Source organism: Periophthalmus magnuspinnatus, chromosome 22 (assembly GCF_009829125.3).
Source record: "Periophthalmus magnuspinnatus isolate fPerMag1 chromosome 22, fPerMag1.2.pri, whole genome shotgun sequence".
NCBI lineage: Eukaryota > Metazoa > Chordata > Actinopteri > Gobiiformes > Gobiidae > Periophthalmus > Periophthalmus magnuspinnatus.
This window is the reverse complement of record NC_047147.1, coordinates 15,061,603-15,202,656: the sequence shown is the minus strand read 5'-3', so window position 1 is coordinate 15,202,656 and position 141,054 is coordinate 15,061,603. Positions and strand designations below refer to the sequence as shown.

Here is a 141,054-nt window from a genome sequence, read left to right as displayed (position 1 = left end):
CTCTGCCTCTCTCTCTCTGGAACTACTTGCAATTCTCCACTCCCTTTCAAGTAGCTCCTGAAAGGATTTAGGAATTATATGTGATTTACACATGAAATTGTATTTCATTAAAGTTTGAGTATCACATGCTTATAACCATTGTAAATGTATACATAAGATGCACACCTTTGTGCACTAATGCTTATTTTTAACCTCGTCTAAGGATAACTCTCACAGTTATATTTCTTGCAACCACTTTCATTTAAAGTAAATGTAAAAGTAGGTTTCCAGGGAAAAAAGGTTGGGAACCCCTGCCATAACCCCTCTTTTCTGTCTGTGACTCCTCCTATCTTCTTATCCTTTCTGTCAGGTCACAACTCCCCTCTCCTCTCACTATCCCGCCCCTCTTCCCTCGCTCCCTCATATGCTCAGCTCCTCCTCTCCTCCCATGGAACCCCCTCTCATCCCATAGCCCCTCCTCTCTGGTCTCTGTTCCCCCTGAAACATTGTCTTGTCTTCTCAGCATCACCCACAGCCCACTCAATGTTTTCAGTGATGGCACGAGACTCTAAGGAAGAGAGTTTGCTTGGAACATGCTCCGTCTGGCCTTGGCGTGCCCCTCTCTCTGCCCTGATCCATCAGCACTGCCACCGCACTGCGTCTCTGCTCCCCAAGGCGGTGACCGTGGACAGGCAGAGGAGGGGAGAGGGGTAACTTGAAAACAACCTTATCTCCCAAAGCACCGTGTTAGCTAAGGCAACCCATTAAGTCTCCCATGTACATTTGCATATTAATTGCATTCGGGCTCGACTTGCTTGGTAAGGCTGCTGTTTGTAGGTGCTTTCTTCCTGAGGAGACACAGACATCCGCGGGGAGCTCACCTGCATCGTTCCACAACAATTGGATTCCAAAGAAAATTGCTTTAACTGGAGAGTAATTCAATTTGCACCCCTACACAGCGAAGCTCTGGGGCTGCAGGGTGCACTGGGCTCATAGGGAATGCAAAGTTCTGAAAAATGCCTTCTACCATCAAGACCCACCCTAACCAGGACAGTAACCTTAAAGTTATGTTTTCTCCACAAACTTTGGAAAAAATACACTAGACAGAGGGGATATCAAATGTAAAAAGTTTTTTTTTAACATAATACTTAAATATATATATATATATATATATATATATATATATATATATATATATATATATATATATATATATATATATATATATATATTTATTTTATGTTATGAAAATAAATGTAAATAATTATTATGAGAAAGCATGCATTACTCAGCTTTGATGTTGATACCTAAAGCTTCAAATATCAACTTTAGTTTTGGTAGAGTGATGAGCTGCGTAGGATATAAATAGCTGGAGATGGTGTTAAGAAGGCCTGGCGGTTATTCATCTGGTGTGTTTGAGTGGTCAGAAACTGTGTTGGAGGTATGTCTGAAGAACCAGAAAATCTTTCAATCCCCAATAAATGTTAGGAAAATAATAAACTGAGATGAAAATTTTCCCTAAATGCCAACAGAGGGCGTTAGGCCTGTATTTGCTAGCACATTGCAAAAAAAGTAATTTGTATGAAGCATATATCATTATATTCTTATGGTCAAAATTACTAAATTGTAAAGTGAAGGCATGTTGAACAGAGGCGTGATCAGTATAAATCTAAAGAAGGTGGACTTTAAAAATGCAAATGAGCTTCATAGATTAAAGCGTGCTAACATATAATAGTGAGGCACTGAGGTCTTGGAGATGATTACAAAAATGAACAGAACATAACTACCATTGTATCCTGTTTTTGATAAGAATACAAGACAATATCACATATAAAGGATTTTTTTTTAAGTATAGGTTGTTGTAGGTCCTGTAATATGATGTTAATAACTTACACAGCCTAAACCCATGGTGTATTCCACTGCTGTTGTTTTAGTTTCTTTTGTTCTCCATTGTGCCAAATACATATGCATGAGTTCTGGTTGGGTGCATGCGAGGTGTGTCAAGCGTGCAATGTAAAGGTCATGCCCCCCCTCGCTGCTGGGGGACAGTCCTGCACAGCGCGCCCACTGCCTCTATTTGAATAAAGTGTTCCTGTTTACAGCCACTAACCTTGAGGGTAAGCAGCCCCTGGTTATGGATGTGTTCCCCCTGCTAACCCCCTCCCTCTCTCATCAAGATTAATTGTCCACTGGCTTCACCAATCTGCTTGTCAGTTTCACCCGGCAGTCATGGCTTTGGGCATTGTTTGAGATTTATAAACTGCCTGGTCACTTAAAAGAGCTTAAAAGGCATCCATGAAGCTCCTATGTGTTTTAAAAGTCCACACACCCTCACCATGCAATTTACGATCATGTCAGTGTTCAAATTGACAATAGCTATTGCTGTCTTGACACGAGAATAGGTGCTCATCCCCACCAAAATACTTGCACAAAGCATACATTTGTTGTTGCATTTGTTGCATTTACCCTCAGCATAACCTATTGCTGGAATAGCCCTGCATCGTTTGAAGGAGCCCAAGTTCAGAAATACTGTCTGTTTGCCTTTTCAGATTGACCTTGGAAATTTGTGCGTTTGCCATGATCAGCCTGTACAGATGGTAAATATAAGCCTTTTCGGCTGGTTATTTTCACTGTAGACCTGTTACAAGTGGCTAAACACTCCCCTTCAAGTCTGAATGCCTTTCCCATTGAGAAACACAGAGCCAATGCTGCGTGCATACATCCTGCTTGAGCTGCTAATGTGGCCGTCTTTGTATTGACGCTTGGCTGTAGTTTTGCAAAGTTAGGCACTTAAACGCTTACGCATGCAGTGTATTTGGGCCCTAAGGCCTAGGACACACTTCACACGTATTTTGTCCTATGCAAACTGCATATCTTTGGCACATATTTTTTAGAATGCATTAAAAGTGAATGGAACGGCCACACTGCCTTCACTAAGCGTGCGTATGCAGCAGCACGTTGTGCCCACATATATATTATAAAATAGAATCCAACCCATTTTTTTTTACGCTTGGCGCGAGTGTAGGGTGCAAATCCCCATTGAAACACATATAAAGTACGCATCTGTTGTTGCATTTATCGTAAGCACAATGTATTGCTGTTGCAGTTATGCATCATTTGAATGAGCCCATGTTCAGAAAGATTACCAATTTGTGCTTTCAAATTTACTTTAGAAATTCTCATGTTTGCCGTAGTCAGCCTGTACAGACTGTAAATACAAGCATATTCCGCTATAGTTATTTTCACTGTAGATCTATTACAAGTTGCTAAATGCTCTTCTTCAAGTCTGATTGTCTTTCCCATTTATAAACACAGAGCTGCGTGCATGCATCCTGCTGGAGCTGTCGGTGTGGTTAAGCATGTAAATGCAGACACGTGCAGTTCGTCCTAGGCCTAACTCTATGTAAACTCTTTTCCTTTTCAAAATACTGGTACTTCAAGATGCACAAGTTCAAGGAGCATATGAAATACTACTACTGAGGTAGTTTAAAGCTTCCGAATGAGGCATATGTGTTTAGAGCTTCTCATAGCCACAGGAGTTAACAGTCACCTCATGACCTTTATCTGCCTTTAGCACACACCAATGTAAACACCAATGTACAGCACCTGTCCAACTCTAATGAATAGGGGATTTATGGTTCAAGATGTGTCAAATGGGATTATTATACAAGAGTCTTAAAAAGTGACAAAAACATTTTATGATGCGTTAAAGACTGATACTGTTGTAGTATTACACTACTCTCTCTGGACACCAGAAGTACGACACATAACCTAACCATTTGCACCTTATGCTGTATACATGGGCCATTACCCATAAAATATACCAACTGTCTGACACTATGTAAAATGTAGACTGCACGTAGAAGTTTAGGCTATCTTAAACCAATAACAAAGTGATACAATTAACATGTAATTCCAAGTGTTTTCAACTCAGAAGAGAGAGATGAAATTTAGGAAATATGCTGGACATTTCACAGACTGAAACAAAATACAGCTCCAGTATTCTGTTATGATGGGGTAGCATCTTATATAGTGGATAAAAGGGGGGGGGGGTTTCCAACATGTTGTAAGCTGTTTCCTCATCAAAAACATGCCTGAAGAGGTTTTAAATGTCATCTATACATGTTTCAACAATTTAGCAATCTCTCCCGGTCACTATTCAAACCTTACATTTAGCAGAACAATCCTGTACAAGTCTCTGCCCACAAGCCTACATCACCCATGCTTCTGCACGGCCATTTTTCATAAATGTACAGAAGCATGATACAAAACAATACACTGCAACTTCATAAATGTGATGCAGTAGTTTCATTAGTGATGCACTGATTATGTTGTGATATCGCTCTGAAGGGGGAGAGACTTAGCACGGTGACCAAGGGGAGGGGGAACTCAGATGGTCACAAACAAAACTGAAACTAATTACACATTTTAATGCATTGTTTTTGGGAAAATTTTCAAAATAAGAAATGGTAATATGATAACATCTAAATATGTTAAGTGTTAACCTCATAGAAGTATTATAATCCCTTTAAATGCAATGGGCCCAGTGATCTTCTAAAGATCAGCAAGTAGTTTATCCCACAAGAGCATAATGCCGATATGAGCTGTTCAATGCAAACATCAAATTAAGCATGCCAAAATGTGTACATTTCGCCATTACTTCCCATATTTCTGACCCTATGTGGGTGTGTGTTCCAGACACAGGGGGGAGCTAAATCATTATGAACATAGTCGGGACCAAATGACTCTTTGGACCTTCCACAGTAAAAGCCTGATTATGAAATATGGCACATTTCTTTCAGGGGACATTGCTTGAGGAAATGTAGTAAAACGCCCATGGGAAGCTGCACTCATCCATCATTCAGAGTGTTGCTGTCCCAGGACCCCAGGAGGTTGCCCACTCTGCTGCCTGAGAGCAAACTGCCACTTCAGACGCTGTTCTAGGTCACTTATACTGAGGAATATCAGCGTCCTTGGCTATGGTACGGACTCCTCCCTATTTGACAGATCTCATTAGAAGATAAAGGTGACAAAGATAGCTGCTAATGCTGCAGAGAAATGTAACACCATTAGCAGGTCATTGTCACCGTCTAATGTGTCCTTTTAAGCCGCTTACTGAACTGGTGCTGAAGTGTGATACAGGGATTAACCTATCACAGAGCGGAGGAGGAGGGGGGAAGAGGGGGGCGAGGATCTGCCATTGATGGAAATTGTGGACGTGCACTGCATTATGGGATACAGGGAGGAGGTCTGGAGAGTACAGGCCCATGTCTGACAGGTCCTCACTGCTCCACTATTACCTTGTACCCCTGGACCTTCATTTATGAATATAAACAGTCTACCACAACTGATGTCATGCAGCATATAGGCCTATGTGGCAACTAAAAAACAACATTTACAATAGAGGAGAAACCCTTTTAAGATGTGTGTTTACATTTGGAACAGGTCTAATGCACACAAAACAAAGCACTTATCATTTTATTGAGCATTTAAAAACTCGTTAACGTTAAGTCTTTCTACCATGTTATAATGTTCCCTCATCAAAAACATGCCTGAAGAGGTTTTAGCTGTATTCCATGCGTGTTTCAGTAATTTCACAATCCCTCCTGGGCACTATTCAAGGCCTCTCTAGGGTTAGCTGTAGGAGTCTGCCCAATGCTCAGCTCACAAGCCCACATCATCCATGGTTCCACAATTTTCCATAAATATTCAAAAGTGTGATGCAAAACTACACAACAACTTGACAAACCTGATGCGATGTGCAGCAGTTTCATTAGTGGTATGCATGCTGATTGTGTTGTGACAGCTCTCTGATGAGGGAGTGACTTAGCACAGAAATTGTTAATATGTTGTTCATGGTGAATACAGTATTTTCAAAACAATAAAAAGTAACATGGTGATCTACAAATGTTATGTGTTAGTTAATAGTATAGAAGTAAAATAATGAATGTTATCTGAAAACTTTAAAGAGGGGCTCTTTAAAGTTTTCAGATAATATTCATTATTTGGACACTTATGCTGACAAAGGTTTATTGTCATATTGTAAAATGGTATCTTGTACCATGCATGTTCCTTTATACAGTTAAACTCAGTTGTGTTTTTTTATAGCATTCTGTTATTATTTTTATGCTGGCTGTGGTGGTGCTGCAGACCTGCTCACTCTTCTGCTTCAACATTTATTCTTTGTAACAAATCTGTAACAGCTGGAGAGCCGAGGAGTGCATGTAAACGTAGTGTGTGCAATTTGGTGACAAGTCAGGCTTAATCAAGCTCCCAATGCCTGGATGAGAGGAGAGCACCAAGCAGCATATGGAGCAGAGAGAGCAGCACTGCTAAGTTTAGTTCAGAGGAGAAGATGGGAAGGGTAACCAGCGGAGACCAAAAGACAGGAGGAGACACAGGCAGACAGGTGCAACCAGGGGACAGGACCAGGCACCAGCAGACGGAAGCAAACACCAGGAGACAGGAGCAGACACCAGAAGACAGGAGTAAAGACCAGGAGACAGGAGCAGACACCAGAAGACAGGAGCAAAGACCAGGAGACAGGAGCAGACACCAGGAGACAGGAGCAAAGACCAGGAGACAGGAGCAGACACCAGAAGACAGGAGCAAAGACCAGGAGACAGGAGCAGACACCAGCCAACGGGAGCAAACACCAGGAGACAGGAACGGACAGGGGTGGACATGAACCCACTCAAATATATCTTATCCTTGTACCTGAAGTTACTAGGATATCGTTCAGAAATTTTATAAAATGCACTTTGCGGGATTGGGGTCACAACAAACAGAGGTATCAGTGTTACTGAACCTATGCTGTGCAGCAGTGCAGCACTACCAACATTCAGATAATAATGTCCCTCAGTAAAGAATGATACAGACAGTGTTCTCTCATGAGGTTGGTGAGGGATGACAAATGGGCCTGGTGCAGCCCTGGTGCTAGTGAGCAGGTGCTCCCACTAGAATGAATGTGCATCCAATGGTGACTTTAGTGAAGCGTCTGCGGGGCAGGGTGCGACCTTCAGATGGCAGCTTTGTCATGTCCGAGTGCTGCGCCGCATCCACATGACACCTGTACAGGTGAGTGCAGGTCACTGTGCTGGCCATAAATCACCACTACAACATGTCCTCGTGTCCCACGGCCACTGTCCTGTTTGGGCGCTGCCCCACATTTCCTGATGGAATGAGATCATACAAGAGCAGCATTTGAAATGGCATAGCCCAAAAGCTAACGGTCACATATTCACTAAATATATATGGCATGTAGCTCATGTCATGATCACTGTATGCTGAATGTAAGTTGCTCTAATGCCTTCATTAACATTTTATAGGGCAGTCCTAAAGACAGGAACAAGAGCACAGCTACAACCCTAACAATTCAGTGATGAGAAAAATCCTTATCTGTTTTAGAAGTGACTATACCTCATAATTTGATTACACGGTTAATCTAATTAGAAATCAAATTCACAAATGACTCTTCTTCTCTATTACTCTTAACCGTGTCTTTTTCATTGTAACCTCCTGCGAGACTAGAGAAAGACACATGACAGGAAGTCATGTTCAAAGCAGTATTTGCACAAATTGATCAAATTGATGCCTTGGTAGCATAGCAACCTCAGGTGAGTGCAGGTGAGTGTCTGAGAGCATAAGATCACAGACCCTTTGTGGCCAACATTAGCTTTGTGGTGTGCTCTCCACTCTATGGGTTTTATCATAACAGTGCCATCAGCTTTCCATTAGTGAAATATTAATATGCATCTCTGAGGATAATTGGCCTGGCTGCTCTCGTGGCGCAGACCCATGTGAAACAATCCCATCTTACTGTCTACTGCAGAACAAAAGAGGAGCAGAACGTCTTCATCCCCCCTCCGAGTGCACCAGGTCGTCTCTGATTGGCTGTGCTTTGTGGCGAGCACCTGGATCTGCACACTTGTTTGATGTGGCCCTTTTGGAGCACTCTGATGGCCCTGCTAAATTGTGGCTAATGGACAGGGCCTGCAGACACGGCGGCGCTCGCTGACACCGGCACACCTGTTCTCTGTAGTGGAGCAGGCGCATTAGTCGCAGCCCAACAGGCCACTTTCAGAGCAGCATTGTGCCCAATAAGCCCAGGTGCAACCGCACAACCACACACTAAAGCTACATTTCACTGAGGTACAGAGTGTGGTTGTGAAAGGTTCAAATGTTCAACTTGTTACTTTTGGCAAATCAAGAGAGATTTAATCTGTATCTTATTTACATGCAGCTCATATTATGAAGCTTTATGCAGTAATTGAAGATTAATAAACACATTAAGGTGGTACACTGGTATATAAGGACGTACACTTCAGTTTAGTTGGTTAAATCTGTCACACATAGGTCTACATTAAACAAAACGTATTAGAATCATATGCACATTGGCACACCTTTTTTCCTCTATGCACAGGGGAGAATAAATTAAACAGTATGTTTAAAGTGAAGCTGTATAATCATCTCAGGATTCTGAGAGATTCTGCTGCCAGGTGACCAATAATGTATCATGTGCTACAACAATAGTATCTGCCTCTATCAGATAATAAAGGACTGTTGTGAGGGAAAGTGAGACAAATTATCCTATTACTTAAAGGCCCAGTAAACGATTTTGCCCATGCATTTGAGATAAATTAGTTTTACCCCATAGAAATATGTTGTATGAGCAGCTTTTGAAGTCATATTGTACAAATTATAATTAATATATATATGTTATAATTATATTTTATTTTGTGTGTTTAGAATGCTAGTTGTTGTTAGTTTTCCCATGACAGAAAAACTCCGCTCTGACCTCTGAAAGTTGTGAAAAGTGCTTATAAAACAGTGCTTGGGCTGCATAAGGACCATTGCAAACCCTTCCAAATGAACTACTTCTGTTTTTCATGTTTTAAGACCGTAAAAATCAGGTTCAGCACCTTTAAGGCTGCTAAGCTATTACTTTAGTGCTTAGTCCATGTAAAATTTTCAGTAGTTTGTTTAATTTCTCCTCAAATAAGAAAGTGCGGGGGTGTGGGGGTGTTTTCTGTGGGCTGTGCAGGGGCAGGTACAGTGCCTATAGGCCTGTCTCCACTCAGCTACACTGTGAGGACGTTATGTGACATGGGAGGGACTAGGGACAGTGTGTGGACAATGGCTATGGTGCGCTGCCAGAGGAAGTGATGAGCAGGTGGTCTGAGTGGGCTACAGCATACTCTCTGTTCACACCACTGCGAGCTGAGCTGTCTGTCTCTCCATTCACTTTTCATCGCATTTTTATTTGGACACATTTGGCATGAAACAAAAAATGAAAATATTATGTTGGCATGATTGATAAAGTATGATTTTTTTCATCTAAACCAATGTAACTGCAGAGCCTAAGAATCATCTTAAGCAGTGACATTAACCTATCTCAGTGGTGTTGGTATGTTTTAGAATACTTGAATTAGCTGATGCCAAATTAGTTACTAGTGCAACTACTGAACACATTACCTTGTCCTTTACATCAAGGATGAAATGTTGAGATACAAAATCTGGCTTCTGGTTCTGGGTTTAAGGAGAAGCTAATTACCAGAGTGGGATGGACAAGAGAGATATTATATTATCTCTTGATCTTGTAATAAACCATTGTATTTCCAGTTAAATATAAGTTGAACCAACATGCTTACCTACATACAAACCTACATACAAGCAAAACAAAACAAAACATTAGCAACAACTGTTTTTGTTTCATCATCCATCTAACATTAGCCAAACCTGATTCTTTACATAAAGAGACATAACATATTGCAGAGAAGTTAATACATGTTTACTCTGGCTTTAGCCATGTCTCACAGCTACACAAACTTGGAATTACTAAACTAAAAGAAAAATTCATGTACAATTTATATTTTATTGAAACATTTATGTTTCTGTGATGTCAGTTGCTCAGGTAGTCCCTGCCCCTGGACATAGAGCCATGCCCAGAGCATGGAGACACAACTCTGTTGGAAGTGGCCGCACCAAACTGCCAAGGTGGTCCCAAGTGTGCCGTGTCAATCGAGTTAGCTTAAGGCGTCTGTTGTGTTTGTACAGAGCTGCTACACAGAGCCCACACCAGGTGGTCTCAATTCACCCCCTCCCTCAGTAAATAGTCCATTAGTGCAGCACACCAAGGTAAAGCCCTCTCCTGGTGCAGTGGCACCAGTGTGGACTCTAACCAGCTAATGTTACTCTTGTCCTTTTTGCATTACACATGGTTGTTATATGCAACCTACATGGAGTTTTGTGCACCATGTGCAATCACCAGCCCAAATACCTTTTTTCTTGAAAGGTTAAACTCCATCCATTGTTTTTTGTAAGAGTTTCTAATAACTACACCTTAATATGCCTTAATAAAGCATGAACAAAGACTTCATTCATAATGAACAATTAGCTTATTAAGAATGATGCTTAATAGCCATTAATTAATTCCCTAACTCCATCCTCACACACACCTCTACTTTGAGACCACTCCATTACCCTCTGAGTTTTCCAGTTTATAATTTTATCTACACTTATGTATTGATTTCTTTTTAAGACATCTCATTGACTATTTTCCTGGACATTGTTACCATCTGAACATGGCATATATCGATCTGAAAGGTGCTCAGAGGGGCCTGGCCTTAGCTCCACTTGAGATAAGAACCATCCACACTCACTGTTATCCCATGGAGCGTGACAGGATTTGAGGGGAACCGCTGCACCAGATGGAGATTGTTCCTTCATGGCTATTGTCACTGGAGCATCTTGGAATGTGTCAGCTTTATCTGTGTCAAAACATCCCAAACACTTTTGCATGCGATTCCACAGCACCGGCCACAGCCTTGCCCATCTGTGCAAATGTATGTCGGCCGCACAGCATCCAGGCAGGAGAAACTAGCAAGAGTCCTCCTGCCAAATATGTGTACATGTGTGAAATACTGACAAATGCAGAAAGATTAACCTTGTGTATTACTGAATGTAAAAGAGTGAAGGTTATACTACCAAACTTCTAAAATACAATAATCTTCTGGATTAAGATGTGCCTTGTGCCTCAGGGATTACATTTTAACGGGCTAATTCACATCCCACCTTCCTCCATTAACCTTGACACATCTAATATGTTACTGCTTGTACACCCCTTTTGTACAGTCCATTAATGCAATGTAATGTAGACCAGTTTCCCACTGATGTCAAGAAATGGATTTGGCTGAAGATTATAGTCTCCATCTAGCTCAAAGACTTGCAATAGAGTCATTGTTTGGGATGGTTCCATAGCCGCTCTACCTGCCCCCTCTGACTGCTCTGAGTGGAGAGGGGTGTGGCCCCCTCGCTGGGCCTGGTCAAGGTGACCCTGCCTGGCCCGTCATGGCTGAGCTCCGGCGCAGGGGGTCTGGGCGTATGTTTCTGCACTGGGCCCTGGGTACTTCCAGCTGAATGTGTCCCGGAGAGCAAACATCTGATGTCATTTCTCTGCACACAGCTGCCCCACATCAGGCTGAGGCCAAGGTGACCTGCCCTCCTGTCGGGAGGGGACTCTGCTAATGTCACCAGGTGCTCGAATACACTGCAAGTCTCTTCTCAAAACAGAACTTAACATAAGGTTTATATTGGAGCTTTTTTTTTTTACTTGACTTGATTTTTACACATTTAAATGGTATGAGTACAGATTTAAACAGATTGGTGAAAGTATTGTAATGCTGTACTAGTCTTTTCTGTCTAACACATATTTGGTGTGCTTATACTAATAAAGCTGCTCATAATGATAACCCATGATATTCTTCTGTGTGTTATTTGTTTTGGAACAAAGTCTAACAAAGCGCTCCTCACGTGCGCTCCAGTCATTCATCACTGCTGCCTCCTTCTCTGGAGCTGAGCGGGTCCACGACAGGACAGATTGGGAAGTGTTCCGATCCCGCTGGATCAGGAGGTGTGGACGAGGTGTGTGATGGGGGGTGGGGGGTGTGGGCCCGCTGCAGGTCAGTGAGGTTGGCAGGCCCAGGCAGGCGGCTCCACATGGCGCAGGGACTGAGGGACGCAGACAGATGGCACCTGGTGGGTGACAAACAATTAACAAACCAACAAGAATAGCTGGATCGGCAGTATAGCCACAAGCACAGGAGATAGCAGGAGCGGTGCATCTGCGCTCAACACTTCTCTCTTTACTTTCCCTGTCTGTGACTCGTGTTTGCTATAACAGTAGCATTTTACCCATGTGTCTTTTTCACAAAAACAGTCTCGTTGTCATGCAGCTATAGAGCGAGCTAAATAAAGCCGCGATGAGCATATGCAGCCAGCATATGTTTCTGTTTATTTCAGAGCACTTTGGAGATAAGAAGTGGGGGATCTAAATGCACTATGAATGTGTGCAGTTAATATTTGTTTAAATGTAACCTCTTATTTACAGATGAATGAAAGCACAGCTAAAGGAGCTGTTTCCTCTGGTCAGTGCGAGTGTGGCTCCAGCTCGCAGTCTCTGTGTATCTGTGTGTGAGGTGACTTATTATTCTGAACACTCTACTTTCAGAGCTTTTCTTTTGTTTGTGTTTCCTCCAGTATTCCACTTCAGATGATTTTTTTTTTTTTTTCGTTTTATTGGACATAAAACAGACATCTTACTGAAATGCTGACTCCATAAATTTGGTTTGTGCCCCTCCATAGGGGCAAACTAACTGACATTTCCACTCGGTATTATTAGAAATAGTTTGAAAATACTTATAATAATTTAGATCTGATGACAGTTATAAAGTGCACTTTTTAACTCTAACAACAAAGAAGAGATAAAATGACAATAAAGATATAGATTATTAATCTCATTTAAGATGAGAATGTGTGTATGGTGCATCAGAAACACCACTATTTGATGTTGTCTGTCAGCAGCCCCTCTTTATTTCAGATGGAGTGGGCCGACCTCCCACGGGCTCTCCGTGATGTGACACTTTGGAGATGGCGAAAAGGAGGAGGTCGTGGAAAAACATTGGCACACGCACATCGATGCGCGGTCACATATTAGCACGTTTCAAGCCAATGCGTGCACACTTCCATTTTTAGGACACCATCCCAATGCTCTTTTAACACTTCAGCATGCTTACATATCCAGAAAAGTTCTCCAACAAGACAGATGCACGAGTAAAGCATCTATACCTATTCATAGAGTCAACAATGGAGTCTGGATGTACATAATGAATGAAACACAGAATGTGACATCTCCTAGAATTCATCAACTGAATATTTGATGGGTTGGAGGTGCACCTGAGAGGGGAACATATGACCCAATCAAAAGTTAATGTGCAACACGCAATCTGTTGAAAGGATGAAGTGAGGGAAGAAAGGCGGAGGCTCAAGACAGAACTCACTTTTGAATTTAAAAGTTGTCAAACATTTATCACTGTACCAGCACCAACCTTATGCTGGGAATCTCAACTCAATAGTATTAGCATGCTCATTGTATTCATAAGGCTTCACTTACATACTGGTTTCGAACATTTACAAGTAACCACATTGAGCAGAAAAATATAATAGAATTAAAACTATGTCTTGTCAGTTTGTGTGTGCTCTGAAAAGATAACATGCTCTGAATCTGTCTGCCTTACTTCCTATAGCAACACTTGACACATGACACAAAGAAAATGTATCTTATTCAGTACAAACTGATGATATGTGAAATTGGCTTGAAATGACGACTGAACTGTTGTCACACATTTTATTGTTTTTTTTCTTTCATTCTTCTTGTATGACAATTATGGGAGCTGTATATTTGAAGTGTGCTTAAAATAAATTGTGTCAAATCTGATGGTGCTGCAGTTCACCCAACAGGGCTACTGTCTATCTTGGGGCATCCTGTTGAGGCTCAGGGCTGTGCAATCCCAGGAGTAGTTAGCCAGACCTGTTCCAGATCCATTGCTGCCATTTGTCACAGGGATGGTTCAGGACTATAGGTTCAAACAATCAAACAAGAGCATCCCATGTCCTTATGCCCTCTCAGCAAGAAGACGTCCATTCCCACAACATACGAGCTTAGGGTATGTGTTACAGTTATGATCAATTTTATATCCACCAAGTTTTCCTAGAAGACTCCAAGCTGCAGGATTATGTTAGCGAGGGATCTGCAAGTTGTGGCTACTGTGAAAACGAACTTTTTTAAACTGTGGTTATCTGATACAAGTGGTTAGTGTGTAGGTGAGGGGAGGGTTGCAGGTGTGACTACTTGGAGAGTAGTTGTTGAGTTAAAGACAAGAGCAGACAAAATTGGATTAAATTGTGTGTGGCAGTTGACTGTGGGGAGGTAATGAGGCTGCTCTCTGCTGCTAAAGGTGAAGTGAAATGGGAGCAGTGCGTGGCAGCGTCCCTGTGGCACACTGATTACTGTTTCCTAATGTGGGGCTAATGGGATGTCAGGGGGGGCAGAGCCCCGACAAGAGCCCTGTTCAGAGCGCACAGCTGAGCAGACACTAACACTAGTGCACACTAGCCCAGGGGGGCATAGATACAGGCTGGTATAGAACAAAGTGTGACAGATTTAAGGTTCCAGCATAAATAAACTTGCAGTCCATGGATTTTACTCAGATCTGTATATAATGCAATATAAGGATCCTCAAGTAATTAAGCCGCTTCCTCAGTTAGAGTCAGTTAGCATTGCATCAGTGAAATGTTGCATACTGTTACGTAGACCTTGTATATTTCATGAGACTGAGAGAGGATTGGTGTTGCAGTGGGTCATGACAATTGCAGGGATGTAGCTCCATATGATGAAACAAAAAGAGAAGCATAGGTGGCCCCAGGGTGCTGTGTGGATGATGGGCTCCTCTGACTGTACATATGCAGCCAGCATTGGGGTGCTGTGGTGGCTGGAGACCCCACTGTTTTACAGCATTACTCATGTCAAAACAACTTTACACACAGCACAACTCTATAACTCATGATTAAGGGAAATCTTAAAAATACATATGTTCCCTTTAATGACAAGTTTAGGGGAACTTGACAATAATGGGAGTAGAACTGAGTTAAAGACAGGCGCAATGTCACAGATATACGAGCTGTGGCATGCATATATGGAGTGAGAATAACAGTTTAATAACACAAGTCACAGATGGGAATACATTTATGAAGTCTACTCGAGGCATACGTGTGGGCTGTGAAGGCTTTCAAACATGCTACTCAATTTTCAGTCTATTACTGTATGCATTGATGATCCAAGAACTGTAGAACCAGGCTCCAAATGAAATGAAAGAGTACCTTAACACTCTAAAGTAAATAGCTCAAACTCATTAGGAGTAAAAGTATAATGTTCGAAAGCTAAAAAAACTGTAAATGTACTGAGTAAAGAGTGAAGGGTACTACCCATCTCTGATCACTTCCAAAATTTGAGATACTGATCTACAACAAGAATACTAATGTACAAAAAACAATAAAAAGGCAGGCCCAAAAACAGAGCTCTCAAGATCACTCTTTACATAATTCAAATTCTGAAAAGGGTGTCATGTATCAAATTGACATTATCAAGGTAATCTACAGCAGTGATTTAAACTTAAAATCAGAACATTTTCACAATATGGCCAAAACAAGTAGAAGTAGAAACCTTTTATAGAAAAGCTTGAACTACAAAATCAGTGGGTATATTGGTAAGAATAACATTCAGCATAGCTCCGCTTCTCTGACTTTCCAGCTCTTTAAACTTTACCAACTCTTCAAAACTTACCGTTATGTAGTGATTAAATATCTTGAGAATATTTGGGAATTACACAATTGTGAATGTGTTTGTACAACAACCATGGTCAGCTATGCAAAGTGAAAACATTTCCTCCTGATTAGAGACATGTTTGAGGTGTAAAGGCATATAAAAACTGTCATATGCCTTTTAAACCATGATTTACTGTGAAAATGAACATTACACGTAATGTCTTTCATTCCCTACAACCATAAATACTAATGTGGCAATTACATCAATTGGTAAAAAGCTATCTGCCATATCTAATGTTATTTTATGGCTCAGTAAACTATTATGAAAATATTTGGTCTTTTGCTCCACAGTCTTTTTTTAAACAAATAAAGCTGCAGTGGTCTAGAGCTGACACACCACAGACCCACTTTACATTATGAGCAATTTCAGCTGAAATCACACTTTCTTGTTTACTGCACTCAACTGATTTCTTGATATGCTCCAAATCCTCCAATGACTTTCTTTCTCTGAACACTTTTCTTATCTCTTATATTGGTGTTTCTTATCTGTCAATAGTCAATTCTGAAACGTGCTGTTTGTACAGTGTCAGTGTTGCGTGTGTGCTGGAAAATGATGAATGGTGTGTTAGGCAGACCAGTGGGATCTGTGTGGAAGGAGATTGCACCTGTCCTCTCTGTTTTGTTTGGTTTATTGGCAGCATGCACATTCTGGATCTCACAGTTTCTCAGGTACATTTGCGTCCATGAGCGCCCTGAACAGCACTGTGATTGTCTATGTGGCTCTGGCCATTATTCATAATGGAGAGACTGGCGGGCCGGCCAGCTCAGCCATCGCTCCTGCACTATCAGAGAGCACATAAAGGAGGCAGGTGTGAGAGGAAATGAATGTAAATCCATCAGTCTTATTAGAGCTATGCTCCCACCCAAAATAAAGAGTCCCTCTCTCTCACCCATCGGCACTGTGTTGAGGCTCCACCTGCGATCTCCACAACACACACCCTCACAGTGAGAACTGTGCAGTGTGCAGGTGCATCATGGGTACACTGTCTATTAGACTCTTGCTGTGAGCACAGCCAGCAGCACCACTAACAGCTTTACCTCATCTGCCTCTGCTGCCCCCTCCAGCCTCTGGAGACAAGACTCACTTATTTGAAACATGGCAAAATGTCATTCAATAAAATGGATTTTGCATTACCTAGTATGACACTGTCACCTAGGCTTTACATTGGAATTTGTGTTAATTATATAAAAAAATAAAACAAAAGACAACAATATCAACAGTATTGGTATTTGTCTGTTTAATGAAGGAATATTCTGCTACAAACATGACTTCTCAGAGGAAGTGTGAGGTGTAAAATGTAGTGAAAGAGTGAATGAAGAGAGGAGATCTAGTTTCTGAAAGGGTCTCAGGACCTCTCTCCACAGCATTGTGCTTTTGTCTTTCTCGCTGGCATACAGACATATGCATTACATAAGTAAATTAACACTATTCTCTATGTTTTTGTCAATGCACTTAGAAATCCTGTTGTATTTATGTGGGCTCCCATCTCTGTCCAAACCTTAAGCCTCACTTTCTGACTGTAATAGCTTTCATTTGAGCCACCAGTTACAGCTGCCATGCTGTTTGTTCTATCCTCATGCTAAAAGACTGATGCAATGTGTCCAATTTAAAAATCTCAGATCAAATCAATCCAAACTTTTGAATGACTGACCATCATCATCTGATTCACACATTATCTGTCCAAGAGATGGTGCATATTTATTTCCAGAAAGTGTTTACATCAAGTTTGTCCTGTTTTTAACTTTGTTTGAAAAAAAGTGTCTTGGCGGACACACAGCACACACTGGTGGCTGCAGGGAGCCAAAAGCACTTTATTTCTGTTTGGAAGCCTGTGTTTGGCAGCGACTGTGGGCTGTGGTGCTTGGCTTCGCTCCTCTGACATCTTCTCCTTTTGAGTGTGTACATATGCATTTAAATATGTTTAAAATTACTCTGTGTCTTTCCCTCTTCAAACTACTGCGGTTATATTTTGTTTATCATAGAAATATACAGAATACAGTTCATGCATTTCCAGAAAGCAAAACTATGATATTCCAGTGATTGCCTATTTCTACATTGTGATTGTATGGACATTGTTGTCATGGTACACACTTTCTGAAGTGAGGCTTCCATTTGTTATATGCGGTTATGGTTAGACTTAAACATGCACTATACAATACACATAATCAGTCAATAATCAGTCAATAATGGGCTATGGGACATATGACGGAACAACACATTGACTAAAAAATAGCACTTACACATACATATACATATTTGTATGAATTTCTTTATTTGTATAATACATTGCAGTCTGGTATTAGGCCTATTTAAAATTTCATTGTGCTCTTTATTTTTTCACAAAGCTCTGGGAGCTGGGAGTTGTGGTTCCCTTCATGTATCTAGTTGATGATATATGCATGAGGTGGTAAGGACGAGAGGTGGACAGACACATGTCTCTGTGTGCACCTATAAGGTATTTGCCCTCATCAGCCCCATCCTCTGTGGGCCATGAAGCCTTTAGCTCAAATGTGCTGGAAAGGAGCAGTAGAGGCCTGCAGAGACTAGGGCACTCTGGGTGCTCCAGAGCAGCGCAATGCTCTGGGACCAGCACGGACTGGCACTGGATTCTTGGTGGCCTTCATGAGCCTCTCATCACAGATGGCAGATATGCTGTCATCATAAAAACATGTTGTTGTTTTTTAACTTTAGATGCCCCTCTATCCAGTTATACCCTGGAAGTGTTTTACAGTTGTGGACTTAAGTGGATAAAAGATATAGAGCATACTTGTAAATGACAATGAGCCAATCAGCTGTCTGCAAAAAAAGAGCTGTTTCCCACTGTTGCAGCAGCCAAATAAAGCTAACTAGCTCCCCCTTCTGTCGAACCACAGACTCCTATAAAGTCCTTTCATTAAAACTATAGTTCATTTGTTTTGTATAATTATGCTGTACCATATATATATATATATATATATATATATATATATATATATATATATATATATATATATATATATATATATATATATATATATATATATATATATATATATATATATATATATATATATATATATATATATATATATATATATATATAGTGATTTGTTGTATATGTAGAAATGATTTGTCTCAACCACCACTCAGCATATATGCTGTATCCAGTGGGCAACCCGAGGTCATCTGGGGGTTGGGTCTTGTGTTAAGAGAAGTGCCTCTGATCAAACCAAGAGTGAAAGCATTCCCAAAATCAGACACAATATTCCATTCAAGACTCCCCCTTCTGTACCTGTCCCATAGCAGTGAGCACAGCCGCTGTGGTGTGATGTGCCGGAGGTCAGATGAGAGGGGGAGGGGCTGGGCACTCAGGTGACCACTGATGATTAGGGTTCCAGCTGCCTGGGCCAGATTGTGAGCTGTACCAGGCGAGATGTGGTGCCCTGAGAGGAGAGGCGCATCTGTCTGTCCCTCCCCACAGACAGCTCCACCAGCCGGCCAACTCCAACCAACTGCTAACAAGGTCACCAACTCTTCTTTGACTGGCTCACTCCATGTGGCCAGGACTGTGCACCACAATATGACAGTGAATATCTTAGAGCTTTCTCAGTTAAAATGATCGTCATGCCTATGTTATTGTACAATAGTTTTGAGTTGTTAGGAGGATGTGGGTACAACAGAATCACCAGGAGAGGGACAGCTCCTCCGGAAGGCATAGTTAAACTTTAATTCAAACAGCTTGTTCAACAGTTAGATCTCTGTGACATCAACTACTCCCCCAATATCCTTCCACCCTAAAATAGTTTCTTTCACACAGCTCAGGGTTGTGTGTCATACTGTATAGAATTTTCAGCCTATAAGTTGGACCAATGCATAAAAAACATTCCACTCAAAATGTTATAGACAAATGATGATAGACAAAATGACAAGCCGTCACCAGAGAAGAAAGTAACCATGATCTAAATCTATATAAATATGCACACAGTACTATTACAAAGAGCCTTGTTGTACATAATCAGGTCTGAGGGTGAGGGTTTTAAGTTATTGTTTTGTGTGTAAGGTCCACATTCTTTGCTCCTAGTTAATGGGAAATACTACAAGCACAACTGAACCTGGGTTGCCACTATCTTCTTAGTCTGCATATAGAGACCTCAAGCATTTAGCTCATTCTCAATATAGACAGGCCTCATGTGAAAGCTCAGAACCTCCAGAATTTACTCTCTGAGTTGCAGAGGCTACACTAGTACTGATTAATGATGGGCTGCAGGTGCTGGGGTTTAGGTAGAGACGACTCAGATCAGAGAGAGTCTAGGTTTTAACCACCTGGATTTTGACACTGAAACTGGCAACCCAAAGGTAGGACTGATGTAAGGCTCATTCTGCTCTCTGATTACTAACTAAACTAAAGCACCAAATGAAAACATGAACAACTTAACCATCATGTCCAATGTTTTTGTCATTAAGAATAAATCAACATTACATTCTTTATCTGTAATTATTATTATCATGATTTGATTTGAATCTCGTGGACAGATTATGTTGATGAGATTTGGAATAAAAATGTGACATTCTACACGACATTGAAATACTTTTTAAATTGTTTTAGAAAGGGTTAATTTAAGTTTTTTTTTTTTTTTGTTTTTTTAGATGAACTGTCCTGACCTGTCAAAAACATTGCCATGCTATTAGAAGTATAATCTTCCAACCATGTCCATACTTTGTGCTGGAGACCATGAGAGCTGGACCAGCTTGCATTATTTACATTAAATGTAAGTCATTTTAAACTACCAGTGGCTCTTTATTGGTTTCAGAATGTGAATATGTAATTAAAATCTTAATGGAATGATTAAATTGGTGTTTTTAACACTTTAACAAATGTTTAAGTGTTAAAAAAAACAAACTGGCAACATCCAGCATGTATATAGAGCAGCACAGTGCTGTGAGTGCATGTATTTTATTGAGTTAATCTAACTGAAGCCCTGCTGTGCATGAGTCAGAGATGAGCAGGGCACTGCAGATCTAAACAGGTGTGACACAACTTTCTGCCTGAGCCCAAGCACACAGCCGTGGTCCAGGGCACAGCACCTGGGCCATTGTTGGAGCACAAAATGCCTTTTAAGTGCAAATTTCTCTTGGTCCTAAAGGAGACCTGGCCTCTGCACTTGTCTCACTCATTTCAACCAACTCATTTGCATAATGGGCAGAATGAAACGAGGCCAAGACAAAAAGAAGAAAGCACATAGTGATAGCACTGTTGTTGTACATCTGCCAACAACAAAGCCTGATCTTGAGGCGCATTTGAGCACTTTTAATAAAGATCAGAGCCTCTATTAAACTGGCTCAGTAAAGCCGTCTGAATGGGCAGCTAGTCCGACAATTAGTGAGCATGTAGCGGCTATCGCTGTGACGGCTTGGTGACATTAGTGAAGATCTCGGGTTTGATTACCAAAAGGGGGGGGCCTCCAGATCTGTAGTCCTGAACAAGATCCTGGTTTATGATATGAAGATGGGTCATCAAATTGTAGTGTGGTAGCCAACTGCTCTGCACGGCAGAGGTTGGTTAAAGTATGGATCAAATATAAACTAACCTAGAGTGTGAAAACAATCCATGTTCCCGCTCTCTTCTTGAGCTTACTCAAAAGCCTGTGCTTCTAGTTCCCACTTTATATCTTGTGGGCATTCGGTCTGTCTCCTCTGCACCTGCCATCTCCTCTGCACCTGCCATCTCCTCTGCACCTACAGTTTTCTTTAGATCAGCCGGCTCCTCTGCCCCTATAGTGGGCCTGTCATCTCCTTGGGACCTGTCATCTCCTCTGCACCTCCTTTTTCCTCTGGACGTGCCATCTCTTTATGTCATGACCATAATCTTGTTCAAAAGTGGTAACTCTAGTATGATTTTTTTTGTCTGGCACTGTGCTGGCTGCCTACTCGCACAGAGGCATGTACTCACACACATAGAAATGCATACGGATAAAAGGATTCCTATGGAGAGCAAAACCACTAAAGCTCCGTTCAGAGGTTGATTTTTTTCCCTTCCCACTGGCAGGCAGTGTTCGAACAGTTGTAGGTTAAAGTGATATTTCCAAGAAGCTCCTGCTCACTTTATACAAGGTTTCTTTTTGGAGCTGCCACTTGGGCGCTAAGGTATTTACTTTGGTTTAATCTTAGGAGCTGGGTAAGGCCGGGTACACGTTTACATGACTGTGCCATGGACACATACACACAGAAACTAAAGCCGGGTGCCTTGTTCTGTGCAGAGGTAGATTATCTGTGAATTCACAGAGAGATTTCTCGGGGGATGTTTTGGCACAGAGTAATAAAACTCAGAGAGTGTTGCGTTTGCCAAGCTGAGACATCTGGTCACCTTATCACAGATAAGTGGGGGTTTGTCATGGCATCTGCTAGAATGAATCCATTTTGCAAACACAGTTATCCTAATCTCCTAAATATGCCACAACAGTGGAAATCTATAGATACTGTATGAGATGACCTGTCTTTTCAAGCTTACAAACATCTATAATGTTGAGAAGTGGCACAGTCAGAAGGAGTTAAGGCACCAGTCTACACCTGCCCCTGTGCACCAACCCACTCTGCCACACTCCTCACATCCCACATGAATATTTATGTGGGCGGATTTGTCTTTTGTTGCCTGCCTAGTCAGCAGTCACAGAACACATGGTGAGTTTTGGCAGGGGCCGGCTGAGGTAGAAGGGCCGCGGACGGAGGCAGGAGGAACCAGGACCTGTGAGGCTGACTGACATTTCCATCTGTGGCAGGGGCGCAGTAATTATCGGGGAGCGCAGCGCCCGCAGCAGCGCACCATCTGCTCCAGGAGACGGCTCAATGAGGTATGAGCACGCGCCGCTCTCCACCGGGCCACTGCCTGCCTCTGACATGAGGGCTCGCATCTGCTCTGAGGAGCGGCCTGCCCAACACAAGCTACACCCCTACCCATAACCCCCACCCAACAGCACCACTGCCAAGGAGCACTCCACTAGCTTCTTACTCAGAAGCTCAACACTCCTCTGATCTGCCCAAGGACATCTCATTTCAGGCACTGGTGTGGCTCTAGTACCCAGCGTAGTGCCAGCATCATGCCCCCCATACTCTTATACCTCCAAGGGGTCTGTACCAGGATGGGGTCTCCTTTCTAAATTATGATGCACAGAAACACTTTAAATAAAATAAAATACAAAAATATTCACTTGTCATCAAAAAGCTCCATATCTTTTCCAAATATTCTGGCACATTTCTGTACTCACTCAGTACTCTCCTTACTGGTGTGTGTGCGTGGGTATGCAGTTATGTATGTGAGAGGATGGACAGGGTTCATGTGACTGTTTGGATAGACTGGTAGAATTGAAAATGCAGCATGGGCCTGTGATGTGGCAGTAACATGCTTGCCTTTCATCCCATCCCTCTACTTTTCTCTGCACATGTATACAACGTAATCTATCAGATCTGCTGTGGAAGGGGCAACAACCACCCCTGCAAAACGATGATTCTCAAGTCTAAGCCCCACTTGTGAAGAACTTTGAGGTGCACGTAGCTTAAGACTGTACACAAATAATACCGCCAAAGTACATGCTTACAGTGTAGCTGCAGCTGTCAATTACCTACAAAATATCTCTCTGTGATAAGGACGATTTGAATTTGAACCTCTCTGCACTTGGAGAGGCTTTTTCAGACGTCGTAGCACTTATGAGAAATTTGTGACAGCATCAACAGCTCCTATTCCCCATTCAAGAGCATTAACTCTGTGCCATGTGTCTAACAAACGGAGGCCATTCTGTAGCCGTAATGACAAGGCTGCTCTGCTCCTCTCCGCTCCCCCGCGCTCTTTTCAAATTGCTCTCTAAATGAAGTACAGCTGTGTGGACCAGGTGCTGTCACCCCCTTTCAGAAAGAACAGGAAATTATGAAATCCCCAAATCCTGCTCCAATGGTGGGCAGGAGGGAGGTTTGAGAGCGAAGGCCTGGTCCATGGGTCTACAGCTTCAATCAAGCCTACGTTTCAGATACAGACCTGCACTTGGCACATTCAGAGGCACCTTTGGCTCTTAGTATAACATTTAGAGATGGATATTTTGGTAAAATAAATTATAAGCACAGCTATGTGCTTTGGTTTGTTACACCCGCTGCATTTTTCATGGAAGGTCTGAGCTACACTATGACCTCCATGGGGCCTCTCACAAATTGAGGAATTTAAAATATTTAAAATAATTGTTTTGTTAATGAGGACATAACGCCAGTCTTATTTTTTTCATTATTAAAAGTGACATATTATGATTAATAATATGCTTTATTGATTTAAAATGGCTTAATTATTAATAAAAATGGGTCACTTGACCAGGCCCGGGTGCAGACCAAATGGACTTAGCTTGCATTTGAGTTTCAAAGGAGTGCAGACATAATAGGCTTCCATTAAGTGGCATTATTTTAGGCACCTGAAATGAGGGTGCAAACATTGCCCATTTTTGCAACCCTGTAGACCCGGGCCTACACTTGACTGGCTAATAAAAAAGTGCAGAACTCTTCATACTGACATTGTACCATAGTTTTATTGTAGAAAAAGCTATGTGACATTTTTTTCTTAAATAACACTGGGTTACAAAAATTTTTTTTTTGGAAGTTGTCTATGTTTTTTCAACTGAATGAGGACCATTTTGCACTGCTGAATCCAAAAATGATATCCATTTTTCTCAGTCAGGTCAGGTTTTTATGCTAATTTGATTTTGAAAAATCCAATTTTCTGACTAAATTGATTACAATTTTGTGACATTATCAGTTGATTTTCTTTAATATTTCTCATCCAAAAAATGTTTTAGGAGATAAAAAAAATAGTTTTCTAACAGAATGTATTAAGTAAATGTTACGCTATGTTAATTGATAAAGGTAAGTACATGTAAATTGGAACGTTATGTTATCATTGTGCAAAATTCAGGAAATGAACTTCTGTTTTTATGAACCCCTTGAATGCTCAGGAGCAGGGATGTCTCTCTTCAGAGTCCAACATTAATCAGCCATCATGACTGCATCCCAGCGTCCCTGATACCTGGTCTCCGTCTCTTTTATGTCCTGATGGAATCTCTCCACCTGCTCATCACTCAGTGATCCCAGATTCTCAGGAAACCTGAACATTTAGCTCCTTTTGGGAAAAAGGATGTGGAGCATCATCATTAAAACCACACTGGAGGAATCTTTGTCACTGATGTCAGGAACTTCTACAAAGACAGGTACTGGAATTTCATCACAGTGAGCTATAGGACGACGTGCTGATTCATGGTCAGGATACTTGAGGCTGCTTCGGTTCTTTCTGTTGATCCCAGTCACATCAATAGCCCAGAAGTAGCTATTGATGTCGGCTCCCTCCAAACCATGGGAATTCCAAACTTCAGGCAACTCTTCTTGCCTTTAGTCCACTGACGCAGATACTCGGTGCATGACTTGCATGCCATGTGTGGCGCCCAAGCTTCATCTTGATCACCAAGTTTAATACCAAAATAAGTATGGTAAGCACGCTTTATGAAACTTGTGACTTGATTTCTGTTAGGAACATTGGTGTATTCACCGCAGATGTAGCAGAATATGTCAGGCTTATTTTTGCAAGATCTTCTAGTCGAAGCCATTTCATTCACTTGAAATATAAAAAAAAACAATTAGTCATAAGTTGGCACATGCAAAATCTTCAGAATTTGTTTATAGCGAGAAATATAACAGAATTTTGCATCATATGACGTGAAAATACTCATACATGTAAACAAAATCGTCCAAAAACAAATATGTAGCTTAGTTCAGAACGTTGACCTGATTGAGCAAAACCAATGTGATTTTTGGATTCAGCACATCAAAATTATCCTAAATCAGCTAAAAAATCTTAGACAATAAATTTAGTGTTGACCAGTGATAAGCAAGCACAGACAAGTGGGTGGAGAAAGGGGGTAGGTGAAAATTGACATTTTAAGAATACTCAAGCCAATATGGATGAAGTAAGTTTCTGGTGAGGGAACACAATTAAAAGCTCCTAAAAGTATGTCCTAAAATATAACCTACTTTTATTTCACATTATGTGGTTTCCCTTTAAATGATGTCAGATGAGACTGCATGTCCAGAGGCAGAAATTCTGTGTAGGCAATGTACAAAGAAAGGCCCTGAAACTCTTCAAAATTATCAAGGGCCCAAGGACTCCGTCAAACTGGTTAAGTTTGTGGATGACACCACCCTCATCGGGCTCATCTCGGATGAGTCTGCCTACAGGAGCGAGGTGGACCAGCTGGTGTCCTGGTGCAGCAGCAACAACCTGGAGCTCAACACCCAGAAGACAGTGGAGATGATCGTGGACTTCAGGAAAGGCACAGCCCCCTGCCTCTCCTCACCCTGACGGACTCCCCCTTCATCACTGTGGACTCCTTTCGCTTCCCGGGCACCTGCATCACTCAGGACCTCAAGTGGGAGCCGACCATCAGCTCCCTCATCAAGAAAGCCCAGCACAGGATGTTCTTCCTGCGGCAACTGAGGAAAGGCAAGCTGCCGGTCCAGATGATGGTGCAGTTCTACATGGCCATCATTGAGTCCATCCTCACCTCCTCCATCACTGCTGCTGAGGCCACTGCCAGGGACAGAGACTGCGGCACATTGTGCGCTCTGCTGAGAAGGTGATTGGCTGCAGCCTTCCATCTCTACAGGACCTGTACATCTCCAGGACTCGGGGGCGAGCAGGCCGTATAGCAGCTGACACTTCTCACCCTGGACATGGATTATTTGAGCCACTTCCCTCTGGCAGGAGGCTATGGTCCATTGGGATCAGAACCTCTCGTCATACGAACAGTTTCTTCCCCTCTGCCGTTTGTCTCATGAACACTATCTATACACTATAATATCTGCACAAAACTGGTCACCGGTCACTTTAATAAGCAATGTTGATGCTGCTGTTGCATATATTTTCTACCTGTAGGTATTTTATTTTTAAGCATATCTTTTATAACTTTGTGCATGCACTTATTTGTATTTGTATTTATTCAGTGTGTTTTTTGTTGCACTTTATCACCGCAGCAAGTTCCTAATTTGTGAACTGTCTTCACAGACGATGGCAATAAAAGTCTTCTGATTCTAATTCTGATTCTGAACTGAAATCAATGCTCCCACACAGATGGATATCAAAACCATCATTCAACTTAAGTATCCTCTCAAGCTTCTCATATCATTCAGAGTGCATGTCGCTTTGCCCTCACCAGCCTCACCTCAAGTGTTTAGTGCAAAAGTCTGCTCTGTTTTATCATTTGTGATTCTTCCCAACATGTGTTTGCATAAAAGAAGAGTTTTTTCTAGGCTAGCTCTCTCTATTCAACACATTAAACATATAAACATAGCCTGTCTGTGTCCCCAGAAACAAGAGAAACACGTTCAAATCAAATATTATTAATGACAATTGTAATGTTGATTTATTCTTAACTACAAAAATATTGGACTTGATGGCCATGTTCCTTATGTTATAATTTTGTGTTGGAAAGCACAATGAGCCTGACAGTGTTCATTCAGGTTGCCAGTTTCAACAAAATCCAGTTGGTTTAAACCTAAAACAACTCTCTCTGATCTGAATTCTCACTATCTAAACCCCCCACACCAATCATTAATCAGTGCTAGTGCAGCCTCTGCAGTGAATTCTGGTGGTTCTGAGCTCTCACATGAGGCATGGCCTGTCCGTACAAGGCAGTTTCAGTCATGATTATATCACCTTTTAGAAACCTTTAGTACCTTTAAATAACAGTTAGATTCATGCTGAGATGCATGATTGAAAGACAACATTGACATGTCTCACACACACACACACACCCCCACACACACACACCCCAATACACACACAGAAAACATTACACATTCTTCACTATTCTCACCACAGGGTGTGCGCAGGGGCCCATTGTAGGTTCGGACAGAGCAGAAATGACTGCAGTGTTTCAGGTTGGCTTGTGTGTTCTAGAGAGACCCAAGAGCTGAAGGAGACTGTCCATGTGCAGCTGCCGAGGTCTCCATAAAGCCCCATATCCATAATAGACAAAGCACTCATCAAGCACTGCTTCATCTGGCCTCCCAGATGCCCTATCACCAGGGGCCAATCCCATCCACGACAGAGCCGCACCAGCCAGATGTGAGCTGGCAACATGGCCCTGGGGTCAACACATGGCAAAGGTAGACCCCATAAATGAATTATACTCTGATTATCATAAATGAGGCATCTCAGCATGCGTGGTAGTGAAGGAGATGGAAGTCACAGGGCACACTGATGGGTCAGTGTTGTGTACCACAGGGCTGCCACTAGCATTTATCTCATTTTAAATGTAACATTTTAGTAACACACAAAATTGACTCAAACACTAATGTCAATGAATTTGAAAGTTACTGCAGACAAACCCTTGACAGGACTCAGTTATGAAGAAGGAAACTGATAGTTGTTATGCAGTGTCTGATTCCTTGCCATATGCCCTGTATTAGTAGAATTCCACAGCGTTCTAGGTCGCTCGCTCAAACATATTCTGTTTTGTCATATGCCAAAAGGACCTTTCCCCATCTCCTCGGCTCCACACGTGTGTGCGTGTGCTAACTGGCTGTCCTGGCTCCAGTCTGCCCCTTTTCAAAGTGCCATGCCAACTTCAGAGGACCCAGGTGTATGACTGCATTATCAATTCCACTAACAAGCGTGCTTACTGCGATCACAGGGCGCGCCGTGGCTCGTCTGAGCCAAGGCTGACCTGAATTGGAGACAGGCAGCCCCCTGCTGATAGAAGCACCCTCTGATGGGCAGTCCCTATCCCACACTTGGCCAACGCTCCGCCTGCAGGAGGAGGCAGCTCTTTGAAATGCTGCGGATCCATAAAGAATTGAGAAGCAGAACAGAATCAAAGGCTGAAGGATGAACCAATATTCAGTCAAGATGCAGCGTAAACAAATGCCTCACACAGGAGCATGGGGCCTTCTGTCCAGTTCCAGGTGACTAGCTGCTCAGTATTGCCTTTATATGAATGAGACAAGAGAAGGGTATCATTCCAGTGGCTAGTCTAATTCTTTCAAAATGAGAGAATAGATTCTACCTTCTTTCTTGCCCTTTTGGGAAAAAAAAGACTGAGCACTTCTTATTGAGCTGAGCACACAAGCGGTGATTGATTTCTGTAAAGCCATTTTTAAACCTCAACAACAAGTCAAAGCACCAACAATATGTCACCACTCACTATGTCAAGGGCTATATATGGGGAAGTAGCAACTTTGTGACGGGGGGGCCTTTTTGTGTGGAGTTTTTGTCTTCTGAGAAGCTGTGTGCAGTCTGCACATTGTACTATGTTAGACTAATGTGCCCATTGGACTGACACTTGATGGCTGTAACAGAGGACCCCCAGCTGGGCACCAGTGTTACCCCAGCTCAGCTCACTCGAGGCCATGGTGTCATGGGGGCGCTACACAATTAACCACACTGACCATGATTCCAGGTAAAGCAAAGTTAACAGGGGTAATAGCTATGCCCTTATGTAGGCATCTTTGGCCATTTACATGGGCCAAAACAGTAACAAATCCCATCAGATATTAAGCATCAGAGTCTTCAGCATTCATCTACTATGCCATACCAAGGAAGCTCTTCAGTAAGTGTAGATTAGATAGCAGTATGATGGATTGATAATGCGTACATATCTTGTCAGTGCCACAGCTTGTTAGGGTGAAGTTTGCGTGTGGTGAGTGGGGGGCAGACTGGCACTGTGTTCGTCCACCTGTCTCAGTCTGCCAAGGCTTCCAGGGCTGCACTCAAATCTGTTGGCCAGATGGGGGCCGGCTTTTTACATGTCACTAGAGGGACGCCCAGGCAGCACAGTCCACAGCCCACAATGCAGTGCGTTTGAGCTGTGCGGAAAGGGGAGTGCAGTCCTGGCGGTCTGTGCACACCTTCTGCCACACTGCTCCACACCAACTCGGCATCTTTTATTTATTGTCTGAAAGAAGGCCGGACCCTGACGGCAGCACGCGCTCACAAATGGGCCTCCTTCTGTTACTGAAAAGTCGGCAATTATGGAGCGAGAGGGGAGGGACAGTTGGGATTTGCATATGTCGTTGAGAGAAGAAACTACATCTCCCACAAGGCCCGGCAGTGGAAATGAACCAGCTGTCTATGGTTTGTAGATCAGAACCCATCCTCTTGATTACGAAATCACAGAATAATAAGGAGCAGAAAGTTGCGGGCTTGTGTTTGTTCCTGCTCTGTTGTTCCCTGGAACAGAAGTTATTTTGCTCGTGCTGCCTCTGAGCGCTTCGCCATGTGCCAATGTTTGGTGCACTGTGCTTCTGCTTGGAAGAATGTGACGGCTGCAGCCCTGGCCTTCCAAAGCTGTCATGTGAACTCCCACCTTTTGTTTCATTTACATTCAGAGGCACAGCCCTTCCATCCCCCGCTCCCTGTGACTGCCCCAAACCCTTTCACACCAACTGGCTTCATCAAAAATGCACAGTTCAAACTAATTATTGACATTTGGCCATTTGTGGAACTTTCCCTCTATCCAAGCTTGCCATCTTTGAAGTGTGGCCTTCTGACTGAGAAGGATCTACACTCAACAGTTCGCATAGCTTTGCTTTTGGACTAATTGTAGGACAATGTGCTGGCAGTAATATGCACAAACATGTCGGCAGGACCATGTCTGCATGCATCTGCAACTGTCCAAGCTTTGAAAATTGCCATTTCAGCTTACTTGCTTATAGTGCCCAAGATTTAAATGCAATACCTTTTAAAAAAAAAAGTTAGAATGTAGCTACATCGTTGTTAATTTGAGTGCAATGCCATAAGCAGCAGTTCTTGAACTTCATAAAGTTGTGGTGTTGTTTGTGTGGGTGTTGTAAGAGGCATCTGTCTCACTGGTTAAAAATACCTCTGCATCTGAAGGCTAACATCTGCACAGACTAAAATAAAGAAGTCATGTGATCCCAGTGTCACATGAAAGCTTCATTATCTATGAAGAGGTAGATTTGAGAGAGAAGCTGACTGTGGTCAGAGCTGCTACAGCTGCTCACGGACATAAAAAGTATTCCTTATTCATGCTGTGTCAAACACATACATGGAGTAGTTTCATGCCTGCATCTTTCAATAATCCTGTACATCTCAAAAGCTTAGATGCTTTGTAAGAGCAGCCATTGTACAAAAAACAACCAAAATAATTTTCTGCCTTTGTTCAGCTCAAATGAAAAATATGAAAACAAATTCAAAATGCAGCATGCTCAATACTGAAAGATTATAGCCCACAGCTAACATAAAAATAAAACATTAATGTATGTAACTCAACAAGTTCAATTAGCTGTTTAAATGAGACTCACCAATGACAAAATGGTGCTGCAAAATAGTGAGGGTTTCAAAGCAAGTATCTGAAAGTCTATTTTTATTTGGCGCAAGAACAACATTCCCAAGTCTAAAATGAAGCTACCGCTAAGTAGTAACCATGCACAAGGGTCTGCTCCTACCATGTAATGTAGACACAAAATTAAAAAAAGACAGAAGGAGGGAAAATAAATTGCAGAGATACAAAACTAATATGCTATTACATGTTACTTACCTCAACAAGTCAACTTGTATAATGAAGCCCCTCTATTTATTTACACATTAACCAGACACATTGTGGTCATTTTTGCGACCCTGCACCTGTGATACTTACTATGGCACTTACACACCTCGTGTTAGTAAGTTCACTGCTAATCAGCAGCCATTGCTTTTAACTTGCACCAACGTCCTTAAGTTAATGCATCTGGTTTAACGTTGCACTATGTAACTTTCAGGTGGAGGGTACCAACTGCTTATCTCCATGTAGATTTTATTGCTTTGTTTGCTGTGTTCCACAGTATGGCACTAAATTTGGCTATGCCCGTGGAGACAAGCAGGTTATTGGTATTCCTTTCTATGCATTATTCAGGCTTTTAACAACTACTTTGCACACCTTTTCCATCAGTACAACATGAAATGAAGTATGCACAGTGGAAATACTGGAAACCCTTACTTGTCAATAAATGTCAACATTAAAATCTCAAGAATGAGGCCCTGGAACTGAACATATTTTCAAGCTGCTAATAACAATGGCAGCAAGCAATTTGACTATGTAATTCATTGTAAACGTGCATGACATTCATAGAATAGAAGAAGGGGTGCTATGACACACACACAGCTGTACTAACTGGCACATGGTTGGACCAGGGACGTGCACAGATAGAGCCCAGGTGATGCTTAAGCACCTGCCCCTTTGCCCTAAGTGCCCTCCTGGTCAACATATAATTTTAGGTTTAATATTTGGCCCATGAAGACAGCAGATGAGTAACGTGTGTTTTAAAAAATCAACAATAAGCTATTATCTAAAGATTTCCCTGGCGCTCCGCTCTCGCTCCTGCCTCATGTGCGTCTGCATGTTGCAGTCTACAGACTCCTCTTGTGTGCTTTAGGTGCACAAAACGCCAAATCAAAGACCGTAGGAACAATTTAGAGTCCATGACGATATTTTACGCCACCTAAGCTTTTAGCCAGTGTTTATTTTTTGATAATCCGCCTCATATTTGCGATGTTATGAGCAAAACAGCGGATGCCATAGCACGTCTATAGATTCAATAGTGCGAGTGTATCGCGGCGATGCCCAGCCCATTTCTTGGAAAAGATTAGTCGAATTCTCATAAATGAAATGGACAAAAGTTTTAAGGCTGATGCCCACACAGTCCAGTGTGAGGCTGCAACTCACAGACAGGGGGCGCTCAGTGCGATGGAGCAGGGGCGGAGCCAGGGAGGAAGCGGAGGACAGGGGCTCCACAGAGAACCACTGACAAAGTCACAGATGATCAGTATTTATAAAATGGAATTAATAACAAGTATGGCATAAAAGTAGGCCAGTTGACTGAACTGAACTGAACAATTGACTGTTTTGAATCTTGGAGAGTAGTCCCTATATCTCATTGTTCTGTATCTGTACCAGATTACAGTAAATTACTTTTATTTTATTAAAAAGCTCCTCACATGATCCTTTTTTGCTCTGTCTGTTATTTTTGTATTTTTTCAGCTCATATACCTATAAGCACAAAGCTTTGCTACAACAGCTGCACTCCCAAAAATAATGTGTAAAGAAGCAAAATCATATTTGCTTACTTAAAAAAACAAAACAAAGCATGAATACGTTCATTTTAAGATATGGAAAAAACGCCCTTTTCTTGGTTAAGCACCTGCCCCTCAAAATATCTGCATATCCCTGAGTTGGGTTGGTAACTTGCCTTCCATTAAGCTACAAGAGCTTACTGTCAACAAAAACACATTTCTAAGAAATACAGTAATTTTGCTGAATTATTACCTTATTGGTTTCCATTATTACTTTGTTACAGTGAAAATTCCAAGTTAGGCAAATAACATAATGCATTAATTTATTTGGTTTGCAAATAATGCAATAATTACAAGTTATTATACTTCCATGGTACAAGTACCAAGTGAACCCTGCACAGATGCGATGGTGAGGCGTTTTGAAGCACTGTAGCTCCCCCTTGTGGCAAACTATCTGCAAAATTCTCACTATTCTTGAGGTTATCGCTGAAGACGAGTCACACAGTGACTTTGAGTTGGTTGCTGTGCAACAGTATACTCTTCTTTACTAGAGAAATCTGTAAACAATGTGGAAAAAATAGCATTTCTTTTTAACATCAAAATAACCTGGCCAACCTTCAAATACAGCCTCAGATTACAATGAATGGGACAAAAAACACAGATGTTTAAACAGGTTGGATGTTTATAATGAACAAAACTGCCATTTTACAAACGGGTATACAACCAACAGATTTCATAGAGACAGAGTGAGACAGGCTCAGAGGGGGGCAGAGAGTGCAGGAGAGGAGTTGTGCTGCAGCCCTTGGGAGTGTCCGAGCGCTGTGCCACGGTTGGCCCTGCTGTAGGAGAAGGTTGCATATCAGAAGATTCTGCATCACGTGGCAGTATAAGCAATGTTTACGACCAATCCCTGTACATTGTTCCAACCTCTTCCGTGTGTCATACAGTAAACATGTTAGATAATTTGTCTCTAAACAAAACACCTCACATATTCAGAAATTACCTAAAAGCATACACGGCAAGCCTCATGGAGCTATGGCCTAGGAGGCATGTTGACCTAACCAGAGGCTTCACTGTATAACTGCCTGGAGTCAGACGAACCAATGATGGAAATATGTGTAGGTGTGGCTTGAGGGGCTGAGGATTTGGCTTTGCCTTTGTGTATCAGTCACAATTTGACCAAGAGCATCATGAGATAATTCACCAACCTTGCCAAAATAGAGGCAAGGCAAAATAGCATTATTTTTTAAATATTCTTGTGAAATCAGTATTCACAGAATTAGCCAGAGAACAGAAGCAGTTTGACTTTTCAACTTGTTGGCGGCTCACTGTGGCTCACACCAACTAGTAGCAATGATAAGTTTGCACCTGGAGCTAGGGCGTGCAGTAAATTATGTATCTCATGTTGTGACTGGGGAAAATGCAGACATCTTATTTGAAAACTATCACTAAATAAAACCCAAATAAAAACACCTGTAGAGTATAGCCACCATCAGTGGCATCTGAAGGACATCATTCAATCATAGGAGTATAAAGGGCTAAGGAGTGCACATGCATCCACAGGCCTTCCCTGGGAAACTTCAGACCCCACATGGAAATTGCCAGGTTTTGGCTAGTCTCTTTTTAAGGCTACTTTTTTTTCTATTTGGCTAATCCTGCCAGGTATGAACTGGGGATGTATATTCGGCTGCTCCAACGGTAATGCACTTCGTTAACACATTTCTACTGCATTCAAACAAACACAGTGCAAGCTAAAAGGACAATAGTGTAAAGAATGGTTGGTTCAAAGCTGGTTCTGTCAGGTCCAAACCAGAATGGTTTATGTTTTTATGAAGGTGTGGTTTTGTTTTGGTTTTCTTCATCATTTGCAAAAAGTTCTGGTTTAGGGGACTGAATAGGATGAAAAAACTTTCAGTCAAATTAAAACAAAATTCCCATCTGTGTGTTGGTTTTCACTTTCAGGGCAAGGACAGGAAGAACACACGGAGATGGCACTAGAAAAGATTTAAAACAGTAAAGTGAAATCTTGTCCATAAATCCAAAACAAGCTGACACTGACATGTGAAATAAAAGTACTGTGTTCCTCAAAATTCACATAATCCAGAGATGCCCAAGGGAAACAACCAGCACTCTCCAACACAGCAGAATAAAAATAATTGAAGTTTTAACCATTTAAAAGTGTTTTCACTGTCCACTGTTCTGCCAATTTAAAAATAATGACATCATCAAGGAACGTGCTGTACATGAACATGAACAAGAGCACCACCACCAGGACAAAAGTAAGACCATGTTCTGTGTGACCCCACACCCACCTGCCCATAGGGTGACTCGAATGCTACGGATGCAGTCTCGGAGCTACATCAAACTGTGGTGGTGGAGAAGAACTGTTGTTGCTTACAATAAAAGCCACAGAGTAGATGTTCTGAACAGAAATGCTGCATATAAAATATCTGCTGATGTAATCACTGGGACACACCAGGGCCTGGACATGGTCCTGTCCTGATCTCCCAAAATCACCTAAAGCCCAGCACACAGAGTCTCCAAATGAGCTCAGACAATCTTCACCTCACTCCTGAGGTCCTGCTCCTTGTGGTACAGCCCAAACAGAAGCACATGAAGCAGGTGGAAAACAAAAGGAGGGAGAAACTGCAGTGCCTGGAGTGAGCTGTCGGTGTTAGGTAGGCAGTGGGTCATCATCCCCTTTATTGCACTTGCATTTACAGCACAACACGATAGGTGTGGCCAGCAGCAGGAATGGAGAGGCTACCAGGAGCAGGAGGCCGAAGCCTGCAAAGATCCCAACCACCTGCAGAAAGAAAGTTTTATTTAAAGTACAGCCGTATTCCAGATGTTTATCTGTTTGCTAAACTCAAGGGTTACTATTTAGAAAAAAGCAAGTAACAGTAGTAAAAAAAACAAACAGAGGACTTTATCAATGGATCCCAGAAATGAGGATTCACCATGGCAACTGTAAACCAGAGAAGGCTTTCATTAAAGGGACAGGAAGTCATGTGCCTGTGGATCAGTGTGTGGAAAAGTTCTATTGGAGAAAAGAGGACATTAAACTGTGACCAGAAGAGGGCGCCATATACATATTGTCACACATGACAAAGAGGAATCTGTGATTTATTTTGAGGAAACTGGGTAGACCTGGCATTAGGGCTGCAATAAATGTATTTATTGGTTGATAACTATGTACTTTGTGTGTGCCAATCCCAGGTTCTTATTTGTAGCATGTGCTATGCTTTGCAATTCTGTAGAATTATGCACTCAGTCCTCAGGTGTTGAATTTTTTTCTTTTTTTTTTACCATCAAAAGGATCATGCATTTCTTTGATCAATTGTTCCACTTGTCAATCATGCCCATCATAAATCAGGAAGACAGGATATGGGGACATATCTTACAAGTATTGAAAAAGAGTCCAGTTGTGGCTGGCCAGGTGGGGTGAGAAGGGGAGAGAAGGGGGGGTCTGTGTGAGAGTGAAAGAGGTGTGGGTGAAACGGCTTACACATGAGATGATGGCCTTTGGATTAATATCAGACCACTCATTGTCTAGCCCAGGGGTCAGCAACCTGTAACACTCAAAGAGCCATTCGGACCGGTTTCCACGGAAAAGAAAATACTGGGAGCCGCAAATACTTTTTGACATCTAAAATGAAGATAATACTGTATATATTGCTTGTTTGTTTTTACCTTTACGCTTTGTATAAACAACTATAATATTTCCAAAATATCTGCATAAATATTTATTTTACCTGGTTAATGGAACTTCTGCTCCTGAACTTCTTCGCAAATCATGGCTGTATGAAGTCACTTTCATCTTTACGCAGAACGGTAAACGGTAGTCTATGAGGTGTGAGCGGTGTTTATTTTTAAAGTAGTTCATAGTGGAGAAGAGCAGCTCACATAGATATGTGGATTCGAAGATCGGCAGGACTCCAGACGCATATTTCTTCATGTTTATGTAGGTGTCAGGGATGACTGGTTGAAAGTCTCGATGCACTGTGTTTTGACGAGTATACTGGCTTTCGCGAGTGTGAGTGCAATTTTATTTTAATATTTCAAGATCGCAATAATCTCCCAATTTAGAACTACTATTTAAAAAAAAAAAAAAACTAACACAAATAAAATACACTTCAATTAAATTTATATTTTCCTAAGGCACACAGAGCCATAGTAAAAGTTTGAAAGAGCCACATGTGGCTCCGGAGCTGTAGGTCGCCGACACCTGGTCTAGCCTCTCTATAAATACATGCCATCATATTGAGTGGAATGTGTATTAAGTACGCAGGTAACACCAAATCTGTTATTATGGTGGCTCAGTGGCTTTATGGTTAGAACCTTTTTTGTGTGGAGTTTGCAGATTCTACCCATGTCTGGGTAGGTTTCTCCCAGGTGGGGCCAAATGCTGAAAATTCATTACTATGAGGTAAATGTAAGGCCACTGTAGAGAGGTCCTCTGAACCGTTTTTGAAAAAGTAAATATTAGTCCATATCTTTAGAATATGACTCATTCGGAGTGGTGTTGTGTCAGTCCATCATGTGCAGCTGTAAACAGGCTGTGCTCATACAAAGAGTACACAGCTGCTCTGGCTCCATTGTGCAGTAGTGGTGCACTTAATAGTGCAGTAGTGGTGCAGTTAGGGAATTGTGCATGTGCCCTCCTGCTCGTGGCTCACCTGTGTTCTGTGCCAGATGACCGAGGCCCGGGAGTGGCCCAGTTTGTTTCTACAGGGCCCTTTGTCGTAGTGGATCAGGAGGAAATCATCCTGAGAGAGAACACACAAAGTTAGGGCATCAGGACATAGATAGCTGCACTCACCTACTCTCCCGCAATAAACTACAAGCCAGTTCTTTTTATCTTTAGAAATTCTGCTGCTGTTTGACTCCACTGTATTTGTCCTGAAATAGTGCTCTGATTGGAAACTCAAGCAGCTGCTATAAGAATCCGTGCATTAGGTTACAGTTTACCTGGTAAATACTTTTAGCCTAGAACCCATTTCTCAGAATCCCATTCACACAGCACTGGTCACTTCTGATGACAGACACACCACATGCTTGTGTTAACTCTCACTTCAGTAAAAAATTATTTTAATGAATACTTTTATTATAGTGTGTCTTGTGTGAGATGAGGATAAAGACTATAGTTAATGCCCTACACAAGTCCAACTTAACAGAAGAATGAGACTCACGTCGAGGGACTCCAGGCAATACCAGCAGAATGCATGTTTGCAGTTCTTGCACATCATCTGTGCACAGCCTTCATCGCGCTCTATGTACACTTTGCATTTGGGGCAGCGCTTAATGGGTGCATCATCCTCCTCATTCTTGTATAAAGAGCTAGAGAGAGACAAAAAGTCAAAAAGAAATATTTTTGATAAGCACTCATCCCTTCAACTGTATAGTCCTGCATGTAAAAGTTTCACACTTCATTTAAAGTAGATGCTGATAATAATTGATCTTGTTGCATTTTTTCATTTTCAGTTTCACTAACTTAGACTTAAAAAAAAATCCATTGTGCATCAGTAAATTTAGTTTAAGTGATCATTAGTAACCTTGCAAAATTAGATACCATTTATCATTCTGCGATCCGTTTTGTTACAAATGCCCCCTTTAGGACACATCACTGTCTGCTGTACACTCAGGTGAGCTGGCCCTCACTGCAGTCTCGCCGAAATATGCATTGGCTTATGTTTGTCTATAAAACCATGCTAGGGCTCACACCTTCTTATCTAAGTCAGGTGCTCATACAAGAGTCTCCGTCCAGATACAACACTCGGTCCTCACAGCTCATCAAACTGAAAGTTCCTAAGTCTAGGTCTTCTCTTGGCCTCATGTCATTTCGATGCGCCGCTGCTAATAATTGGAATTTGGCTCAAAGTTCACTTAAACTGGACACCTTCATTTCTCTGTCTGCTTTTAAATGTAAACCGAAGGTAATTTTTAAAGACATGTGTAAATGTTTTACTAATGATACGAAAGGAGATTTTTAGTGACAGATGTAAATGTTTGTTTTATATTTTAATGAAATGATATGAGTCTAATTGTGTTAACTCCCCTTCCCTTGGCTGCTCTGGCATGCCCAGGCCATCATTATCAATATATATTTTGAATCCATCAATTGTAAATAAGAATTTGTTCTTAATGTTTTGCCTGGTAAAATAAAGGTAAAATAAATACATAAAATTAGCATATTTTATGTTAGAGGTGGTATGCGTCTCTACCTGTTTTCCCCTGGGAGGAAGGTGGCGATGGGCAGGCTCTCACGGCAGGCCTGTCCTGGGTGCCAGTTGGCCTTACAGGCTGAGCAGAACTCCAGAGTGCAGACAGCACACTGCACGAGCTGGGGCCGAGGAGGAGAGTCTGCCTCCTGCAGCTGGCATACGGCTTGGCACGAGGAGGAGGGGCACCATGTCCGACAGGGGTCCAAGAGCACCTCTAGAACAGCATCAACATGAGCACAAGGCTTGCCTTGCCAGTAACTAACTACACAATGCGTAGAAGCTCCACACCTCAGACCCATCTTTTTTCATTTACAGTTGAAACCAGAAGTTTATATACACTATATAAAAAGACACATGTTTTTTTCTCAGTCTGACATGAAATCAGACTAAATTGTTCCTGTTTTAGGTAAATTAGGATTACATACATTAAGATTACTATGCCTTTAAACAATTTGGGAAAACACAGATGATGATGTCATGTCTTTGGAAGCTTCTGTTTATTGACAACATTTGAGTTAATTTGAGACACACCTATGGATATATTCGAAGGCACACCTGAAACACACTGCTTCTTTGTGTAACATCATAGGAAAGTAAAAAAAAAAAAATCGGCCAAAATATAGAATTGTGGACTTGCACAAGACTGGTCCCTGGGTGTAATTTCTAGACGCCTGAAAGTGCCATGTTCATATGTTCAAATAATTATACACAAGTGTTAACACCATGGGAATATCCAGCCATCATACCACTCAGGAAGGAGACAGGTTCTGTGTCCCAGACATGCATGTGCTTTGGTCCAAAATATCCAGATCAACCCAAGAACAAAAGTAAAAGACCTTGTGAAGACGCTGGCTGAAACTGCTAAGAGTGTGTCATTATCCACCGTGAAACGAGTACTGTACCAACATGGGCTGAAAAGCCACTCTGCCAGGAACTGGCCATTACTCCAAAAGAAACATAAAAAAGACAGGTTACCGTTTGAAAATGCACACAGGAAAAAAGGCCTTAATTTTAGAGACATGTCCTGTGGTCTTCCAAGGAGGAAGCAGAGACTGAGGACTCAGAGATGGACTCATCCATCACCCTGGCTGAAGTCACTGAGGTGGTTGGCACGCTGCTCGGTGGCAAGGCTCCGGGGGTGGATGAGATCCATCCAGAGTATCTTAAATCTCTGCTGCATGATTACGCGGTCTGGGGCCTTTTGCTAAGGGCTGTCTGGTCCCTGTATGATCGGAGCAGGAGATGTGTTCGCATTACCGGCAGTAAGTCAGCCCTGTTCCCAGTGCATGTTGGACTCCACCAGGGCTGCCCTTTGTCACCTGTTCTCTTCATTGTTTTTATGGACAGAATTTTAAGGCGCCGCCAGGGACTGGAGAGGGGCCAGTTTGGGGACCACAGGATCTCATTTCTGCTGTATGCAGATGATGTTGTCCTGATAGCTTCATCGAACCAGGACCTGCAATGTGCATTGAGGCGGTTTGTAGCTGAGTGTGAAGGGGCTGGGATGAGAATCCGCTCCTCAAAATCAGAGGCCATGGTTCTCGACCGGAAAAACGTGTCTTGCCCTCTCCGGGTGGGTAGAGAGTCCCTGCCTCAAGTGGAGGAGTTCAAGTATCTCGGGGTATTATTCACGAGTAAGGGAAGGATGAAGTGTGAGATCGACAGGTGGATTGGTGCAGCGTCTGCAGTGATTCAGTCGCTGTATTGGACTGTTTAAAAAGTGGTCGAAATGAGTTTCCTTCGCAGGGTGGCTGGACGCTCCCTTAGAGATTGGGTGAGGAGCTCAGTCACATGGGAAGAGCTCGGAGTAGAGCCGCTGCTCCTCCACATCTAAAGGAACCAGCTGAGGTGGTTCAGGCATCTATTCCTGATGCCTCCTGGACACCTCCCTGGAGAGGTGTTCTGGGCACATCCCGCTGGGAGGAGGCCCCGGGGAAGACCCAGGACATGCTGGAGGGACTATGTCTTTTGGCTGGCCTGGGAACACCTCGGGATCCTCCCGAAAGAGCTGGTTGAAGTGTGTGTGGAGACGGAAGTCTGGGTCTCACTGCTGAAACTGCTGCCCCTGCGACCCAAATCCGGATAAAGCAGAAGAAAATGGATGGATAAATGTAGGACAGTCTCAACTGATTTCTCTCTAAATGAGTTTGCATTATTCCATTATTATAGTGACTGTCACACCCATGTGAGACGTCTACTGTCATCCACAGCCAACGCAGGAGCTCCATTCACTCCCAATTCACACAGCATGTGCTATGTGCTGTAACAGAGAAATTGAAAAGCCAAAGTTTTGAGAAAAATGTATTCTGCAAAATACCAGACCCTTATCATTCGCCTAAGCCAAACTTCCTGTCTGGCTTGTCTCATTTTCTTCAACTTTATGTAAACCCCCACGCAGCAGCCAGTAAAAATAGACTTCTACCACAGAGCTGAATCCACACAAGCATTGACTGAATAAACACAACTTCAATGGTTTATATTTCTTACAGAGGTCATACAACATAATTTAAAAACTAAAAGGGGTTAGGGTCAGAGGGGAGAAGAGCTCTATCCCATTATCTGATTATTGCTTACCTCTTTCAAACTGAAGCTTCTTGTATCTCTGCATCATTTCTGTGGCCACCATGCACTCAATCTGCAGAAGACCAGGACAACAAAGAATAAGCACGACAGTCAGACCACACAGAGAGAAGGCCCTTCGACCCTATGAAGCTCTGGTAAGTTTAAAGTGAAACCTGCCTCTGCATCACAGGCCCTATATGTCTGCTCTGTCTCGGGGACAGTGCTCCAGGTCTCACAAAATCTCCAAAATAACTTGAAACCACACAAACAGTAATACAAATCAGAGAACAGTACAGTAGTCTATATTCGTGGGGTTTGGTTAAAATGCTAAAATTGACTCCCATGGAAAGCATTTGAAGTTATAAAATGTGAAATATTATTGCCAAAAGCTTGTACAAAGTTTGAAAAAAATAGGTATTTAAAAATACCACAGTAGATTAGATTTATGCTAAAGAAAGCCATAACACTTGTTAGCAGCTAAAGCTACATTTTTAGCACTTATGCTAAATTTCTAGACTCCCCTGAATGTCTCTTCGTTCCCCGTTCACAACTCTTCAGCTTTTTGACCTGCAGTTTGTGGATTGTAATTAATTATTCTTTTTTCCCATTTTAATGTAAAAGGTCTTTTCCTATGTGTATTAAAGTACTTCCTATGCATATTAGAGTCTGTTCAGACCTTATTCCCCCCTGCCCACTTTTGCCGTAAATGCAACTAAACATTATATTTGGGACAAGCCGTTCTTGTTGTGCAAGCTTCACCTCGTTTTCCAGCAGGTGTCCTCGTTTGGGGCAGGCAGAGTCAGGGCAGCTAATAGCAGTCTCAAGACCTTCTTTAATCAGGAGTTCCACGTACTGCTTCAGGCACTGAGGGAAAACAATGTGTAAGAGCAGAATTACAAAGTGTCTGAGCCACTGTATCTTCTGCCACACCATCGCATTCGTTTCACTGATCTCAGAGGATTGGGCAGTCATTGTCGTTGCTATAAAACTGCATTAGTTTTTTACTTTGTTGCTCCTTTGGTGCAGGCCAAGGCTAAACAAACAACATAGTAGCTTTTTAGATTGATTAATACTACTGCTGACTGCGCTGATCACATGGGAGGATGACTTAACCTGCTAACTCGGCTTGGACTTAGACATATCATCTCAAATCACTCACAATCAGCTACTTTTGTTACTATTATATCATTTTCACTTCTAATACGTGATCATTTTTAAAAAAACAAATTTTTGGGGTGAACCTTCTGTGATCCCAGTAACTATTACTGTCCTTTGAGTCATATACTGCATGTTTGACGGAGCAGCTCACCAGTGTACAGAAGACACATTGGCACTGGGAAATGGTGGTCATCTGCTCCAAAGGGAACTCCCCAAGGCACAGCTTACAGGATACCAGGGGGTCTGCGGCCAGCTCCCAGGTGGGCCGATATCGTGCTGTCGTCATCTTCACCACTAGACACCTGCCATGGAGAAGACAGGGGAGCAAAGCATGCAATAGTAAGAATTATCATCCATGACATCCTCATTTCTTAGAAAAGACAGCATGAGTCATGGTACAGCTAATTCTTAATGTTATTAGAAACTCCAGGAGAATGAGGCTGAACATGCTCTGGCTCTGATGCACATTGTGAGAGCGTCCGGTTTGTTGGCTGGGCGTCTCTTTTGGGTTATTTTAGTGTCCCCAGCAGCACTCAGCTGTTTACAGGAAGCCCACTACAGGACCAGCAGTACTAAGAAACAGACCGAAAGAAGACCTTAAGGGAGAGCTGAAGTGGCTTCTTATAGTGGTAAGTTTGTGTGCCATCACATATCTGCACCACTGGCCCTCTGATCACAACATACACAACATTCTAGGTTGACTAAAGACAAGTCTTTTGCATTAATTAATCAACAAAAGCGGTTTAAACTGTCCAGTCACTGCCAAAACTTGTTCTTGAGCAAGACACTTCACCCATTTTGCCTATGGCGTTCATATGTAGATGTTGGGGAAAAAGCTCTAAGTTTAAACAAGCATATATTCCAAGGCACTTAACATACGTATTCCCATCTCCAGCCTGCAGTGACAGCCATAACACTAATTTAAAGAGAGGATCATTTATATGAAGCAAACAAATGGAGCAGATAGAGTGGCTTTGATAGCAGAGGTTATACTGAGGTATAAAAGAGTGGCTTTCTGTAACACAGCTGGAATGAAAGATACAAAACATTATCATCTACAGAGGAGAAATAAGCACAAAGACATCACAAAAGAGAAAATAAACAGCTAACAGATAGAGGTAAGGAACTGTAACTAGCCTCATCTTACAGCACGACAAACATGGAAAACTAAATGTCTTTTTGTGATTCACTGAGATCAGCCTTATGAGAGTATAATTCAGGTACGATTTAGATTTTGTTTATCAAGATACTTCTATTTATATTGAGATGGCGCCAGTTGTTCACATAGCAGAGCCCTGGACCTAGAGCTGTAAACAGAGCATGGAAACGCAACTTGGTTGAACGAAGCCACAATGCTGGTTCTCCTGACTGCATGGGGGTACATCCAGTGGTTGCTTTGGACCCCTAAAAGGGGGCGGTACAAATCACTTTATACAGTGGAAACGCTCAGGGTCCGCACCGTACGGCCCAATACCGGCTCTACAGACAGGCAGCAGTTAGCTTACAATGACACTTCGTATGTAGCCTTTGCGCTAGGAAGAAACATTAGGAAACAAATAGATAACATTAATAGGAACTGATAAACGAAAACTTACTTGGTCAACGATGCACAAAAGGACTACTGACAGTTCAGAGAGCAGCTACAATTGGCACTCTCAGTATTGTTTAGTGATGACCATGGTGACTGGAATTTTGAATGAAAACACATAAACACATAAATAACTAATTACACTGGCCTTTTGTACAGTAGTTGTAGACAAAGTGACGCAGGGGAGTATGTAACCAGCCCCATAACATGCTTCCATCTTTAGACACATTATTGCCAGCTCTATTCTGCCATTTCCTTCCTCCTTGAAATTCCTCAGTAAAACTAATAAGAAGGAAGTTTGAGAACAAATGTTTTACCAAAAGAAAAAGCCCTGGAAGGGCACAGGAACAGTTCAGCCATCATACACAGTCTGTTATGTTGTTATGCAATGCCGAGGAGAGGGGGGGGCTACACACAGTGGAACATTTACAGCGCAGCAGTCCTCCCACATCAACACAAGACACAAAAATAACAGCCCAAACAAACGCTGCAGAGTTTGCACCAGGCTCAGTTCATGATCTAAAGGTCACTATAAAACACTCCCTCACAAAGGCTGGATCAGCCAAAATACCATGTAGATTAAAAATAACACAACAGAATGTCTGGCTATGCAGAGTAATATTTCTGCCCTTCAGTGTAATTAATACCACTACATTAATTACACAATACATTTTGTGTGAGACTTTACCTTCATATTTAAGCAACATTTGACAATTCAATATTGTACTAATTTTCTGTGAAATTGAAAATGCTTTAGCAAAAATCCTGTCATGACTTAATACTACATAATAATAATAATAATAATAATAATAATAATAATAATTCATTAATCTTATATAGCGCTTTTCCAGACACTCAAAGTCAGTTTACAATTTTGTGCATTATTCATTCACTCAACACTCGGCGGTGGTAACTCTGCCAATCTGTGTACACTTAAGACATTTTAGAGCCAGTTCTTCTGTGGAAAACAGGAGTGTGTATGAAGTACTAGGAAATGTCAGAGCCCATAGTAAAAGAAAAGTGACAGGGCTGAGCAGGTTCAAAAGCAGAAATGGATCAACAAAAGGAGTAAGTGAGTCAGAGCAGCTGTACAAGGACATGAGTGAGTGACACGGGTATGAGCTTGTCAATTCACTTTCTTTGTGCATAAACTACTTAAAACTACAATACAAAGTTCATTAGATTTTTTTTTTTTTTTTTTTTACCAGTAGATGGCAGATACCTGTTCTCTCCTCACCTGGCCTTTGTTTGGGCTCTGTGCTCAGGCTCTGTGCTCCCTGGTCTTCTGTCAGGCTAAAGTTTATCAGACTGCAGACACGTCGATATCGTCTAGTGGTGACATGTGAGAATACAACAAGAGCGGGCTGGACAGTCTAATTACACATGGTAAATTTTAAAGTTAAAGACAAAAAAACACATTTTCCTGTTAATAACCATATTTTTATAGTCCTTTCACTACACTACAATGTTAGAGATACAAACCCAACGTTAAAATATAAATGTGATTATAGGCCACACACTGGGCATCATGGGATTCTGCGTCTCAGGACCATCAAGAAAATGTGTCACCCAAACAAACACAGATAATGTTTGTCTTCCTCACACGGGGCTACTGTCTGTCTTCCTCCTCACACAGGGCTACTGTCTGACCCGTGACAACCTCACCCCTGCTGGCCCTGAGCGCGCTAGTTGCAACTGGAGTTGGCCTACTGCTGCTGCGCCTGGAAATACTAACAGCGCCTCAGATTTCTCTGAGTGAGGAGACTTTTGAGACGATGCACTGTACTAAGACAAGACCTGTAAAGCTCAGAGCTGCAGCAGACACCGGTTTGTGCCAAAGATTGTTTGTACAAAAACGAGCTCCTACCTGGCTCAGCTCCGTGATGGTTGTCGCTGGAACCGAGGCGGAGGATGAGCTCCTGAAGTGGATTAAAGGGCGTGCGGCCAGGCGACAGAGAGATGGCGGAGCTGGGGGTCTCACTGACAGGGACTGGTGTTCATGTTTGATCCAAGTACCTCAAAGCACGGTGCAGGGGTTGAATGGCCTGCTGTTGTCGCGTCCAGCGCCATGGAAAAGCATGAAGCCCGTAGTAGAGAGATAAACAGAGCGTAGGGAAGCGCCACAGGCTGCTGCGACACTCGCTTCTTCAGCCTGACAGCACCGCTCCGCTCGGGCTAAGGACACACAAATACCAGGTACGCCGTGTCCTTTTTATTTTGCTACATCATTCCCACACAGGCATGCGGTGGTGTGAACGCAGACAGCTCCGTGGGCGTCGTGTTTATTAGATCTGCGTTAGTGCTGCCGTGCAGAGGAGATCAGCTGCTTCTCTTTGGAGAGACGCCATCTTTCTACTGTCCTACACTGCCGCCCAGCGGACACAGTGCGCACTTCAGCAGCGCAGCGCCCTCTGCTGTCCACCCACATGTAAATTTTAGTTACCACTAGACGTACCACTAGAGGGCGGTAAAATGCCACAAATGTTCTATCTTGAGACTGGACCTAGAGTGAGATTGTTCTATAAGGCAAGTTCTGGGACTCACCTTTGGGTCCCCAGACATTCGCACGGGCAATCATCATTATGTATAGATTATGACAGTATGTTGTGTTTTGCGTATCATATTGAATTGTGCACTACCTTGTAATTCCCACCTAGTGATTCGTTTTGTCATCCTGAATGCTGACACTTAATCGGTGAATGCAGCACTTTGCATTACTCCTATTGAAATGCTTTGAAATCCAAATCCACTTTTTTCACTCTAAATATAGTTTCCTAAGCGCTGCATAGTAGTTAATATGTAATATATTTACATAAGCAAAGCACTTTCAGATTTCCTTGAAATGTAAATGTATTATTATTATTATTATTATTATTATTATTATTATTATTATTATTATTATTATTGTTATTATTATTGTTGTTGTTGTTGTTGTTGTTGTTGTTGTTGCTCTAAGGTTGTTTTCACACGTTAGTGGCTCTGTGGAGCGACCCCAGTCCACACTAGATTTAGTTCTGCGCTCACTTCCCTGGTGCTATACGCGGGGGTCTTTTCTTTCACTTGTGGCTAAATATACAGGGAGGACTATCGTGGTGGCTGGTGACAACAGAAAACGACACAGACAGACCCGGGCTCATCTGCGCAGACAGGCTCACCTGCGCAGATAGACCCAGGCTCACCTGCGCAGACAGGCTCACCTGCGCAGACAGGCTCACCTGCGCAGATAGACCCAGGCTCACCTGCGCAGACAGGCTCACCTGCGCAGACAGGCTCACCTGCGCAGATAGACCCAGGCTCACCTGCGCAGACAGGCTCACCTGCGCAGATAGACCCAGGCCTGGGGTCGGCCGTGTTCACACCACACGCGCTTGGCTCCAGAGTGCAAGTGGAGGCGCTCCGAGACCTCCTGTTTCAAGCGCTCTCGAACCGGCTATTTAGTCTGGTCCAGAGTGCGAATGTCACGTTCACTCGGCCCAAGCACACCGCTCTTGGAGAGAATGCTCTTTTATGTTGACCTAACTATTGGCAGTGTGAAAACGACCTCAAAACGACCTATGTCGCTTTACACTTTTGTGCAATCTTAACCTCCCAGGACCCGAACTCTTGCATAGCATGCTTTATTCATTTCTCTTTGTTATTTGGGCTGATTGGGACCTGATGAGTGTAAAAACAAATAATTGTCTTTTTACATTATGAGCAAAATGATGTCCACATATGAGGACATTCGTTCTACGCTTTAATCATTTTGATAAAGTCACATTTGCATAATGATTTGCAAAAGCTGTTTAGTAAGTGCCTGAAAACAGCAAGACTTTTCCTGAGTGTAAAAACAAAATGAGAAACAACAACTGTGCCTCTTGGAACAATGTGGCTAATTTGAAGTGCTGCTAACAGCTGCAGGAAGACATATGCCTTTAACAAAGTCCACCTTGAATCTAAACTGTAATGTGTTATATTCTTCTGTCACCACTAAGTGGCAGTTTAATGACTTCATATGTGGACACCAGGACCTTCTAGAGCAGGGGTGTCAAACTCAAATTCACAGAGGGCCAAAATTAAAAACTGTGACTAAGTTGCAGACTAAATATTTATTGAAACATTTCAACAACAGGGCGACAGGTAACAGTTGCTAATGAGTGTCAATAGAAGTGGTGGGTGTTGGCGCCAACACATTTGCAAAGCATTCTGGGATTCATAGTATTAGAGGGGCAAGCGTTGTATGGCAGGCCAGCTCTAATATTTGATATGATCTCTATGGCCAAATATATTTATATTGAGAGCCAAATTTGGCCCACGGGCCTGAGTCTGACATGTCTGTTCTAGAGAAAAAAAATGTATGGTGGCCTAGACAACCCAAAATGTGTTGTCCATATATGCAGACTCCAAGTCCTATTAGGTTAATTTACTCCACACTTGGTGGCGGTACTGCACTCTAGTAGCTACAGCTGACCTTTGGTAAACTCTTGGAAACCAGGCTGCCAATCTGTGCCATCGGCTCCTCCGCCCACTACCAACGCTCACGCAAACCCCACTAGGCAAGGTGGCTGAAGTGTCTTGCCTACGGTTATACCAGTTTGGCACTGGCGCCCCACTGTGGTACCTGATATTCCCAGCAGTCTCCCATCCAGACCAGACCCAGCCCTGGTTAGCTTCTGACATTTGGCAACATCAGGCTTTGACAAGGAGGTTTGGCCACTGTGTAAATAAGTGGTTCTCTCTTAAGATTTACCAGTCTATATAATAAATTTTAAAAAGGTTAATTAAGTTAAAAGGGTTAATTAAGGTTAAAAGTAAAAATAAGAACAAAGAGGTACCATAAGTAAATATAAAATAATAAACACAATAAAAAAGTAAAAGAAAAAAAAGTTAAAACAATCAGGATAAAAACAGTAAAAGTCTAAATAATCTTGCAATACACACAAGTTGGGTGTTGTGAATTTACTCCACCCACTGGGGCATCAGAAGTGTTCCTAGTCTAACCTAGTCCAAAGCTCTTTGTTAGTCTGATAGTTAGATTGCCTAGTTAGTTAGTTTTCCTACAACATAATGAAGAGCTTGACCCATGAGACCCTTTGTCCAACTGCCCACTATCAGCTCCTCCACACAGCCTGAGCTGTGTGGGCCTTTCTCACTCGTCGGAGCTGCACCTGTCAAGGGGAAATTGATGGATGCTGTTGTGATTGTCTCCACAGTCCCAAGGTGCCTTTCTTCTAGCTTCTAGCTTCCTCTGGACTTCTCCTGCTCTGCACTTGATTAGGAGAAATCAATGGGAAGGGTCAGGGCTTGTGCCAGGCCATAGCAAAACGCATTGAAGCCTGCATCCGATGGACTTCACACATGTTTACTGCAACATAAAAAGAAAAAAATAATCACACTTTGGATTTTTTCTATCATCTTAAAGATGACATATTATGCCTTTTTGAGTATTTACTGTGTAGGTTATGATTTAACATTTTGTTCATTATAAACTGCAATAGTGATCTCAAACTGCTTAAAGAGAATAGGTCCACTGGCTTCCTGTAAAAGAATATACAACTGATAGGCCCTGTCTCTCTGCCTCTGGTGGCATTTTACCATAGTGAGCATAGAATTTTCATGTATGTTTTTTTTTTTATGACTATGTGACATTTTCGAACCCTACATGTACAAAATTGAGTCTTTTACAATAATAGTAACTAAGTACAGATCAGTGGGCGGGGATAGTAGGTAGGTGAAAACAGGATTTTTTTTGAGCACTCAAGCCTCAAATCCAGGACCATGGCAAATTACTGAAACATGCACTCACTCTAGAGGCGAACCAATAGGAGGAGAGGGTATGAAAAAGTGTCTCTGTACCAACATAGCATTGTCACAGGGATGAAATCACCATTCAATTTGTATCACTGTAACAGCCAGCCCAAGTTTTACAAACTACCTTGCAGAAACAAAAGTGCTATTTAGATAAATTTTGGACAATCTCCACTAATCTGCAGACAGGAGACTGCAGTATTGACCCAAAAAATATTCAAAAATAAATAAATCATTTACATTGAAACAGGCCCAAGACATGGTGAGATTCCAGGACATTAATCTTGAGACAGTAATCCATCTCGCAGTGCAAATGAAACACGCTCACTGGAGATTCTTGTTCAATAAAGTGGTCTGATTTGGCAGAGAAAACACAAACCAATCAATCAGAGTGAATGACCCTGTTGTCCACACACGTAGCATGGCAGACAATTACTGTGTTAACCGCTGCACTGGTCAGACATCTTCCACAAGGCCTCATTCACCTGCTTTAATTAATACGTTTGTGGTAATGAGAAAACACAAGGTGACTACCCTGTTAGATGGGAGCAGAGGAGGGGGATTAAAAGATATCTGCCACGGTTTGGCTCACAGAGCACCAGGAAGGAGATCTGAGCCCAATTGAAATGATTGTATCAGATAGAAATCAATAGCAATCCATGGCTTCCTCAGTGCTGCCTGGCTCCAGATGAGAGCCTCATGCAGGCAATCTGTGAGCCATCAGAGAGAGCAGATCGATACATGCTCCAACGCCACGCTTAAGTTTCAGCTACGCAGCAAAAGTCTGAAAACCAGAGCAAGAGGAGCCAGCCAAACATATAGTCACCACAGTGTGTGTAAGTCTGTCCACTGTGCACAAGTACAGGGCCCAAGCCTGGGCCTGACCATTCTTCTGCTGTGCCCAATTTCAAATGACTCTTTTTCCCTCTGTCTTGTCCTTGCTATTGTTCTCTGTTTCCTGTCATTTCTTTTAGAATTACTGGTTGGGAATGTTTTAAAGATTTCTTGTCTGAGCCCAAACTAAACCCAGGTCCTGGAGATTAAAAGCATCTTCCAGAATTTCACCTAAGTGTTTTCTAACATTTACTTGTAGCTTTGTTGCTTTATCATGTTGTGGGATTTAAATTGATTTTTGTGAGCACATGCAAGAAACACCTTCCAGCAAACCCTCTCAAACTATCCAACTCTGGACTCTGCGTCTTTGAGCTGGGAACCTGCTGTTCTACAAAACCAATTGACCTATCAAACTGCATGTACACCCATGATTCCTATGAGGTTGTACTGTATAATCACAGTACAAGTGGATAATGCAGCTCTGATTAAGCTTAGGGAGGCAATGAACTGCACTGAACAATAAGCAGCTGGAAAAGAATAATCACTGGTAGAACTACTTAATGTGAACAGTGTGAACGGGACCAGAGTTCGACAAGACCATTCTTATTCTACTGTATATGTGATCTTTAATGATACATATGAGCTCTCTGAATCCACTCTATGAATGACATGTGGTCTGTGGTCAGGAGAAACCCGAAAATAGCTCATCTCTGTCAGTCTGGACTAGAGCTGTGCTTATGTTTAGAAGCGACTTTCTTAGAAAAATGAGCCTGATCCTGCACAGACATATATTGATTTGTATGAGACTATAGCTGGTGTGTGGTGGCTGGTGCAGCACAGCACTGAGCAGATGTCTAATAGTGTTTAGAGGCACTCCTTTATCACGTCAGGACAGAGCTGACAGTTCAATGCTGCAGGGCAATTCAAACGAGAGCCTGCCTGATTAGAATATCATCATCATGGATAGTAGTAATGTCTGGCTTCATATAATTATAATTAATTATGCAAAATCAGTGCAGCTGCCACTGGCTACAGTTAACTGACTTTCTGTCAACATCTCACACTTGGAAAAAAGCTCTTTATCAGCTTGCTTGTCACCCATTGAGAGGGCAAGGCACCCTCTGAGCACAGGTGGCACTGAGCCTCCGCTCTAACACTGCTCCAGCCAGACTGACCCAGTGCCAACCTGTCAGGGCTGGAGCCAGAGCCAGGCCCTGTCTGCCTTCTCTCTGGGGCACCTGATCATGCCCATTGTATAAAATGATTTTTCTGTATTTGTATTTTGTGCATCTAGTCACTGCATATGTGTATGCATGTGTACAGTATGCATGCATGTACTGTATCGTACAGATACTTGACTACTACCCCTCAGACTGCCACACTCTTGTGGTGGTTATGTCCTGCCAGATAACCACATTAGATAGAAGTCCAAAACTATTGGCCAGTATTTAATGAAGTGTGGCACAAAGCATGTACAGTTCATGTCACCAGTGACCTTATTTAAAGAGAGAGCTAGAGCTCGCAAATGACATTCAAGCTGGTAAAAGCATTCGCATAGTAATCAGCTGTAGCTTGTATGAGCTAAGTTCATATGGGAAAAAGCAACATTTAAAGCAAAGGTTATAGAGATGTTTAAAACAGAACATTACTGAAATCAGCAGCTCACTGCACAGAGGTCTGCATATGTGCAGAAGAGCACAGCCACACCAGACCACACAACTGTAACTGTCACTAAAGCTTTCGGAAGTGGCAGCTTGAATGTCATTTTAGTTCTCATTCATAATGAAGCAGCTCTCATAGAGGACATTGTGGGCAGCCTCTCCTCTGACCCAGGTAAGGTAACAGGAAGTGCATCTCTGTGAGAGCAGTTCATAGAGGTTAAAGGTCATGCCAATTTATCTAAGTTTAGATACAATGTGCACAAGAGTAAAAGTGGGAATAGTGAAAAAGGGCCTTATCTTTGTAATTGTACTGCATTTTTTTGCTTTGTAAATTGTAACTATGTAGTTACCACTCTTTAAAGTTCATTTGTGGCAGTCCAGTTGAGGACTCAACTGTGATGGAAAACCTGATTGCTAGTTGCACACAGGTACATTATTATTTACTGAACAGTTTATATCAACTTCCATGATGCCTCCTGTAGTGTGCAAATGTGGCCCCCGTCCTTGTACCTGGGTCTGGCATACAACTCTTTCCTCGCTTCCTTCCGGCGTTTGATTTCATCTAAATAATGCAGCCACAGGAGCCATTGGGGGGGATCCATTATGGAGCGACTGATATAGAATGCTACATGCAGGGGCAGACACTCAGCACTTACACAGGGCATGTGGTGCATGGTGGATGTGGGGATTGTGTGGTCTCCCTCCTAAGTGCTTAACCCTTTGCTCCATGTGAAAACAACACATCGTCTTTGCAACAAGCAGATAGAATATTATTTACAACTCTCCCTGTCCGCAGTGGTCCATGCCCCACACCGGACCAGGGGGGTGCTGGCATATTTGATGCCTTTATCTTAAGGCCTATGCAGAATGTAGTGAGTGCATGAGGTTGTCAAAGCTTATGTCACTGATGCATTAGAAAAAGTAGCCTTGAAAATCCTTGTGAATGGGATGCTAAACATTGGGATTGTGTCATACTTATGATTTGGTAGTGACCCAGTGCTTGATGGGGTTCACTTCTGTTTTCACTTACTGTTTTGGCAAATATACTGTATCTCTACATGTCTATATGAATCTTCTGCATGCTTGCAACATCAGTGCCGTATTTTTTCAATCACATTCGATTTATGATGTTTGATCCTTATATTATGCTGGCAGTAAACCGAAAACACACACCCAAACACACACTAAATTCAGAAATTCACACTTACATAAGAGCACATGGACCCAATTAAACAGGATAATGGAAATGGACAATGCTTGTGTCCATGTTATAGCAACAGTGCTAATAACACATTTTTCAGCACTCTAAAACCCATGGACACGATACCTTACCCACCTTGACTGTGTGTTTGATGGAGGTCGAAGGTGCAGATTGATCTCCCCAATGAATTAGGCAGCATATTTGATTAAAATAGAGTAATGTTCATACAAGTCTTGTCACCTAAATCTGCAATGTATTGTTACCTTTTAAAATTCAAATGTATTTAATCTGCTGCTTCTGAGCTGTGCTGTGATTGGTTAGACATTACATCAGGGTGATGTAATACTCCCAGGACCGGCTAGTGTGTCAGCGAGGCAGAAAAGGCTTATAGAGCTGAAGAAGTCGCCTGTGGCCAGTGAGTGTGCACAGTGTAATCCCCAAACACAGGAGCACAACTGTTTCTCTAGCATCTATGGCTGCAGATAAGCCCCATTTATGTGTCCACTCACGTGGCTGTGTAGAAGCTTGGCTGAAATTCTATCATTGTTAATCATATACAGAGCAGAAAACAACTGTGTTTGCTCATTCACAGTCAGCTCAAAGCTATTGATGTGAAAACATAATTTACCTGATTTAACATATGCTTTGACATGCCTGTTGAAAAATAATTTATTTGTGTTTTTTTACGAAGTCCACAGCTCCAGGTGGACTTTTGACACACTAATCTAATGGATCATTTAGGACACTGGAAACTGAAAGTTAAAGGTCATTTGTGAGTGGACAACTGCTAGGCTCTGTCTCCCTTCCCTCCTCTCACCTTATCTCCTTCCTCCTTGTCCCCACTACTCCCTCCTCTCCTTTCCAGGGGTGGGGTCACTGACTGTTCGTCTGCTTAAAGCAATCAGGTGATGCTGCAGACAGTATGCTGCATACCGTATGCATTGAGACAATACTTGAACCAGTGATTCTTCTGTTAGTGGGCAAACTCTTACCACTGTACAACTGTGGTTCTAATAATAGTGTCAAACAGTAGACCTAAGCAGCTCTGAGCTGCATTACTACTTGAATGATGTCATGATCCTGGCTTTTAGGAAGGAGAGCATTAAACGTCTGCAGAGGAGCAGAACTAGATGAGGTCACGTGATGTGCTGTCTTTGTTCATGACCCTCTCTTGGACTGTGAAGCACTTCTCTGATGAGTGATGGGACCAGGGGGTGGGACACATTTTCTTCACATTCTAATGGCTCCTGAGCTCGGGAAGGAGGGTGAACCTAGATGGAGCAACCCTTTCAGCTCCACATTTTAATGAACTGCTGCACCCATTGTCTCTTATTAGGTGAAAGCGACCATTTGCATTTTAAATGACCAGCTATCTTCATTATAATCAGGCCCAGATGCATTGGGATCTATTGATTGGTTGGCAATGTCAAAGTCTTTTGTGAGCAGTTTCCTGTGTAGACCTGTGTAGGCTGACTAGAGGGCATCTATACATTATGTTTGTTACAATAACACATTTATAATATTTAACAGTAAGTCTTTTAGAAACAAGAACAAACAACAGCATACATGTAATATACTCTGCTTTTATTTTTTGCCATAATGTTTAATGCTTGCTAAATAAACCCTAACTCTGACCTGAATTATACTTTTTAATCATAAGGCCAATCTCAGCAATTCAAAAAAAGATGTTTAGTAATTCTAAGTTTGTGATGGAGTGAGACTAGCTTCAGTTTATAGGCAGCTTTTTCTCCATTTATTTTACTTCTCTGCGCCTCTACGCTGTATTTTAGCATCTCTTTATGAAGTTTAGTGATTTTGGCTTAGTTAGATGCTCTATGCACTGAAAATATAATATTTTTATATTTGAGCCATGCATCGATTAACAGGAAATAACTGTTGCTAACTTGTGCTAGCGTTATTTTGCTATAAGCAGATCATTGACATCTATATTGCCATCACTGGAAATCTGTCAGTTTATCACAAGGTTAGTTTGGTGAGAATTTTAGCTTGTTTGTTTGTTTCACCTGAGTCTGCTTTCTCTCTTGTCTAATCATCTTGTTGCACTGTGTGGACCTCCTTAGCTTAAAGTGGACTCGGGCTGAAGAGAGCCAAATCGCTTTGAAAGGTAGTACCCTCCGAGGTCTGCTTTGGACCCCTCAAACAAGCCTTTTTCCTTAAGACAGTGGAAATGTTTTCAGACCACACCAATCCAAAGCAGAGCAAAGGAAACAAGGCTTAAGGATACACAGATAATCTGGAGCCAGCTTAATGGAAACAATTTTATGGAGAAGCCAAACAGTTTCTCTGAAAGGTGGACTGGTGAAAATAGTCACCAACCATGAGTGTTTACAGGTGCTCTACATACAGGTAGGGCTGTAGGATCACAAGGTCAAATCAAGGAAAGAGAGAGCGTTCCACATTTGTGTTTGATAGTTTCCTTGTAGTTAATGTACAGCTGTTCTCATTTTGCTCTCTCCAAGTGCCTCTCCCCATGGCCCCTCCCTCTGTGTTTCTCAAAGTGCCCCCTCGGCCTCTGGATAGTTTTGTGAGGGGTGACAGAGCCGTGGCCTGCATTACCCTGAGGGCGTGAGGTTAGCACACAGCCCCAGGGCCAGCAGCTGTCAATTAGTGATAACTGTCCAGGAAAGACGCGCTCACTCACGCACAAATCCCTTTCTCTCCCTCCCACCGTCCTTAATCAGGTCCATCCCCTAGCAACCGTCCTTAAGTCTGAATAGAGGAGCAGAGAGGGAGGGGTGAGATTTGAACCCTCACCACAATGACAACCTAAACCCCCAAACATACACACACACACACACACACACACACCCCAACATGCACTCACATGCTGGGTATCTTCTAAAGGCAAGGCAAGGCAAGTTTATTTGTATAGCACAATTCGTACACAAGGTAATTCAAAGTGTTTTACAGAATAAGAAAGACATTAAAATCACACAAATCAAAACATAAATAATCACCCAATCTGCAACTCTCTCACCCACTCGTTTGCACCCTTTAAAAACTCTCTCTCGCACTCTTTAAACAATGTCTTGCTTAGTTTAAGAACTTTCCCATTACTTTACAAAAAAAAAAATTTCTAAAGGCAGAGTTTAACCGTGAGTGTAGTTTGCAGTAAAGGGTTCTCCATCTTAGCAATTGCTGTTTGATCAGTCAGTCTTCAGAATCATTTAAATGAAATATGCACCAACTGAAGTTACATAGTTATTATGGAATTTACACACTTTGCACAAGTGGTAACACTTCTAAGACTGACAGAAAGTAGGCCTGGTTCTGATGATGAATCTTAAACTCTTAGCTTGTTTGTTCCACTGGTGTTCCTCTCTCAGTTCACATCCTCCCTCTTCTTGATAATATTGGAAGTTTTTAAGCCTACAAATATGTATAAAAGAGTATGGTTCTGTTAACGGGTTATTGACTTTTTAAAAGTTACATTATGTAACATTTCCCCAAGAAGATGTTGTTTCTTTGCCTGGCATGTTTCACAACATGATATTAAACTTACATTTTTTATTTCTTCGCCATGGAGAAATGCAAGTGACAATCCCTCCAACAGAAAAGTTACATAATATACCTTCAAACTAGCACATGAGCCCTGAATCCCTTAGTCCTGTCCCATATTAGGCCATACACTGTAAATGTGGGCCAGACTGTGGAACCTTGTTACTGATGCTCGGTGCATGGTTAAAGTCAATCTATGAAAAGCCTCTGCACACCTCTGCCCCCTGCTGGGCTGTCTGAAAAGGGGGCTTAGGGGCTGCTGGCTGCAATATACTATTTTGGAGGGCACCAGAGCATACAAGCCTTCTGGAGACTATAAGTGGGAAGCTTCCTGATAATGATGATGATCCCTGTAAAAGCTCTATACTTGTATGAAATTATTGCTGATTTGTATATTCTATTCATGAAAACCTTTGGTTTTTAGGCACTGGGAAAGTGTCAGTGGCCCACTACACTCAATAAGTGTCGGTGTAATTTGAAACCATGTGTGAGCCCTGAGCTCCTGGCCCCTCCCTCCTCCTCTGCAGTCCATGCCCTGCTCTAACATGAGTGGCTGTTTCAAAGGATGCTCCCGATAGAGTGAGCCCAAAGACTGTACCCTTCCTCAGAGGAGAGGGTCCAGGGGAGACTGGTTCCCCCTTGGCTGGGCTCTCTCTGCTGTAGATCGATATGTTATTCCCCTTCCAGATGAAAATGAAGAGTACATCTGATCTTTTCAAATGAGGCATATGGCTGAAGGAAATGAAATGCCCATTTTTGGGTTACTGGGCAAAATCATACCTACTGTATTGTGCCACTAATGTAATATTGAATGTTTTTTTTTTTTTCTTGTATGCTTCATTTGATCAAAAGCAATTGGCAAATACAGAGTTGGGTTTGGTACATGCTTTAGATTCATGAATGAAACTGATAACCTGCGAGCAAGATGTTTATGTGCAATATTTGTGAGTTCACCAAGCCAAAGGTGAAGTGCCCAAAGAAGCCAAAACAAAAATGGCAACGCTGACAAATGTACTTTGGCCTATTTTAATGAAAATACAGACTATTTAAAATGTGCAGAGGTAAGATGTCTGTGCTTTTCTCTCAAATGGATTTGACAAAAGTTTGATTTCTTCGTCTGTTCCACTCTTGTAATGTGTTGCCCAATCAGCTTCAAATATTTGTCATGACGTTCTACCTTTTCCCAATTGCTTTCAGCAAAAGCCATTCCACATTGATTTGTAGAATAGAGTGCTGCTACACATATCAATCTGGCGTTAGCCGGATTAGAAAACTGGAGTAACTGGAGAAAATCACCCAACATGGGGAGGATATGAAAGAGGCACACACAAAAAACCTTATCAGATCCAACGATGTAACCTGCTCTTGCAGTGAGGTGAGATGGCAAACCACTAAGCCACAGTGCCAAGTGAAAATCACAATTGTTGTTTTCAAGGCTTTTAAACTGGGTTATCAACCCAAATCCAGTGCTTAATCCAGGACTAACCTCACCCAGCCTCCCATCTCTAAACCAGGGCTAAACCTTCTTCTGAGTCCTATCAGTCGTTGTCAATGTGACTTAAGCGGTTAAATAAGAGCCTCAATGTGAAATGGGATGTGGAAGGCATGGATAATAAATTGCAATGCTAACCGGGGACCGTGGTGGAGAGATGGCTCTGTGAGAGGACGAAACAGCCATAAACGAAAAGATGTACAACAATAAGTAACAGAAGATAAGAGTGATGACAGCTGAAGGCTCTGCTCATGTTTAAGACCAAGTGAATGGGCCACGCTTGCACTACATCTAAAAAAAAAAAAGTCAGACACACATATTCAACAAATATAAGAAAAGTGTCTTTGCAAATGTATAAAACAGTGAGTCAGTCTGGGTCACCTTGGAGCCTCTCTGCTGCTATCATAGTGTCTGAGAGCACTGTCTGTGCTAAATCATATGAGACCAACATTTTAGCTGCACATTTAAACATGCCAGCTTGAAAAAGAACTGCAGTCTGCTCCCAAAACACAGGTCAGACCCTACCCCCATTTGCCCCCACCGACCATCCATCCATCTCCACCCCGCGCTCTCACCCCTGGCCCTGTAGGGCAATCTCGGCCTCCCATCTGTTGTCTGCAGCCGGGAGCAGCCCACTTCCCCTGCCATTCGCATTTACAATTCAATTAAAAGCAGCAAGCCCTTTCTCCCTCCGCCTCCTTGTCACGGTTTCTTTATTCGGATGAGCACAGCAGAAAGGCCCCTGCCCCATGTTGAGATGCTGTCATGACACACATGTTTTGGGCCAGGCGGGACTAGAACTAGCTCCAGTAATCATGCTATGTACATTCTAAGGGTTTGTGTTTGAGAGGCAGAGGCAGACCATCCCTAAGTGAAAAGAAAGCTGCACTGCTGAGTTGAACAGAGAACAATAAGAAGTAGAGAAGTGGGGCAGACTTTGCATTAGAATAACATATAGCCTCCTGCAGTTATATAACAAGCTAACTGCAACGGAAAAGTGAACACAGCCCAATTAAACAGCACTACTTTTGCACAGATTTTTTTTTCCCATGTTTTACATCGACCATCAAGTCATTTTATATAACAGTGTTTGTTTTGAAGTTTGCTTTGATGTGGAGAATCTACTATGCCTAGAATCTTGCTCAGCAAAACCAGAATGATATATCGCTGTATTTTTTTTATACAGAGGGACATCAGGTCACCATACCCTCCGTCACATCTCAAGCCAAACCCAAACATGATCATGTAATATTTGTTTTTTTTAGTGATTTGATGCATGTGAAATGAAGGAGCTCATTGGTCACATATCATTTTGAAATAAAATTTCCTTCACCTCCGATTAACAGCGTTTAGTCCTTCAATTCACATTGATTCTGCAGAAATGTTTTTCAGTCCCCTGTGATATTTTTTTTTCTTTTTTCCTTCTAAGCAGCCATACTTGTTTTAAAACGGATTATGCATGTCACTGACCACCTGTCAACCATGGCCATCTGAACTTGGGGACATTCACTTGCTTGACCATCCAGTCCCTTCTACAATGTGTTTGAATCCAGAAGTGTCTGGAACTGCACAATAGAGGGTGAAAATCATCTTGAGACGGTCCAACTACTGCTATTTTGTATCACGTGTTTCTCAAATGCAGAAAATTGCCATAACATTCGGAGCAAGTTATAAAACTTCTTTTACCTGTGATAAAAACTAGATAGGTGCTTCAACTGTTGATACTGCAAAAAATCCAGGCTGTGTCTCTGATTGGTTAATCTGCCTGTCAGTCATTGCCTTTGAAATTGGGGAGACATGATATAGCTCCAGATCCACTCGTCTTTGAAAAGTTTTGTCAAAGCATGTGGATCTGGCTAGCCAGGTAAGGCATTCACCAGAGACCAGACTCACATGTTCATAAAATGTGCATTCTGGATCACAGGCAGCCTAATCTCACAATCCCACAAAAAAAATCACTTATATTGTTTGGTCAAGTAAACTTACTGACTGTTTTCTTAGTATTTTTGCTGCCTATCTTTACCATTGTAATATTTGGTTTGTACCTTATGTATATCTTGTGGCGCATAAGCATTTGTCACCTAAGTCCACCCTGAAATCTAACCTCCTCCCAAGTGAAGTCCACTGGCTTGATTTGCTTTGGGTTAGTGTCCTCATTCATCCAGCAGACTGTGGACGGGAATAATTAGAGCTGTGCTCCTGACACCTGATCAACAAATAGTGATTTATGAGGCAGTCTGCTACAGAGGCTCAGTATTGATTCAAAGACTGCAGAGAATAGCTGTTCACATGGACACATTCCCACACACATGCAGAACCCACACCTGTATTTTAGGTGCCAGTCTTATACAAATGTAAATATCCTGTTTGATGGATATGATAGCAGGCAAGGTCCAATAAAATCAATTTTCATCACTCTTTTACTTTATAATGCTGATACTACATTTTAAGTATTGATGTCTGAATAATGCATTTGGAAAAGGCTCCAGCAAGGCACTTGTTGACCAGAATCTTGGTTGAGATTGAATGAGGATCCACTTAGCGGCAGGAGAGAGAGAGATGTGAAGGTGTGGTGAACAGAGGTGCAGTAAAGAGTTAGAATATTATATTATATAAGAATGTCTCGGACACTCAGACTATCAGCACAGGATCTCCACAAGGTTCTGTACTTTCTCCCCTGCTCTTCTCTGCTCAACTCCAACTACGTGTCCTTAAAACTGATCATGTTTGCAGACAACACCTCCCTCATCTTTGACGGTGATGAGTCTGCCTACATGAGGGAGGCTGCTCCCGTGTCAAGGCGGCCCAGCAGAGGATGTACTTTCTCTGAAGGGCATCTCAGGAAAACCATGCTGCCATCCCAGAAGATGATGCAGTTCTACATGACCAACACTGAGTCCATCACCACTACTGTAAATAACTCACTTCAACAATATTCATCTATTGCCTTTATTTCTAAAATACTTGATCACATTTTATATTTACTTCAATTATTTTGTGAATTTTCTTCACTGACAATGACAATAAAGCGTTTGTGATTTTGATAATCAGCTGTGATATTTGGATGTTTTCACTGCCTTATTCCTGTTGCTCATCTTGTTCATTAAGAGTACATTTATAAACCACACACTGCACTTCTCCCTTCACTGCTGAGCCTGTACTGTGGAGGAGAAACTGTGCTGCTGCTTTTCTCAATGGAGCTTGTGCCATACACTGAGCAGCTCCTGTTTCCAGTCTCCATGGAGACCACCAGTCCCACCAATCACAGCACACTCCAACGGTTCAATTTGTTAAAGTGGCCGTGCCCCTTTTTTCAGTGCAATCAAAATTCACCATTTATAATATACTTATGATTTGAATTGACTTCTGAATACCAGTGACTCACTGCAGTAAGTGGTAGATACGCATTTATTACAAATAAGTCAAAGATACGTTCCCAAAAGAAAAGTCATAATCCACTGTATCAAACAGGCTGTATCAAAATAAACAGTGTTTTAAGTGCAACAAACAGAAACACATATTTATGATTTCATTTAAAAAAGGCATTTTGCAGTTTTTCATTTCATGAAATGAATATGGAATGTTCCCTTTTATTTCCTTTCTGGACCACACTAGGACCCTCTGGACCAGATCTCACAGTTTGCTGTAACATTCAGTACATTTGATCAGTTCCAGCTGATTTGCTGCAGTAGTTGATGGCCTGTATGGAGTTCATATTGCACATAAATAAATGGGAAAAAGCATGTGCCATTTAAAAGAAAATATAGTTTACTTTGATTGGGACCATCAACATGTCACAAGTATGATACATTAAACATTACTATAGTACAAGTACCATCTTCAAACTAGCTTGAGGTGTATGATCCCCAGTATGTTGTTCTAAAACGCTGGACTACTGTACAAACCTGGTTTGAATCAAGGCATTTGAAGTTTTAAAGGAGGAGCCCTTTGCATGCACCAAAGAAATGGTAAAGGGACCAAGTGCCTGAACTTTCTGAAAGCACATAAGGACATTCCCCTTGTGCTTTATACAAAAATATGTTAAAATATATTTTTTCTTTTAAAAAATGAGGTCTGGTTTTATCAAAATGTTCATTAGGCTGCTCAAATTGTATCAAAAAAATGAAGTAAACAATTGTTTTGGAAAATGAGGTGACCCTGAAGCGTGTGACTGTTCTCCTGTGCTAGTGTAAAGACACTGTTACAGGAGTCCAGGGCTGGGTCAGGGCAGACTCAGTAGTCCTCCACAGTGCATGTGCTTCCTCTCTGTCTGAAGAAGCATCACTCCTCAAGGAGGTAATCTGTAATGAGGAGGTCTATATTTGACCAATGCAGCAGTTTAAATTAAAAACACAAACAAACAAAAAAACAAAAAACAAAACAGTTCATTACAGTGGAGTATAGTAAAGATATACACTGAAGACAGTGGAAGCTGAGGTCTGCAGCCACTTCAGGGGTCTCTGCCAACAAGGTAATCCAAAATCTGAATCAGTTTTATGAGGTGCCTGAATTAGAACTGACTTAGATCCAATTCTATCATTCAATAATAAACATTTTTTATTTATTATTAATAAATACAACAGTGCCAGTGATGAGTAGTTCACTCTGTCTGACCACAGTCCACTGCTCCAGATGTTCACAACCCCTTTAGTATGTGAAGACCAGGTCAGAAAAGTTTGTCTCTAACCAGTCCCCTGCAATCATTTCACTCAGTTCCGGGGTGCAATAATCCGGGAACTCGAAATGCGAGCCCATGCTGCCCTCGCTGTACGAGTCCAAGTCCTTATCCACAAGAGACAGGGAGAGGTTTCCTGAATTGGGGTTCCCCATCTCTGAGCCTGAGCCCAAGCATAAGTCAAACAGCAGCTCATCCCTGTCCCCCGCAGAAGAGGATGAGGAAGAAGAGGAGAAAGATGAGGAAGAGGAGGTAGACGCAGACCTGGAGGGCGCGTGCTGCTGCTTGGTGATATTCTTGATGTTATAAAACAGTCTGCTGCTGCTGCTCCTTACCTCTTCGTACATGCTTGTGCCCTCGGACTCCGCTGAAGAGCTTAAAGTTGGGCTCGCGGGTACTTTGGCAACAAGGTAAGGTTTAGTGCGCTCTTCGTCGCGCGCGTAATACTCATCCTCGGAGTCTTCGTCTTCCTCGTCTGAAGGTTCACTTTTCACTTGAACTTTGTAAGTGGGGAATACACAGTCATCGTATCCGTGTGCGTGCTTATTTGGGCCCTTATTAGTTTTTAGTTTAGCGCACTTCTTGATATTGACCTTAGATAGTTTGCCGCACTTCTCTGGAGAGGGAGCCAAACTCTTGGAGTTTTCCTGCTTCGGCTTCTTCTTGGGTCTGTATTTATAGTCTGGATAATCTGCCATGTGTTTTAGCCGCAGCCTCTCCGCCTCACGAATAAACGGAATTTTTTCGGTGTCCTTAAGCATCTTCCATCGCTTTCCCAGCCGCTTGGAAATCTCTGCGTTGTGCATATCAGGTGACTGCTCCATTATCTTTCTCCGTTCAATCTTAGACCAGACCATAAAGGCGTTCATGGGTCTTTTAATGTGTCCGTTGGCCGTCTTGCACCAGTTGGGATTGATTGCCACAGGGCTGCATGCCATGAACTCGCTCTCCTCCGAGTCGGTAGCCTCTCTGGACATGCTCCCGTCCGTCTCGCCGTGGTCCATGTGCTGCACCATTCTGTCTGCGCACGGAACTCTCAGCCGGCACTCGTCTGCACTCTCTCCAGTGTACGCAGATGCCTCGTGTGGCTCTGCTCCCTATTCGGAGTTCCAAAGTGCCTTCTTAACTAGTGCACGGCTTTTGTATGTTCTCTGCGTCACGTCGAGCGCACCAACCACGACTCTTCCACTCCGCCCCAAGGACTACATCCAAGACTCCCCTGAACCTCCGTGTGCCCCCCTCCCTCCTCTCCCTATAGCCCCCACTGGAGAAGAGGGGGCTGTGGTACATAATGTCTGAAACGAGACGAGAATATTAAACGCAGTTAGTAGCCTACAATGTATTTCTCTGGCGAGCATTACAACTACAGTTTGATCTCCCTTTGCGTATAGCCAGTGCCGTATACATATAGGGCAGGATATTGTATCAAGGGTAATAGACCTACAGTTTGAGTTGTATTGTGGAATAGTAAAAATGAGGCTTAAGCATTGTGCAGAGGTTAGCTTAGATTGGACAAAACAATTACAAATTAATACTACTACTACTACTACTACTACTACTACTACTACTACTACTACTACTACTACTACTACTACTACTACTAATAATAATAATAATAATAATAATAATATTAATAATAATAATAATATTAATAATAATCGTAATTTATCAACATCTCGACATAGGCCTAGTGTTTGCCCCCTGCCCCCGATTTGAGAAATATAGGTCAGTGGTACAGGAAATTCCACATTAGTCATTACTGCGAGTTATAGGTTTAAATAATAAGAAACACTGATAAAACACTGAACATGTATGAGTGGAGTGATAGGGAGCTTCTCTTTGCCAATTTCAGATGATGGCTTTAATTAATTTACTCCAATTAAGCTGTTATCAATAATAAAATATAGTAGGCTACAGTTTGAATTACATTATATGTCATGATGATTATACAAGCAAATTTGCGGGGCATGCAGAGCTAGATGAAAGCCATGCATTGATTTTACCCATGCGAGCACCAAAGCTGTCTGTGTGGCTAGACACCCTGCATGCACTCATGCCCCTCCCCCAAGAGCGGCTACAGGAGCCGGAGGGGTTGGAAACGCTTTGCTGTTTTTATCCTTTAGAGGGCACCCTTATCCTCATCTACACCCGATTTCGTGGGTGGGTTTTCATCTGTGCAACGTTGATTTAAAAGCATGAGAAACTAATTGGTACATCATTTTTGTGCACCCAAATGTGTGTGTGCAACAGATAGTGTGTGCTTACCTCACACATTTTGATCCTGAAGGGTGATATGCCAAATATAAACGTTACAAATATTTAGATACTTTTTTGTGTGTGTTTAATACACATGTTTATATTCTCTTTAAGCGATAACTAAAGACCAAGACAATTCCTTGCGCACCCCCAGAGTGTGACAGAGGCTGACCAACAGGAGCAAGTTGAGCAAAAAATTTGTACTAAAGAGGGAAGCACTGACTGATCTCTCCAAGTGGCAGATCATCATAGGGTCATATGAATGTATTCATATCTTTTATTTAAATTAATAAAGTCATTTTTTGCATGTGCAGGGCAGCAGAGGTCTGCAGACTGAGGAAAATATGAGCACAGCTAAATGAGTCCTCATATGGCTTTGCTTCTATGTTTCAGATGGACAACACATGCCAGGGAACAACATGCCATCTGCAGCATGACTTGGGCAGTGAGTGTCATGGATGTGTTCCTAGGGCTCCATCAAACCAAGGAAAAGAAAGGTACATGGGGCGTGTTTGAGATGAAGTGTGCCATGTTTTGATCGTTCTCTGATCCTACAAGCTTATGATGACCATCACATTTGTGACATTAGAGAGTCTGACACAAATCTGACCATGCTCAGATCAGCATTGATTGAAACTGCACACATTTACTCTATGGATGTGATAGTACAGTTTGTACCTACAGAAACACACACTTAAATAAATGCATATATGTTTATATTGAATAATATGACTCAGCAATCATAGATGTATTATTGACCAGTCTTAAGAGCTCAGAAGTTTCTCCAACACATGATGGCGCAGGGTAGTTCCCCAGTACTAATATCCATTGTGTGTTAATGGGATGTTCTGGAGGAGGTACTCTTTATTAAAAGCCTGTTCTGGGGGTTGATGTTTCTCCACCAGTTCAACTAACCATGTGTTACCACTAAATCTGAAGGACTTGCGTGCATGTTGGTCTCTGAATACCCCAAAAATTCTCATATTTTCTATTTTTATTCGCCTTTCCACAAGAGAAATGCAAATACTGTCACACAGACCCCTCCTCATTCATACATGTAAAGACTGTTTGACCTCTGACCTCCTCCTCCTCTGCACAGCTCAGATGGCCCTGTACCTGTCTAAGTGCACATACACAGCCCAGCGGGTCTGCACACTCTCCTGTGGTTGGTCTCCTGCGGCTGACTGCTGCCATGCTGCTCATGAGCAGTGTCTGTATGTGTGTATAAGAGTGCACATGTAAAGTGTGCACACAGGGGTCTATGGGGAAATCCAGAGGTAAAGTGGTGAGAAGATGCTGTTCAGATGTATGATATATATCCATGTGACCTCTACTCTTTGCACGAGACTGTGTTCTATGAAAACTCCTTAAATCTGCTGTTCTCCCAGTGATAGCCACAGGGGTAATACAGATGCAAAACATGTGAATGTATTGTCAACTCCAGATATATTGGAAAAACAAGGATTGAAGTAATGAACTATATTAGTCAGTGCAGTGACAAGGCCTTAAGTCTGAGCTGGGCTAGTCACTCCTCCCGAAATGCGTGAATGCGTTTTGTTGAACACCTCGAGCTGTGGAGAGAGGGCCACACATACCTTCCTCTGTTTTTAGGACTAACCTCAGCCTAGTCATAAATGCCCTGTAAGTCTCCTTATAGAGCATGCACCAAAGCCCTCACTAGCATTTCTATGGCTGAATAGGAAGGCATCAGCCACAGTGACCCCAGCAACCCCTCACAGTTCCAGCACTCATTGTCCCTAAGCCCCTCACACCCTCTGAGCAAGAGAATCCACTTTACCCACCACTGGTCATCCAGCTCATTGGTAGCAGGTCAAAGGTCAACTGGGTTGTGAAAGCATGTGAGTGTTTTCAGCTGCCCCAAACAAGACAAAACAGTGCTGTGTCCTAGGCCCAGCTCAGTACAACTATCCCTCTGGCAGTAACGATCTGCAGACTAACTCAACTGCATTTGGTCTGTTTATCAGTAAAGCTCACTCATTAACACTTCTCTCTATAGCACATGTCCCACTGCCTGCTCTATGACCACAGATGATGTTCCCAAAATTTAGTTCAGATCTAGCAACAGGACATTTCACATTGACAGCTCTTTGTGAGTGCAATGCTCTGACGTTTGGAAAATATCAAAAACATAGTTTCAATCCAGTTTCACCTCAAGATTAAAAGTATCCATTAGTCTTTAATCCTAATAGCCTTGCATCCAACAGTCAAAACTGAACACCACATTAAGATCATAGGAGCCACTACCCGGAACAAAAGGAAGGTACACGATTGCAGATCATATCAGCAAATTTTGAGTGACACCTCTAAGAGCTAATTATTTTCTCCAGTTTATACACTTATATTCATGGATCATGAGCTAAGTAATGTGGTAAAACGTGTGTGAGTAATATGTAAAAAAAAATATTAAAACACAAGTTTCAGGACAGATGTTTTGAGTCAACATTTAGTCAACAGTGGTTCTCAATCTGTGGTACTTGCTTGTGGTACATAAGCATACTCTCTGTGGAGCCCAATGTTTTACCTTAGCCCTGCATTACAAATGTGAGATTTGACCTGCTTTACACCTGATTTAGACTGGTCCAGGTTTAATACTAAATTTGTGGTGACAGTAACTCACTTTGTCCACTGATCCAAAGGTTGACTCTTGCCATATACATTGGTCGCATGGTCAGATCCAGTGACTCACAGGTTAGCAGTGCAATACCAGTGTCTGCGTACACTGGTGTATGAATGTGTGTGTGAATAGGTGAGTAGTTCTTTGATGTAAAGTGCTTTGAGTGCCTTGAACGTGGAAAAGAGCTGTATAAAAATGTGACCACGACCATTTACCAGATAGTGGGTTGTACTTGTGTGAACAGTTTGACTAGTTAAATGCATCATTGTTTTATGAAGGCCCTGAAACTATGCTAAAAGTGGAAGCATGCAGACACTTTGAGATGTATGACTTTGAGATGTAATTGTTGATGATTAATATTATCTTTCAGATGTGTGATTTTCAATCAGGATTGATGTGGTGGGATGAGACAAACCTATGACATAAGAAGTATAATTCCTGTTATAAAGGAGAGAAAGGAGTAAGGAGTTTATTGATTTCCAGAGACTGGAACCTAACGGTTTGTGAATGATGTGACTGACGATTATTGACCAGAGGAGTGATAATGGGGCTCTTACAGATGGGCAGAAGGTTTTTCTAGGACAGGAATCCTGGGAAAATACCATTAAAGACACTACATATATGTTTATTTAAACAGCTTAAAGCCTGTATGAGTGATGGTTGAGCTGTTTATTATAGAATGGGTCTGAAAGTATGTGCAGCAGAGCTTGGATGAATCCAATTCACAAGAAACTGTGAAAAACATGATGATATGGATCAATTACAAAGGTGTTACAGAATGTTACAGAATGAAATTATAGTCAATGACAAAACAGCCCTGAAAACCCACACAGTTCACCATCTAAAAAGGGTTTCTTCTGTTTCTTCTTCTGTTATATTTTAAATAGAAAATGTGTTTTTCACCAAACCTCTGGATATAAACAGCTGACTTTCCCGATACAATTCCGCCACAAAAATCCCTCATGTGGGTGGTAGACTGAGAAGGAAGCCTCGGTATCTTCTGATGAGGAGGATTTTGCTATCTGCCAAAGCATGATTGATGCTCCACTTTAAGGGAGAATTTAACAGCACTTCTTCAGCGCTCTATGCCTACCCAATTATGCCACTGAGCTGGTAACCTTGAATTTATGTCACCATGGCAACAAAATCCTGGTCATGCATTATGGATACCATTGAAATTTGACACCCCGAGCTAACACAAAAAGAGTCTGGGACTTAATCAAATCAGCCCATTCTGCATGACACAAAGTGAAGAAGGAGCTCCCATTGTGCAGAGGCTGAGGCTGGAGAGGCAGGCAGGCCCCGGGAGGGTGGCCCATGCAGCAGCTGCAGGCCCCCGCCTCATAGTCGGCCCCATACACATCAGTGGACATGCTGACAGATGGCCCTTATTGCAAAGACTTCCAACCCAGGAAGCAGCTGGGCTGTCCGCTCACCTTGTTGTCATGGAACATTGAGCAGAGAAGGAGAATGGTGACGCAGAGCTGAAGTGGGTGGTGTGTGGGTCACCTCAGCCATGTCAAAAAAGCAGAGAAACTGTTCAGATGTAGCTGTGGTTTGCAATTACGCAAATGAATAAGATTATCTTAAAATGAGGCAGCCCTGCAGTAGTGTCTTTCACAGGTGCAAAATGGACGGTCTTCATTTTCCATGGACTTTACAGCAAGATGTCTTTGTCCAAAATGCAACTGTTTGAAGGGGAAAATGTGATTTTATTAATTTTGTGACTCACACTGAATCTTTAGCTTTGTCACTTGACAGTAAATGTTGCCTGCTCTACATACAGCGTGTGAGCTGAGTGCCCTCGGTAACCTTCTCCTGACAGATATCATGCCAGGAGTTAGAAAGGTCACACCAGTGCTGTCTCTGCTGCAGTGTTTGCATAAACTTTATGCAAATCAGCTTTACAAATAAGGATGATAACTGCCTTTGTTTTAACAGGAACCTACTGCTGTGGTGTCTGATAGACCCATGTCTGTTGAATGTAGTTTAGTGGAGACAGTGTGGTGTAGTTTAGTGTGGTGTAGTTTAGTGGACAGTGTGGACAGTGTGGACAGTGTGTGGTGTAGTTTAGTGGAAGTGTGTGGTGTAATAAATGGGAACACATCATGTACATTCTCTTTATAAAAGTAGTGTGCATATTTGGCAGCAGTTTCAGTAGTATAAACAATGTGGAATAAAACAGTCCAATGCAGCCAACAGCCATTGAGTGCAACACCTGCTGACAGCATATAATTAGGAGTATGTTTTGAAAAGTGGCTGAGGTATGGGGGGCATGGATTGAATGCTCTTGTCCAACACTGACTAGATGGAAAGCCAGTCTTCAATTTTGAGGTAATGACTGAACAATGAGTGCGTTGGCCCAGGGGGGAGTGGCTGTCCCAGAGGACACTGCACAGTAAGATTCTACAAGACAAATAGATGGTCAATATTTGCACAGTAAGTAGGGATGGGGGGGGGGGACGCATAATACTGTGGTAGGGGGCCTCTGCAGTGCTCTGCAAGGAACAGATGGGGCCTGATGAATTCTGAAAGGGAGGCAGTACCTGCCCTCGTCACCAAGCCACACAATTATCACACGGCTCTGGGTTCATTGTCGATTAGAGTGGCAGTTAAAGGCAGGCAGCAGCTGAGGCAGATGGCCTGGATCTGAGGGGGGTGGGGGTACACCCCTCCCTTTGCTTCTGCATGGGCTTGACACTTCCACAAACAGCATCTTGCAGCATTTGATTAATTATGGTAATTTGTTTCCTCTTATTCCTGTTTTTGTATTATTTATATGAATGTTATGTTATTTTCTATATCATGAGGTTGTAGGCTTTCTCTGGAGCCGGCTGCCTAAAAGATGTGCACTATTGCACAGCTCATGTCCAGAGCTAGATGGAGAGGAATGGGGTTGAGGTTATATGTCCTCAAATCGATAAGTCTAATTTTGGATAATGCTCTTGGGGTATCAAGAGTACTCCCAAAGGGAGTGTGGTGAAAGTGTATGTCAGTTACTAAAGACAGATCATATTTCATATTTGGTTAAAACAATATTCAAGGATAATATAAAAACCTAAAACAGGGACAATGCTAAATTCTCCAGCTACTGCCCACTGCTGTTGACAAGTTTCCCCAGTGCTGCTGAAGGATGTAACAAATGCAGAGGATTAATTTCTTCACAGGAATAAATAAAGTAAAGCTTGCTTACCTTACTGTTATAGACAACATTAGTGAAATATAAAGGTGTAATGCTTTAAGTACAGCTGGGTTAATGCTCTCTTCTTTTCCTGATCTCAGTCCACAAATATGAGCTCTCTCGTTTTGGAGTCCTCTAGACTCAGGCTTTATTCATCACAGGAGTGGGCCCCAGGGTGCAGCAGTAGGGGGCTGCACAGACAGCAGCCACACTCCACTCCTCCAGCCGCACAAAAAGCTCCTGTTGTGTTCAGCACAAGCCTTTTGGGCTCGGGCCCTGCCCCCGTCCTCTGCCTCTCACCACCCAGTAGGGCATCATTCCTTCTACTTTGTTCCGTCAATGGTGAGCCTGGCGTCTGGGCCGTCCTGATAGCACAGGAGATGTAGCAGCCTATCCATCTGGCTGCTGTGGGCATGCCAGTAAAGAGAGAGCAGCAGAGGTCCTCATTCATAACAAAAGATATTAACAAAGCTAACAGAGCTGCTCAGGGGCTTCAGGAGAGTGGGACTGCAGGACCATCGACCCAAGGGCTGGGGCCATGGCCTTTCGTCAGAGTTAGGTTCTAGACATTTTTATTTCTTTCTTTCTTTGAACAGTGTCGCTTCAATAGTTCTAGAGCTCTGAGGAATACAATGAGGTTTACAATGATAAAAAAACAAAAAACATTTTTGCAAACAGTTAAATATTTTTAATTGCGAAAATGAAAAATTATACTTTTTTATTTATTGACATTGTTCAAACAAAAGTAGAACAACACAAAAAGGCAGCTGTTAAGTGCATGGGCAGTTGGGTAAATCAAAGACAATATAAAAATCTACTTTCAAATTCTGTTAAAGAAATGTTTGTAGAAAAAGCAGTTTGGATTGTGCTCTTGTGTGGTCACCAGAGGGCAGCAGTGAGAATGAACACCCAGATGTAACAGTGGTTGAGGATCCTTTCCTCTCTGCAGAGGCTGCAGTAGCTCAGATTCTGTTCTAATGGCCCTCTGCAGTCTGCCCAGTCTGAAACAGGAGGCATATACACACAATCAGACACAACCTGATGAACAGACATTAGTTTTGGACTAAAGCCAAAAGGCTTTATTAGCTCAGCAGTTTTACTGACTCGTTGAATTGGACCAGGTGGTATATCATGACCAAAATAACACAAACCTGTGACAGGACAGTATACAAGCGTATGTGGATTTGGCCAATCATTTCTGCAGCTTAGGAGCCAGAGGTGCTGTGGACTGACCATAGGTCCTGTGCACATCATAGTACACAAACATGTGCCTGTGACCATGTGACTTCATGTATATGAGTGTAGATATATAGCAATTATACTTACATGTTTAAGGGGACATGGAGGCACACAGAGCCCCGCACACAGAGGGAGCTGCCATCTCCCATAGTCTTGACCTCGGTCTGAGCAGAGAACAGTTTCTGTAGGTGACTTCACATTTAGGTTCAGAAAAAAACTACGGTGTTTTGGTATTTGTCCCATCAGGATCTGTTCTGTCTGTTTACATTGTTCAATACTTGTATGGTGGACAATGTAATTTTTTTTGACTATCCTGTTGTTTTAGGATTGTGTTTACCTGGTCTGTGGGCAGCCCCATGCTGAGCCAGCCATCCTCCTGCACCTCTGTGGCCCCTGCCAGCTCACTCCTCCTTCTCTGTGCCGCAAACACACTGCCCTCTATGAAAAGGTATTTGTCTTGTACATTACTTTGTCTTCTCCTTAGCTCTTCTCATTATCATATCAAAATTATGATTCAAATGTATTTTAGAAGCATGGCCCACAGGTAAAGCTACTAGATTAAATGCACACAATAATTAGTGCTTCCAGTACACAATTTAGAGAAGACATTCTGATCATTGATTTTGATTAGCAGCTATTAAAGATGATGTGAAGCTCACCAAGCATTGAGAAGGTACATGACATCTGCCTCTCTGCTGCTCCCATCTGGCCACTAGTGGTCTTCTCATATTCCTCTGACAGGCGCACATGGGCCAACTCAAACATAAATAAGATTTAAAATTATTAAAAGCCCACACATAACAAATAGGTCTTTTAGTTAAGTTCAGCTCAAATGCAAACCACACTCACCAGGTTTTGTGCTTTACTCTGCCGTCCACTGGGGGGCAGATGTGTGCAAGACAGAATCATTACAATAGATTCTTACAAATATTGTAGAACACCTCTATATATACGAGTCAGTTTTTTCATACCCATGTGAGCCATATTTACTGTTGAGGGGCCTGTTGTGGAGACGCTGGTCGTATGGGAGAGCTTTAAACCTTCCTGTTCCCACGGCAACATAATGCTGCTGGTTCCTGAGCTGAGCTGGGCTGGACAGAGGCCGACCATCCATTGTGCAAAGACTGGAAAAATATATACATCATTGCTGAATCGACTGATTTCATTTTGCTATATTTCTAAAAGTGTGTGAAATTTGTAACACCCTTTGAATACTGGTATAATGGCATTACCTTTCTCACAAGTAAAATAAAAAAAAAAAAAAAAAATTATCTTACCTGTGTACTGCCCCAGATCGAAGACACACCTTTTCTGTCACCATGGCCAGCACATTGTCCCAGCTTTTCAGGGTGTACTTTGGTACACGAATTCTCACTGGAGGAACTAAGACCTCCCCGTTTGTAAAGACACTAAGAGAAAAACCAGGAATGATCAGTAATTATGCAAATATTGCCCACACAACATGTTTGAGTTGAAACCCTCTTCTTACTGTATTGTGCAGGTGCCATCTTTAGTTTTGCTCCAGCGAGAGGACACCTGGATACTGCTATGGTCTACGGGGTGGATCTGGAAGTTACAGGAGGGGTGAGAATCCAGCAGAAGCATTTGTTAAGAAGGTTTCACTCTTTTAGGTGGTCATGCCATGTATCAAGTTACCCTTACAGACAGCTTCTCATAATTACACTGTTCCACTCATGGAGAAGGGATATTCAATTTCAATAAGGCACCAGGTTTGCCACAGATTTTGACTAACCTTGGTGGTACAGGTAACACTTATGTGAGTAAACTTATTTTGGAGATTAAAACAGTTGCATTCAGGTAAGATGTAACGTGCACTTCTACTGATCAAAAACAGCATTACAATCACAACTGAATCTGTCATATGCTGTGGACACATTGCAGACACCCATTTGTGTTCATTACAAACTATTTCTATTTATTTCTATTTATTTACTTATTTATTGCCTCATTAGCTTCCACAGCACAGAGTGGTTGCTAATCTTCCAGGCTGTACCTGTAGGATCTGGTAACCCACAGTGAAAAGTGCATTCTGCCTTCTGAATAAGATCATTGGCCTGTGAACCAAGGACACAGGTTAATAATACCTTGTTAGGGTTAGAAGTTAGTGGCTAGGTTTAGAAGTTAGTGGTCAGGGTATTAATTAAGTAGTTACTAAGCCTGAGTCATTCTTAATAAACTATTTGTTCATTAGGAATTAAATCTTTGTGCATGCTTTACTAAGGCTAAGGAACAGTGTAACTCACTTTTTAATTGCCTACTAATTTGCTGTTCATCTTGTTTCAGACAGGTGTATAACTTTGTTGGTCCACCATAGTCTCCTCTATAAATTTGAAACACTGCATTTAGTATTCAAAGCAGCTTCGATCAACCCTCTAATGTCTTTGATCAAGAACTTAACTTTAGGAAACTTTTTACCTGCACGTTCACTTTAGTTTGTGGTTTCCTGGCTGTTATTTCCGAGTAACTGTGGTAAAGAGGTAAAAGTCAGACATTTTAACCATACACTTCCCACTATGTCTACACTCCCACAGTCCTATTACTCACTGCAGATGTTTGAAGCTTTCATTGCCTGCTGCCACGTACCGCCCGCCCGCTTCCACCTGGTTCAGCCGCCGAACCCTGAGGCCCTGCACCGTGTAGAGCCTCCGCACAGCTCCGAACTGCGCCACCTGTCCTAAACCTGTGCCTGCCTGCACTGATGACAGGTAATCCAGCAGAATATCCAAAGTGGACACCCGTGGGTATACCACTATCTTCCTCCCAACAAAGTACCCATCTCCATTCCTGTACACAATGATGGTTTTTGTATCGGGGAGTGGGCCTGTCTTCATTCTATGGCTGCTCTTGTGAAAAATGCACTCAGAACTTTCTGGCAGCAGCGGCAAGTAACAGGAGAGAGCATCTGATATGGAAACCAATTCTTCACATGACAGTGCGGCCTAGCATCATTGAAATCTATCCAGCAACTCTGCACGTGCAGGCATTCATCATTCTGTTGTCACTGCTCTTTTACCGGTCTATTATTTAATATGCTCAGCTATTGTTAAAGCCAAGGTCTAAATCTCATGCTTCTATAAATAAAATCAAATGTTGAAAAAAAAGAAAAGTCCAGTTACGTTTCATCCCAATTTTTTATGTGAAAGAGATCATATAAATCTTAATAAATAAACAAAAAAACTTACATTACAATGTATTCAGCAATACAATGCCAGTTCATCTAAATGCACATTTTCTCTCAGCATTAATTATTCATTGCTCAGGGGAGTAGCTCTGCTTTAATAGAACTGTGCCATACATAGTCAATTCTTGTAGATAGACATCTGTTTGGAGGTCTAATCTCCTCACTACAGGAGCACGAGTTTGTAATGTATGCTGCAGTGGAACATTCACTGTGGACCTGGGCCACACCACTTATTCTACCAAACAGGAGTTTCTCTATCTTAGTGTCTTCAATAATAAAGACCCCTCCCTCTCACACATGACTCCATGATGCCGGTGTATCAGATGCTGTCCTTGGTGAACTCGCAGACAAAGTACATAGTAGGGGTACAGGACACATCGGTCCACTCCCCGGACGACAGCAGGTCTGTACAGTCCTCATCATCATAGGCGTTGTTGGGCTCCCCTCGTCTCCAGGCGCTGAAGGTGCTCATGGGAGAGGAGTCCACGTAGATGAAGACACCCTCTCGCTCCACATCGTTCAGGCCAATGTAGACCCTGCCCACCCCCTGCTCCCGGAGGTACGTGGCCAGGACAGAGTTGGAGACAGTGTCTTTTGGCATGGCCAGGTGCCCTCCCCTCGCCTGGCAGTAGAGCTGAGCGTCCCAGTAGCGTTTCTCCTCCTTCACCAGCAAATACACCTTAGTCTCTGTCTCTTTTATGCCAGCGACAGCTGCAGGGGAGGGCAGGGCTGAAAAATGACCACTTGGATTTCTATAATTTTTGCTTTGAGCATTGAGTAAGCAGACACAGAAATAAGGAGCAAACATACCATTTTTAATGAATTTCAGTTCTGAGGATAACTGGACCACAAGGAGCTCCATCTCTCCGATCATCTTTCTTATTGGAGCGCACTCACAGGGCAGCCCTGAGGACACCAACATGTGCAGTTATGTGCTTTTAAACATCTCCTGTATAAATATGCAAACATTCTGCACTGACCTGGCTCTCCATTTGGACCTTTTGGACCAGGGTCTCCCATTTCTCCTTTATTGCCTGTTTCAGAAAAGTAATACATGTATATTATTTTCACAGTTATTATAATCACATTTTACATTTTCTAAAAAATGAAAAAAATAACTTGAAACTTGGAAGCATTCCTTTGGAGCCTACAAGTGAAGATAAATGAGTGTGGAGCATTTATCTGCTCGGCCAATGACCTTTCATTCCACTGGGCCCCACTTTTCCATGGCGTCCCAAAACTCCTTTGTGCCCTTTAATCCCAGGTGGGCCTAAAGCGAGAGCCCACACTATTAGTACATTAATTTTTATGAAACCCTCATTTTTGAGTTCTTCAGATGTGTGAACACAAAGTGCACAGAGAGTTACCCATCTCTCCTGGAGGCCCCACTCTTCCAGGTCGTCCCGGAGCCCCTTTCTGGCCCTTGTCCCCTGGCTCTCCTATGGGGCAAAGAAACAACAGGAGGCAATAAAGAAGCAGATTATACACAGTGGATATAAAGCCTCACCTTTGAGCCCTGGGACCAGAATCTGAATGGTGCAGGACTCCTCCGGCTGCTGAGCGTAAGACATGTGCACTAAAGTCAGAGCAGACAGGACCAAAGCGGGCAGCAGGAGCACATGAGGAGCCATAATGCACTCTAGGTCCTTCAGTCTGTGTGACAAGAACAAAATGACAGTGTGACCTGGAGTGTAGATAAATAGCTCACTTTTAGTTGTAGTAAAGAAGAGCAAAAATGAGATATAAAGTAAAAAATTCTCTGTAAAGGAATTCATTTCAGTCAAATGATGTTGTGAGGTCTTACCTGTGGCTGAGCTGTGTCCGGTCAGAACTGTAGTCCGTGTGAAACATACAGAGTGTGTGAGGAGGCTGAGGCTGTGGCAGGACAGTGATAGTGTTGGAGTAAACAGTCAGATAAGGCCGCTTGCTAAAGATAATTGGCTGGGAAAGTATTCAGGGGCTTCACAGCACTGCAAGGCTTGTTAATGACATGTTTAATAACTTTGATATTCATGTTGTACATTTTGGCTTTACATTTTTATTCTTCTTGCTCTTTTTGTTTTTGATTGCAGGATCAATCAGTTTGCTGTCTCCATTTTATTGTGTATTTAATACATAGGTCTACTATGAGATTACTGAGTTCTATCTAATTTTTTTTTTATTCTTCTTAAAGTTATCTTACATTATAATGTTTTTTGTGTTTTTCTTTCTTTCTTTCTTTCTTTCTTTATTTATTTTTATTTATTTATTTATTTATTTTTTTGCTTTTTACTCATTAATTGGGTTTAACGCTTGTAATTCTTTTCTCTCATGCATTACCACTTGGTGGAGCTATTGCTATAGAAGAGAAAAAGTAGGACTATAAATCGGGTTACACTTGTATAAATGGAAATTGCAAAATATATTGCGAAAGTATCCTTATTAAAACACACACAGTTCTTCTAAACACAGTCGTGATATAGCCCAGTAGGCCACACGTTTTTCTATAATTTAGCCTATGTATTTTAGAAGTTGTATGATGTCGTATTGTTTGTAATAAGATAGGTCTCCGTTCAGACCGATCAAGTGTCCTCATTAGAAAGACAACCAGTGGAGGATAAGATGTCTTCTTCTAACGCTTCAAAGTGTTGAGTTACTGTCTGAATTATTCAGGAGTCTTGAGGCGCAGAGTTGGCGGATGTAGACGATGTCAACAGTTCACAGTCAGCGCGTTATGGTCCTCTGTTCTGCCCTGTTTGCTGAGTCTGGTATCATTTAAAGAAGGCAGGCAGTCCTGGCAAAGTTTTAAGCAGAGTATCCTTCAGACATAGTTGTGTTCACACTGTTTCAGATACTTTTCACGCAGCTTTACTGGTGCTGAGGTCCACAGTTGTTGTAGTGACAATGGGCTACATTTAAAAGCCTCTAACAGCATGCATTTAGCATTACAAGGGGCAGACACGATGTAAATAACCTGACATACGATCTTACAGGACTCTGTCCACACACCTTAAGTGGTGCTGCGTCAGTGACGTCATCGGGCTTACGGGCGCAGGAGCCTAGGCTCGCGCGTCCACAGTATCGCGCTTTCCTGGACGAATACAGGAGGAGCAGGCCTACAGCTGCAGCGCATGAGGAGCACACTCTTCAAACGGACCGGACCTGTCTGAAGAATATTGCCTGTAAGTAAGATTTCTATCTGTGCTAATATCCAGGTAGGTGGTGAACTGTGTATTTGAGCTATGATCATGAGAACAGCCCTGCCTATCGCCTCTATACAGCTAAGCTGCTTGATTCACTGCCAAAGTCATTGACTTCATTAAGTTGATTTGCAGCTTAACCAGCTCCTCTGCACAGATCAGAAAGTCCTGGCTCGACCCATGTCATGTGCACGCTGCACTTCTGACTTGTCTGTATTGACAGTAACTTTGCTTTTAGGATACATTTATATTAGTTTACATTACAGGCCATTAGAGTGAGCTTTAGTAGCCAGGCCTAGATGTTAAAAATATAAAATTACTGATACAATGAAAATACAATATTACCAGTTGTCACCACATCACTTATCAGTGGATAACTCCTTGTTCAACACCTAGTAGAGTTGGTAGGATCATCTCAGTGACAAGATACTTTGTAACCTGCTAAAAATGATCTTTCATTTCCTATTTTAAAAAAGTTAAATCTGTAACAAAGTTGCACAGAGTACAACAATAAGGGCCACCTCATATATTTAAATGCTCTAGACATGTAATGTGTGTGTGTGTCTTCTGTTTGGCTCTCCCATGTCCTCCTCCCAGGCAGGAAGAGGAAACAGTCTGTTTGCATGTCCCACTTCAGGTCTCAGTCTCTGTTGCTAACACTGAATATAATACACTATAACAAGCTGGACTTAACTGACTAACACTGGATCTATACTTTATCTGTCTAACACTGTGAACAGCGCAGAAGGGTGTTTGAACACACTGTACTGAGAGTGTGATGCATATATTTGGTGTTTTTTTTTTCTTTAGGCAACAAACAATCTTTATGTCAGTAAAGTGTTAAAAGCCTTTAAACACAGGAATATCTTGGTATAAACATATTGCATTGAGGATGGTTGTTTTAAGATCCGGCTCATTTGTTTTGAGCAAACCAAAGGTTTTCTCAGGGGGACTTTTGTGTTTGGTGGAAAAGCCTTTGGCCTGTAGTCTTCTGTAGTCTGGTTTACATATCAGCAGAGAAGTTCAATGCAAACTTAGTAGCCTATTTTGCATTACAAACGTCATTCTGTTTTGCGTATTGACATTTCCTCATTGTTGCCATGTTCACAGACGTGAGTTGTACAGACAAGAGGTGAGCCATGGAGGACGGGAAGCCAGTGTGGGCACCACACCCCACCCATGGGTTCCAGCTAGGCATGATCGTAGACATCGGAGCAGATGCACTGACCATCGAGCCGCTACACCAGAGGGGCAAGGTCTGTGTCAATCCTCGCTCACATTTACACCTGCTGCCACCAGCCCCACTGGGGCAGCTAAAACTTTATGAGAGTACTAAGGAATTTAAGGAAATTATTCTATTATGTGTTGAAAATGATGCGCTGTTAAGAGTAGGATCTTATACTATTTAAAGACTCCACAATGGAGTCACTATCACACAGTACAGTGTAATCTAGAGATTCCTCAGAAATGATAGTGTTAAACATACACCTGTGTGTGCTATACATATGTCAGATACAGCTGACCAGGATGAGGCAGTGCCATGTTGCTCTGGAACTTCCTGAGCCGGTCAGTGGGGCAGGACTCAAAAAGCAGACGGTCACTGAAGGTGCTCCTTTTCCTCCTCCTCCTCCTCCTCCTCCTCCTCCTCTTCCTCCTTCCCCCTTCTTCTGCCACAGAAATCGCCCATAGAGACACTGATAGAATTATGTCACGCCCATATGCAGGTCATAATGAAGCTTGGAAATGAAGGTGATTTGATTAACACCTTCCTAATTATTGAAAAAGAGCCTAAAACTTTTGACATATTTACACATTTTAAATACATACACTACTTGAAGCTTATATGTATAGTATTGTTTTTCATTTAAGTGGCCTCAGACATGTTGGTCCAGGATGCTTGTATGCTGCCACCTAAACACAGGGCTGTGAGGTGATGTGTGAAACAGGAGCCTCGCTGTGCACTGAGCCATGAATAAGTAACAGTAGCAGCAGCAGGCGGAGATAGTGTTGCCCAGAGCAGAGAGGCTGATTAGGGACTGAAGGCCACCTGCTGCACCTGCTGCACCTGCCCCACCTGCCCCACCTGAGACTGAGACCTGTTTACTGGAGTCCCACTAGAGCATGCACTAGCATTCTAGATGGAATACAATACTATTATCACTTTTTAGTTATTATCAATTAAGTCTTTGTTCATGATTTATTAATTTAGATGCAGTTATTATGAAGTGTTTCGTGTTCCCTTCTTTTTTGATACAATACGATGCATTTTCAATACAAAATAATACTATTGTGGTCTTATACAAGCTTGGATATGGATTAAGGGAATTCTAAATTATATTATATTTACACCTGTCTCCAAAGGTTGTTTCTGTGCTATGGAAACAGTTGGCAGCCACTTAATGGTCTATTGAATTTCCCTGGGGAATATGAACTGAATTGAATGAAAGACAGGCGTGTGACTGGCCGCCGTAGCAGCTCATTAGCCGCTCCTCTTGTTTACGGCAGTACAACATGTTTTTGTGCTGCGTTTGGCCCTCGCTCAAACCCGGAGTATTCACAGGGTGGTGGGAGATATCTACCCTTCTGGTGCATGTTTTTGAATGATTTTAATATTACATGTTTTAGAAAGCTTGTCCTAAGCTTATCCTCTCTCAACAAATTATTCATAAGTTTGTGTGTTCCTTGGTTCTATTGTGGCACAGTTATTCCGCTAACTTTAATTCCGCTGAAACTCATTTAAAGATGTACTGTAACCTTGCTTGTTGAAGTTGAAATTGCCTGAATATACCAGACTAGAGTATGGCATTAAAGTATCTTGTTAGTATCTTGTTGAAAAACATTCATTCTGTGAAATATGTGACCTCTCTAAGTTACAGATGTGACCTGTAACTTGGCCTCATGGTGTGAGCTTTTCCCATCAAAAACCCTGCATAGTGCACTTTTACCATATAAACCTCACCAAACAATTAGTTGGCTTGGTTATGTATAAATAAGAGATAGACCGATATACAAGGGCGATATTTGCACTTTGTAGCGTACTGCGTCTCCTCTGCTTCATAAATCTTTATTTAAACACTTTAGTCCAAAGAGGGCACTGCAAAAAATGTGACTACACTACTTTTTTATCCAATTTGTAGTAAAACAAGGTCGCAGATGGGTTTGTTAAATTAAAATTAGACCATTAGGGTAAAATTGCCGAAATCGGCCCTACATATTGTATCAGCATTGGTCATGAAAAAAGTCTCTAGTATGAATGCATAAATATTATTCATTTTTTTATATTAACTATACATTACTTTTACTTACTTATTTTACTAAGCCTCATGATAAATGCAAACATCTTTTCCAGACATTTCTTGCTCCTATGAATCAAGTATATCCCGCTGAAGAAGACGTTAACAAGCACGTGGATGACAACTGTAAGTTTACTCCTATGTCCCACAGAGTCAGGATTGGCACCTCCAAATTAGTCTCTGAAATGGTTACTTGGATGAAATGAATCCATGTAATAAAACCCAAATGTAACAACACTAAAATTATACACAGGTATCTTATTTGTATTTTCATTTATAAGGTTGTATTATGAATTGTTTTTTGCTATCTCTATTGAGTTTGTCCCACAGAAATGTTCTCTCTGTCCCTCTGCCCAGGTTCCCTCATGTACTTGAATGAAGCCACCCTCCTCCACAACGTCAAAGTCCGCTATAACAAAGACCACATCTATGTACGTTTTTTTTCTGTCTTCTATTTTTTTTATTTGTAGCATCGCATTTTCTAACCTTTTACAAATTTCATCTGGGAAAACAAATTAAATAGATATAGGTACAACATAGGTACCAGGACAAAAGGTGAGCCCATCCGTGTCCCTCCCTTATCCCCAGGGACAAAAAGCATCTGGCAACCAGCACTAGTGAGTCAGATGAGGCCCTGCCAGAGCTCCGCCTGGGCCCAGCCAGTGCACCTGTGTCTCAACAGTGTTTACTTTACTAACTGAACCCTTTGTATGTGAGGTGTGAATATCATTAGGTTTCATTTGGGACATTTCAGTGTAATTGGAAACGGCAAGGTTTTTAAATTAAATATCTCAACACAAAATAATTCTACCAAAAACTTGACATGCTCCCATATTCAGTTTTAACCCAACTTATTATATTTAGTACATATTTATTATATTTTACAGACTTACGTGGCAAATATTTTGATAGCTGTCAACCCTTACTTTGACATCCCCAATCTCTACGGTCCAGAAGCAATCAAGTCCTACAAAGGGAAGTCTCTGGGAACACTTCCTCCTCATGTGTATGCGATAGGTGAGCACACTCTATTCTAATACGATATTAAGAGGCTACTGTATTTAAAAATGTGATATTTGTTTTTTGATTTTAGCTGACAAAGCGTACAGAGACATGAAGGTTCTAAAGATGAGCCAGTCCATTATTGTGTCTGGAGAATCTGGAGCAGGGAAGACAGAAAACACCAAGTTTGTCCTCAGGTGCAGAGTATTAGAGATTTTAGAGTTCTGAGCTTATGTTTTTCATGTTTATTTGAATATTGCAGTGTTAATTTAGTTTGACTAAAAACATTTTGTGAAATTTTACTGAAAAAATTATTTTTACTTTTTGTGTAGTTTTTGTCACCAAACATGTCATGGTCATTTAGTTAACTAAATCCATAATATTTTCAGTCAACCACAAAATATATATTTTTTATTTTAACTATGATAAATTGTATTACATTTCTTCATGGGAAATTTTAAGTTGTGTTCCTTGGATTTTGAGTTTGTTTACAGCCTGGTTTGGGGATTGAAATTGGAACTTGGATCTAGTGCCAAATATCCATATTAAGTCATAGTTTTAGTTGATAAAAATTTATGTAATTTTAGTCATAGCCTTAGTCTTTATGATTACATTTTTGTTTTAGTCAGCCAAAATATAACATTAACTATAATGTGTGTGCATAATGGATAATGACCTGTAATATTGCAGATATCTGACTACAACTTATGGAACTGGTCAAGACATTGATGAGAGAATCGTTGAAGGTAACTATAAGCAGTCATTTTTAAAAGAGTATTGGCCATAACAAGAGCCATGTCTGATCTTGAATAGCTAATCCCCTTCTGGAGGCCTTTGGGAATGCCAAGACTGTGCGGAATAACAACAGCAGTCGATTTGGAAAGTTTGTAGAGATACACTTTAATGAGAAGGTACAAAGTGATTTTGCTTAGCTTATACTACTCAAATATTTGACTACTGCACAACAGTTTTAACCGATTAATTTGACTTTTGATATGTCAGAATGCAGTTGTAGGAGGGTTTGTTTCCCATTACTTGTTGGAGAAGTCCAGAATCTGCGTTCAGAGCAGTGATGAGAGGAATTATCACATCTTCTACAGACTGTGCGCTGGAGCCACTGAGGACCTCAAGAAGAAACTCCGCCTGGACTCACCAGACCACTTCAGGGTCCGTGCACAGATCTTACATCTTTATGTCCAATCATGTGGGGAAAAAATAAATAAAATAAAATTATATACATACATAATAATAACTTTTTGTTTTATAGTACTTGAATCGAGGATGCTCCAGCTTCTTTGCCACTAAGGATTCAGATAAACAAATCCCACAGCAACGGAAAAGTCTTGAGGTGAGGCAAACGAAACTGTGAATTTGATGAGATTGGATATTTACTGTCAACTAGTCTTTTATAGACATTTGTAGTGTCCAAGTTGCTGTTCATTCAACCATTAAAACTATCTTAATGTTAATATCTTAATCATTATTTGAAGTTGTGAGAGTTGATGGTTCTAATCCCATTTTCTTCCCATCTCATTGCCAAACATAGGACTCCAAGGTAACGTTGCCTTTATGTGAGCTGCTCCTAGATCTGCAAGAGTTTTGCATGAAGCTGGTGCAGCGTAAAAGGCTGCATGCTAATTTATATGTGCATGAGGAAGAGGGGCAAAGCTTAAGGATTGTATTTATTTATTAGCTGATTTTCGTGGTTGGTTGTGTTGCTGCCGGTAATGGTTGTGTGTTTTTTTAATGTTGTCGGTGGTGGGTCTCACACACGTGAGTGGATTCTGACTGTATGTGGTTTGCAGCATGTGAAGAGTGGAGCCTTGAAGGACCCACTCCTCGATGATCTGGGGGACTTCAGCAGGATGTGTGATGCTATGAAGAAGATCGGCCTGAATGACACAGAGAAGCTGGACCTCTTCAGAGTGGTCGCTGGAGTTTTGCATTTGGGAAATATTGACTTTGAAGAAACCGGAAGCAGCTCCGGTAATAAGCAGAAGAATATGATGGTTGTAGTCATATAATAATGGTCACGAAGTATAACATGTGTCTTGTAGGTGGCTGTGTGCTTAAGAACCAGTCAAGTGATTCTCTGCAGTTCTGTGCTGACCTGCTGGGTCTGGACCAGGACGATCTGAGGGTCAGTCTCACCACCAGAGTCATGCTCACGACAGCAGGGGGCGCCAAAGGAACTGTGATAAAGTAAGTACAATAAGCGTGTGGTGTCCATAGAGGGAGATTCAGGGAAGCTTTCATTTGTCTGTGAACGTATATTCTCAGTATCTGTGAATGGGTATTTATCACAATGTGGGGACTAAAATCAGTATACACACTCAATCCATGGAAATCTGCCTCCTTTATGCGAGACAAAAATCAGGTCCCCATGATGATCTATTAGGTAAAAAAATGGTTCATTGTGAATATATGGTTTCATAATAAATTAAGGGTGTAGTGTGTTATGGTTAAGGTTAGGATCAGTCTCCAGGAAATAATTAGTCAGTGTCCTCAATAAACATGGAAACCCAGTGTGTTTGTGGATGTGTATTGTGTGTTTGCTTGTGCGTTTGTGATTAAATCAAGTTTGCATTGTGTTCTTCTCATGCAAGGGAACTGGGTTTGATGAAAAGGTGGTACCAGTCTGACATTAGTTGTCAATGGTTTGGTGCTTGAATGGAGGATGAATATTTTAACAAGGACAGATGCTGCTCTGGCCTGGAAGTGTTTGCTCCATATGAATAATAGAAGCTGTATCTGAAATCTAAATGATTAAGAACTGGCTCTGGAGCTTAAGGGCACAACTGAGGATTTAAGTTATGAAGTGGCTATTCATTATGTTAAAATGGATTTCAGTTAATTTACATGAATGCCTTGACTACTCATTTAATTTCATTTGTGGACGGACATGCAGATACATTAAAAGAAAGAGACACAAGTGAGAGGAGAGGACAGAGGAGGGGACAGAACTACTACTCTCCATGAACCTGTTTTTATTCATAATTCTGAACTGTTCCAGGCCTTATCATTATCTTTAATGTGCCCAGGGTCCCTCTAAAGGTGGAACAGGCCAACCACGCCCGGGACGCCCTGGCCAAAGCTGTGTACAGCCGGCTCTTTGACCACGTGGTGAGGAGAGTCAACCAGTGTTTCCCCTTTGAAACCTCCAACCATTTCATTGGAGTTCTGGACATTGCGGGTTTTGGTAAAGAAAGACTTAGATTTTGTCATTACTTTTAAATCACTGTTCACATTACTCATTGTCACGTTGGTGTTTTTTATGTCACACATTAGAGTATTTTGAGCACAATAGCTTTGAACAATTCTGCATCAATTATTGTAACGAGAAGCTCCAGCAGTTTTTCAACGAGCGGATTCTTAAAGAGGTAAGTAGTGTGGTTGGTAGGCTCGCTCCTCTTTATTTAATTTATCACACTTATGTAATATGTACATTTGTGGTGCAGGAGCAAGAGTTGTATCAAAGGGAGGGACTGGGGGTGAGTGAGGTACATTACGTCGATAACCAGGATTGTATAGGTAAGAATTGTTTATACACATCTCAAAAGCACTTTTTATGCAAAACTTAATAATTGGTTACTGATGTTTCCAGACCTTGTGGAGGCCAAGCTGGTGGGAATCCTGGACATTTTGGATGAAGAGAACCGTCTCCCTCAGGCCAGCGATCAGCACTTTACTGTGGCCGTTCACAGCAAGCACAAGGACCACTTCAGACTTACGGTGAGGACAGCTTTACAGTGAACTTTACATCGCACATTAGAATGTCTAAACTTATAGATAAAACAGGGTGCGTTTCCTCATTTCCAAAATTAGTTCTAAAAATGATCCTCATTTTAAGAATGATAAGCACTGGGATAAATTCCCAGTGCTTTTCACCCAGCCATTTCCATCAATTGAAAATGGCTTCTGGATAGGAGCTGACACGTCCTGATCACAAAAAACAAATGACCACCAATGAATCCTCCTCTACACTGAATCACATTGAATCACTCCTTGTCATCAATAATAATACTTAATTTATTTGTATAAAACTTTTCGAAAACAAGTTTTAAAGTACTTCACAATATGTGAAACCAACATTAACACAGATGGAATATCAAAACAATAATTGAACACCATAACAGTAATAAACTACAATGTACAATAGAAATACATTAGAAATAAATGTACAATAAACCATTTTATAAAAATGTTTTTCTGTTTTTAGGTTCCGAGGAAGTCAAAGTTGGCCATTCACCGGAATCTTCGAGATGATGAAGGCTTTATGATCAGACATTTTGCCGGAGCTGTTTGTTATGAAACGGTAAGACTTATATTGGAATAAACTGTAAGTACATATTTTGTAGTTGAGACAGATATTTTGGTTTTGCTCTTTCATGAATGCATGCGTTGTGTATTTGCCTGCACAGACACGTTTTGTGGAGAAGAACAACGATGCCTTGCACATGTCCTTGGAGTGCCTGGTGTGTGAATCCAAAGACACTTTTGTCAGAGAGCTCTTTGAGAACTATAACAGCGCCAAAGACGTCAAGCAAAAGTCTGGCAAACTCAGCTTCATCAGCGTTGGCAACAAATTCAAGGTCACACAGTCTAAGGCTGGCTTCTGGTCCTCACTTTCCCAGCTCTGTTTTACTTCCTCTTCCAAGTTCTCCTGTAGACTTCCTTCAGTCTTCCTCCTTTTCTTCTTTGAGCTCCTTTGGGGATAAAACTGGATCAAGTCAGATCAAGGTACAGTTATAAAGAAGCAGAGTTCTATTTCATTCTTACTGCATCCCACCATGCATGCACAAAGGGAATAATCGAGTGCTTTCAGCACCTCTGTCTGATGGTCATCTGGGATTCATAGAACTGTAGTTACACTCTTAACGTTTGTTTCAGTGCCAGACCCTCTCCAAAGAAGCTACATAATATTGCCACAGACTGTTATGTAATGTGACAATGTGCATCAAATATCCTTGGAATAATATTATTCTTTCCGATTTACAGACTCAGCTAAACCTACTGCTGGAAAAGCTCCGTAGTACAGTAAGTACCCATGTTTTCTCTTATACAACCTTTTAACTGTTATGAATTCAGCCAAGGTAAGTCTTTGGAAGCACTTTGCCACCACGATTCACTCACTACAGACACACAAAATACATTATAGCCACAGGAACAGCTTTGGACAGGAAGTGTGGGGGTCCTCAACCAGAAGTGATTATGTTTTTCCTGTGCACATTCAGGGTTCCAGTTTTATTCGCTGTGTGAAGCCCAATCTAAAGATGGTGAGCCACCAGTTTGAGGGGGCCCTGATCTTGTCCCAGCTGCAGTGCTCTGGTAAGTTATAGACTTGTAGCATTACCATCCTTTATCTTTATTTGTTAACCCTTGTCTGCTCCCATCTGTTTGACTCTTCTTATCCAGGATTTAATAAAAAATAATGACAGTTTTGGTAAAATGCAACTGCTAGCCCTATAAACAGATCCTAAGTGTAATACTGGTACTGCTGATTGTTGCTAGGAATGGTGTCAGTGCTGGACCTGATGCAGGGCGGCTTCCCTTCTCGCGCTCCCTTCCATGAGCTCTACACCATGTACAAACAATACCTACCAGAAAAATTACAGCGACTCAACCCACGGCTTTTCTGCAAGGTTTGTTTCACTGTGTGTGAATATTCAGATCCTTCATATAATGATACTCGATGTGATTACTGTGCTTTGGTTTTTGTGTCAAGGCCCTATTCAAAGCTTTGGGACTAAATGACGCTGACTTCAAGTTTGGGCTGACCAGAGTTTTCTTCCGCCCTGGAAAGGTCATTTGTGTTTTTTATAAGCTAATCATTTGTCTTCTGTTTTTAATGTCTTTTTTGTACTGTAGCACTTTGAGATTTGTTGTTCAAATGTAAAGTGCGTTATAAATAAAATGTATTATTATCATTTATTTTTCTATAGTTGAATTACTGTCAATATGAACAGAATGTTTTGTTACCATCAGTTTGCAGAGTTTGACCAGATCATGAAATCGGACCCGGAGCATCTGGCAGAGCTGGTGAAGAAGGTCAACAAGTGGCTCGTGTGCAGCCGCTGGAAAAAAGTGCAGTGGTGCAGCCTGTCAGTCATCAAACGTGGGTCAAACTCTGAACAATACTTTGTCCACAAATACTGTACTCAAGCATTAGAGTGTGTAAATATATTAGTAACATGTAATAGAATTGATAATTACAGTGCACTTGAAGAAATGTTTGAGCTGTTTGCATATCACCTAGGCCAGGGGTCAGCAAACCGCAGCTCTGGAGCCGCATGCAGCTCTTTTATCTTTATACTGCGGCTCTGCATGGCTTGGGAAGATAAATTATAAGTATTTCACTGAAGTGTATTTTATTTGTGTTAGTTCTTTTTTATTGTAGTTTAAATTGAAAGATTATTGTGATCTTGAAATTTTAAAATACAATTATATTTTATTATTTTTCATTGCTCAAAATAAGCGCCACACTCGCGGAAGCCGGTATACTCGCCAAAACAAAACAAACACCGTTCATGTCTCCCAGATGACAGATGTGTGTAAAGATGAAAGTGACTTTGTGCAGCCTCGATTGTGCAGAGGTTCAGGAGCAGAAGTCTCTGTAGCACTTCATGGATTTCATAAGCAACACACTATAGTTGTTTATACAAAGTGTAAAAGTTTGAAAAAAACAATAAGCATGAAGGTTAAAGGTCCTATATTATACAAAATGGATTCTTGTGGGCTTTAAGCCCTGTTATAATGTTGTTACCTCATCAAAAAACATCATTCACACATGTTGGAGTAATCCTTTATTATGAGTCTGTCTGCATCTCCAAACCTCAAAATGCTCTGATCCACCTTCTGATATGTAGTGGTAGTTTTCAAGTTAACAGCTAAACAGCTGCCTTTTACCTTTAGTTCACTAGAAATGGGCAATTCCAGCACTGAAATTATCCAAATTATTCTAGTGAAGGTGTGTGGAGTTTTAAAGCACAGTCACACACTGTATTACCACATGACATCGCATGACGCCACAGAGAATTTTCAGAAGAACTCAGTCTAATATACAGGATTTGTGTGTTAGATATGTGTGAATGAAACAAAACTCCGGGTATGTTTTTGATGAGGAATCAACAGTATAACAGATTAGAAAAAGTAATATAGGCCATTTAAAATGTCATGTGATTTAAAGGGGTTGGAGGTGTCTGGGATACTGAATCAAAAATATCATTGTTTTCCCCAACAGTTCGTAACAAAATGAGTTACCGAGCCATGGCCTGCATTAAAATCCAAAAGACTGTTCGTATGTGGCTGTGCAGGAGAAAACACAAGCCACGGTGAGTCCTACTGTATTTCTCATTCTCTCTGTCCATATCTCTAGCATTTCGGTCTGTTTTTAAGGCATTTTTGACCATTTACTCCCTGACCATAACTTGTGGGTTTACGATTTTGGGACACAATTGTTTTGAGTACAAACGTGATGTGAGTTTGTCCTCTGCAGTGTGGATGGATTGGTGAAGGTTCGTAATCTGAAGAAACACATGGAACATTTGACCAAAGTGGTGGATGGGCTGAAGGAGGGTAAACAAGAAGTGTCCAAGCAAGTGCACGAGCTGGCTACTGCGATAGACCAGCTCATGACCAAGATCAAGGTGAGAGGTCAATGAAACTGGGCAGATACAGACATAACCACTTTTATCATAACTATCTGAGTTATATTCTAAAAATACCCCCAATTAAAATTCCAGCTGGTTTAAACCTTTGGAGCATAAACAAAGTACTGGCCTCTTTGTGAATCTGAGGCTGTTAAGTTTTTGCTTGTGCTGTCTAGTCTAATCTAATATAAATGGTCAGGAGGTATCCACAGAGGTAAATCTAAAGCGGTGTTAAGTCGATATGGTGTTGGTAGATATTGTCAGATGGGTTTTGATTTTGATTTGCTGGGTTTTGCTGAAACCCAAATCACTAAAATGAGTTAGGGATTTGGGGAAAAAGTTCAGCTAAAATGCACATTAAAGGCCTATTCAAATGTTGTCAAAGGTTTTTTTTATTTGTGAGTCTGGAGTACAAATGGATACAGATTTTGCCAGAATGAAATCCTGCATATTTCACTTTTATTAAACGCAAAAGGGAATAAATAAAGGAAAATTTAATTGAATATACTGTGCAGACCACTGTGATGAGCTGGAAGGAGATCGACTCAGAGTACCAGGCCTTAGTGCGGCGCTCGGAGCAGCTGCTGGGGTCCATGCAGAAGAAGAAGCAGGAGCAGGAGGAGAGCGAGAGGCTCAAGCACATCGAGGAGGAGATGGAGAAGGAGAGGAAGAGGAGAGAGCAGGAAGAACAGCGCCGCCTACAGGAGGAGGAGGAGCGGCGACTGTAAGACTTATAAACTTTAAATGCTGTTAATTAAAGATGCACTATGTAACTTTTCTAGTGAATGGTCTGCCACCTGCTATTCGGTGCAATAACATCATCTGTATTTTAATATATGTAATATAAATAAGTTCTAGGCAAACTATAACATCTTCAGACAAGCAAGTGGCAATGAAAAGTTACATAGTCCACCTTTAAGCTTAGTTTATTTTATATTAGATGCTTGTTGATATACTGTATAACATTAGACGATATAGATCTATTATAAATGAATAAATATGAACATTATGTATCAAAGTATGGTTTTACTATGGTAATAAGTACTTTTGAGATAGATGAGAATAATATTGCTCTTTAAATATTACAGCAAAGCAGAGATGGAACTGAAGAGAAAGCAAGAAGAAGAAGACCGAAAGAAACGAGAGAAGGAAGACCAAGTAATGCAGGTACTGTATGTGTGAAAGATTCTGGCACCCGTCTGAACTCACCGTCTTATTGGAGTATTTCATTTTGAGTAGTAGTCTTTATTATGAACTAGTATTTCAATAAATCTTCTTTCCCTCAAGTATAAAAGTGCCTTATTCTACAGTTACAGCAATGAAATCAGATCATAATGGCACATAATTTAAATAAATGAAGTCCGTATTTATTTATTTAGTTGAGTCATGCACAGTTGACTGTATTTGAATGTGTTGTGTGGACAGGCTGAGCTGGAGATGCAGTTGGCCCTGGAGCGGGAGGAGCAGGTTCAGCAGGCAGCCATCTTGGAGCAGGAGAGGAGGGATCGTGAGTTAGCCATGAGAATCGCCCAGAGTGAGGCAGAGCTTATCACAGAGGAGGGACAGCTGGATCCGAGTCTGCGCAGGTGTATTAGCCTCACCCGAACTCTTAGCAACTATATGCGATGTTGTTTGTGTAAAATTTACTCTTTAGGACATCAGTTCAGATCTTGAGTCACATTTATGCTACTACAATTATTTGGAAATTTCCTAACTAGTTGAATATTAAAATAATCGTTAATGTATTTTGTTAATTGTCATCTGCACTATACAGTCTCATATAAAACACGTGCCAATAGACTTTTGTAGTGGAAATATTCAAAGTACATGATGAATAAGTTAACAATGAGCAGGTCCATTACCATAATTATATGACCAATCAACATCAAGTTTATCATTACATTATAAATTTCTGATTTGCCCATATTATTTCTCACAGTCTGTAACATTCTCCTTCTCACAACCTCAGGGGGGCGCAGGTGCAGGCGACCAAGGTGACTGCTGGGGTAAAAAAGTACGATCTGAGCAAGTGGAAGTACGCCGAGCTCCGAGACGTCATCAATACTTCTTGTGGTAAAGCCAACCCCTCAAAAAACTGCTGTTCTAATTCATATAGATCCTTTATAGGGTGATACATAGCCGTTTTTTATTTAAATAATATACTAATATGGTACAACGTTTTAATAGCTATACCTTAATTTGCCTTAATATGGCATAGTTTATTAAGAATTACTTAGTATCTACAAACTTAAAGTGTTAGTGTTTGGAGTTAGTATATTATTAAAGTGTAATTATTATAAAGTGTTACCCACAATATTGATATTTCCTGTTATTGTCTTATTCAAGTTATTTCAATATTTATTTTAAGTATTAAGTTGCTGTGTTTCAGACATTGAGTTGCTGGCTGCGTGTAGAGAGGAGTTTCACCGGCGTCTGAAGGTGTACCACGCCTGGAAAGCCAAAAACAAGAAACGCACCGATGATGACAGCAACCAAAGAGCGCCCAAGTCTGTCACCGACTATGGTGAGTTAAATCTGTGGCTCTCAAACTTTTTACATCAAGTACCACTTAAGATATTTTTGCTTCCCTAGTACTATCAGATCTAAACCAGGCCAAAATCTAAATCTCCACTTGAAAAAGGTTTAACTTACATTTTTATCTTAGGTAATATTTTTGTGGATATAATTCAAACTGACATAGTTGTACTTGTAAAGAGAGTCATGAGTCTGGATGTCTAAGAGTTAATTACCCTTGAACACACTGTGGTATATGAAACATTTAAGCCTGTCTATACTTCCACTGTAGGGAGTATTATAATGATACAACGAAAAGAGCTAACCACAAAGACATTTCCACCACGACTGAACTGGAAGGGTTTTTATTGCGCCTGTGCAAAAAAAAACAAAAAACATGTTATCCTAATATGTAACCTAATGATAATGAAAAAGATGCCTTATTTTAAGTGTCCAGGCATAGAATATTATCATTATACATTTCTCATGTAAATAAAGATATCTAATAACTCAGTGGTTTTCACACGAGCACTCAAAGTTGCCTTCTGTTTTAGCTGAACAGAATCCAGCTCCTCCGGCCGCTCAGCATCAGGAAGTGGCCATGAACAGGCAGCAGAGGTACTTCCGTATTCCCTTCATTCGGCCCGCGGACCAGTACAAAGACCCACAGAACAAGAAGAAGGGTTGGTGGTACGCACACTTCGACGGGCCCTGGATCGCACGCCAGGTGGAGCTGCACCCCGACAAGAGGCCCATAGTTCTGGTCGCAGGTCAGTACATATTAACAAGCAGCGTCAAGGGCCTTTGTCTTTATCAAAGCATCACAGTTGTATTAGCTTTCACACAAATGAATAGCACAGTGAGTGAACTCACATGGTAACTAGAATAATGCATTTTCCAGCCCAACCCTTTCCATAGAAATATCCAGAACAAGACTTCATTCCCGGTTCATAAATGTTTGTGAGAAACAATGCTAAGATACTGCCCACTGCTAATCATATTACCACAAAATAAAATAGAATTAATTGTACTCTGTTTTCACGAGTTTTTACCAATAAGATAATCACATTTGTAATTGCCTTATTATTTCCATTTTACCATCAGCCCCAGGTGCAGACCAAACTGACCGAGGGTGCATCTGAGTTTTAAAAGGGTGCAAACACAATGCTCTTCCATTAAATGTCATTATTTTACCAACTACAAATGAGCCTGCAAACACTTTAAAATGAGGTTGCACCCCTGTAGATCTGGGACTACTAACCACGTTATTCCTGTGCCAAATAGCAACAGCAGTTTGCATTGTTAGATATCTATGTTTTTTCATCAGTTGAGGTATTCCCCTGTTTATTCAGGGAAAGACGATATGGAGATGTGTGAGCTGAGTCTGGAGGAGACAGGACTGACCAGGAAGAGAGGGGCTGAGATCCTGCCGCGACAGTTTGAGGAGATTTGGGAACGCTGTGATGGAATTCAGTACCTTAAAAAGGCCATTGAGAACAAACAGGCCCGGCCCACATATGCTACAGCCATGCTTCAGAGCATGCTCAAGTAATGCACCTGCCCTGAGCGTAACACTGCCCCCTACAACACGTTTTTCATAATAATGTCATTTTTATCACTGATGTTGTTTTGCTCTCCATGGCCTTAACTATGTTGTTTATTTGTTTTGTTTTTTACCCTATGTTTGTGCGGCTTTTAGTCTGTTAAAATTTTAAAACAATAATAAAGTGAATACAATGAAAACGTAGTACAAAGCATAGGTACTTATGAAATATCGATATATAACTAAAATAATGATTTTATTTTCTCGATTTGAAACTGTAAGTTTTCAAGAGATGACAGACTAAACCTCATATATTGAGTTTTTAATATTTATTTTAATATTATTTGTTGCCATGCATTAGAAAATTCCATTGTGCAACCTTCACAACTGGATTTTGACTTTCACGTAGAACAGTTTTGTAGAAGATAATTGCAGTTACAATTTGCAGTTTTGTGAATTTTGTGTCCTTCCATACCAATGCGAGTGTGTATTGTTACGCAGGATGTTTATAAACCTTTTGTTCTGCTGTTTTATGATGCCTTCACTCTCTCAGAGAAAATAAACCCTCGTGACAAGCTCTTGACTTATTTACTGTGTTTGTAAAAGTACTATCATGTAGTTTGTAAAGCTGGGTGTTCACTGCACGATTTTGGCCGTTTGTGTCAAAGATTGAATTTAGAACCATCAATATCAAACCTGTCTGATATTTGGAATCTTGGTCGCAGAGTGAGCCCTCCTCTTCCGGCCAACATTAAACAAGCGCCACTAGCATGTAGCGATAGTGCCAACTGTCTGAAATCACGTGTCATCCGGATGCCCTCCCGCGCACTTGTTCCCTGCAGCAGAGCTGAGAAAGCACATCGTGCAGTGGACATCAGGCTTTAGTCACACATACACAAGGCTACCAAAATGACAATACAATGACAAGTATGATTAATTTAGTATATCATTATTTAATAGATTTTAACATTTTCATTTTAATGTAAAATGTAAATGTATTAATGATACATCATACATGACAATATACAGCTCTCCAGGCCAGCTATCACATTTGTTTTATATCAGTCTATGTACCAACTTCTTCTTTATGTATCCAATAAATAATTAATACCTCATTATGAGGAAAGAACCACCTCGGACAAAGGAAACAGGAACAGATCCTACTCTTTGTATGTAAACTAAACTCACACCACAGTTATATCCAAGCAGTCATTTTCTGAAGCTCTCAGAACACAGCAGGTTCTCCCTGGGTTTTGTGGCCGCCACGTCTGTAAATCAGAAAAGGAATAAAATATGACCCAAAATGGAGAAAAAAAATGTAAGAGTTCAATTGACCTGTTGGTTTAACTAAGGCAAGAGTGCTGTTAAATATTTTGTGGTGTAGGTACATAGATAAAGTAGGGCGATTACTATTCATAAAAAAGAAGCAGGCCAAGAGTGGATTTTTCAGATTTTACAGTACAAAATTCAATCAATACAATAGCAAATATTCATAAGTTTCAGTCACATTACTTTTTCCTGTCTATGCCTATTTGATCATCACACAGAAAAAAATATGACTTTGTGTAGGATTAATGCTGTTATGGCAATGCTTCTAAAGCTGGAGGACAGATCAGAATACTATAGTGGAATCTGTAGATTTGTTGACCTGGTTTATGGTCAATATCTGTGTAATTACTATAATCCACATGAAACAAAAACTGGCACAAAGTTCAACATCTTCTCTATCACTTTAAATAAACAAAAAGGAAGTTGTTTTTTTACAATAGCCTCAGAAAAAGCGGTGCCATTATTGAACTCTAAAGGCATGATTGTTGTCAGTTGTAATTACTTTGACCCCATAGCAATAATATAGAAAGTTTATGGCACCCACCTCTAATAAATGCTGTTAAGGTTCAATGTTTTTGAATTTCTATTTTTGTTATTTCGTTCAAAAAATCAGAGAATTACAGATTCTAGTATGTGATGATGTCATACTCCCAGATGGGGCAAGAAGCGGATTTTCATATTGATCACATTGTACTTTGCTATGAAATATCCAAAAGGTAAATTCACAAATGTTTAACCTGATCATTTCTATTATTGACTAGACCCAAGAACTCACTGTATTACAACAAAAAGCAGCATTTTAACTATTTTAGCTGTCACCCATCTGTATAGAATGCTGCGATGGCATTGGAAACCCAGCAATTGTTTGACATCAACACTTTTCTGACAACTGGAGAAACAACTTTGTGACATCCTAAAGCTCCACAGTTCCATCCTGACAGCAGTGGTGAGGGAGTGAGCACACTGGTTAGTTCACACACACAGACATACACACACAGGCGGTTTGTGCATTATCAATCATGAATGACCCTTGTCTTGCAGCCCTGAAGCTCTTAGCGGAGTGTATATCATTGCTGCACTCTTGACCAGACCGGATGACATGCTCAAATATACTGCAGATAATGTCAGATATCAAGACCAGCACCAAGTGAGTGACCCCATAGTTGCTATTTACGACTATCAGCGTGTGTCCTTCAGGGCTATAATCAGACACTATTAGAGGAAAGTGAACAGGTAGAAGCAGCGCCATGTGAAGGCTCCCCCTCCTTCCAAAACCCACCAGTGCATCACCTGTGAGTTAAGCAATAGATCATGGTTTATCAAAGAACACTGTAGCACCCAGTAAGGCACAGTTAAACCCTCATCATCTCACCTGTGCCCCACCGAACACGCACCACCCCCAAAGCACCAACCAGATCAAAAGCTCCATCATCTCTCCTCATTGAAGCAGGAACAAAAAACAACATGCGAGTTAGCTGGGCAGAATGGGGGAGAACAAAATCCCTCATAAAAACAGAAGACCTGTCAGCTAGTATCCCACAAGCCATATCCACCATGTCTGTCAATAACTCCAGACAGCTCCAGATCTCTTCTTACACTTGCCCCCATTTTGCACACACCTCCCATATAATGATGAAGCCCTGAACAACATACAAACAAAGCTAATAATCTTATATTAGTGGCACATACTGTTTGATACAGTGAATAATGACCATCTCCTGGAGTCCAGGAATGGTTAGAAGTATGTGTCAGGACGCTTAGTTCACTGAGTTTGTTCTGCACCTAATTTTGGGTGAAGAATGAAACGACTTGCATCTCAGTATGTCCTGATATCTTCAGTGTAACTGCTCAGGGATTCTATGAAGGGAAAAGGCCAACATGCACCTGGTACGAAACATAAGTGACTTTGATCTATCTCAGTACAACCTCAACACCCTTTTACAAACGTGTTGTTTCTGGATTTATTAGTTTTTCTTCTTTCTATCCTCTTTTGTTCTACAGGTGCATGTTTCACATCATATTTGTGTCAGATTACTAATCACTCCTTCTTTCAGTCTTACTTTGTGAAATGTTTAGAAAAACATTTTATTTAATCATCCAAATAAGCCACACTCAAACATTCAAAGACACCATAAGTGACATTACAGTACATGTTATATTTGTGTGCACCTTACCTGACTGTGTGGTATGCAATGGTGGAAGTCCACCATATCTGATACTAACTTTTCTGATCTTGTTGTGTAGAGCTGTCTGGGGATCTACAAACAAGAAAAGATTGTGAGTGATACTATATATTTCAGTTCAGATGAAAACTACATTTATGGTTGGAATTTCCAATTGTTCTTGCCAATTTGGAAGATGTTAAATTTAAACAACTGGTGTAGATGTTAGCAAACTTTACACTGGAATACAAAGTGTTAGTGCCTGAAATAGTAAAACAAAGTGTACAATATTAATGATTAATGTGGCTTATGATTATAGAGGGAGAGGTTTAGTTGAGCTTATGATTCTACAGGGACTGGTTTAGTTGAGGTTAGAGACTTCAGCCCTCAATACCTCAATACTTAGATGGATATTTTCAATTGAAGCAAAATGCTCTTGTTCAGGTGTTTGTGACTGTGAAGACACAGAGCTTGAAGGATAAGGCAATGTGGACATCTGAGTTATCAATTCATCATCATTCTGAAATACAGGGTTCACCCGCAACGTGTGGTCAAAGGCATAAGGAGCAACAGTGTGCCTACAATGTGGAAAAACAATGTAATGTTGAAGCAAACAACAGTCAAACTTCAGATCATATACTTACACCGTGGTCACAGTTTTTAGGGGCCTGATGCATTTCTTGTTAATAAATATTAGAATGCCGATAACAGCACCAACAAGGCAGAGACTGCCCACGAGGCCAGTGAGAATGAGCGAAGTGTCCAGGGGCAGAGTGATCAGCTCATCACAGCGCTCTCCATGGTAGTGCCAGTATTTACCAACGGGGCATCTGAAAAATGCACACCAAAAGAAATGTTTAACAAATAAAATATCGCATGATTAAGTCAATATTTAAAAAGAGTTTATTTCAATGAAAGAGAAGGGTTTCGTTTTTTTAATGCTGTAGATAGTTTTACACTGAAGCAAGAACATAATAGTCATGGCCCATGGAACAAGTATTAATATGAGCAAGCTGTTTACTAATAACATCTCATTATATCTTTTGGACTTGTGCTGATGTGAGTTGTACCTGCAGGTGGCACCGTGGCCTGGTATGTTTTGACACAGGCCTCCGTTGAGGCAGAAGTCTGGCTCCAGAGTGCATAGGCTCTGACAGGGCTGGCCCTCCACTGCACTATATCCTGGATCACAGACACACTCGGCCTCTCCACTCCAGCCATTTATCATACACCGAGAGAACTCGGAGCATGTGATGGACTGACAGAGATCTGGCGCGTCAGCTGGGAGTAGAAGGACAAGAAACATTTATTAAGCCAATGCAGGCCCCAAATTATTTTGGACTTTTTATGTTTTGGACATTGGCCACATAAGTGCACTATACTGACCTGGTTCTACCTCCAGAGACCGGCTGTCCACCTGGATGTCGAGCTGGCTGGAGGCGGAGTTACAGAAGTCCTCCAGGACACAGTGCACTGCCTCAGTTACGTTGTATGGCACAGCTTTGTTCAGCTTCATCTTACTGTTTACTATTACGCTGCCATTCTGGAAGCTCAGGATCTCCAGGGCTTTGAAGCCCGTCAGGTTGGTTTCCAGATATGGAAGAAGCTGTTGGAACAGTTTTCAGAGTTTAATGCTTATTCTTTTTCACTGTGGTGTTTCAATATTTGATGACAAACATGTGTTAGTACATCTTGGTGTTCCAAACAAGTGAAGAAAAATGTCTACATATCCTGAATGTATTAAGTATGCAAGAAAGTATGCAAGTAAGTATGCAAGAAAGTATGCAAGTAAGTATGCAAGTAAGTATGCAAGTAAGTATGCAAGTAAGTATACGAGTAAGTGGAAGTATGTTGTACCTCTGGTAAACATGGGTTTCTTTGAGTTCTCTGCTTATACATATTATGGTATGGTTTAATTTATAGCATTGTAATGCCGAACTGGTTCAGCCCATGGTTAGTCCCAGTGTTATATCACACCTGGATCTGTTGTTGGTCTTGATTAGTTTATATCACTATATGTTACAGTCATATTGTGGTTAGGTGATTAATGAGGGTAAAGCAGGATTCTAGCACATTTGGCAACCCACTCTCTGGCAAACAGTCATGCAACTAAGTCATGCATTAAACACAATGTGGATAGCATTGATATCTTTAGATAAGCCTTACAATGGGAATCGATCTACAGACCTGTGGGTTACTGGATGAGGTACCACTGGGCCCCTGGACCCCATAGTTAGTTTTACTTAACCAGATATGATTATTCATTATATACAGACCCTGTGTTCTCACTAACCTGGGACTATGTGCAGTATGTTACACTTAATTTGCAATGTGGTCAGTAGCTTACAGTGTGCTCTTGTGTAAATCACTAAATCACAGCATATGATGTAGGCGGTTGTGACTGGTATTTGAAGGAAATTGAGCATATTAAACTGGATAAAAGTTAACAAGCCTTGAATACATATTCTATTTCTAAGTGTTTAAGGTCCCAGATTATTGGAAGGCAGGGTTTGAATTAATTCAACAAAAACAAACATGGATGTGCTTGGAGCTCGATTGTGCAAAGGTTAGTGAGAGGAACAGACAAGGTATTCTCAGGGATATGAATGTCCCCTAAAACAAGGGAGGAATGTACCGGGATGGAGGCTAAGGTTCTCAGACTGTGTGACCCTGATTTACGGGAAGCTCCAGGGTTCTGCTGCTTTCTGAGCCCAGGCCGCTGTGTCTATGTGAAACAAATGATTTTATTCCATTTTCTGATCACGTGATGTTTTGTTCAAACATGCCAGAATAACACCAGCATAACCTCAGCATAACACCAGTATGAAAGCACATTTCACAACAATACACATGTAGAAACTTAAGTCAGCCAAAGGGACACAAAAGAGAGCTGCAGACAATTTTTGAAGTAAGGTACTCAAAATACTCAACAAATAGCTGCAAGTAGCAATATAATTATCTGTGGGGTCTGTGTGTCAGTGTGAAAACCTACCAGCTCCAGAAAGGTGTTCTCCAGGGATTTGTACTCAGCAGATTCTTTGTTGAAGAGGTTGTCTGTAAACATCATGTTGGAGACCCTCAGGCGAAAAAACACCACCAGGTCTTTGCTCCTTTCTACAGCTGCCATCAGAGGAGTGCTGGCCTGTCTCATAGCAGGGGCTGATGTCCACTCATACAAGCCTCTGTCAGCATCAGAGGACAGTCCACTCCCACTTTCCCCCACAGTGAGGGTGCTCTCAGAAGACACACTGTCCCCTTCTGTGGGCATACTCTCAGAGGACACACTGTCCCCCTCGGTGGGGATGTTCTCAGAGGACACACTGTCCCCCTCTATGAGGTTGCTCTCAGAAAAGAGTCCATTGTCCAACTCGGTGGGGGTGCTCTCAGAGGACACACCATCCCCTTCTGTGATGGTGCTCTCAGAGGACACATTGTCCCCTTCGGTGGGGGTGCTCTCAGAGGACACACTGTCCCTCTCTATGAGGTTGCTCTCAGAGAAGAGTCCATTGTCCAACTCAGTGGGGGTGCTCTCTGGGGACACACTATCCCCTTCTATCATGGTACTCTCAGAGGATACACTGTCCCCCTCAGTGGGGGTGATCTCAGAGGACACACTGTCCCCTTCGGTGGGGGTGCTCTCAGAGGACACACTGTCCCTCTCTATGAGGTTGCTCTCAGAGAAGAGTCCATTGTCCAACTCAGTGGGGGTGCTCTCTGGGGACACACTATCCCCTTCTATGGTGGTACTCTCAGAGGAGACACTGTCCCCCTCGGTGGGGGTGCTCTCAGAAGACACACTGTCCCCATCGGTGGGGGTGCTCTCAGAAGACACACTGTCCCCTTCTGTGATGGTACTCTCAGAGGACAAATTTTCTCCCTCGGTGGGGGTGCTCTCAGAGGACACACCGTCCCCTTCTGTGATGGTACTCTCAGAGGAGACACTGTCCCTCTCTATGAGGTTGCTCTCAGAGAAGAGTCCATTGTCCAACTCAGTGGAGGTGCTCTCAGGGGACACACTGTCCCCTTCTATGATGGTACTCTCAGAGGAGACACTGTCCCCCTCTGTGGGGGTGGTCTCAGAGGACACACTGTCCCCTTCTGTGATGGTACTCTCAAAGGACAAATTGTTTCCCTCGGTGGGGGTGCTCTCAGAGGACACACCGTCCCCTTCTGTGATGGTACTCTCAGAGGACACACTGTCCCCCTCGGTGGGGGTGCTCTGAGAGGAGACACTCTCCCCCTCGGTGGGGGTGGTCTCAGAGGACACACTGTCCCCCTCGGTGGGGGTGCTCTCAGTCAGCGTAGTCTCCTCAATTGGGTGAACACTCTCCTCACTGCTCCCTTCTGAAGCTTCTTCTGCTGCTGGAGCTGAAGTCTCCATGGCAGTGTCTCTGTCCTCGTCGTGTTGTACAGTGAGCTCCAGAGCAGTGGGGACTGTAGCCTGTATCTCTGTGGTCTGTGTTGGTGTATCATCACTCAACAAATGTACAACCACTTCAGGTTCTTGAAAAAGAAAGACAATTAGCAAGATTATTATTATGTATTTATTTACATTCAACTAACTAAGAGTTTATATATATATATATATATATATATATATATATATATATATATATATATATATATATATATATATATATATATATATATATATATATATATATATATATATATATATATATATATATATATATACATATATATATATATATATATATCTCCCACCAGCTCTGCTACCCTCCTCACATGCATTGACTATATAGTCTCACCTGTCGCTGGGGACTCTACAAAGAACCCATCCTCTTCTTTCACCTGTGTCACAGCATCCTCTGCAGGACGTGTGGGAGTTTTCTCTGGTTCAACCCAAATGACATCTGTCAGACCTTCAGGGATGAAGAGCATAACTGTTTGTGTTTCTGTTGATACAATGGAATCTTCTGAGTGTTCAGATGCAGCCATAGCAACGGTTGAAGTTTCTTCTATAGGGGGCGCTGCAGTATGTGCCATTTTGTTCATGTGGTCTTCCACTTCGTACACTGTGACACAAGAAGAATGTTGAGTTAAAATTTTATAATTTAAGGCTCACATTTTGAAGCTTCTACATATTTTCTAAAACAAGATAATAGATCACTTCAAGTATAATCCCCCTTTCACTATGACATAATGCTTTCCTGTCCTCAGTAGCTTTATGGGAGTATAGACAACGTGCCAGCATCAAAGTTGAGAGTATTAAGGTCCAGTGGCAGTGAATGGTCTTGTTTCAGAGCCATGACGATGATGTTCTGCAGTTTGGGTGGGTTCATGTCCCTCTGTGTCTCTACATCAGTGCCATGGTACCCCTCTGGCTGGTCACCGAGTTCAGTATCACCGTTAAATAGGACTGCATAACGCACAGTGACGTCCTCTGCCCTGAGGAGCACAGAAACAACTCCTGTTCATTACTTATTACTATAATTCTAGCTGCAGAAATAAACTCGTCTCCTTACCGAAATCCCAGGACTTGGATTTCTTTGAATCCAGGAATTTTTGCAAAAACATGATACATCTGAAAATTAAGGTGTATTTAAAATTTGATGAAAAACTGATTCTATGACTAACCACCACCAATCACACATTCACAAACAAGGTGATTGAGGGTCCTGCTCAAGGATCCGATGAGAAGTATGATCTAGCTTGTGATAGTACCTTGTCCCTAAGCTCCCGGATCACATCAGCATACTCAGGAGTAGTAGGGTCTCGGAGGATCTCGCTGTAGATGGGGTCCTCCACAGTCACACTGAATTCCACTATCCACTGCTGCTGCTTCTCAGGGATCAGGTTGGCCTCCTCTAATATCTAGAACAGGACCAAAACAGGAACCATGACCAGTTAGTTAGCAATATTTTTTATCAAAAACAGAAAGGTTCAGTAGTATGTTTACCACAGCAGGTGCTGTGGGAATGATGCTGTCTTGAGGAGTCCAGGGGCCTCAGACAAAGAAACAGAGATACAGTGTAGGTAAAAATCTAGTAGAAGCACAATAGGCTATGACTACATTGTTACATTTCCCTGAACACTCCATGAGAAACTTACAGTCTCTGCCTGGCTCGGGTGTTTCAGTCAAAGCTCTGAAAAATTAAAAATTTTTTTTTAAAAAACAAAAAAAACCCAAATGATAAATGTGTCCGATGTTTGTGCCTACCCTTCACTGTCTGCCAGCTCAACCACTCTCTGCAAAGAAGCACAAACATGAGCTTTTTCAGTTTAAAGGTCCATGACTTAACCCCATGACCTTTATGACCCCACAGTATTAACCTTGACACAAACACATAACACAAACAAATGAACTAAACACGCAACCCCTTAAGCTTATGATGGGTTTGGTAATGATTGAACTTACTCTTGCTACCATGTCCAAATGTTCAGGAGAAGAGCTGAAGTTTCGGGCCAGGTCATCCATGCAAAGGTTTTCATGTTGACACGTGTAAACCCAGGACATGTACTCCTCTGAGCTGGGAACACGATCAAAGAAGACTCGAAATGCTTCCCAAATAGCTTCTTGGCAGACTGTAAACAGATAGGACATAAGCAACGGTTGTTCTATTATCATTGCGCTGTATTTGTGTATGCCAGTTTGAAAAGTCTATTCATAAAAGACACAGTTGCAAATTGTAATTTAGGCCAATAACTTGAACATGACACTTACTATATGTGAGTTTTAGATTGAATTAAAATACACATTTGACCCACATCTGACCTCTGAGTTTGTAATAAGCACGGTGGCTGCTGATGACCGCCTTGGCTGTTTCCTGCGGACACACTTTGACCCCTGTGCTGAAAATAGCAGAGCGCTTAGTCCTGCTGCTGCTGCTGTAGGAGACAGAGCGAGATGCCACCAGGAAATGTCTGTATCTCACATCTCTGAGTCCAGCGAGACCCCTGTCTTTTCAGAAAGAAGAAGAGGAAATTAATAGAAAGTCCACAGCTACATTTTGCCATGTTAGACCACTAATTTCACTAAAACACAGGTAACAAAATTATATTTAAGATTTTATTTAAAATTGTATATGTTTCAATTTTTTTTTTTTTTTTTTTTTTTGTGTGTGTGTGTGTGTGTGTGTGTGAAGTTTATCATTTTCCTTCCCGATTGGATATGAGCAGCAGATGACATATAATTCAATAACTGTTACCTAGCATCCATAATGTTAACAATGTCCAAATCTTGTCTAAATTCAAGTTATGAAAAAAATAAGAAAAATAAATGAAATAATGCATTTATTTTGTTAAATGGAGATTTAAATTTCCAGAAAAATGCCTTACTTGGGTGTATATTCTCTCTGCAGTTTGAATGTAATTTTCAGTGTTGATGCCTAGGTAGAGATATTAGAGGAGATGTATTCCATTTTAGGACTAGCTGCTACTTCCTGTATTTTGTACTTTTCAACTTTTTTGCCCAAACTACCACTTGACTGAGAAAACTATGATAACTATTTAACACTGGTACTATCCCACCAAACCAAGTACTAATTAGAAAAACACAAGACGTTGTCAAAAGCACTTTACACTATTCCACTGATGTTTCTGGGACAAATTATAAATGATATCAATGAGCTGACACAATCCAATCTGTAAACGCCTACACAATAATGAAAGATAGACTACATCATGATCTTTGTTCAACTGGCCTCATGTTGCAAAGAAAATGAGGACTTGTGCGCCCTCTTCTGTCCTTGTCTGGTGTCAGTTCTTTTCTCCTGTCTTTACATAGTTTGCTATTTTATTTTGCATATATTCAAAGAAAACTACTCTGCATTCATCCCACGTGGTTCCTGACCTGACGTTCTTGGATTAGAGTGACCCTTTTCCAGGTGTGAACTGTAAGGAGCGGACCGTAAAGAGATTACACTCAGGTAGATGCACAAAGACATGTTTCTGTTTTAATTTTGCATGTGTCGTTTAGGGTATTTAAAAAGTATAGAAATTATGAGATATCAATATTATAATAGACTGCAAATGCCAATGCAAGGGCTTTGATTGCAGCTACTGTCTGTACTGTTTAGAAACTTTAAATACCACAATTTCAGTATATACATGAACAGATACTATATAAAATCCATGCATGTTGTTTCACTACTCAGACAGATATGGATACAAAATACAGCCAAATAGACCTTCTGAAGGCCTCCTACAAGCCACAAGAGATTAGTGTCCTGCAATATTAGGAACAGAATGGCTTTTGTTTCCTGTTGGATAATGAGCTCACCCAAACCCCCCACTTGCCCTCACTTCCCTACCTCCCCGTCACAAACAGAGCCAACCAAAACATGCAATCTATGTCAACTCTGTATTCACAAATGTGTTCTTAATCCATGTAAATAATGTATTAAGAAGAGCATAGGTCAGTTGAATTTATAGGTTGAAACAGTCAAATTACAAAGTACATAATAAGAACAGTACAAATTCTTACATATTTTCTATACTTGTTACTTACCTATATGTTGGCTGGCTTGGAGAGTGGACAGAAATAGGAGTATGGATATTCCAATCTTCAGAATCATGATGAGTTATTTTATCTCGAGTCCTTTTGCAGAGCTTGCACGGTGGTCCTTGCGAGCGCAGCCACGGTCTTGTTGGCATGCATCAGGTACCAGGCACTGGTCAGCAGCACCCGCTCCGGGTGCCACCCTTCCCACAATTTAGATGTTTCCACATAACACCATGGAGGAGCAAGAGGAGCAGCAATGTTTTAATGCCAGAACATGAAGAAGCCAAGGTTAAAAGGCAGTTTGGTTTCAAGTTTAATCTCTTTACCTTGCTCATGGTGCTTGTAATCCGCAGGAAGGCCACGTGGCTGCTCTCATCCTGTTAGTGGCCTTCTGGGCAGATCAACAAACTTGGGCACTGTCCAGCCATTTGGGGCTTACAATATAGCCCCCACTTTTTCTGTCCCCAAACCACCACTCCAGTCTACGCATGTAGATTTGTGATATGCTTTGTAATTTGTACCACAGAAAACAATTGCTCAATGGTCATTCATTCATGAAAAAACACAACTTAATTTAATTTGTCTGTAAATATGAAAATATAGTGCACAGATCCTTTTATCCAGGTTTATAAGTTTAAAAATGGGTGAAATGTAATGCTCCTGTCTTTTCTCCAACTGCTCGTGTGAAGGAGATTAACTGTCAGGCCAACAGCAGTTAAAAAGCCTCAGTCAAAGTTGCATGAGTAACCTGCACTGCTGTATTGAGACGTGTGTTCTGTCTGTTACCTATTTCTGAGTAGGCCAGGTAGGAAGAGCGCATTTTGGGTGTGCATCTCCTCATCTGAATTGCCATGGTCTTTGGTCCTTCAAAAGTAAGAAGTGGATGTTCGATGACGCAACATGATGCATCATCTAATAGCATTAAGGGACAAAATCAAACACACAAGGCAAACGTTGAATTGAATAGGAGAAAGAAATGTTCAGTTTTCTCTGTACAGCTGAGTAATTTTGTTAATCATGTTTGAATATTCTTGGAAATGTATAATTGTGAGAACACGTAATACAATGTAGAGATTAGATGTTTCTTATCTCAGCTGTACATCCATCCACAGCTTTGCTCCTGCCTACATTTGTGAACTATTGTCACCATATGTCCCTAGTCACTCCCTGCGCTCCTCAGAGCAGACATTCCTCACTGTGCCTTCCTCCTGACTTCTGACCAGAGGGTAAAGGGCCTTTTCAGTCAGGGCCACAAAGCTCTGGAGCGCACTGCCAGAAGAGATTAGACTATCGAACACTGTGGGTGCGTTTAAATCTAATTTTAAAACTCACTTTCAAAGAATGGCTTACTTGTAATGTATTTTATTTTAAATATGTTTTTTTATATGTATTATTAATAATAATAATAATAATAGTAATACTCTTCTCTGACTCTGTTGAAGTCTGAAGTAACCACCCAACACAGAAAGAGGCTAAGAGAAAATTACCACAATCTTTGAAAATTTGTTTCTATCAACCATCACCTCCTGAACACCCAGCGCGATACAACCAGTCCATCCTCTTCTCCTTTTACAGAGCAACGGGCAGCCTCATGACCCTGTAGCACAGGAGCCTTGTCTAATATTAGACTTGTGCTGAAAATCCCTTCTGGGCTGATTATGACAGTCACTGGACAAAACCTGCACCAGCAAAAGTCCCATGCTGCTCACTGTGAGGGCGTGGTTGCGCTGTGGCGGTTCAAACCGCCCCAACAACACTATCACTATTGTACAAACACAGTGGTTTATTAACAGCTATCAGTTTGAAAATTATTGACAGCTGTCGGTGAGATAAAACAGCATTCTTGTAAAAGAATGAGAGAATGCATGGTTCAATTATAAATAGACAGATACTGAGATGTATTTTAATTGTTTGTTAACCTGCCCAGTGACTGCAGATGGAAATTAGCTTGAGGCAAATCTGATGTAAAGCATCTCTTCTTTTATGAAATTATAGACTTTATTTTAACAGGGACCACGCGCAAACACATTAAACTAAACTAAACTTTCACATTTTTAAAATACAGAATAAATGAGTGACTACTGTATGTTACTTGGTTAGAATTACTTGGATTAGTTAATGTCCAAGCTGACCCCATCTTTCTTAAAAGTTTTAGGGCACATTCAGGATCCATTGACAACCATTATTATAATAAATTTCTAATATATGGAATCACATCATATCATGTTATATGAGACTAATGCCTCGATTATTCAAAAAGAAAACAATGAGTCAAAGTGTCTACCTTCAAATTAAAGGAAATGAGGATTATGGTTGCATGATCCCTAAGCCACCAGAGACAGCAGACCTGAGCACTAGGATGTGGACTAGGGCCTGCAAGACAGTTTCATGCATTATGAATAGTGACATGTGATCGGGACTGTATCAAAATGCTACAAGAACACATCACTAAGTCATTATTGACTTCAATTTAATGACAAAATATACAAATATCAGTTCAGTTTGAAAGACAAAATGAAGCAGCGCATACAGTAAAAATACACACGTACAGGAAAACTGAAGGTACTATAATTCTATGATATGAAGTAGAAAGTGCTTTGAACGATGCTAGTGCTAGCCTCTGGTTAACAGCAGTATTTTACATCCACGGTGCTACATTGGAGGTCTCTTTCTGCGTCTGCAAAGAATAAACAGAAGCATCGTTACATAGTAGTAACAGTAGTGGATTTTTTATTCTCTATCAATAAGCTCTCAGAATACTCCTAGTTCCTAACATTATTAATCTGTGTAGTGCATCACAGTCTGTGTTAAATAACCCTGACTGATGCCATACCTTGCACAGTTCTGGAAAAACCTCTTGTATAGTGAGATCCAAAAGCACATAAGTTAGCTAGGAGCAAAGGGATACATTCTTTATTGGAATCACCAATTTAAAAACATGTACAGTAATAATAGCAGGTACATTCCTTGATTACAGGTTATACCTGCTTATTGAGAACTGGCTGTTGAAGGCCATCAAAAAGAAGACAGACCCCTTCGTACTTGGCCTCTTCTCCAATGCATTTGCCAATAATGTCTAGAGAGAATATTAGTTTGGGACCGTAAATGTAAGAAGTATTTCTTTGCAATAACCATGTGTTGAAACAGTACAATTACCTGGAATATAACTTAGCATTTCCTCAAAGGCTTTTTTGGCCCTCTTGTGTTTCTCCTGAGCAGAGCGAGACTGGCTGCTCTCACAGAAAACAGCATCTGGTGAAGAAGGGGGACTTATGTTAATAAGTTACAAGGGGTGAATACAGATGAGAATTTACTGGATGTGAGTGTGGTAGTGGTAGTGCACCTCGGAGCAGAGTGATGAGGGAAACAATGCGGTGTTCCTCCAGCACTTGGCTCAGTTTGGACTGCAGATAGTGATGGGAGTAAGCCTCCAAAGTATTCTTGAACAAGATTCGGCCCCCCATTAACAAGTGGTGAAGCCAGTCAGGGATGTGAAAGACAACACGGCCTAAAGGACATTTGTACTATATCATTCATATTGCCTGCAACTCTGAAGGTAGAGAGATCATTTTATTGGGTGCTAAATTATGCTGACTGTCACCAGTAGAGGGCAAAAATCCCATAGATTGTTGTGCAGTGGATATACTGATCTCACTCACCTATGTACATCAAATAGTCGTAGAGTCCATCCACAGTTATCATTTGCATGAAGTAATTTTGGTTATGCCTTTTCTCCAAGGTCTCTGAGCGGTTGGCATTGTTCTTGAAGAGGTCGTTGAAAAGCTAAGGACAGAGAATAATGACAAGGTATTATCATTCAAGAGAGCAAAACATATTTTTCCCTTCTTTGTATGTAGTATATAAGTAAGATTTTCTTAAAAAATTTATAAACACAGCCTGTGTCCAAAGATACTTCTGTAATAAACTTGAAAAAAGTAAACCTAAAAAGCAAACCTAAACTTACCTCCTCAGTTTGCCTTGGCAGACTCTACAACTAAAACCTGCTTTAATTGTAATGAAGCTTCATGCATTTTACATATATATTTTTTAAACATACAAAATCATACTGTACCTTTTTATCATTTTCAGAGGAGGGGCTTAGAATAGTGAGCTCCGGGTGACTTGGTTTAGGTTTGGGGGATTCACATGAGTTGAAGAATGACTGGATGAAAGGCTCCAGGTGCTGTCCTTTCTTTAAAAAAAAAAAGAAAAAAAAAAGTACGATATTAAATGCAAATACCGGAAAGAATTTTAGTGCATTCTCTCATCATTATTGGGTTATTCTTACCTCTTTTATCAGTTTACTGGGAACAGCCTTTATAATTTTCCCTGTAAATACAAACCCTGAATGTCAAGATTTATTTCATGGTAACCATTTACATCAATAAATATATTTTATTACTATACCAAGGTTAACATCAGGCAGCATCTTGTCGAGGAACTGTGACTCCATGCCATGAGGAGAAAGAAAATCAGCCAAAAGCTGACTGTTACTGAGCTCTGGGTGTTGCAAAAGATTCTACAAAGATAAAGAAATATGCAAAATGGTGTCAAATATTATTTTCCTCTCTCTCTAGTTTGAGTCAAATCCCAGTTATTGGCTCAGGTACAGAAAAAAGACCAATTATTTTATGTCATCAGGATAGGCTGAACCAATAAGCATGGAGAAAGACCGTCACCTGAAGGTACTCCTCAAATTCCACACGTTTCGAAGTAAGGAACTCATAATTCTTAGGGCCAATGATCCTCTTGGATGGCAACTGTGCATCTGGAAAAGAGCCTGCAAGGATAAAGAGAACAGCTGTCATTTATAGAATAAAATCAGTGCTATTAATTCAAGAATGATGCAAAAACCTACCATGAAACTCAGTAAGTTTTGATTCAAGAACATAGAACTCCAGGTATCTCCTGTACACTGACCAGTGCTCTATCTCCTGACCCACTAAAAAGAGAACAGTAATATAACAGTAGAAGTCAGTAAAGGTCAGACAGAGGGAGGGCCCACGCCTACCTGTCTTCCGGTCATTGCGTTCCACATCAATACAGAACACAGGTATCCTCTCCCGTTTAGTGTCGTCATCATAGAAATCAATATAAGGAATGCTGATGCTCCATGCAGACAGGTTCCGTGGAGGAGTACAGGGAGTGGAGGCAGCTTCTAATGGAGAGTCGTCCTCCAAGACCATCAAGGCCTCCTCCACCTGTGTGTGGAGTAAAGTCTCATATGAACACTAAGGAGAGGGAATCTCAACAACAGGGCTTTACATGGAATCAATGTTCTGTCATCTACTTTTGTCAATATATTACCTCAGAGGACAACTACAACAAATACTTGTTAAATCTAAGATTTGACATAGAAATAAACTGCATTTGGCATTTAAGAGTTGTTGTTTCAAGTTAGATGACAGATATTCTGAAGATAAAGCCTCCACTTATAAAAGACCTACGTGGTGCATCCCCTCCCTCCACAGCAATGAGAACAGCAATGAACCCAACAACCTCTGCACATGCTGCACTGCCACGCCCCCTGGTGATGACAGTGTGCAGTACATCTCCACTTGAAAGCAAATGCTAAATTCCAAAATCCCTTTTGTCTTGATGTTATACATCCATTTCCTATATATCTATTTCCTAGTCCTAGTGCCAAGAAAAAACAGCGAGTGAAACAGTAGTAGACTTTTAATTGTTTGATAGATGAAACATTCTTTACCAAATCATCCTCTCCTTCCACCAGCCCGTATGACGGCAGCATGGCCCCCTCCATGGTGGTGCTCTTAAACACTCCTTTAATTTTACTGCCGATGCGGCTGATTCCAAAGGATTCTCCTCGCCTTGATGTGCTCCTGCAGAACACACTTCATTAGTGAGTAAACGTGTTTAAGTGATTAGTGATAGTCACAGTCCATAGGCACAGAATGGCAGCCACACTTCTGACAGTCTGCCCCAAGGTATCTGTGGCTACATAGGGAGCATAACACCAACATAATTGCCAATGGGAATTTATACACTTTTGCAAAGCAGATGCAGCTCAAGAAAAAGAGAAAGAACAATGTCTGATACCTTGAATGATTTTGTTATTATCCAACTGATTCCATTGTCTAGTACAAATTTTATCACAAAAGGATTAAATTTGCACCATAAACATGAAAACAGAACAAAAGGTCACTAAAAGTGCACTATGTAACTTTTTGGTGGAGGAACCTGCTTGTCTCCATGGAGATAAATGCACTTTATGCCACACTGTGAAACATCTAGATAAGGCAATAACACCTCCATGAAAAAAGGTGACGTACCATCCACCTGAAAAGTTACACAGTACACCTTTAACACAAACCAAATAGACGGAGAGTATGTATGTCTATTAAACAGAGGTCCAGGTCTCATGCACTGGTCACATGCAGGTAGGTGGTTGGCTGATGTAAGGACTTCACACTGGGGCGACAGATGGACCATTGACCCTAACTTACTTGGGCGATGAGTGGCGGTGTGGGGGAGTGGTGAACAGGGCATGGATGGAGTTAGAGGATGCAGGTGAAGAGCTGTCAGAGGCCGTGGAGAAAGAGGGGAGGGACTCAGGGCTCCAGTCCCAGTAGCTATGAGCAGAGCAGGGTTGGGTCCCCACAAAGTTCAGGGAGGGCCCGAAGGCAGAGCAGGAGAGGCGGAATGGAGGTTACACAGATTAGACAAACAGCCGTGGGCACAGTTAGTCTCTATGCTATGCACACTTTGTAAAGACTGGGCCAGGTGACATCACAGCTAAACTACTCTGTGGTTGTACATTTTATTTCTGTCTATTGAACAGTAACTCTTGAAATTCTGTCACTCCATACTTATTGTCCATTGTTGGTTTCCAGGATATACAAAAATACTAATAATAACAGCAGTTTATTGAGATTTCAGTCCTGTAGGATGAGGATGGTTACAGGACTTTACTTCTCAGTGGCCTTTCTTTCTTTGTTTACTAATGTATTTTGTTTTTACCTGGCATTTGGTAGAAAAAAAAACACAATACACACTCCAAGGAGATGTTTTATCAAACATCACCTCATTCAGCTTGAGTAAAACACTGGGCAATTTGTAGATTCATCACTTTATGAACTGAAGCAACAAGAGCATCCTGACAAGGCTGGATATGTAATGGACAAGCAGGATCATTTGTTCTATGCAAGAATGAATGAATGCCTCTGGTTTTGACTGCAAATACAGCAAATGTTTCATATTCAATATAATATTTTTTCGCATCTATTTACTCACCGGATGTCATCCAAACTGAGGCTAGTTCTGGAACATATGCACATAATGGAGTTAGTGGCAGGGCCCAGTGGCCACATACACACTATACCCCACACTCTTCCTACCCATTGGTTTTATACATGAGGCAAATAAAAGAACTTTCTGTGTAAGAACTTAGGATGTACAGAGACAGGGAAATAACATGACTGAAAACATACATTTGGATATGCAGTGCAGTACAATACAGTTGTATTTGTCTTCAGGAGAAGCCTATTCATACCTGCTCATCCTGGAAGTCCTTGAGGGAGATTCAGCCCCTTTTAGAAGATGGCGAAAGTACTGAGAGAGGTATATACAAAAGAGAATAAAAGATTAGGAGAAGTTAAAGGCATTTAGATTTGTTTTGGACTGACAACACAGGGACATACTCCAGTGTATGCTATATTGTCTAGACTGTTGTATAGGAGGGGAGGGCTGACAATGGTGCTGCTTCAGTTTACTCTTTTGTATTGACCCAAACAGTGAGGGGTGAAATCAGGTTTGGCAGCTTGGCATAAGGCCAGGGTTGCCCCATTAGCTGCAGTGTGTCGACTGATGACGCAGCAGATAGTGATTGGATGCTCAGCACATGAGAAGGGTTTGAGTAAATTAGGTCAGTTTCCACCAATGAAACGTATGGATTTCCACATATAAAGGCCACATGAGTAGTGTTACTGACCTCGTCGCTGTGACAAAACATGGGCGTGAAAACATTCTCAAGGAGTGACAGGACGTGTTCATAAGCCTCAAACAGACATCTCATGGTCTGCAGCTTAACAACTTCTGCATATGGGCCTTCAGCAACTGTGGGGTTACAAAACAAGATTATTTAAAACATCATACATCAATATTTTTTGATAAACAGCATGCAAAAAACCATGTGCTTACTGCGACGTATTTCTTCCACGATGAAGGGATCAAAACGGATTTTATCAATGCTCTCGTCCAAAATGTAGGTCTCATAGATCTTCTTCACTTCTTTGTGTAGCATCACCTTCTTGGAATCACTCAAGTCTGGATCTAAAATACTATTGTTGAATTCCTCTGTAGGTAAAGAGATATACAAGGATCTTGTAAACAACAAGACATAATAACTAAACTAAAATAAAAGTGGGCTTGTGCTTACCAACAGCAAGACAAAACTGGAGCACATGCACTGCACCTTCATGCTTCAGGAAGTTCATGAAACGAAAAAGCAAGTCCTGCTGTTGCCGGATTTCTCTGAGTTCAAGCTTTAGTACCTGGTCAAACGCAACACAATGTCAAAGTAAGCAGCAGTTACTCATTTGAACAACAGCGTGGTAAGATGGACTCACTGAGGGCTTTTTAGAGCGAGGGTCGGCATACTTTTGAAGGAAGGGAACCATAGCTGAAGATGGCTCTGTCGCTTTTTCAGGCTATGGCCAAGAGAAGATTAAAGTCACAGTTTTAATGTTTTATTAATTATTACTTGGTTTGGTGGGACAGTACCAGTGGCAAATATTTATCATAGTTTTACATCACTTTTGTGGCAGTTTGTGTAAAAAAGTGTGAAAATACTGAATATCTGCTATCTATGATGTCATCAACAAAAATTATCTCCAATATGAAATCATTTATGCACAAGGAAGGTATTTTTTCTGACCGTTTAAACACTTACTTAACAAAATAAAGGTGTTGTCATTATTTTTATTAGTCTAATCAAAACTATTGTGCAAATTGGACGTTTTTGCGCTTGTGAACATTATGGTTGCTAGGTAACAGTTCTTGTGGTTAGCTCTGCACAGTCGTGGATGAAGTACTCGACTTTGTTACTTAAATAAAAGTAAAAGTATCGCATGGAAAAACTCAAGTGAAAGCATTTAACTAGCCGTTTAAAAATGTACTTTTAGAATAAAAAGTAAAAGTATTTCACAGAAGTCTAGTTGTTTTGTTAAAGTGTTAAATGTAGTGACAATGATTAAAAATGATACATATTTTGTTCAACAGTAGCAATACGAATACATTTCTTAATTTTTCTCATTAATTTTGAGTATTTATTTTTGTTTTTGTTGTGCCATAGAAAGTACAAATACTGCTCTCAAATGTGGGGAAGAAAAAATCAAAAGTATCTACTGTAAAAGTTACTTAAGTAAAGTATAGATACCTAAAAATTGTACTTAAATGCAGTACTTTACCACTTTTACTTTGTTACTTTGTTACTTTGTCCACCACTACCTCTGCACATGTCATATCTGCTGCTCCTGTCCAACCCGGAAGTAAAATTATAAACTTCACCAAAATAAAAAATAGAAAAGTAGTAGTAGAATCTTAAATATAATGATGTTAACTATGTTTTAATGAAATTAGAAGCCTAACTCTAACCTATCACTTTAACACCAAAACAATAAAAAAATAAAAAATAATAAAAAACTAATCAGATTACTTACTGGAGAGTTGTCAATGAAAAGCAGTATCAAATGATTCACTATGTCCTGCAAAAAGAGAAAGTTGCGCTGTAAGTCTTATTCAAGTTGTCAATGTGTCAGCCGTGTTATTAGTCTTATTAGACCATGCATGAGAGGAACCCAAAGACTGTCTAAACTCACAGGATCAGCTAAGTAGTCCAGTGAAGGGAGGAAGACAGAGCCAGCTAAAATCTCTCTGATGAGGAGAGTGAGAGATCTGGAAAGAGTGGAAAGAGGAAGCCGCAGGTGGTGACACAGTGAACAAGAGAGTGGACCTCAACTGACCATTTATAAAAGGTAGAAGAACTTTAGATGTGCACTGTGCAACTTTTCCACATGCTTGTTTCCATGGAGATGTTATTGTTGTGCTTAGATGTTTCCACAGCAAAGCATTAAATACTGTACATCCATGTTGCATTTATCCAGCGAAAAGATACCATCAAAAACATGCACTTGTCCTGAAGGTTTCTCAATAGATTAATGCCTCATTGTGGAATGTTCCATCTCCAGTGACGAGCAGGTGACAAAGAAAAGCTGCATAGTGTACCTTTAACAGTTTGAGAGTTTGCTTTAAATCACCTGCAGTCTGTGGCTTTAGGAGGAAGGATGTAAGGGAAGAGCATTTCAGTCAGCCTTCGGAGGTAGAGCAGTTCATCTCTACGACTGCGAAGAGCCACGTGAAGATCTGGACCATACTCCTCCAGAGCCGCTTGTTGGAATTGTTCTGTGTTTTTTACTGAATACAAAAAAAAAAAGTTGATGCTTATTTGTTTTGACCATGACTTGAATAAAGTGAAGGTACCTTTCTGTCTGGCTTTTCTAATAATTTCGATGTGCTTCATGGAAACTTTGAGAAGCTTCTTTAAGATGAGTGATGCAACATCCACCTGAGTGACAAAATACATTTGGGTTAAACATGCAGGCCTAATCATACCACAGATGTTATCAGACCTTTTGCGTTCTGCGGACTAAAACTGCAGCAAAGAAGCGTAAAGTCATCCTGAGCTCATCCACAAATGCTTCATCATCTGTGATATCTCTGTAAAGTAGACTGTTATAGATTAGTCATGACACGGCCAAAAACAACTGCTGCATGTTGCCTACCTGTACCATGGATACACAAAGTTTTCCAAGACCAATTCCAAAATCTAGGTGGGGAAAAAGACAAATGTTTCATCCCTTTTTAAAAAAAAAAAAAAAAGAACAAAAACACACCGTTAGATACACAAACCTGTGAAAGAGAAGCATCCACTTTGGATGGAATCTTAAGATCAAGCCACGGTTGATAATTTTCCAGCAGTAAGGTTGGCCTTATAGTGAAACGTTAAAAATACATTAAAATTATGACCACTAGAAGGCGCGCGTGAACATGAACCAATGACAGCATAACAGTGGATAAATGTGTTTACCTGTGCCTTTTGCATTTGATATTTCCACAAACAGCACAGCTGTGGCCCAGAGGGAATAGCTCCGGTTGATAAACCTTTTTCTTCGCTTTAATTGATATCAGGACGTTGGGAAGAAGAGACTCGGGCCCCAAAGAGCAATAAAAAGTAACAACTCCGGCCAGAAATGACCAGATCATCATAATTATATGAATATATCTGTGAGGAGCAGACGGGAAAATCAAACTTCGTAGAAAATAGACGTAATATAAAACAATAAGCACTAAAAGTCGTAGACCTGTTCAAAAGCACAGTGGACAGCAGAAGCAGCAGCAGGAGAAAGCAGAATAGCGGATATTGGCGTCCGAGCTCGCGCAGCAGCCCGAGCCTCATCCTGCTCCTCATCCTCTGCACTACAGCACTGATACATCCCGTGATACAGCCCATGATGGTCCGTGCTGGAGGAGGACGGCTGGATTTCTCAAAACTACATGAAACATCTGCGAAGGAGAGACCCTCTGAATGCAATCGTTAAGCTCCATGCTACATTGTTGTATTCATAGTGGCGTTTTTCGTCTGAATATAGCCTACAAAGCTCGATCAGAAAGGCAGACATTTTCTTACTTCGACACTGTAGAATCTTAATATTCCTTTATAGCCGAGGTGCCCTGCGCAGCTGTAAAGCGCAGTATTAGCAGTCGTTGGTGCACATCCTAGGTAGGCAGTCCTTGGGGCAGCCACGTAATACGCAACGACAGCATGGTCACCTCCGCCCAGAGCAGCGTAACGCTGGTCCCTGGACGTGCTGCTGGTCCCTGGACGAGCTGCTCTTTACAACAACAGCAAAGATGGGTACGTGGTATTATAGGATTTATTATGCAACGTTAAGAATTTATTTTCACTATATTCAGATGTCCCCTGCAAGTTTGAATTTCTGATGATTGCCCCTTTGCATTTGAACCACTTTTTAATCTATGACTGCAAAAAAGATATAAGAAAGGATATTCTGTATTATAAGAAACTAGGTAAACAGTGGTAGAAATCAAAAACTTTATTACAAAAATAAGTTACACTCACCTCCATTTTACAGTATAAAACAATTTGCAGGAATGCAAAAAATGATGTTGGCCACCAACAATAGTTTAAAACTGCTAACATTTTTTCTTTTTTCAAAAGTTGGTAATGATTTTTTTTTTTTTTACGAGGGAGTTAACTGTAGAAAACTGGGACTGAAGCACAGTTTCCTTTTTGCTATGTGGAAATAGAAACTCACTGCAGTATCCCTTCAGCCCCTGTAGTTTGTACCAAACAAACTACAGGTGGGCAATCCATTTGTAGAGCAAAACTCCATCAAATGGAAACTTCATTTTTTTTTATCTTGAATCTCGAGTGTTACATGATCATTTGACATTTAAAACTGGTTTTCATCCAGAAGGTAAGATCACTGTCAAGTTACCGTGGCACAAAAGGGACACTGCAGGGCTTTATTTTTTATTATTTTGTGTGTATTTTTTGTTAAATCAAAGGCAATTGGATACCTGTGATGTTTAAGCCTTTACAAAAGTAACATTTATCCAAAAACTATACAACCAGTAACTACATATTCTGAAAAGGCATTGCAGCCAATTCAGTTCAAAATAAGATAAAAGCAGGGTTTGTTTATACTCATCACATGAGATAATTTTGCATGCCCAGTTTGACTGTTAGCAGTGTCTGAGCTGCAGCTGAAATGATTATATTACATTAAGTACATCGTTTTCGCTGCAGCTCTTGTGCATATTTTATTTTAAAACAAACCCTGCTTTCATCAACATAGTTTCCCTATTTACAGTACAGGCCGGGTAGTTTAGTCCTCTGTACTGAGGTAGTCAACCAACCCTTTAAAGACAAGTTCTGAAAAGAACCACGTTCCTGGAATGCCTGACTTATCCATGCCAGGTGGGTACACCTTAAAAACCTGCAAATGTTCTTTCTCATTCAAACATCCAGATCAAACATTTAAGATTAACATGGATATTCCGACAATAATAAAATTGCAAATAGCACAAACATATACATAGCATCAAGCTCCTTCGAGCCACTTCAAACCTAAGAAACTTAAAAGTGCAAATTCATCAATAATTATCTTTTTTAAAATGGCATTTTAGGGACAGGGAAGGGGTAGATTGTTTGGGCAGCAAGCCCTGTATCAGCTCTGGACAAAGGCCATGGCCTGTAATAAATCCTAAATCTTTTTAAGGTGGCAGTTTCAAAAAGAAAAAAAAAAACATGGGGAGGGAAATGCTTCTTTGTAAGGCTGGAATATCATTGGACCTTGTGTCATGCTCTTTTGTATTAACATCCATTGCAGCTTACGGTGTAACCCCACTCATCAAGTCAGTATCCACAGGCACAGGTCAGGAGCGTGCCCGGCCTCGCTTCCCTGCTGAAAAAGTAAATGTCAGTCACAACTTTATTACAGCCACAAACCTGTGTATAGGTGAAAGACTGCATTTACAATACTGAGAAATGGTCAGCTAGTTACCTCGGGTAGTTCCAGGCCCACCTCGTTGAGAGAATCCCATGCGGCCACGTGTAACAACCGCACGGCCGCGTGTTTGACTGGTGGTTCCTCGAATTCCCCCTCGAGCTCCCCGGCCTCTCCCAGACCCTTGGAAGTCTTCATATCCATAATATGGGTCATCATAGCCTCCACGGTAGTTATGATAGTCATATCCATAGTAATCATAGTAGTCTTCATAACAATAATAATCGTGAGGGTATGTGTAACCGCCTCGTCCACCTCGCCCTCTGCCCCTGGTGGGTGGGGCCATGTGGGGAGGCATATAGTAGTAGTAATCATCATACCTGAGAAAATATTATGGTGTTACAATATTTTGCTAAATGAATTTCCAGAGTTGATAGCTTAATTTTGTCACTTACATTTGTGTTTTGGCAGCTTGTCTTTGAGCTTTACGCTCTTTTCTCTTCTGATCAGGGGGTTTTGCGAAGACAATTTCAATATGCTCCCCCTCAAGTTCTTTTCCATTCAAATCAGCCAGAGCCTGTGTAATTCAGATATTTAATTCCAGTTTCTTAATTAACCAAAAGTTTTTTTTAGCCCATCTATACCTTCACAGCACCATCCCTTTCTTCAAAGTGGATGAATGCGTAATCCTTAAGCTTTTTCACACGTTCCAGTTTGCCAAACTGACTGAAAGTCTTTTCAAGTATCTCTTCTGTAACAGTGCTAGCCAGATTTCTAACAAACAGCACCTTAACCTAAAACAGATGACGAACAAAATATGAATACTACAATAAGCAATATCTTACTCAATATTGTTAACAAAAGGGTCCTTACCTTGGCCATGACTTCAGGATCTGGGTCCTCAATAGGGTCAGCCCATTCTACTGTGACCACATTTCCCCACACCTTAACTTTGCCGCTCATAAGTCTCCGGCGTGCTTGTGCAGCCGTCTTATGGTCCTCATACTCCAGAAAACAAAAGCCTCGGTTCTTCTTCTTATCATCCGGTTGGTGGTACAAAATGACATCATTTAGGCCCTCTGTCAATGGAAAAAATCTTTTTACAACATTTGTCCAAATTGAAGTAAAGGTATTCTACAATACACAAATTGTTTCCACTTGGAAGATTTAAAAAAATATGCTTGTGTCCAGTCAGATCTTAGCGGTAAACCCTCATAGTAACTGAAGTCACTCTGGTACATCATTCAAGTCATCATCATTCTGACACAAGTATTTGAATAAGTGGTACACTAATGTGACATGCAACCAGACCGAAGGCAGTGCTCAGTAAAGTAAATGGACTTACCTGTGACTTTTGCAAATTCTTCAACAATCTGCTCTTTTGTTTTACTCTTAGGAATAGACCCAACAAAAAGCCTGTTATTGGCCACAGAGATACACACTCCGATTTGTTTTCCTGGTCGTATTTCATTATTATTGCACTATTGGAAAAGATCAAAATTATTTCATTTGCTTACATTATTACACTAAATTACAAGTTAAACAAAATGTATGAAACATTGTACATACCAATTTGACAGCTTGCTGTGCGGCTTCTTTAGTGCAGAAAGTGACAAAGGCATAGCCTCGGTTCAGGCCACTGAAAGGATCCATCATAAGACGCAGGTCCCAGATGGGGCCAGCTTTTTCAAAGAGTGGAACAAGCTCATCCTCAAAAAGGTCTCTGGGGATTTTGCCTACAAAAATCTAACAAATTAAGAATATATGAATGTATTATAATACAACAAATATATTACAGCTTGAAACTCATAGGGGTGTATCCTACTGATAGATTGATTAAATTACATCACTGTACCAATTCTGCAGAATTAACAGGCAACACACTAAACAATCTGAAGTGTGAGAAGATACAGGATTCTGAATGGAACAAATCCTATGAATAAATGCCTGTGATTGGATTGTCAAAAAACTTGACCGAGATATGATGTGATAACCGGTTCAAAACTAAATATTTTTAATGGTCAAAAGTACTTAAAATGACAATATGAAACTGTCCCATACTTTAAGGAGATTATGGTATACTGTATGAAAGCCATATTAAAATAATCATAATCTTGAAAAATGTATGACTTAGTGTTTAGAAAGTTGAGATTCAGGAAAGTTATAACAGCTTGCAACAAATCTGTGGGGAACACTGTACATTTATTCTTACCTCTGTACCAACAGAGGGCTGTGTGCCAGAGTGAGCACACTCTGGTGGGGGACCTCCATACTTTCGCTGGCCTGTTGTCACGTCAAGTGTGTAGCCAGTCCTTTCCAGTAGAGCCTGGTAATCAAAAACAGTGATGAAAAGGGAAACATTTGTTTAGACTGATAGATGGCCCAAGTTCTTACTTTAATTTTTGCTTCATCTGGTCCTTTAATAGTGTCCGACACTTTGGTCCCCTGTTTCTCTCTCTGTCTGTAGGTCTTCATCACGCCACAAAGAAAGGCACTTTTGTTCTAAAATTAGAATATTGAAAACGGCATTAGAGCTTCCAACAAAAGTTCATAACCCAATGACACCAGTCACCTGTAATTACCTGAACATGTGAGAGGTCACTGTCCTTAAACTGTAACAATACTTGAAGAGCACCTTCTTCGTTGAATTCTTTCAGAGCCTCAATAGCTCGATCATCAAGATCACTGTGAGACACCAAACCTGACAAAAAATATAATTAATGAAAGATTCAAACACCTGGATAATAAGGCCGATGCAAATAATTTGGCCAAAATATTGCATGAACTTGAAAAGCTAAGGGCACAAATTAAAAAGCAGGCATTGGTCATGCAGTACTGTAGCCTACAAGCAGCATGTTTGTCCAAAACGAATCACAACAGATGTCAAAGTGCAACTCGATATGCCAGTGCTCCTCTGTGAGGCTGCGAGTTTCTAATGAACCAGACTCCATTCTGCCCTAAGAGGGGGTCGTCACCTGTCCCATGCAGCTACACCTCACAGCTGCTGCCATTGTTTCTTCCTTGGTCCCATCTGGCTCAGTGGGTCAGTCCAAATCATTTTAGACCTGACGGACAGACCGCAGTCCTGACTTAACCTCTGAGTGCAGAGCAGCAGATACTTTTTGCTTTAATTTTAATGTTCTGTGGGCTTCAGGTAGGGAATGAATGGAAAGGGCAGAACAGATAGGCTCAATTACAAACTCCCAGGTAGAGAATCCATCACTCGCCCTGACGCCAGTATTCATAAAACCAGCATGGCCATATGAAATGCTGCAATTAGGTTAACAGGTGATATGCATCCATATTTTTATGCCAACATGCATCTGTTTGATATTAAATTTTGGCAAGTCTGCAGTACCCATTTTGGGAAGAAACCACAAAAAGTTGCTTCGAGAACCCAATTCCCCCATTCAAAAAGATAAAAATGACAGTACATGCAAGAAATTGATAAAATGCCTATTTTATATGCAAGCATATTCAATGTGCCTTACCTGCTAGGTAAATTTCATCTAGTTTTTCAGCAACTTTCTGTGGTAAACCAGCTTCTAATAAAGTCTGGAAGTGCTCAGAATGGGTAACTGCAGCAGAGGTGTCCATTGGATCTTCTGGACCATTTCCATTTATATGCTCTGTGGCCATGTCTCCAGAAATCTGTGTGAATGCAATGAGCCAAATTAATCCTGGGTCAAGGGCAAGGCTACAGTAAGGATCAGAAAAGTGTAAAGTCTCAGACTTGTTACTGCTTTTACAGTTACATCGTACCCCAAATGTTTGAGAAATTGGTGCATAAAGAATTAAACTGCAAAACTTTTTAGCCAACAACAGTCTGAAGACTCTTCACTATCTGAACTATGAGCAAAATGCCAGCAGTCTTTATGCAGCACAAGACTAAAACCGAGGTGTGATGACAAGACATTTAAGTGGCATGATGCAGACCAGGGAAATAAAACATAGCTTAAATCCTTAACTTATTACTGAATCGGAAGACCCAGTAGAATAATGGTGGTGTCCTTATATCGAACGTTAGATTACCACTTCATTGCTGACTACAGCACAGGCTGATAGTCGATACACGTGTTCTTGCAGAATGAACTCAGTTTCCGGTGACTGACCAGTGAACAATAATGCATCGTTTAGTGTTCTGTACCAATGTTGAGACGAGTCAATGTGATTGGAAGTGTAGCGCTTCATAATCCAACTTAAACCAGCTAGTAGTTTTATTGTTGTCACTATACTGACCAAAAATACATTCACAGGGCCATCAGCCTGTGCCACTGTTTGCTAAAAATAATTTAAGGATGTAGCCTAATCTTACAATAAAGACCAGTCAGTGGGAACATTACACGGGCTAATATTTTGACCTTTGCAGTGGACAAGTGCCTTTACGTTTTCCCTGGTGCGCTTATCTGTTACCATTTCGACGTATGGTTAGAAATAGCGGGTGCGGAGTGACCTGCACATGTTTAAGCTAACTAGCATAGAAGCTAACTTGCACAGCTAGGCTACCATAGAAATCATGCTAAGCTACTGTGATAAAATAGCATAAGCTAACAGGGGTTCCTAGACAGGAGAAAATACCATTTCTAACCATGGCTTATTTAACAAAAAATATTGCACCAAGCGGACGAATTAAGACAACATGAGCGAATAGTTTCCAATTGAAATGAAATACCTTCTGATGTATAATTGTTAGCATAAAGTGACAATGAGCATCTAAAATCTGCGATCTGTCAAAATAAGCTAGCATGCCAAATTGAGCATACATTCAATGAGGCCATTGTTACCAAGGCGTTTCAAATTTTGAAACACATAAAGGGGAGTTTGATTGTAGTATATTAAGCGAGACTCATATGGCTAGAGATTTAGCCTACTGGGTGAGTGGTTTTGCAAACGTGCCGCCACATAGGAAGAGTCCATTTTCAAAAAGCCGGTCTGGAGAACTCGTTCCCAGCCACCACCAGTTTCCACATTGTTTGCAACAGCACGGCGCGATTCCGTCTTTAGACATCAATTATCAAGCAGTGAGATGGCTGATTGTAATATTTTGCCCTACCTGCCGCTGGATCACCAACGCGTGTGATGCGGATTGTTTTGAAGGGTAGATTAGATACTTAAAAGACAGTAAAAGTGTAAAAGTCCCGGCACTGGTCCGGCTTCAGTCATTCACTCTTGATGATGTAAAATGGCTGCCACGTTCACGCCTCGAGTTTTGTCTCGTCGATGGGGTTTCTTGGACGGCCTCGCACGGGCATGCCTTGTATGCATTTACAGTTTTACAGTAAAGCTGCAGAACACAGACAACAGCGCGGCCGGAGCACGGCCCTGCCATGAGAGGAGATAAGAAGGAAAATTAAATGATAGATGTGGAAGTATTACGAATTGCTCTTTACCCATTTACTCAGAAAAGTAAACTTAGTATACAAAGTTTGAGTTTACAGAGCAACTGCCCAGATTAAAAAGGCCCTAGACATTCACCTAGGGGCCTAATTGCCACATCAACACAGCATGTTCAATTCTTAATTTCTTATTTTCTGGAAATATCTCAGGCAAAAATCTATTTGTTCATACTAAGGAAAATAGGAGTCACTGAATTACAAACAGTAGTAGTTTACAGTGACATTGACAATTTAAACAAGGCAAACTTGAATGGATGAATTGGGGTTTCTCCCTATCATTTCAGCCCTTAAAAATAAAGTGTCTATAAAGAATCTTCTCGTTAACATAATGTCCACAATAGCCATTCTGCTTATTTGTTTTTTCCTAAAGAAAAAAAGCTCATTTTTGCCAGCAGAAGTGTCAAGCACTCATTTCAAGAGCTTGACTAAACTGCAGACCATTTTACACCTTATAGTGAGATCACAAGGTTGCTTTGATTAAAGGAAGAGGTAGATAGACTATTGAAGGGTAAGTAATTGGTACATGGTTTAAGAAGTCCCACAGTGCCTTACACATTTGTTTTATTATTAACTTGGTGTGCCATAACTGAACTTGTACAGCACTTTGGTTGATGCCTTTTTGTGGGTGTGCATTATAAATAAACCTGACCTTCATTGTACATTACATTGATTATTGATTTATTGTGCAACAAACATGTATGTAAATAAACCATAACTTGATCCAAATTAACATCTCATAACATACAAAGTACTATGCAGTGGTTTGAATCACTGAATTGTCATAAGATGATGTGAAATATAGTGGCAAAGATGTGGAATGCTTTGTTAGGGTAAAATGGGTAAAAGACAATCACATTTCTCTCAGGGCAGATTTGGCAATGTTTTATGTATGCCAACTCCCTGTCAAATAAACTTCACTAAATCTAAATCACTTTGGATGTCAGTCTATTCTCAACATTTTATTTTTTACACCAACCCCTTCTTCACCACATCCTTAAATCTAGTCATTAAACTCAACATGCTTCCTGTTCTATGTCTGAACCATCTCAATCTGGCCTTTCTGAAAATAACATGAGCTGTCCCTTTGGTAGACTCCTGCATAATCTATTCATTGCCACTTCTCAAAAGAACAGTAACACCCTCCACTCTGCTATGTCTGATTCTATCACTGAATCTCTAATATTTTATAGAGCTTGTCGATCGAACATCAAAAACTTTGCGTTATTGGCAGTTGTATCATCCATAGAGATGCGTTGGCGTAAACGATAGCCAAAAAAATATTTTAAAATGGTCGTGGAACAATCTGATAAGCTGTTTTTTACTTATTGAAAGTGCCCCTCAGCATTTGCATTGGGAGATTTTTTTTTAAATCTTTTTGTTCTAATGCACATGAAACTGGAAAGAGCTGAGTGAATATGACTCAAAAACATAACCAGCTATCATCAGTATTTCTTTGTAAGCAACATTGTGAGCAACTTTATATGCACCTCAAAAAAGCTATGCAAATGGTGTGTTTATATTTGTTATAGAAAGACCATGTAACTGTCTTGAGGTGGGACATGACTCTTTGGAAATAGAAGCTAAAACCATAGGTCTTGTTCAGAAGTTTTATGCCATATTGTGGTAAATTATAGCCAAAGGAACAAGCAGGCCAAGTAAGAGTCAGTTTTTCACATGTTTGTTTTTTTTTTTTTTTGTTTTGTTTTTTACCACATTCTTCAGTACAATAAAACATCAAAAATAAAAAAAAACAACAACATGATTTTATATTTATTTTTTTCTAAAAAGTTATGTTGGCCTTTAATGCAAATAAAGAAGGTAATGCTTTTGCAGTAATCTCTGAGAAATAAAAACATTGTGTTGTTCATCATAACCAATGACCTGCCCATGTTTACTGTGACATGACAAATAACCCTGAGTTACCAAGTAACAAAAGCCCAGGGATTAGACAGAGTGCATTCATAGTCAGGATGGAACGATGGTGGGGTATGTTTTGACTTTCCAACCTTAATTTCTATCACTTTGTGCTTTTAGAAGATTACAGGGATGCAGCAAAGTGGTCAATGAGTCAGAGAGATCATTGATAAGGTAGGTAGGCTTTACTTTATCCAGGAAGTGACCATTGGCATATGTTACTATAAAAGCAGGAATGAAGTCGTAGATTTCATTTGCAGTGCTGTCTCCCATCATGGTAATGCATCCTCCACTCTGTCATTTATATTCTTCTTTTAGAGCTGAATTGGACATTTGGATCTTGTTTTATTTCACTAGGTGATTCTGGCAACAATGGGCTCTGTAAAATCCAGAGGGATACCGGTTCTTTTGCTGACTTTGTTTCTCTACTTAGTGGACACCTACACCTACAGTGATGGTACAGTAAATATTATTGTCCAATTTAAGTTTTAAATGTGTTGTTTGGCAATCTAAATTCTAATTCAAACTTTTCTAGCAGGATGTGAAGAATGCTCTCTGAAGAAGAATGGTCTTTTCTCCAGGGAGCGTCCAGTCTATCAGTGTATGGGTTGCTGCTTCTCCAGAGCATACCCAACACCTTTGAGGGCAATGAAAACTATGGCAAACCCCAAGAACATCACATCTGAGGCAAAATGTTGTGTTGCAAAGCACAGTTATGAGGTAATGGTTTTTGTTATACAGTTTTATATTCCCTTGCATTAAAGATAAACAACTATAATACCATGCTGTGTGTTTATGCTTCCATTTATACTTTTTTTTTTTTTTTGTATTTTTGTATTACAGACAGAGGTCAGGGGCATTCCAGTAAGGAACCATACAGAGTGCCACTGCAGCACTTGCTATTTTCATAAAGTTTAACACAGTACACATGCGCACCTCCTTCTAATGGCCGTTGCCTGCATATTTTGCTTATAAGTAAAAAAAGGTGTTTCTTGTCTCATAGCCTATCAACTGCTGTAGAAGATTTGTTGTATTGGATTTTATATTGGCAGCCTGTGATTTATTTGTGTGATTGTCAATGTTTGTATTAATGATGTGTAGTCATTATAAGTCTGTTCAAACTTATTAAAATTCTCCCAGACCGAAATGTTTTGTGAATGTGACTATATCTTTGTGAATATCTTTTTTGTTTGACTGGAAAGCCTAGGTAGTTGTTTTCTGTATAACATTCAGCAGTATATTCGTCTATTTACCATGGGCATGCAAAGCTTAACCAACAATACCAGTCCCTATAGATTGAATCTTGCATATTAACAATTAAAAAACAAGCAGGGTACAACAGTAAGGGTTCATATATTATAGGCTGATATCGCAAATGTTTTCATTTTTTCTGCAATTAGACCTATATATATCACATAACACTGCAAATTCTTATTCTGTATGTCAGTTTAGACTATCAAATGCCATGATGTCACACTCTTGTCGTCAGCAGGCCTAATTACTTGTAATTTGTGTATTGACTGTTATGTTTAAAACAAAAATCTACCAATGCCTAAATGCACGCCCATTACAGCAATCCCATTCACATTCCACAAAATCAGTAAATGAATTTTACTTGCTCCACAGATTCATGGATTTCAGGCAAATGATCCCTTCCTGATTTTAGGGATGTTGCATGGCAAAGGTCCTTGGTTATAGTAATAGGCCTAACTAGATAGTCCTATAGGGGAAAGGTTATTCACAAAATCCATTCAGTCAGGAAGGAATAATTTTCCTGAAACCCATGAAAACATAGACCGCTTGTACATTTAGTGCATCTGTCCAAGAGGTGTGCTATTAGAGTCATAGACATAACCATGAATTGGACAGATAGGGGGATATAGATTTATGTCCAGTCAGACAGACCCCACGATGGCAGGCCAGGGTTACCCTCCCCCCTTACGTGCGCGTGCGTGTGCAGCTCTGGCAGCGTAACATCTGTGCGTACGCGGTCGTGATTGTTGTGAAGATGGCGGAGGGGGAGACTGAGAAGGAATATAATACAAGAATAGCGTTTCAGGAGCTTCGAGAACGGTTTGAGGGTTTGACCACTGCTCTAAAACAGAGTCCAGATTCTCCACTGGAAGCCACGCTGCGTTTCTGCCAGGAGTTCTGCCAGGTTAGCTCACATTAGCGCTCCTCATCCCGTGCAGCCCACAGACCCTCTGGCTTCCTGGCCGAGGATGCGCGTCAACGTCTGCTATAACAATGTAGCTAAGGCGTTAGCAACACAGCTAATTGGCTGGTATTTCAAATTCTAATTGTCTTAAATGCCTTATTTGTGGCCTTCGTACAGGCTGCACGTCTTTCACAGTCTTGTATTTTCCAAACTCCTGTGTGTGCACCGCGTGTGCTCTGGCGGTATTTTTAAGGCTAAAAGCTAAAATCTGATCAATGCTGCTAACTGGTATGCGGTGTGCCTCTGTCCTGTTCGTGCAGTTCTATTTGAAAATGGACAGCAGCGATGTGTGCATTTTCTGTGTGCACTAAATACATGTTATAACGCAGATATAGCATGCATAGTTTGAAAGTACTTTGTAAAGATCGTAGCACTGTGCCTTGACGACTTTGCTTCTTGGCTACTTTGCTGCAGAAATGAATGATGTTTTCCAGATGCTGGCCCAGGCATTTTGCTAATTTGGCAAACTACAAATGCCATATAGACTAGGGATATAGTTAGCCTGGATTGTTTAGTAATGTTATATTCGTTTGTGGTGGCTATACGTGTATAGAGTGAAACTGGTTTCTGACTCCATTACACATTCCTGCCGTTTTTTGTGTGAGTCGCACGCTCAGTTCATGAAGTGGTGTGTCTTCAATACTCGGTTGGCCTTTCAAATTATAATTTAGCAGACGACTTTACTTATTATAGTATAAGGATAGTTTATCAGACGCCATCAACGTCTGCAGCCCTGTTCATTATCATGAATAATAGTTTAATTGTCTCGCGGGGTTCATTTTGTACAGGTTCTCGTGGAACATGCTAGCCGCTGGCAAACAGATGAGGATCCATTGCCTCAGCTACAGGTCTACACTACGGCCATCCTCAACTTTGCTAAGGCCGTCTCCAATCTTTCTCCCGAATGTGAAAATGTACCTCTCCTACTTGAAAAATTAGCACAGTGAGTACATCTTTTCTCATGTTTGTATTTGTTTGTCACACAATTCTCACAAATTTACATGTTTTGTGTCCTCAGGAGTTGTGTGGAGCTGCTGCTCCTTCTGCCCCAGCATGTCCCTGGTGCCTTATGGGAGGAGTTCCAGTCCTCCATCAAAGTTAGTACCATGATTACTAGCAATATAATGCTATGCAGCCATGTTTTGGTTCTACATAACTGAAAGTCTAACATAAAATATTTTTCAGATGGCACACAACCTTTTACAAGAAAGTGGAAGCTCTCAACTCAGCCTACTGGCTGTTTTAGCACAGCAAGAAGGTGTTTGGTCCAACACTACTCTCTGCAGCATATTAGCCAATGAAACTTCACAAACTGACAAAGGTTTGCTTCTGCTCATTTTGGTCTAGTAGTTTTGTTTATCAGGAAAGATTTTTATTATATCTTGTGTTTTGTAATTAACGTAAAATACCAGAAGCTATTTGTTTTTTCTGCATATCAGTGCATTGGCCTTTAGCTTCTGACATTATCAGTGACAATGATATCAACATCCTTGCTCTGCATTTGAAATTTTTAGATAATTCTAAAAATTGTATTACATTTCTTGAGACAGATCAAAGCAATTAATGACAAATAAATTAACTGGCTATTTTATTTTTGTTACATTCTCACACCTTGCATTCTTCTTTTAGTTCACAAATATCTGGAGTTTGAAGGTCCAAAGCTTCTGATAATGCGAATAAAACACCTTATCAAAATGGACAGTGTTGATAAAGCTGCTGCTTTGGCAAAGACTTGCTCAGAATATCCTGGATTTGAAGGGAAGGGGAACTTCAAACAGAGTTACCTTCTGTGCATCTGCGTGACAAAGAACCAGGAGCAGCTGATGGATGAGGTCAAATATTGATATTCTTGGATAGTAATAAACTCAACATAACCTCAAGTCTTTTTAGCCACCGTGTAAAACATTGTTTTGTTGTGTGTTTCTAATTACACAGATAGCATCAATAGACTGTAAAGAGGCTCTAGAGATGATCTGCAACTTGGAGTCAGAAGGAGATGAGAATGGAGCTTTGAGCATATGCTCAGCTTTTCTGAAGCGGCAACTTCTCCAGGGGGATGTTTATTGTGCCTGGTAAGATGTCCTAAACATTTTTCTTACAAAATAGAACAAAAAAAAAAATGTGTCAGTTATAACTGCTGTCTAACTCAAGAGAAAGCAAAAAATACTAATACTAAACTCAAACATTCTTTTTTACATAACATTAAACATATATTTTTTATTATTTTCTACAGGGAACTTACACTTTTATGGAGTAAACTACTAATTCGTCGTGAATCTTCTGCTGATGGATTTCTCAGTCGCTGTAAAGACATGGCTCTTCTATGTAGAAGTGTCTGTCACATTCTATTTCTTATCAAAGTCATCCAAAGTGAAGTAAGTTAGACATTTACTGTATATAGGTCTATGTGATTGTGTACAGTACCTGGCATTTATTGTATATTTGATTACAGATTGGAGAGGTGGGACTGCCAGTGTGCGTAGAAATGTGCATTCAAGCCCTGAAAATGTCATCTAGTGACCACAAAGAAAGCAAATCTACCATCTGCAAAACCATATCATGCCTTTTGCCCAATGATCTGGAGGTTAAACGTGCATGCCAGCTCACCGAGTTCCTGATTCATCCTACAGTGGACACATATTATGCTGTGGAGACATCATATAATGAGCCAGATAAAAAACCTGAGGAGGACGAAGGTCATCCAATGCCCAATTCTTTACGCTGTGAGTTACTGTTGGCCTTGAAGACTCAGTGGCCTTTTGATCCAGAATTCTGGGACTGGAAAACATTAAAACGCAACTGTTTAGTGTTGATGGGTGATGAGGCAGCTATAGTATCGTCTATTGATACTCTGAATGATACTGATGAGCAGGAAGTAGAAGGTGGACATGGAAAGCACCCTGAATACAAAGACCTGGAGGATTTTATGTTAACTACTACTAATGAACTTAATGAAATAGCTGATGAAAAAGAGAAAAATAGAGAGGCTAAAAAGCTGAGAGAACAAGGTTTTGTGTCAGCTCGTTTCAGAAACTGGCGGGCCTACATGCAGTATTGTGTTCTGTGCGATAAGGAATTCTTAGGGCACCGAATAGTCCGCCACGCTCAAAAGCATTTTAAAGATGGTATGTTTTTATGTCCCATTTGCGCTACTAGTTATGAAAGTAAGGAAGTGTTGGAGCCACATGTAGCATCTCATGTAAAGCAGTCTTGCAAAGAGAGACTTGCAGCAATGAAAGCCTCAAGAAAGTCAGCCAATCCACATCAGTCACCTTTACAAAATACCACCAATAACTTAATCAAACCTGAGCTGGAGAGTCAGTTGGAAAACAAAGCTGTTAATTTAGAACAAGCTCCAGCTGACCCTAGCCAAGACTGTTTCTGCCCTGTTACAAATTGTGCCAAAGCATTTAAATTTTTCCGAAACCTCATGGCTCATGTTCGCTCTCACAAAGATGATGAAGAAGCCATGCGCTTTTTAGAGATACAAAAGCAGAAAGTAGTGTGTCAATATTGCAGGCGACAATTTGTCAATGTCCAGCATTTAAATGATCACTTGCAGATACATTGTGGCACCAGACCATACATCTGCATACAGTTAGATTGCAAGGCCACTTTTAATTCAAATTCTGAACTCCTAATGCATAGAAAAGTCCATCCTGAATTCAAAGCCAAGTGCATGTTCCCCAACTGTGGGCAAATCTTTAGCGAAGCCTATCTTTTGTATGACCACGAAGCACAGCATTATCTAACTTATACATGCTCTACAGACAACTGTGGAAGAATATTCTATTCACAGGAACAGTTCTTGTCTCATCAACAGGTGCACAATCCATATGCTCCAGCAAATGTTACAACTGAAACCTCTTCAAAGACTCAACAGTCAAATAGCTGCAAACAGGAAAAAGAAGATACACTATTGGCCAGAGGTTACCCAGAAAAAAGCAACTCAAACACCCCTACTGACCAGACTCAAGCCAGCACAACTCCTTGCACCACACCCGACTTTGTAAAAGAACCAGTTAAAGTAAAGCATTCTATTGAAAGCATGCTAAATCGTATGGCAGAGACCGAAGGCACAGAACCAGATAAGTGTAACACTCCTCTAACAAATCCCACTCCAGTCTCACCTGAACTAAACGCTGTGCCTGAGATCCACCAGGCTGATTACAGAGCTGCAGAAGGTGGGAATTTACCACCGCCATATCCTGGAGCAGTAAATACCATGGATGTCCAACAAGGGGAAATGTTAAATAATGAATTCGACAAAACAATCCCTCAAACAATCGCTTTAGATCAAATCAAAACTGAAGTTCCATATTCCCTTCAAGATTATGTTCCCAGTACTCATCCAAGTAACAGTGATGAAAACTTGTACAGTTGCCCATTTAGTGACTGTGGGAGGTCATACAGCACAAACAAAAGTCTTTCTCGACATGTCAAGAAACAGCACCCAGAAATATTTGAGGACTGGAAACTAGCTAAAAAATATAACAAAGTAGCTAAAATTGCATCTAAAAAGGCCCCGGTCCCATCACTTTCACCAAATCATAGTCCATTGGGAAAAAGGTCGGTTACACAGTCAGGATTACAATGCACCAAACCCGAAATGCAACATGGAGATTACCATCCAGGCTGCTCCTCATCATTTAACCAGTGTTATTCAAACTCCATGGAGCCAGTGCCTATCACTCCAATGGTAAACCCATCTTTATACCCGTCCTGGGGTAGCCACACTGGAATGCAGCAAAATATGTCTCAGCCTTGGTCTTCACCTCCTATGAATAACTGCTACTCAGACCCTATAAACCTGGGTGACTACCCCACCCGCAGCTACTCTCATTGGCAGCAGGACCTTTATCCAACAACATCTGAAAAGGATTCAGCTGCAACAGTGCAAGACAGCACTGTATCACACAGCCCTTGTGATTCCAGTTTGATGTCACAGTATTTGTCCAGTTCTTTAATGCTAGACAATGGGGGGCAAATGCACAATGGAGCACATCAGTATGGGCTTGTGTGCCCTGAAAGCAGTGTTAGTGGAACAAGTGGAGATGTTGGGAAAAGCAGCACAGAGATGAACGAGAACAGTATTTCAACAGCTGACACTCTAAATGATGGAAGTTATCAAACTTCACACACTCCAAACTCTTGTCTTACTCAGAGCTCCTCTGGCGATGTGCCTGCAAAACCCACAAGTCCAAATGCTGACAAAACTATACAACCAGAAGTGGAGAAAACAGACAAGTCTTCACATCCTCTATGTGAACAGTTAGAAAATTCTGTAGATGGAATGAGTCCAAAGAGCAGCCACCACACAGATGATGAGTGCCCTGACGATGACTGTGAGACCTCAGATGAAAACAACAAAGGCCCAGATGACCAAGAAAAATCCAATGACTGGAGTAAAAGAAGCAAGTTGCCAGCCATCTTTAAAGATGGAAAAGTCATATGTAAGAGATGTTTTAGAGAGTTCACAAGCACCAAGTCTCTTGGCTGTCACCTATCTAAACATTCTGAGTGCAGGCCCTTAGATGAGATAGACCTTACAGCAGACCTTCCAACATCTTTTCTGGATTTTCTCAATGATCCTCTTGTCCCTGACACAAACGGAGTGGTGTGCAGTATGTCAAATGGGAATTTCTCACAGGAATCATGTAACTTTGCCACTTTGTCCCCTATGACACTAAAACAAGAACCGCTCAACACATACGGCACCGAATATTCTAGAAACCAAGAAAACTTAATTGAACTTTCAAATTCCTTCCATAAAACTGAGTCTGTGCAACAGAAAACGGGAACTAATTTTAACCTTGAACAAACAGTACTTGGAGATCCAACCTCTCACACTAGAAAAACTCAGGGCAAATCACTAGAGAAGAGGTTGAAACCATTTAAATGTGACCAGGAAGAGTGTGAATATGCATTTATGACAAAGGAGGCTTTGTTTAAACATTTATCTAAAATGCATGATTATACTCAAGAGATGATTGAAGAATTAAAAAGAACACCATCCAAATTGTCCCCATATCCATGTCAGATCTGCAACAAAACCTTTACCCGAACAACTGGTTTGAGAATTCATTATGAAAAAGTCCATCGGCTCTCTCGCGAAGAAATGCAGAGGTTAAAGATAAGTGCACGAAATAGACGGGCATTCAAACTTAACAAGAATGATGGTGCTATTAGCTGCAGTACTCCAAGTATTAGTACCAGTCAAAAAATAACACCCAACAATGCAGTAATAGCTGTTAAACCAGAGCTGTTGGACATTGCTATTGGATCTGCAACAGATGAAGAACCTGCTGCAGACATATTTACTGGACAAAGAGATGGGAGGAAAGTAGCACCTGAGGCATCAACTGTTACTCAGCTACCGTCACCTCCAAATTATTTCAATGATTTGACTGTTCCAATTGTCCCTCTTGATGAGCCCGAAACTGCAGTTATAACAACTCCTGATAGTGAATCCACAGTGAGCACAATGAAGAGTCCAGGTGGGACAAAAGAAAAGAAGAGGCAGTCAGACTGGTCACTTTACAACATAAAAGAGAATATAACTAATGCTGGGTATAGCTCTCCAGAGAAACCAAGCAGCTCAAAAAATATACAGAACAATTGTGAAACTTCTAAAAAGGAAACTGTGCAGAAGAAGTTGGGACCTAAAATGTATGAACTTGATGTGTACAGCCCATACAGACCATATCGCTGTGTTCATGAGGGATGCACTGCTGCATTTACCATCCAGCAAAATTTAATACTCCACTACAGGGCTATGCATCAGGAGTCTTTGAATCTATGTAACACTGAAGCTGAAGGGGAGGCTGACAATTATACAGACAGTATTGAGAAAGAGACTGAAGTAAGGTGCCAAGTTAAGAACTGTTCCAGGGTTTTTGAAGGAATAACAACATTAGTGCAACATTATCTTTTACTCCACAAGTTTAGCCGTGATAAAGCAACATCCATGATGGCAAGCATGAATATTGGAACATTCAACTGTGACCGTCCCGAGTGTGCTCTCCCCTTTGATTCAGTGGAAGGATATATAGAGCACATCAAGAATTTTCACAAAGAAATTGCAATCTCTGAAAGCGGTTCAGTGGATATAACATTCAAGTGTGAGTATGAAGGATGTGACCGTGTGTACAGTACAAAATCAAATCTGCTCCGCCACCTGATTAAAAAGCATGACTTTGTGTATGACCCTAAAATTAATGATGGGCGAAGGACCAAGTCAGTGGGATTGATCCCTGCATCGTGTAATGAAAAGGAGAATGTGGAAAAAACATCAAAAGCAAAGACAAAAAACATCGTTAAAAGCAAGGAGGGGAAGTTACCTGTACAGTGGACAAGTTTTGAAAACATGAACTTGAAATCAAAAGAAGAAGCATCAGCCATGTGCATCAAGAATTTTGTTGTGCAGTATCCATGCATGATAGTAGGTTGTGACGCTACAACGCGAGCTGAAAGAGATATTCACAGACATTACACACTCCATGGTCTTGCAGAAAAAACGATTGAAGAACATCGGGGACAGCTCATCTTCTGCAGAAAATACATTCGTACATTACCTAAAGACACGATCAAATGCGAAGGTCCGTCAGGTTCATCTGAAGAGTCTGATCATAAAAATGGAGAAAATCACTTTGAAGAGAAGCCAGTTGAGTGTATGGACAGTCAAAGCCAAGAGGATGCAAACGTAAAAGATAATCTTGCTGAAATTCCATCTTCCACTGGGACCAAAGTTAAAAGAGGACGTCCCAAAAAAACATCGCAAACAATGCCAATGTTTCCACAGAGGATGCGAACACTAAGAAATCGCACTACTGTACACAATTGGAGAGAACGCTTACAGCCCGGACTTGAGGGCACATTTCTTAAGTTCTTGAAAACCTCAGACACAGCTCAAGCTTCCAAACGCAAATTAAATGATGGATCTAACTGTGATATTCCTTCTAAAAGACAACCAACACAAAAACACAAATCTGCCATCAAATTGAAAATGAAATATAAATTAGCTCATCGAGGAAAAGACTGCAACATCTTAGTTGACTTCAGAAATCCAGTAAAACTTAAGTTAGTAAACAATGTAAAAATCGTTCTGGATAACACATTTTCAAACAGTGCAGATGTATTGTTAAAGCAGCTACAAGAAATGAAGCCCTTGGTTGTTATTAAGAAGTTGATCTCTAGTTGGTCATAAGAAAAAAGGCCTACAATACAATTTCTCTCAGGACTTCAGATGTATGCTGCAGAATCGATGTTTAAGATTTGCTCTCATTCTCATAATTAACAACAAAATGGCCTTCTTTGTACTTAAGATGTGTTGAAATTGTTTTATGTATGTATCTTAGCTAAAATAACCAGGTAATCTCTATAGGGCATAGACTTAGATCACTTTGTATTTATGCTTAGAATAAAACGATTTTCTTTTCTTTTTTGCTAAATGGAGATTTTTAAGACAAGTATGTTTTATACATCCCTATGGGATTTGACTTTTGTTTGTATTTATTTCATTAATTCTCAACACTAGTAGACCGATCTGTAATATTTACACGTCTTCCACAAAGTGTTCAATAAAATGTCACTGTCTTTTTTAACTCACTGTAAAATTGGTCAGTTGATTTCAGAATTGTATGAGTAATTTTCAAAAGCATACTACTATCATTTTGCATGTTTTTGCATTTAAATTCTTTTAAATCTATTACCTAAAAGATGTACAATTTAATGGTAAGAGTAAATATTTTTGACTTATTCTGCACCAATAAAAGATAACTATAGGATCAAGTTCTAGCTTGTTAATATATAAAATAAAATGTCAGTTTCATTCAAGAAAGATCAAACAGTAAAAGACAGTTGGCTGTACTCAGATTTTATTATATTATAGATACACAGACATAATGATGTCTGAAATATTTTTATAGACAATTTACAAGTTTAAAATAATGCTAGCATAAATGTAATTAAACACGTTTAGACTCATAAATCCATGAGCTGTAGTATTATTCTGCTGCATACTCAAATAGCTTTATCATAGCTAACACTCAAAAAGTCTAAAACATTCTGTATAGTGGTAAGATGGTAAGTGCATATAATGCATATAATATATGCATATAAATTCTTCTACTTTGCCCTTTTGAGGAAGAGCAGAATAAAGAATAGATGTGCACATGATTCCAATGGAAATACAAAGCTAAAATCATACTTCATACTCCAAGATTCTCCATGATGATAGATGAGTTTTATGCGAAACATAAAAGGAATAACACTTTCCTCCAGGACAGGTAATAGTTTGTGGAAATGCAAGCCCACTCACACTAAAGATGCATGTTTCTTCAAAAAAAAAAAAAAAAAAAATCAGAGCAAAAAAACAAAAACAAAAAATATTCAAAGTGAAAACAAGCTTATATTTTAGCCCATGTTTGGAAAATAAAAAATTACATGGTGCACTATTTTACTATTTGGCTTCAAACTTCTATTTATCTTCATTTAAATTTCTCTCCTCCTACTCAAACAGGTGGAATCCTTGAAAACTATACCTACATTCACAAGTAGTTTAAAAAACCTAAAGAATGCATAATGGGATATAACACGAGACGTGAAATAGACCTGATAATAAAAAAAAAAATCCACTTTTGGGTAAGCTGATGACGATTTCACTGACCTCCACAAATCTATCCAGGAGACATCCAGCAGGGGGCACCAGCCTCAGTCCAGAATGCACAACACGACCCAACTAATGTTGTTACCTTGAAAAACAAAGACAATTAAGATTTACAACCAAATTTACGTTTTATTCATTCAGTTTACCTTCATGGTATTGCATTAGATATACGAATTTTAACCAGATTTAAACGATAGTCTTGAACGCCTCATTTGCTGGTTTCTCACATGGTTTCCCCTCAAACGTCAACCTTAAATGCATGCCATTGGTCATATTACTCACTAGATGGCGCAAGTATACCATTTTCTACTGTTGGGATTGTACAATTTAGACAAGTATCGAAGGCGACAGCAGCGCTCTACTCTGATTGAATATATCACAATATGCATGTCTGTTGTCTAACCTTCAACATGTTAGACATTGTTCAAAGTGGACAGAATTTGGCAATACTACATTAGCTAAAGTTTCAAAACCAGCGGTTCCCAACCTTTTACCAAGAATTTACTTTGGCTCACAACAATGCTTTTATGTTTAAACCAAAAAGTACTTACATTATTATAATAGCAAACTGTAAACTTGTCCTAGAAATTCTAAAAGTGGAAAATTAATTGGATGGATTTGAAATAATTTTTCACATATATTTCATGGTTTAACTGATTTTGGTGATGGAGATTACTGTGGATACTTCTTCCCTTGCAGATAGGGTTACTAAATCTGGAAAGAAAATGATGAATTATTTGGATCAGCATTATATGTGTTGCAGAGTTAGGTCAGTGGTGGAGGAAAATTCTTACTTCAAAGATCCTCCGGGTGGCCCTGATGACTGGCTTGTTATTGCAGACTCCCATAGCCAAAGTCTGCTTTGATCCAGCCTTCATCCTCTTCCTCGAGCAGATAGAGCCAGTGGCCCAAAGTTGCAGCATTGAGAGCCGTATATGCAGGAGAATGCAGGACTACACAAACATGCATGAATCATTATAACAATTATTACAGATATGTGCCACCTACTTGTCTCCATGGAGATGTTCCTGCTTTGCCTCCAACAGTGTTACACAGAATAGCATGAAACAAGTGACGTCATCAGGCTAAAGTCAGATCTGTGGAGAGGTGGCCCTGCCTACAGTAAGAATGTATGTTTATCAAGGTATATTTAACGATGAAGAAACTGTTCACATTGCATAAACAAATAAAG

At 41.0% G+C, this 141,054-nt stretch overlaps 10 protein-coding genes across 18 annotated transcripts; 3 read left to right on the top strand and 7 right to left on the bottom strand.

Annotated features, from left to right (window-relative positions):
• Positions 1 to 33,432: 33,432 nt before the first annotated feature.
• On the bottom strand, positions 33,433 to 46,697 carry rnf144aa (ring finger protein 144aa). The gene is made up of 8 exons (XM_033988402.2): positions 46,168 to 46,697; positions 42,864 to 43,014; positions 42,314 to 42,418; positions 41,567 to 41,627; positions 38,993 to 39,206; positions 37,961 to 38,108; positions 37,448 to 37,537; positions 33,433 to 35,574 (listed from the first exon to the last, which is right to left on the bottom strand). Exons 2-8 carry the CDS (start codon positions 42,996 to 42,998, stop codon positions 35,443 to 35,445), a joined length of 885 nt encoding a protein of 294 aa, XP_033844293.1. The 5' UTR covers positions 42,999 to 43,014; positions 46,168 to 46,697; the 3' UTR covers positions 33,433 to 35,442.
• A 16,488-nt stretch (positions 46,698 to 63,185) lies between these two features.
• Positions 63,186 to 64,526, bottom strand: sox11a (SRY-box transcription factor 11a). Its single transcript, XM_033988580.2, has one exon. It carries the CDS (start codon positions 64,483 to 64,485, stop codon positions 63,442 to 63,444), a length of 1,044 nt encoding a protein of 347 aa, XP_033844471.1. The 5' UTR covers positions 64,486 to 64,526; the 3' UTR covers positions 63,186 to 63,441.
• A 7,894-nt stretch (positions 64,527 to 72,420) lies between these two features.
• On the bottom strand, positions 72,421 to 75,632 carry LOC117390941 (doublecortin domain-containing protein 2). The gene is made up of 11 exons (XM_033988746.1): positions 75,346 to 75,632; positions 75,217 to 75,265; positions 74,270 to 74,346; positions 74,058 to 74,189; positions 73,752 to 73,904; positions 73,630 to 73,657; positions 73,440 to 73,536; positions 73,118 to 73,218; positions 72,868 to 72,944; positions 72,775 to 72,782; positions 72,421 to 72,542 (listed from the first exon to the last, which is right to left on the bottom strand). The coding sequence occupies exons 1-11, from the start codon at positions 75,630 to 75,632 to the stop codon at positions 72,421 to 72,423; spliced, it is 1,131 nt and encodes a 376-aa protein (XP_033844637.1).
• A 611-nt stretch (positions 75,633 to 76,243) lies between these two features.
• On the bottom strand, positions 76,244 to 77,841 carry colec11 (collectin sub-family member 11). 2 transcript variants are annotated; one of them, XM_033988581.2, is made up of 7 exons: positions 77,787 to 77,841; positions 77,490 to 77,635; positions 77,350 to 77,421; positions 77,181 to 77,252; positions 76,963 to 77,016; positions 76,793 to 76,888; positions 76,244 to 76,711 (listed from the first exon to the last, which is right to left on the bottom strand). In XM_033988581.2, exons 1-7 carry the CDS (start codon positions 77,831 to 77,833, stop codon positions 76,302 to 76,304), a joined length of 897 nt encoding a protein of 298 aa, XP_033844472.2. In that variant the 5' UTR covers positions 77,834 to 77,841; the 3' UTR covers positions 76,244 to 76,301. The 2 variants fall into 2 exon arrangements, with proteins under 2 accessions (XP_033844472.2, XP_055087031.1); XM_055231056.1 differs by having other exon boundaries at positions 76,244 to 76,693.
• A 1,202-nt stretch (positions 77,842 to 79,043) lies between these two features.
• On the top strand, positions 79,044 to 95,736 carry LOC117390734 (unconventional myosin-VI-like). Of its 3 annotated transcripts, none has more exons than XM_055231051.1 (32): positions 79,044 to 79,147; positions 80,272 to 80,417; positions 82,511 to 82,580; positions 82,812 to 82,885; positions 83,342 to 83,471; positions 83,548 to 83,653; positions 84,147 to 84,202; positions 84,270 to 84,367; positions 84,459 to 84,623; positions 84,724 to 84,804; positions 85,262 to 85,442; positions 85,514 to 85,658; positions 86,498 to 86,655; positions 86,745 to 86,836; positions 86,915 to 86,987; positions 87,061 to 87,188; positions 87,676 to 87,771; positions 87,878 to 88,048; positions 88,455 to 88,493; positions 88,691 to 88,784; positions 88,968 to 89,098; positions 89,182 to 89,259; positions 89,442 to 89,571; positions 90,697 to 90,787; positions 90,952 to 91,102; positions 91,621 to 91,829; positions 92,194 to 92,272; positions 92,531 to 92,691; positions 93,075 to 93,178; positions 93,495 to 93,629; positions 94,174 to 94,389; positions 94,972 to 95,736. In XM_055231051.1, the coding sequence occupies exons 2-32, from the start codon at positions 80,301 to 80,303 to the stop codon at positions 95,169 to 95,171; spliced, it is 3,759 nt and encodes a 1,252-aa protein (XP_055087026.1). In that variant the 5' UTR covers positions 79,044 to 79,147; positions 80,272 to 80,300; the 3' UTR covers positions 95,172 to 95,736. The 3 variants fall into 3 exon arrangements, with proteins under 3 accessions (XP_055087026.1, XP_033844427.1, XP_055087027.1); XM_033988536.2 differs by having other exon boundaries at positions 79,044 to 79,143; positions 94,972 to 95,345; XM_055231052.1 differs by having other exon boundaries at positions 79,044 to 79,176; positions 94,972 to 95,345.
• Positions 95,737 to 96,199: 463 nt separating this feature from the next.
• impg1b (interphotoreceptor matrix proteoglycan 1b) lies at positions 96,200 to 107,346 on the bottom strand. Its single transcript, XM_033988745.2, has 18 exons — positions 107,124 to 107,346; positions 105,390 to 105,575; positions 105,033 to 105,199; positions 104,835 to 104,863; positions 104,726 to 104,760; positions 104,574 to 104,620; positions 104,339 to 104,488; positions 104,140 to 104,198; positions 103,863 to 104,062; positions 103,423 to 103,689; positions 101,646 to 103,156; positions 101,289 to 101,378; positions 100,040 to 100,259; positions 99,724 to 99,934; positions 99,298 to 99,483; positions 99,048 to 99,231; positions 98,666 to 98,749; positions 96,200 to 96,430 (listed from the first exon to the last, which is right to left on the bottom strand). Exons 1-18 carry the CDS (start codon positions 107,188 to 107,190, stop codon positions 96,347 to 96,349), a joined length of 3,777 nt encoding a protein of 1,258 aa, XP_033844636.1. The 5' UTR covers positions 107,191 to 107,346; the 3' UTR covers positions 96,200 to 96,346.
• A 2,221-nt stretch (positions 107,347 to 109,567) lies between these two features.
• On the bottom strand, positions 109,568 to 118,951 carry LOC117390269 (sorting nexin-14-like). 3 transcript variants are annotated; one of them, XM_055231054.1, is made up of 29 exons: positions 118,825 to 118,951; positions 118,499 to 118,700; positions 118,225 to 118,419; positions 118,047 to 118,125; positions 117,920 to 117,963; positions 117,767 to 117,854; positions 117,618 to 117,702; positions 117,395 to 117,551; positions 116,957 to 117,032; positions 116,798 to 116,842; positions 115,706 to 115,786; positions 115,516 to 115,630; positions 115,278 to 115,433; positions 115,069 to 115,193; positions 114,631 to 114,689; positions 114,372 to 114,398; positions 112,828 to 112,960; positions 112,129 to 112,318; positions 111,976 to 112,059; positions 111,797 to 111,897; positions 111,525 to 111,636; positions 111,406 to 111,446; positions 111,190 to 111,309; positions 110,777 to 110,900; positions 110,461 to 110,625; positions 110,274 to 110,369; positions 110,102 to 110,193; positions 109,951 to 110,007; positions 109,568 to 109,794 (listed from the first exon to the last, which is right to left on the bottom strand). In XM_055231054.1, exons 2-29 carry the CDS (start codon positions 118,645 to 118,647, stop codon positions 109,756 to 109,758), a joined length of 2,835 nt encoding a protein of 944 aa, XP_055087029.1. In that variant the 5' UTR covers positions 118,648 to 118,700; positions 118,825 to 118,951; the 3' UTR covers positions 109,568 to 109,755. The 3 variants fall into 3 exon arrangements, with proteins under 3 accessions (XP_055087029.1, XP_055087030.1, XP_055087028.1); XM_055231053.1 differs by lacking the exon at positions 114,372 to 114,398 and adding an exon at positions 113,585 to 113,710 and having other exon boundaries at positions 109,579 to 109,794; positions 118,825 to 118,912; XM_055231055.1 differs by lacking the exon at positions 114,372 to 114,398 and having other exon boundaries at positions 109,572 to 109,794; positions 118,825 to 118,934.
• A 285-nt stretch (positions 118,952 to 119,236) lies between these two features.
• On the bottom strand, positions 119,237 to 125,880 carry LOC117390270 (heterogeneous nuclear ribonucleoprotein Q). 3 transcript variants are annotated; one of them, XM_033987974.2, is made up of 12 exons: positions 125,721 to 125,880; positions 124,159 to 124,318; positions 123,250 to 123,368; positions 123,062 to 123,169; positions 122,880 to 122,993; positions 122,237 to 122,413; positions 122,013 to 122,148; positions 121,541 to 121,746; positions 121,312 to 121,461; positions 121,123 to 121,244; positions 120,725 to 121,047; positions 119,237 to 120,625 (listed from the first exon to the last, which is right to left on the bottom strand). In XM_033987974.2, the coding sequence occupies exons 2-12, from the start codon at positions 124,304 to 124,306 to the stop codon at positions 120,597 to 120,599; spliced, it is 1,632 nt and encodes a 543-aa protein (XP_033843865.1). In that variant the 5' UTR covers positions 124,307 to 124,318; positions 125,721 to 125,880; the 3' UTR covers positions 119,237 to 120,596. The 3 variants fall into 3 exon arrangements, with proteins under 3 accessions (XP_033843865.1, XP_033843866.1, XP_033843867.1); XM_033987975.2 differs by having other exon boundaries at positions 119,237 to 120,622; XM_033987976.2 differs by lacking the exon at positions 124,159 to 124,318 and having other exon boundaries at positions 125,721 to 125,875.
• A 2,297-nt stretch (positions 125,881 to 128,177) lies between these two features.
• On the top strand, positions 128,178 to 129,121 carry LOC117390273 (glycoprotein hormones alpha chain-like). 2 transcript variants are annotated; one of them, XM_055231057.1, is made up of 4 exons: positions 128,178 to 128,254; positions 128,335 to 128,434; positions 128,516 to 128,697; positions 128,821 to 129,121. In XM_055231057.1, the coding sequence occupies exons 1-4, from the start codon at positions 128,252 to 128,254 to the stop codon at positions 128,893 to 128,895; spliced, it is 360 nt and encodes a 119-aa protein (XP_055087032.1). In that variant the 5' UTR covers positions 128,178 to 128,251; the 3' UTR covers positions 128,896 to 129,121. The 2 variants fall into 2 exon arrangements, with proteins under 2 accessions (XP_055087032.1, XP_033843868.2); XM_033987977.2 differs by having other exon boundaries at positions 128,513 to 128,697.
• An 841-nt stretch (positions 129,122 to 129,962) lies between these two features.
• Positions 129,963 to 138,806, top strand: znf292a (zinc finger protein 292a). Its single transcript, XM_033987970.2, has 8 exons — positions 129,963 to 130,135; positions 130,984 to 131,138; positions 131,214 to 131,292; positions 131,381 to 131,516; positions 131,825 to 132,027; positions 132,131 to 132,267; positions 132,429 to 132,570; positions 132,648 to 138,806. Exons 1-8 carry the CDS (start codon positions 129,986 to 129,988, stop codon positions 138,399 to 138,401), a joined length of 6,756 nt encoding a protein of 2,251 aa, XP_033843861.1. The 5' UTR covers positions 129,963 to 129,985; the 3' UTR covers positions 138,402 to 138,806.
• Positions 138,807 to 141,054: the final 2,248 nt, after the last annotated feature.

Bases quoted from the DNA above. Each gene is read 5' to 3' on its own strand.
- impg1b (XM_033988745.2), bottom strand. From the start codon at position 107,190: ATGATTCTGAAGATTGGAATATCCATACTCCTATTTCTGTCCACTCTC. The intron at 105,576-107,123 runs GTAAGTAACAAG...CTTTCTGAAAAG, and splicing joins CCAAGCCAGCCAACATATAG to ACAGGGGTCTCGCTGGACTC. The intron at 99,935-100,039 runs GTCAGTATAGTG...TTCTACTCCCAG, and splicing joins GTCTCTGGAGGTAGAACCAG to CTGACGCGCCAGATCTCTGT.
- colec11 (XM_033988581.2), bottom strand. From the start codon at position 77,833: ATGTTTCACACGGACTACAGTTCTGACCGGACACAGCTCAGCCACAG. The intron at 77,017-77,180 runs GTCATTGGCCGA...TTTCTGAAACAG, and splicing joins GGGGCCCAGTGGAATGAAAG to GCAATAAAGGAGAAATGGGA. The intron at 76,712-76,792 runs GTATGTTTGCTC...GTCATTTTTCAG, and splicing joins ACTGAAATTCATTAAAAATG to CCCTGCCCTCCCCTGCAGCT.
- LOC117390273 (XM_033987977.2), top strand. The intron at 128,435-128,512 runs GTACAGTAAATA...AAACTTTTCTAG, and splicing joins CACCTACACCTACAGTGATG to CAGGATGTGAAGAATGCTCT. The intron at 128,698-128,820 runs GTAATGGTTTTT...TTTGTATTACAG, and splicing joins TTGCAAAGCACAGTTATGAG to ACAGAGGTCAGGGGCATTCC.
- LOC117390269 (XM_055231053.1), bottom strand. From the start codon at position 118,647: ATGGGCTGTATCACGGGATGTATCAGTGCTGTAGTGCAGAGGATGAGG. The intron at 117,033-117,394 runs GTGATTTAAAGC...CACTCTTTCCAG, and splicing joins CCTAAAGCCACAGACTGCAG to ATCTCTCACTCTCCTCATCA. The intron at 111,310-111,405 runs GTAAGAATAACC...TTTTTTTTAAAG, and splicing joins CCAGTAAACTGATAAAAGAG to AAAGGACAGCACCTGGAGCC.
- LOC117390734 (XM_055231051.1), top strand. From the start codon at position 80,301: ATGGAGGACGGGAAGCCAGTGTGGGCACCACACCCCACCCATGGGTTC. The intron at 83,472-83,547 runs GTGAGCACACTC...TTTTGATTTTAG, and splicing joins TCCTCATGTGTATGCGATAG to CTGACAAAGCGTACAGAGAC. The intron at 87,189-87,675 runs GTGAGGACAGCT...TTCTGTTTTTAG, and splicing joins AGGACCACTTCAGACTTACG to GTTCCGAGGAAGTCAAAGTT.
- LOC117390270 (XM_033987974.2), bottom strand. From the start codon at position 124,306: ATGGCCACAGAGCATATAAATGGAAATGGTCCAGAAGATCCAATGGAC. The intron at 122,994-123,061 runs GTAAGAACTTGG...TTTGATTACCAG, and splicing joins CAGATGAAGCAAAAATTAAA to GCTCTACTGGAAAGGACTGG. The intron at 121,747-122,012 runs GTAAGTCCATTT...TTCCATTGACAG, and splicing joins AGAATTTGCAAAAGTCACAG to AGGGCCTAAATGATGTCATT.
- LOC117390941 (XM_033988746.1), bottom strand. From the start codon at position 75,632: ATGAAGACAGGCCCACTCCCCGATACAAAAACCATCATTGTGTACAGG. The intron at 75,266-75,345 runs GTGAGTAATAGG...TCTTTACCACAG, and splicing joins GAAAGCTTCAAACATCTGCA to TTACTCGGAAATAACAGCCA. The intron at 73,219-73,439 runs GTGAGCTTCACA...ACCTTTTCATAG, and splicing joins ATGTACCTTCTCAATGCTTG to AGGGCAGTGTGTTTGCGGCA.
- sox11a (XM_033988580.2), bottom strand. From the start codon at position 64,485: ATGGTGCAGCACATGGACCACGGCGAGACGGACGGGAGCATGTCCAGA.
- znf292a (XM_033987970.2), top strand. From the start codon at position 129,986: ATGGCGGAGGGGGAGACTGAGAAGGAATATAATACAAGAATAGCGTTT. The intron at 130,136-130,983 runs GTTAGCTCACAT...CATTTTGTACAG, and splicing joins TCTGCCAGGAGTTCTGCCAG to GTTCTCGTGGAACATGCTAG. The intron at 131,293-131,380 runs GTTAGTACCATG...AATATTTTTCAG, and splicing joins AGTTCCAGTCCTCCATCAAA to ATGGCACACAACCTTTTACA.
- rnf144aa (XM_033988402.2), bottom strand. From the start codon at position 42,998: ATGACGACAGCACGATATCGGCCCACCTGGGAGCTGGCCGCAGACCCC. The intron at 38,109-38,992 runs GTAGAGACGCAT...GTCTCTCTCTAG, and splicing joins TTCCTCCCAGGGGAAAACAG to CTCTTTATACAAGAATGAGG. The intron at 37,538-37,960 runs GTGAGTCTCATT...GTTCTCTCTCAG, and splicing joins ATTGCCTGGAGTCCCTCGAC to GATGATTTCCTCCTGATCCA.